Below are 128983 nucleotides of genomic sequence, written 5' to 3' on the forward strand. Positions count from 1 at the left end.
CACTGAATTAGCAGATACTGAGCCGTTGTTCCTGGGGAAACAAAAGATTAGGTTCCTGTGAGCCTCTTGTCCCAGCGTTTTCATCAGCTGGTACATAGTCTTGCTTTATGTGTGTTTCTGTTTAAAGACGCCTTATTTAATGTATATTGTTGATTCATTAATATTGCGCTCTCAGCCAACAGCACTGTAACGATAAGCTTATCTAACACATTTTTCCATAAGGCTCAGCACGGCCTCGTGCTTAGGAACCAGCACTTTCACACTGTGCTTGAAGGCCATTATAAACAGCAGAATCACCAACAAAAGTACAAAGATGCAAAAAACATGGCACTGAACAGAGTGCGGAAAGGACGCTTGTTTACAGTATGAGCTGAAACAGTGCGTCACCTGGTTTGACCTCAGCTGGGAACACGTGTATCCGGCGATTCAGAATTTTCACTGCATGTCCTCAAATGATCAAAAAAGCGCCACTAGTATTGATATCGGGGTTACAAATAAATCTTAGCAAGTAGGCGAATTTGTGATATGTGAACAGTGAGGATCAAATGTAATTAGATTTTTGGGAAAAAGTTAATATGTTTCCATGGCTCAGAAATCAAAATACAAAAGGTGTACAGGGAAAAGCCTCCCTTAAACCCCTGTCCCCCTGCTACTCTCCTCACCGGCAATTAGAGACAGTAGATTTGGGGGGTCCTTGCTGAAATGATTTAGATATTTACTCAGGCAATACAAAAACATTCCGCTTTAGAGACAAGATGACTAGATAGCTAAAATGATGAAGCACTTGTTGAATCTGGAGGGAAAGTTAAGTGTTGGGAAAAGCATCCCAATGTGATCATTCCGTTTCCTCACTTCACCAGGCGTCACTCCAGTTGATGGAGCTCCACAGAGGCCGTACAGCGAGTGCTACCCTGTCCTGCTGGACGGTGTCATGGTTGGCTGGGTGGATAAGGAGCTTGTTCCTGGCATTGCCGATTCTCTCCGACATTATAAGGTGATCTTGAGTCTCTGTGAATTGTTCTGTCCTTCCGTCTTAGGTTTTCAGTCATTTTCTAGTTGTTGAGGTAGCCCCAGGGCATTCTCGAGTGTCAGGGGGTCTGGAGGTCAGAAGCTAATTACAAAAGTGCCCATACATTCCCTCTGGTGGCAGCGTCTTGCCTTGTACTGACCTCATCAGTTAGGGTCAGTGACAGGTATTTGCTCCATGCGTCATGTGGGATCTTAGTTCCCCAACCAGGGATCGAACCCGTGCTCCCTGCATTGGGAGCACAGAGTCTTAACCACTGGACCACCAGGGAAGTCCCTTGAAATACATTTTTTAAAAGTCAAGTAGAATGACATTCTTTGAATAAACTAATCTTTAAAATTTCCTCCTAATAAGAGTCTTTGTTGCTTAGATAATGGCCATTAGTTTGGCAGTAGGACGAATTTGTAGTATACGCTCTGTCCTGTTTAGTTGTTTTTGCCCCATGTGCTTTATCATTTGTATGCTTTTTCTAAATGCTGTGTACATCTTAGTTCTGAACGTTTGAGAGCAGTGTACAGATGTGTCCCCTTTTCCATGAAGATTTTTGTGTATATTTTCTAAGAACAAGGATTTTCTCTGCATTAACTACAGTGCACTTACCAAATTAGGGAAGGTCAGGTTGGTGGAATCCACAGCTGATATTCAGATTATTCCATTAGGTCTTGAATAATGTCCCTTATAGCTAGTTTTTTTCTTCCTTGTCTGGGACCAAGTCCAGAATCACGTGTTACATGTAGTTGGCCTGTTTCTTCTCCTTTAATCTGGAACAGTTCCTCAGCCTTTAATGTCTGACTTTTTTTTTTTTTTTGAAGAGTACAGGCCAGTTTTGTAGACACTCTTGTTTTATGTAGCTTTTTTATGATGAGATTCAGGATATCTTTTCAGGAGGCACTTGATGTTGGCTGGTCTTTTGGCTGGTGACATTAACTTTGATCACTTTAAGATTCTCTTTAGATTAAGTCCACTGTACTATTACTAATTTTTTCTGTAATAAGTAATATGTAGAGAGAGATTTGGAAGCTCTGTGAAAGCCCTTTTCCTCATCAAATTTTCACCCACTAGTAGATGAATTCTTTGCAAATTTATTACCATTCCATTGATGATTCTTTGCTGAGTTAGTTATTACTGTAATGGTTGCCAAATGGTTGTTTTCTAATGCCATCATTTGTTCTATGTTTATTAGTTGCTATTATGTAAGGTAGAGTTTTCCTGTTTCCATTTATTTATGTGTTCATTTATTAGCGTGGATTTATAGATGCTTATTTTATTTCATGAGTGTTCTCTTACTATCATTTATTTTGATGCTCAAATTGTGTCAGATTTGGCTAGTGGGAACTACTCTGGACTGGTCCCTGGGTTGTTTTGTAAATATATAGAACAAAATTTATCATTTTAACAGTTTTCAAGTGTACAGTTCAGTGACATTAAGTACATTCGTATTGTTGTGCAACCATCACCATTATCCATCTTCCAAACTTTTTCATCATCCCAAACTGAACCTCTGTACCCATTCAACAGTAACTCCCCATTCCCTCTTTCCCCAGTTTCTAGTAACCACTATTCTACTTTGTTCATGAATTTAACTTTGCTAGGTACCTCGTGTAAGTGGTACATAAGAAACCATACAATATTTGTCCTTTTGTGTCTGGCTTATTTCACTTAGCATGTTTTCAGAGTTCATCTGTTTTGTAACATATGTTGGAATTTCATTCCTTTTTATGGCTGAATAATAGTCCTGTGTGTGTGTGTGTCACACACAGTTCTTTTGGGTGTATACTTAGAAGTGGAATTGCTGAATCATATGGTAATTCTATGTTTAATTTTTTGGCATCCATGGAGGAAAAAATTGTTTTTTCCCTTAGACGTATTAAGTGTATTATATTAATTCATTCCCTAACAATGATCATTCTCTAATAATAATGATGAGTAATGAGCCTTAAATTCCTGGAATAAATCCCACTTGGTCATTATTTTAATACTTAATAAATACTACTACTTCCTTAAAGACTAATATTTTATTTAAGATTTTTTATAGTCAACATTTACAAATTTCTGCTTTATAAAAAGAATTAGAAAGTTTTCCTTAGTTTTCAGTGCTCCGAAACAGTTTGTGCAGCATTGGGTCATCTGGTCTTAGGTCTTCTAGAATTCACCTGTGATATCATCCAGCTCTAGTGCTTTCTTTGGGGATAGCTCCTTGATACCTTTATTTCTAATATAGAAGTTGGTCTTTAATCTTTTCATCTCTGTTGCGGCCTCTTCTGGTAACCTGAATTTTATTCATTTCATCTTGGTTTCAGAGAGATATGCAAAGCGCCCCATGGTTTTAAAATTTTGTTCCAATAGTTTTTTTCCCCCTTTGCCATTTTTTACTCAATATATTCATCCCCTCCTTTTGATTAGATCAAGTAGTGGGTACTGTTAATTTAAGAACTGAGAATTTTTTGATTTATTAATTTGAACGTTTTTCTGTGCTCTGCCTCATTAATTTCAGATTTTACTTTCAGTTTGATTTCTTGTACTTTGTTTTGTTGTTTTAGCTTTTGAGCTAAGAATTAATTCATTTATTTTCATTCTTTCATTTTATTGATAATTTAACTGTGAATCGCCGTAAGTTCTGCTCTACTGGTTTTGTTATTTTTTCACATTTCTGTAATTTTAGTTCGTATATCTCCTTTCACCCAGGAGTTCATAGAAGGTTTCTTTGCTTGTTTTTTGTTTTTTAATTCCCATGTGGAAGGGCCTTTTCACTGAATACATTCTAAAATAACACCAGTAATCTGTATATTATTTATTTTTTTATTGTTTTAGTATTTATTTATTTGGCTGTGCCGGGTCTTAGTCGAGGCACACGGGATCTTCGTTGCGGCATGCGGGATCTTTTAGTTGAGGCATGTGACCTTTTAGTTGCGGCATGTGACCTCTTACTTGTGGCATGTGGGATCTAGTTCCCTGACCAGGGATCGAACCTGGGCCCTCTGCAGTGGGAGCGCAGAGTCTTAGCCACTGGACCACCAGGGAAGTCCCCAGTAATCCATGGTTTAGACATCAGAGGATAGAATTTCATTTAGTATGTCTACACACACATTCTTGGTTTACCTTTTCCCCAGTCTCAGTTGTACGCAGTTTGCCTGATGCTGGGACTGAGCCCCCAAGAAAGTAGGGCTTTTGCCAACTCTGGATATGGGGCAAATGGCCGTCTGTGTGGGGTTGAGACTGGCAGGGCACTAGGTTTGTTACCTGCAAAACTGATTTAATTCTAAAGATGTTGCTTTTCATATTTGATCTGCTTCTCCACTATACCCACCTCCTGGGTGGCAGGGGAGATAGATGTAAAATACTTCATTTATTCTTTTTTTTTTAAATTTTTATTTATTTATTTATTTTTGGCTGTGTTGGGTCTTCGTTTCTGTGCGAGGGCTTTCTCTAGTTGCGGCAAGCGGGGGCCACTCTTCATCGCGGTGCGCGGGCCTCTCACTGTCGCGGCCTCTCTTGTTGCGGAGCACAGGCTCCAGATGCGCAGGCTCAGTAGTTGTGGCTCACGGGCTTAGTTGCTCCGCGGCATGTGGGATCTTCCCAGACCAGGGCTCGAACCCGTGTCCCCTGCATTGGCAGGCAGATTCTGAACCACTGCGCCACCAGGGAAGCCCACTTCATTCATTCTTAATTGAACTCTTTTTTTTTTATAATTGAAAACAGGTTTTGAGAGAAAAAAGAATTCCTCCCTGGATGGAGGTGGTCCTGATCCCAATGACAGGAAAACCAAGTCTGTACCCAGGATTGTACCTTTTCACCACTCCTTGTAGACTGGTGCGGCCTGTGCAGAACTTGGAATTGGGCAAAGAAGAACTAATTGGAACTATGGAGCAGGTACATAGACTATGTGTGATTGTATAGTATGCAACTTTCAGAGACTTAGTAACTATTTCTTTTTTAAAAGTGTTACTGTTATAATTACAGTCGGGGCATTTGAAAGAAAGTCAAAGCTTATTTTCTGCCTCTTCTGTGACCAGCATGAAGCAGTTTTCATGCTCATCAAACTTGAGAGAGGGTTGGCAGTCGCATTACTTGCCTTTCCCATCCCGCTCAACACGTTCCTTGGCAGCCAGCTCTGCCTCGGGTGGTGAGACTGAAACGTTCCGTTAGAATCACTCTCAATCTTTGCCTACATTTCTGCAGTTGCAAAACTCTGGGCTTTGTGCTACTTTAAAAAAAATTTTCCTCCTTCCTATATCCCTTCACAATTGGACCAGGGTAGATTTAGAATGAAGTGTGTAAGGCGTGTGGTATTTCTAACTGTGGATCCCTTCAGTGTTCATGATGCTGGGTGGGAAGTTTTTCTTTCAAGCCTGTGAGAACTAAACTCTGAGAGAGAGAGCTAATACGTGTCAGCAGTCACAGTTATTTTGTGCCTTGAACTTCCTCGTCCTTCCTCTTTTCCAGATCTTCATGAACGTTGCTGTCTTTGAGGATGAGGTTTTGGCTGGAGTTACCACCCACCAGGAGCTCTTCCCTCACAGCCTGCTGAGTGTGATCGCCAGCTTCATCCCTTTCTCTGATCACAACCAGAGTCCGAGAAACATGTACCAGTGCCAGATGGGTAAGGTGGAGGGGAAGGTGGTGGTAGTCACAGAAGAAAAGGGGTTGTATTTTTTTTTTAAATTTATTTATTTAATTTATTTTTTATTTTTGGCTGCATTGGGTCTTCGTTGCTGCGTGTGGGCTTCCTCTAGTTGCGGCGAGCAGGGGCTACTCTTCGTTGCAATGCGCAGGCTTCTCATTGTGGTGGCTTCTCTTGTTGCGGAGCATGGGCTCTAGGCGCTCGGGCTTCAGTAGTTGTGGCACGTGGGCTCAGTAGTTGTGGCTCACGGGCTCCAGAGCGCAGCCTCAGTAGTTGTGGTGCACGGGCTTAGTTGCTCCACGGCATGTGGGATCTTCCCGGACCAGGGCTTAAACCCATGTCCCCTGCATTGGGAGGCGGATTCTTAACTACCATGCCACCAGGGAAGTCCCTTAAATCTGTTTTAAAAAATTAAATCTGTATGGTTTTCTACCATTATTTCTAAAAATATTGCTTCTGCCTCATTCGCTCATCTCCTGAGACTTCAGTTATGCATCATATATGTTATGCCTTTTAGTATTGTCCCATAAGCCACTGGTTTTTTGTTCTCTTTTTTCAATCTTTTTTTCTTCTTCAGATTGGATCATTTTTATTGATCTGTCATGTTCACTGTCATCTAGTGCATTTTTATTTCAGAAACTTAATTTTTTAGCTTAGAGCTTCCATTTGTTTCATTTTTATAGTTTCTGTTTTATCTGAGAGTCTTATCTACATTCATCGTGAACATATTTTCCATTACATGAGCATAGTTATAACAGGTATTTTTAAATCATTGTCTGCCAGTTCGAACATTTGGGTCATCTCAGGATCAGTCTCCATTGATTGCATTTTTCTTGAGTCTTGGGCATGTTTTCCTGTTTCTTTGTATGTCTAATAATATTGGATTGGATTGTGGACGGAAAATATGTTGTAAAGACTAGATTCTATTCTGTTCCTCGGAAGAGGGCTGGTTTTTAGATTACTGGCAGCTAGCTGAGCAGCTGTTGAAGTGCACGCTTTAGCCTTAGGGAGGCTGCTCATGTCTGTCCCACCACACATAGTGCTGGACGGAGTCCACCAAAGATTTGGACTCAGTTTATATGCAGAATGTAAGGCTCTCCCTTTATGGTTCTCTCCTTTCCGAAATTTCCCCCCTTACATTTCCAATTGCTGTCATGCTCTGAACTCTGTTCCTTGATTCTTCAAGCCAATAAGACTGTGGGTTTCTGAGCTTTAGCCACTACACTGACTGAGCCATCAGGCAAAAAATTAAAAACAAGAAATAAGACATTAATAACTGAAAAAACTGGAAATTCACTCTGAAGTTCCTTTTGTCCAAATGTTAATCCCTCTCTAATTTCTATTTTTTATTACATTTCAGTGCTTTCAGGTAGTGTGTATATGTATGTAGTTGATTTTCTTTTCTGGATTTTATACTTACATGTTGGGGGTGATATTGTAGGAGTAGCTCTCTATACTGGAAACCGGAAGTCTCCCTTTTTTAAAAAAATTCCCCTGTGTATATATTATTTTAGTTTTTAAAATCATTTTGTTTTGAATTGATTCTCTGTACTGTAAGGTAATAGTACAAAGAAGCATCTTACCTGCCCCCTGTACCTACCTCACTATGCACAATTTACAAATACCAACATCTTACTGTGTCTGTGTGTAAGAAAGTAATCTAATTAGATAATAGTTTCTGTCACTCCATCTCTCCCCCCAGTAGTAGTAATATCCTGTAGTTTGTATATATCCTTTACATCCCCTTTTTATGCTTTTATTATATTACATGTGCGTCCATAAACTAGGTCTAGAATTGTTTGGGCTGTGTGGCAAATGTACATGAATGCATCATATTAAATGTCATTCTGTACTTTTTCTCATTCAGCATTGTTTTCATGGGTCACGTTGATACGCATTTGTCTACTTCATTTTCACCCCAATTATTAGTCTGTAGTAAACATAACCAGCATGATTATTTATTCATTCCCCTATGATGAATATTTAGTTTCCAATTTTATATGTCACCTTTATAATCAAGGAGGAAAAACCAAAATGCTAATTTTTTTCCCTTTGTAGGTAAGCAGACTATGGGCTTTCCACTCCTCACTTTTCAAGCCCGGTCAGATAATAAACTGTATCGTCTTCAGACTCCACAAAGCCCTTTAGTGAGACCATACATGTATGATTATTATGACATGGATAACTATCCAATTGGGACAAATGCCATTGTTGCTGTTATTTCTTACACTGGCTATGATATGGAAGATGCCATGGTAAGTTTTACCAAGAGATGTAGTTCCATCCTTTTTCGTTTTTAACTTTTTTGTTTACCATCAGATCACTGAAGGAGTATTTCTTGTGTGCCCAAGTGCCTGGTATTTGGTGCGTGACTATTCTGTTAAATAGTTAATTCCTGGTCTAAGTTAAAAGTGACAAGCCTTGAGGGGTATCACTAAATATTCATATGCATATAGCCTGCCTATTTGAGTGCATAGTATAAGTAGATGTCAAATGAATGTAAAGTAGTCTTGGAAATATCTACCTTTATATGTGTCTGGATTTTAATAGTTAGCATAGGTGATTTAGGAAATGTGGATAGTTTTAAAATAGAATGCCTAAACCAGTTGTAATTCTAACCGGCTTTATTTTGAAAACTCTCATTTGGTCTCAGTCTCTTAATGATTGACTTCACAGATTGTGAATAAGGCCTCTTGGGAACGAGGCTTTGCCCATGGAAGTGTCTACAAGTCCGAGTGTATAGATCTGTCTGAAAAAATCAAACAAGGAGATGATAGTCTGGTGTTTGGAGTCAAACCTGGTGACCCACGGATTCTGCAGAAGTTGGATGATGACGGATTGCCATTTATTGGAGCACAGCTGCAGTATGGAGATCCATATTACAGCTACCTGAACCTCAACACCGGGGAAAGCTTTGTGATGTACTATAAGTAAGTTCGCATAACCAGTGCTATTTGTTAAAGGCTGTTTCTCAGTGAGATTGCTGGAGGTCAATGAAAGTTATTTTTCAACAGGAGAACTTTTGGAGAAAATATAAGTGGTAGCTTAGTTATTAACTGAATGGACCTTTCTTAAATGAGACAAAGTTCTGTGGTCTGTTGTACTACCTTTGTTTTTCTACTTTTCTTGTCAGTCTACTATAATTGATCAGTTATTTGTGATTTATTTTTTTTATTTTTTTTTATTTTTTTAAAATTAATTAATTAATTAATTAATGACTGTGTTGGGTCTTCGTTTCTGTGCGAGGGCTTTCTCTAGTTGTGGCAAGTGGGGACTATTCTTCATCGCGGTGCGCGGGCCTCTCACCATCGCGGCCTCTCTTGTTGCGGAGCACAGGCTCCAGACGCGCAGGCTCAGTAGTTGTGGCTCACGGGCCCAGTTGCTCCGTGGCATGTGGGATCTTCCCAGACCAGGGCTCAAACCCGTGTCCCCTGCATTGGCAGGCAGATTCTCAACCACTGCGCCACCAGGGAAGCCCCTGTGATTTATTTTAAAACTATATTATTCAAACTTGAGCATCTCTCTCGGACATGTTGTTAGTAGCGTTTCCTAGCTAAAATGTTGAGTTCATTATACCTCTTACTAAAAATAAAAATTTTAAGCTTATTTTACAACTGTAAAATTGGTTTCAGTAGTAGGTCTTCAGCTGCCTTTCTTGCTAGTATTCTTTCAGATGAACACACTTCTATAGTGAACATAATCAGTAGCCCTATTCATAAATACTTTTAGGGATACCAGCTCTATTTGTATTTGGAGAATAGAGGTGAGAATAAGTTTTGCAAATATCCTTTATGAAGCACTAAATATATCAGTAAAACTTAGTATCTCTATACATTTTGACATTTTGTCTGGTTTATTTTTTCCTAGGAGTAAAGAAAATTGTATTGTGGATAACATCAAAGTGTGCAGTAATGACACTGGAAATGGCAAATTCAAGTGCGTTTGCATCACGATGAGAGTCCCTCGGAACCCAACTATCGGGGATAAATTTGCCAGTCGTCATGGACAGAAGGGCATCTTGAGCAGACTGTGGCCAGTTGAGGACATGCCATTCACTGAGAGCGGGATGGTTCCAGACATTCTGTTCAATCCTCATGGTTTTCCATCCCGCATGACCATCGGTATGTTGATTGAGAGTATGGCAGGGAAGTCTGCAGCTTTACATGGTCTCTGCCATGATGCTACGCCCTTCATCTTCTCAGAGGAGAACTCGGCCCTGGAATACTTTGGTGAGATGTTGAAGGCTGCTGGCTACAACTACTATGGCACTGAGAGGTTGTACAGTGGCATCAGTGGGCTAGAGCTGGATGCAGACATCTTCATAGGTGTGGTTTATTACCAACGCTTACGCCACATGGTCTCAGACAAATTCCAAGTTAGGACAACAGGAGCCAGAGACAAAGTCACTAACCAGCCTATCGGGGGAAGAAACGTCCAGGGTGGAATCCGTTTTGGGGAGATGGAGCGGGACGCTCTTTTAGCTCATGGTACGTCTTTTCTCCTTCACGACCGGCTCTTCAACTGCTCGGATCGGTCGGTAGCCCACGTGTGTGTGAAGTGTGGTAGTTTGCTCTCCCCGCTGTTGGAGAAGCCACCCCCATCGTGGTCCGCCATGCGCAACAGGAAGTACAACTGTACTCTGTGTAATCGCAGTGACACCATCGACACTGTTTCTGTGCCTTACGTCTTTCGGTATTTTGTAGCTGAACTGGCAGCTATGAACATCAAAGTGAAACTGGATATCGTTTAACTTGACGCTGGCCTTTTGGGTCAAGACTGCTATCAGATTAAAACAAAATGTAACTTTAGTTCACTGAAGCTGTTAATAGTTACTCTGGAGTTTTTCAAGGTTAAGAGTTCTCAACCAAGACCTGGCAACTAAGAATGCAGGGTTTCTGAGTTGCTCTGGTATAATAACTACTGAAGATGATTTTCAGTATATTTGTTGTTCTTTAAAAATGATACACTGATAAATAGGATATTCAGGGAAAAGTCTTTCCACCCCCAGGTTCTTCATATCCTGCTTTCAGCAGGCAGTGACTGTCAAACATTTATTCGTCCATGTAGAGCAGAGCAGTCCAATATAAATAAACAATGTAAGCCATACATATGTAATTTTGTATTTTCTTAAAGTAAAAACAGAGGTAGAAAATTTTTTAACAGCTTTTTTGAAGTGTAATGGTTATACCAAAAAATGCACATATTTAATGTATATAATTTGGTGGGTTTGAACATATGCATACACTTGTGAATGATCACCACAATCATGGTAATAAATGTCACCTCCAAAAGTTTCCTTGTGCTCCTTTGGGTTGTTGTTTCTGTTTTGTTTCTTGGTGTTCTTATGGTAAGAACACTGAACTTGGTATCTACCCTGTGGACTATGGATAGAACACAGATGAATATATCGCCCCATAAAAGCAGCTGTTCAAAAGACTGCTATGTGTCTCTAGAAACTGGGTCTTGGTATAACAAAAAATAATGTATTATTTTTTATTGAAGGAAAGAGCGATAAAACTGAGTGGTATGTGCAACATGTCTATGAGTGAATGGCTGCTAAAACACATAGAAAAATACAACTCAAGACTGAATTCTATATGTGACTAGAACAAAAATGTATCTACAAAGAGCTATACTCAACACGGAATGATATGAAGTATATCTATGAATGGACAGTTTGTATAAAACAAAATTATCTACTCAAAGGAAATACCTGAACATAAGAATGAATGGTATTTTTTAGAATAAACTATTGTAGAATGGGGAAAACTATACACGCAATTATATGCTGTGTAGTGTATCTCTATGAATGGAATGTCGGCAGAACAATAATATATTAACATAAGACATTTCCATATACATAATTGAATTATACTTTTATATCTCCCTGAATGAAGAGTTTATGAATCTAAATGAATGTAACTACTGAAAGGAAGGATTTATACACAAAAGAGAATGATGCAAAATATATCTATACATGGAATGTTTTGGTAGAAAACAGAAACCAAAGAAGGTGTCTACAGAAAGAAAACACCTATATACAATGCATACTGTGAATCCCTGGAATAAAATGTGGTTAGAATGGAAAGGAATATATCTATCTACTCAAAGAAAAGTGGTGTACACAACACTGAATGATAGGTTACTTATCTCTGAGTTGAATGTTGGTATAACAACAACGAGTATCTAATGAGAATGAGTGAAGTGTTTTTATCTATAAATGAAGTGTTTGTGAACACAAATGATGTATCTGGAGTATGAGAATATAAGCAATTGTACCTATTAAAAGGAAGGATTTAGAAGGATTTAGAAATGAGCCTGAAAGGTTTTCCCCTGTGAATGGATTGCTGGCAGAACAAATGGGTGTCTGCTGAAACAAACTGCCATATGCAGCACTGAATGATGATTTGTATCTCTGGAGTGTTGGTGAACCCAAATGAATGTATTTACTCAGGTAAGAATGGTATATACAAGATCTGTGTGTGTGTGTGAAATTCATATGTGTAAATATATATAGGTATATAATCTCAATAAATGAAGAATAGGAGAACAAGCAAAAAATCTACTTAAAGGAAAAATATACTCAAAAGATTGAATTAATGTTATGCAACTCTATGAAAAGCTTAGAAAAATATCTTCAGTGGGAAGATAGAGCTAAACGTAAAACTGAATAAGTTACTTATAACCATGAATGAAGTGTTGCATAATTAAAGAATTTATTATGAGTACCTTAAATGAAAGAAGTAAATACACAATTGAATGACAGATTTTGGTTCCTGGCAGTACCCATCCCTGGGTCCTGCTAGAAGTCAGACCTCCAGGCCCAGCCCACTTGGAGACAAAGACAAATCTATGGGGTAGATTCACAGCACTCAATCCCTCTGGCAGTCAAGATATGAGCTTTCTTTTATCTACGTTCCTAATAAGCCACTTGTGACTCCTTCCCATCTGTCTTGTGGTAAAAGAGGCCACATCACGGGATTGCAGTGATGTGTCTACTAGCCGAGGAGGGCCAAGGACTGCCGGCAACCACCAGAAGCTGGAAACAGGCCTGGAACAGATTCTCCCAGTCTCCCGAAGGAATCAACCTGCCAGCACCTTGATTCTGGACTTCTGGCCTGAACTGTGAGAGAACACATTTCTGCCTACCTAGTTTGTGGTAGACTGTTCAACAACCTCAGGAAACTTACCCAGCCGAAACTCAGTGCCTGGTGGAGCACACCGTTGAATAGCATGGGCTCTAAATGTGAAATTTAGGTACCTCCATTGGGATCAGTGAGCGGGAGGTGAAGGGGCCCAGACTGGCTGTCAGAGAACTAAACAACCTAATTAACCCTTCCCATGCTTCCTTTTTCCTTCCCACGAGGTGCCAAGTTCTGTTTGAAACATCGAATGCACTTTAAAGGCAAAGCAGAGGGAATTCCCTGGCGGTCCATGGTTAGGACTCTGCACTTTCACCGGCAAGGGCCCAGGTTCAATCCCTGGTTAGGGAACTAAGATTTTGCAAGCCTTGCAGCACGGCCAAAAAAAAAAAAAAAAGGGCAATGTCCTGCATCTGTGACCGGTTTCTGTGCGCCTCCTTTGGCCTCACAGCTCTGGAAGAACTGGAGAAAGGAGTTGGGCGCTGGGACCCATTCATCAGCTGCAGCTTGTGAAACTGCACCTCTTCTAAGCCTTGCACCCCATGAACCTGCAGCAGGTAAGGAAGGCTCGGGCAGTGCTGAGGAGGGGGCCAGGCCCACAGGAGCCTCAGCAGCTCCCAGCCCAGTGCATGAGGAAAGGAGTTGCCCTGGGTGGGTGGCCAAGGTCTTGTCTAAGACTGGTCCCCAGGAGGGAGCTGCTCCCCTGCTCCCAGGGGGCAGAAGAGTCCGAATCCAGCCTCACGAGGGCACCGCGTCCTCCTTTCACCTGCAGCGTGCCTGCCATCGCTCAGGAAGGCTGTTCCTGTAGCTTCTCTAGGACACAGCCACAGCTTCCACCTCTTTCCCAAATCCTCCCCTGCCCAGCACCTTAATACAGGCCTGAGAGCACGGCAGGAACCTGCAGGTATACCCTCCTCCAGGCCTCCCTGCCCTGCTTAGACCGGCAAACGGCTGGAATCCAGAAGCTGGAGTCGAGGATGGAATTTTTTTTTTTGTCTGGGTCGGCTCTTCGTTGTGGCACGCGGGATCTTTCTGTTGCGGCGCTCGGGCTTCTCTCTAGTTGTGGCGTGCGGGTTTTTCTCTCTCTTGTGGTGGCACACGGGCTCCAGGGTGCATAGGCTCTATAGTTTGCAGCACGCGGGCTCTAGTTGACATGTGTGGGCTCAGTAGTTGCGGTGCGCAGGCTTAGTCGCCCCGCAGCATGTGGGATCTTAGTTCCCTGACCAGGAATCGAACCCACGTCCCCTGCATTGGAAGGTGGATTCTTTACAAATGGACCACCAGGGAAGTCCCCACTGAGGATGGAATTTATCACAGTTCCGATTTTTAAACTAAAGGGCCTATGATGGAGAAAAGGGGGCAAGAGACCCCCTCAGAGTATGTGGTTTCCTCTAACAATTTCCTGTGCCACTATTTCCACAGGACGGGAGGCCCTGAATGCCTACGTCACTGAGAAAAGGTGGAAGGTGGCTGGCAGGGCGTACCCGCTCACCGCTGTCCTCACACCGGGAGACTTTGCATGTGTTGGGCTCCTCAGGATTTGCCTCCCCTCCAACATGCCCTACAACCTCAGATCAGGAGTGGGGAGCTTCCAGAAAAGATAGAAGGAAGCCCAAGAGTTGAGGGTGGTGGGTGAAGCCACCCGAGAGGAGAGGAGCCCATGGGACCAAGAGACCCTCTCCTGGTCTACAGAGCCTTCTCGTAACACCCCGTCAGGAAACCACCTGTACACCACGCACCATCACAGGCTGCCTCGCAGCCCCTTCAAGGGATCGAGGGTCAGCACTCACTTTGCTGCCAGGTCGGAGACCATCTGGTCAAAGTCATGTCTGTGCTGCCTTCCGTGACGGCCCTCAGTCTGGCCAGGGATCGAAGCCCTGAACTGAAACTCTCTCCGGGTCAGTCTACAAGTGCATCCTCCCATCCACCACCCTGCACCCACCCCATCACACAACCCTGCCCCTCACCAACTCTGACACGCCCTCCCTGGAGGGCTCTATGCTCGGTGAAATAAGCTAGACGCAGGAAGACAAACACTGCATGATCTACTTGATATGTGGAATCTAAACAAGTCAAACTTCCCTGGTGGCGCAGTGGTTAGGAATCCGCCTGCTAATGCAGGGGACGTGGGTTCAAGCCCTGGTCCTGGAGGATCCCACATGCCGCGGAGCAACTAAGCCTGTGCGCCACAACTGCTGAAGCCCGTGTGCCCAGAGCCTGTGCTCCGCAACAAGAGAGGCCACTGCAGTGAGAGGCCCGCGCACTGCAATGAAGAGTGGCCCTGACTCGCTGCAACTAAAGAAAGCTGGCGCGCAGCAACGAAGACCCAACGCAGCCAAAAATCAATGAATAAATAAATTAATAAAAACAAACTCTGGAGCTAAAACATAATTTAAATAAATAAATAAAATTTAAAAGTCAAACTCATAGGAGAAGAGTAGCCAGGCCCAGGGAGTGGGGGAAATGGGGAGATGTTGGTCAAAGGGCACAAACTCAGTTACAGGATGAGTAAGTCCTAGAGACCTAATGTACAGCATGGTGACCACAGTTAGCAATAATGTATGATGTACTTGAAATCTGCTAAGAGAGTGGATCTCAAATGTTCTCATCACACACACACAATGGTAACTATGTGAGGTTGATAGGGATAGAGAAGGATAATTAAATGGTTAGTTCAGAAATCCCACTAGGGGATTAAAGATAGAAAGGAAATTTTAAGAGAGTCTAGGGGACTCTTGTAAGCTAATGACACTCAAGAAAAGGATCCAGGAATCTAGCAACAATCTACTCTACCTTGAAGGAACACCAGGCACATTCAAGTGCCAGGCACACTCAAGCCACAAATCCTGATAGTTAAAACACAAGACAATAGGGAACTCCCTGGCGGTCCAGTGGTTAGGGCTCTGCACTTTCACTGCTGAGGGCCCGGGTTCAATGCCTGGTCGGGGAGCTAAGATCCCACAAGCCATGTGGCGTGGCCAAAAAGACAACAAAAAAACCACAAGACTATAGATATGGGGTCTATGTCTTGTTACATGAAGTCGGGGAGTTAATGGTCCTCGAAAAGTATCATTTCTGCATGTAGCCAAGACAGGACTTTGTGTAGGTGAAAGGGTGAAGAAACTAGGTGAAAGGGGACATTATACCAAAACCTGAGATGAATTACCATATTTTAGTATATGTCACCACCCTAATATACATAGGATTTAAATAGCACCATGATGGTCTCAGACCATATAGGGTTAAAGGAGGAACTAATGATGTAAGCCTTGATGTCTACCCAAGAATGAGGAAAAAGGTGGTCTTCTCCCCTCCCCACTTTTTCTTTGATTATAAAAATGTAGCCCTCTTTGCTCTTGGGGCTGCGCTCCCTTACCTGCCCGCTTGTCTCTCTCACAACTGTCCTATGCTAATAAACTCACTCTTTGAATGCCACTTTACCTCACGCTGAATTCTTTCTGCATCAAAACAAAAGAACCTGAGCTTCAGTAAGTCCTGACACCAGGTGAGCAGTTTCAATGAAAAGACAGTGGGCTCGAGTCCCCTCCTAAGTAAGGGGTCATGGGTTCAAGTCCCAATCTGAGTTCTGGCTGGGTTCAAGTTCCATCCGAGAATGAGTGCGGTTTCAAGGTGATGGATACGTTAACCAGCTTAACTGTGGTAATCATTTCACAATCTATACGTATATCGAAACATCACATTGCACACCGTACAAATATAATTTTCATTTGTCACACATACCTCATTAAAGCTGGGGGGAGAGGGGAACAAAAAAACAAAACCCTGATATGCCCTGACCCCTTCCCTCTTTCCCTGGCCAGTCCCCTTCCAGACAACCTGCTCCCCTATCCCGTTTCTTTCACCACACCCTTCTCCCTTCTTGCTGAAATGTGCAAATCTCACATAAAATCAAACAGCTGATTCTTCGTCTCCCTCTCAATCTCCCCCAATTCTCAGTGCTATTCTCAGCTAAGCGTCAGGAAGAAAGCAATTATTAACCCTGCTCAGAGGGGCTTGCATTTTTGAATAGGTACTTTTTAACCTAAATGAATCTTTTTTAAAAATAAATTTATTTATTTATTTATTTTTGGCTGCGTTGGGTCCTCGTTGCTGCGCGTGGGTTTTCTCTAATTGCAGTGAGTGGGGGCTACTCTTCGTTGCGGTGGCTTCTCTTGTTGTGGAGCACGGGCTCTAGGCGCGCGGGCTTCAGTAGTTGCATCACACGGGCTCAGTAGTTGTGGTGCACCAGCTTAGCTGCTCCGCGGCATGTTGGATCTTCCCGGACCAGGGCTCGAACCCGTGTCCCCTGCATTGGCAGGCGGATTCCTAACCACTGCGCCACCAGGGAAGCCCAACCTAAATGAATCTTTAATTCAAGGGGGAGTTGTGTTTTTGTATATCTGTTTTTGAGTGTTTCTGCTTCTAGGATACTCCTCGAGGGCAGCAATACTAGGACCTCCATTCTAGATGAACTGGCCTAAAGGAGGGGCTTCCTTTCTGCCTCTCTGGCTTCTCACTGAAACCTCAAACACTATTAGGGGTAGACTTACCTTGGGAAGCTCACTAAAAACAGAATCCAGGGCCCCACTCACCATCTCACTCAGTGTATAAGCCAGAGTCCTTATAATTGCCTGTAAGGCCTCACCCATCCAGCCTCCTGCTGCTGCCCTATCTCCCTCATCATTCGCCACATGGCTCCCTCTACTCCAGCTAAACTGGCCTGTCCTCGTGTTCCTTGAATGTATCCTGCATGTTCCCACCTCAGGTAAGGGCCTTTGCATTGGCTGTTCTCTCTGCCTGGGACACTTGTCCCTGCGGCTCCCTCTCTCACCCTCTTAGGCCTTTGCTCAACGGTACCCTCTCAGGGAGGTCTTCTAAAGTTCTGCACCCAATTCCAAAGGGTGGAGTGTTCACCACCACCAAGCAATTCTCCAGATACCAGCTGGGTGTCCTATAATTCAACGGAATTCTGATCCTATTGTTACCAAGCTCGGTTCATTTTCCCAACACGCAGCAAGCCAAGCACTGAGATGCCGAGGTTTGCAGCAAAGAGTTTACTCACGAGGCAGCCAAGCAAGGAGACGGCAGAACGAGTCTCAGATCTGCCTCTCCAAAGGGATATTTATGGGATAAAGAAGCAGGATGGGACTTCCCTGGTGGCGCAGTGGTTAAGAATCCACCTGCCAATGCAGGGGACACGGGTTCAATCCCTGGTCCGGGAAGATCCCACATGCCGCAGAGCAACTAAGCCCATGTGCCACAACTACTGAACTTGTGCTCTAGAGCCTGCAAGCCACAACTACTGAGCCCATGTGCTGCAACTACTGAGGCCCGTGCGCCTAGAGCCCGTGCTCTGCAACGAGAAGCCACCACAATGAGAAGCCCGCGCACTGCAACGAGTAGCCCCCGCTCGCTACAACTAGAGAAAGCCCGTGTGCAGCAACAAAGACCCAACGTAGCCAAAAATAAATAAAATAAAATAAATAAATTTTAAAAAAAAAAGGGGGTTTCCCTCATGGTGCAGTGGTTGAGAATCCGCCTGCTAATACAGGGGACATGGGTTCGAGCCCTGGTCTGGGAAGATCCCACATGCCACAGAGCAACTAAGCCCGTGTGCCACAACTACTGAGCCTGCGCTCTAGAACCCGCGAGCCACAACTACTGAGCCCACGTGCCTAGAGCCCATGCTCCAGAACAAGAGAAGCCACTACAATGAGAAGCCTGCACACCGCAACAAAGAGTAGCCCCTGCTCGCCGCAACTAGAGAAAGCCCACACGCAGCAACAAAGACCCAACACAGCCAAAAATAACTAACTAAATTAATTAATTAAAAAAAAAGAAAAGAAGCAGGGTGGCCTTAGTTAGGCATGGGGAAGGGGTGGCTGCAGGTAGGGAAAAGTGAGGTGTTCTGCTCAGGCATACCTGAATTACATGCTTCTTCATGAGATGCATGTTCAAAAGTTAGTTCAGATCATTAGCATGATCTGAGGGTGGAGTTTCCAGTGCTCTGACATCAAAAAGTCATTCATCCGACACTTGTGCAGGCCCAGTTCTAGGGTCAGTGGTCTCAACCAGTCTTAATGAAATTGAGCGGAGCCCTGCAAGGCCGTCCCAGTGGCAGGCCCCTCCATGTTCCCCCACCTCCGTCTTAGTTTCTCAAGTTTCAGAAAAGAGACTCAAGCAATTAATCATTTAAGAAAGGGCAAAAGCAGGGGAACTCCCTGGCAGTCCAGTGGTTGGGACTCGTGCCATGGCCTGGGTTTGATCCCTGGTCAGGGAACTAAGATCCCACAAGCCGCATAGCGCAGCAAACAAACAAACAAACAAAGGGGCAAAAGCAGGAACTAAAAGTTCCATCAGAAGGAAGTCACACACCCTGCAGCCCTCAACCCAAATTTTGAATATAAAAACTTTCTCCCCCAAACCATGGGGGAGTTTGGGGTTTTTGAGCACAAGGCATCGTTCTCCTTGCTTGGCCCTGCGATAAACCTTTCTTTGCTCCAAACTTCGTTGTTTCAGTTCATTTAGCCTCACTGTGTGTTGGGCACGCAAACTTTTTAAAATTTATTTTATTTATTTTTGGCTATGTTGGGTCTCTTGCTGCACGCAGGCTTTCTCTAGTTGTGGTGAGCGGGGGCTACTCTTTGTTGCGGTGTGCGGGCTTCTCATTGCGGTGGCTTCTCTTGTTGAGGAGCACGGGCTCTAGGCACAGGGGCTTCAGTAGTTGTGGCGCACGGGCTTCAGCAGGTGTGGCTCGCGGGCTCCAGCAGTTGTGGCTCGTGGGCTCTAGAGTGCAGGCTCAGTAGTTGTGGCACACGGGCTTAGTTGCTCTGCAGCATGTGGGATCTTCCCGAACAAGGGCTCAAACCTGTGTCCCCTGCATTGGCAGGCAGATTCTTAACCACTGCGCCACCAGGGAAGCCCCACGCAAACTTTTTTAACAAGCTGTTCCCTTACCTGCTGTTCTGTAAGACAAGCTCAAGAATTTCTGTTAGTCACCAGTTTCTGTTAACCCATTGGGGCAGAGTTTCCCTATCTACTGAGAGATAGCATCAGATTCCACAGCTTAAGGGCTCAGTCCTACAAGACTGCCTTCCCTTGCCCCCCGTACGCACACACACTTCAGAGGGCAATCCTGAGTCCAGGTCGTCACCTGTGCTTCTGACCAACTGGCTACAGATTGGAGGTTTCAACAGTCCCCTCCTTTTGATCAATTAAGTTACTAGAGTGGCTCGCAGAACTCAGAAAAAAAACATTTTACTTGCTATATGACCAAGGATATAACTGAGGATGTAACTCAGAACAGCCAGATGGAAGAGGTGCATAGGGCAAGGTATGGGGAAAGGGCTTGAATGAAGCTTCCAAGTTCTGCAACAGGCCACTCTCCCGCAGCTGCACATGTTCATCAACCTGGAAGTTCTCCAAACCCCTTCCTTTTGGGTTTTTATGGAGGCTTCATTACACAGGCATGAGTAATTAAATCACTGGCCATATATAATTGATTAAACCTCTGGCCCCTTCCCTCTCCCCAGAAGTCAGGAGGATGAGACTGAAAGCTCCAACCATCTAATCACAGGGTTGTTTCTCCTAGCAACCAGCCCCCATCCTTAGGTGTGGCCCCAAAGTCACCTCATTAACATAACAAAAGACACCTTTGTTGCTCTCATTTCGTAGGAAATTCCAAGGATTTCAGGCACTCTGTGCTGAACAGTGGATGAAGACCAAATATATGTTTATTATAATCATATCATCACACCTTCCCTGGACATTCTACCGAGAAAGTTGTCACCCTCTCAACACTTCCCATTCCCTTCCCAGTTTGATCATCCTCTTTAGCATTCATCACTCATTTCGTATATGCTTTTCTTTTTATTTTTTTAATTTTTTTTTATAACTTTGGCAGCAGTGTGGTGGATTGAGTTATGCAGAGAGTGAGAGAGAGACAAGTTAATCAGTTATTTTGATTTCAAACTGAGAAATGATGTTTTTTTTTTAAATTTTATTTATTTATTTATGGCTGTGTTGGGTCTTCGTTTCTGTGCGAGGGCTTTCTCTAGTTGTGGCAAGCGGGGGCCACTCTTCATCGCGGTGCGCGGGCCTCTCACTATCGCGGCCTCTCTTGTTGCGGAGCACAGGCTCCAGACGCGCAGGCTCAGTAATTGTGGCTCACGGGCCCAGTTGCTCCGCGGCATGTGGGATCTTCCCAGACCAGGGCTCGAACTCGTGTCCCCTGCATTGGCAGGCAGACTCTCAACCACTGCGCCACCAGGGAAGCCCAGTATATGCTTTTCCTATTTACTGTGATGACTGTTTCTCCCACTAGAATGTTAAGATCCACTCTGGTACTGTTGAAATAAAACTTTACAGGCTCAAGATAGAGCCAATGGAGCCCTGGGTGCCAGGCCTGCAAACCGAAACTTAGGTAACTTTCATATCCCTGTAATGCTCCACTTGACCAGAAGCACAGTATGTCCAGTTAGCCAATCCCCAAATGCCAAGCCAACTCTGGGCTTATTTCCTTCTTCCTTCTCACCTCAAATAAGGTTGAATATGTGGCCCGAGCCTATCAGATATTTTCTGTTTCTCTCTTCCTTGTTCTTTATTTTTCATCCTATAAAAGCCTCCTGCCTTCCACCCCATTTTGTGGTTCTCTGCAGACTGTCTGCTTCACGAAGTGTTAAAATTTGTATCACCTGAATTGTCTTCTTTAACTTTTTATCAGTATAAATTTTTGTCTGTTTTATTCACTGCTGTCTCCCCAGCTGGTAGAACAGTTCCTGGCACATATATGGCACTTAATAAGTATCATATTAGTGTGCGAAATAAAATTCATATTTATGACAAGAAAAAAAAATTTTTTTTTTGGCTGTGTTGGGTCTTTGCTGCTGTGCACGGGCTTTCTCTAGTTGCGGTGAGTGGGGGCTGCTCTTCATTGTGGTGTGCGGGCTTCTCATTGCGCTGGCTTCTCGTCACAGAGCACAGGCTCTAGGCATGCGGGCTTCAGTAGCTGCAGCACGTGGGCTCAGTAGTTGTGGCATGCGGGCCCTAGAGCATGCGGACTTCAGTAGTTGTGGCCTGTGGGCTCAGTAGTTGTGGCTCATGGGCTTAGTTGCTCCGCGACATGTGGGATCTTCCTGGACCAGGGATAGAACCCGGGTCCCCTGCATTGCCAGGCGGATTCGATTCTAACCACTGCGCCACCAGGGAAGCCCAAGAAAAATGTGAACATAAAAATTCTTCTCTGCCCTTTGGTCTCCCCTCTCCCCACCGCACTGTGCATTGTGTATCTGCATTATGCATTGACCAAACCTCCCCACTCAGCAGAAATACCTACTCAACCATAAACAGCAACATTCTCCTAGCATAAATAGACAACTCCTTAAAAAATTACGTTCCTTCTTGATCTTATAAAGGGTCACATGACCCACTGTGATGGTGCTCAAATCTGGAATTATGTAAACTGTCAATAATACATCATTTAATGTACAGCCCTCCGTCTCAAAAAACTTATGTAAACTGTGTCTTGACTTCTAAAGGGTGGAACAGTTCTCAGAACTTTCTGAGATGCTCCTCCCAGGTTATTATCCTCAAATTTGGCTCGAATAAAATTTTCCAGGGACTTCCCTGGTGGCACAGTGGTTAAGACTCCGCGCTCCCAATGCAGGGGGCCCGGGTTTGATACCTGGTCAAGGAACTAGATCCCTCCTGCATGCCGCAACTCAGAGTTCACATGCCACAACTAAGGAGCCCGCCTGCTGCAACGAAGACCTGGCACAACCTAAATAAATAAATAAATATTTTTTAAGAATAAAATAAAAATTTCCAATTCTCTCTTAGATCAACTGATCAGTTTTTTGTCAACAGTGAATAACTGGATCTCATGTTACTGTCAACAAAAAATTAATCAGTGGTCAATCTAAGACATGGAAAATTTTACTCAAGCCAACCTGAGGCTCATAACCCAGGAGACAGTCTTTCAGGAAGTTCTGAGGACTGTTCTGCTTGTTAGAGGTCAAGGCACAGTTATATAAGTTTTTGAGACAAAGGCTTATACATCAAAGTAACATATTGACAGTTTACACAGTCCAACAAGGAGAGTAGTGGGTCATCGTGATTGCTTACAGGATTGAGAAACGAATGTTATCTCCTAGGAGTTACTTTACTGGTGCCAGGAGGAAATCGCTTTTTTAAAATCTTTGTCAAGTAGGCATTTCTGTGTCTTCTTAGGGGATCTAGTTGATGTATAATGCAGATGCCCAATGCACAATAAAAGGGAGGGGGTAGTGGCTCAAATGGGCAGAGAGAGAATTTTGTTTTCCTTTTTTTATTTTGAGAATTTTATGTTTAAATATTTTCTTGTCCTGCCTTAAAAACAATTTTATTTCATCATTATCCTCATGCAATCCTATGAGCACGCTGTTTCATTCATTCCACTACTACTCTGCCAGGCCCCATGCTGTGGGGTAGCCAGCAGTGACCATGATACAGATACACAGCCCCTTCTCTCATGGGCTTCACAGGGCTTTGAAGTAGGCAGAAAATAAGCCAACGCATATATACAGTAATAATTGTAACAAGTAATAAACAGAACCAAAATTAAAAGAGTCGGGAGGTCAGAAGGGGGCGCACTCACACCCTAACACATAACTGAACCCAACAGGAAGAGGCTCTTCTTCCCTAGCAAGAACTCAGCCGACGAGACTGTCAGGACTTCGCCAATAAAAAGCCGCTGAAGTTCAAACTCCCAATCCCTCCAATGGACTCTTTGTTTACTACAGTCCTCCCAATTTCCTTTTCCCCTCTTTAAAAGAGCTCTCCTCTCCTTGCTATGCTGGGACCTGCACCTGGCTTGCTATGGTTGCAGACCTGTTAACTGTATTTCTTTACTGATCTCGAATAAACCCACTTTTGCTGGAGAGATAACTGGCAGCCTATTTGTTTTAGGTCAACATAACAAACTCTGATAAGGCTAGAAAGAAAATACAAAGTGCTCCATACCAGGTGCTTTGCATATGTCATCTCAGTTTCTACTCACAAGGAAATCCTGAAACATCTGTTACAAGGAAACTGAAACACAGAGAGAAGTACTCTGTCCGAGCTCTCAGGTTCAAACCCAGATCTGCTTCACTCCAAACCCTAGGGTCACTTGGGTCTCCCTTACCTTTGATTCCTAGGGAGGAAGTTAGTTACACTCTTGAGCCACAGGCCAAAAGGCAACTAGAAGTTTGGAGGCATGAGTGTCAGACGTTTGAAACCCTTCCCTGGAGGAAGCATATTACCTGGATTTTGGGATAAGACTCAGGGGGAGGGCATAGGACAGGTTAAGATTTCACTCTCCCAGGAAGGGAAAACCTGAGAATTTAGTCTACATTTGAAGCCAAAGAGAAGAGATGCTGACGCTGTTCCCTTCCTCTCTTCCAGGCTCCATGCTAAAACGCTCACATACACTATGTCTTATGTGAAGAATTTCACTGCTATCATCCCCATTTTACAGACGAGCACACTTGCAACCAAGCAGGACCCTTTGGGGCCCTCCCAGAACACACCTCCTCCCCATGTCCTCTGCCTACCTTCTGTCTGTAGAAAAACTTTAGCCTCCTGGGCCTTCCCCGAGTTCCAAAGAGTAAATTTAATCAGAGAAGTGAGAAAATGCAGAAAGGAAAACACTCAAACAAGACAAAATAATAATAGTTTAGCCATTAAACAAAGTCAAGGCCCTTTAGCTCCTCCTCAGGGGCTACAGATAATATTCTGAGCCGTGTACTTTGAGCTGTTTTGCACATACTGAGACCCTCACCAGATGGAGGCACGTAGACCCCAGATGGGTTGGAACCAGAAAGTTGACGATGCTGACTCCCACCAGCCAATGAGAAGAATGTCTGGAGCTGATCACACACCCCACAACCCCGCTCCCTCACCCTGTCTTTAAAAGCCTTTCCCTGGGAACTCCCTGGTGGTCCAGTTGTTAGGACTTGGTGCTTTCACTGCCCTGGGCCCGGGTTCAATCCCTGGTCAGGGAACTAAGATCCCTCAAGCTGTGTGTCGTGGCCAAAACAAATAAATAAAAAAATAAAAGAATGACATAGCCGTTGCAGGTATGACAAAAACTGGCTAGAACGGATCAGGCCCAAGATGGAGGAAGATTCAACTTCCAGGAGACCTTGAACCTCATTATACACTAGCATATGCAAACAACACGCCCACAGGTGCCAGGACACTTCTGAGGCTGACCACAGGAGGCCAAAAAGTGGGCAGGGACCCAATTCCTGGAAATCCCCGCCCCTTCCCCTAAGCAGTTAGAATGCTCCTCCCACTTGCCTAAGAAATTACCCAGCCGATAAAAACTAACCACCCTAACCACTCCATATTTCCGGGCCACTCTCCCCTTTTGAGATGGATTGCATTCTGCTTACGGAGTTTATCTCTCTAAATAAATCCACTTCTTTCCTATCACTTTGTGTCTCACTGAATTCTTTCGGCAACCAGACAGAAAAAACCTGAGCTTCCTTAAGTCCTGAGACCAGGTGTGCGATCTCCATTAAAAGACAGTGGGTTCGAGTCCCAGCCCATGGGGTCCAGTCCCATCTGAGCTGTGCTGTTTCAGTTCGGTAACATACATGAGACTCCAATCAACTGTCACTTACTCACAAATGGCTCTTGTTCCTCTAAGCCACTATGCTTAACTACATTTTATGTTCATTTTGGCTCACCCTGGGTCTGGAAAAACCTCTGCACACAAGACAGCAGGACTGACGCTCAGTTCTCTGACCAAGGGATACTCACACGGAGCCTCATACCTGAAGACAGCCGAGGAGGCGGAAACGCTGTCATATGATGAAGAATTACAGAGAACTAACTTCCCCAAGGTGGCAGGGAGCCAAGACTAAAACTCACGTCCACCATGGCTTCATAATTTATGCCAAGGGGTAGGGGACACGGTCTGGGTGACCCAGGCTGAGTAGACGAGAGGTCCAGTCCTCCTTCTCCTGCTCCCGGGGTGACCCGCTTCCCGCCCGCTCCGCCTCGCGTACAACCAGCGTCCCCAGGGGCTAGTGAGCGCATGCGCAGAGCAGAACGTGCAGAGGGGCATCAGGTGTCAGGTTCCGTGTCCGGGCGCCCAGCAGCCCGCAGCCACAGCGCCCAACCAAGCCGCGAACGGCAGCATGTCGAGGGGTCGCAGCAGCGGCGGCCGCTGGCCACCAGCTCCAGTAAGGTGGCTAAAGGCGCGTGCGGCTGCGGCCAAGTACAGGAGAGGCGCACACCAGCGCCGGACTCCCCTTAAAGCGGAGGTACCGCGATTCTTCCCAGTACTTCCGGTGAATTCCCGGGCCGCCAGGGCCAGCCGGAAATGGAAGGGGACAAAGTACCGAGCCGGCTGGGGCCGGAAAGTGGCTACGCAAGGCGCCACCATTAGCGGTCGGGGCCGGAAGGAGAAGTAGGGCGCCGCCATGACGGGTTGGGCCTAAAGGGAACGGGGCTGCCTGTCAGCTCTGCGACCGGGAAAATCCGAGGCAAGGAGGGCTGGGCTGGGCGCCGCCATGACAACCTGATACCGGAAAAGGCGGGGCTATCCTCCCTCATTGATCCTCCTCCGGCATCGGCCTCAAGATGTGAGTAGCGGGAGCCCCTACTCTGTACCTGCCCCCGTATTCTTTCTCTTCCCCAGTGATCTGGACTTAGGCCAGGACTCCGGGAAGAAGGATTGGCCTCTCTGTTCCCTGGAGATCCGAGCCTTAGGATTCAGCGCTGTCCTTCACGAGCCCCAGTTCTCCGCGTGTTCAGGCCCCGCCCTCTGAGCGTTTAGGCTCCGCCCCTCTTTCGGATGATAAGGAAGGACTTTCAGGTCCAGGCTCTCAACTCCCGAAGACTTGCCCCCCAAAACCCCGGGTCTCGTCCCTGACCCTGCAACCCTACGACTCCAGACTTCTGCCAGGACCTCTAGGACTCCTAGAGCCGTCCTTTTAGAGCTCCAGGTTCCTCCCCCTGGATCATCTGACTTTACCTTTTGAAACTTCCGGGTCTGTCGAGTATCTCAGACCTCACCTATAGGGCCCACAGACTTGTTCTTAGACACCACTGATCTCACGCTGGAGTTCCAGACCTTGTTCCCAAGAACTTGAAGAGCTTATCTGTAGGACCCTCCAGATTTACCCCAGAGCCCCAGCCTCACCCAGGGCTTCCAGATCATGCCCCTAGGACCCTGAGACCCACCCCAGGACCCCCAAACCTGCCCCAGGGCCTCAAGTCTCACTTTCAGTACCCCTGTCTTAAGGTCTCATCTCTAAGACCCTCTGGTCAAGAGACCCTTCCCCAGGACCGAAGACCTCACCCCTTGGACCTCTAACCCTCACTTTTAGTTCCTTCGAACTCATTTAGGGCTCCCAGGTTCTCTCGGAAAACTCTAGGTGTTACTTCTAAGGCCCTAAGCCTTCTCTGCATGATTCCCAAGCCTAAACTGGCGGATGCCTAGACTCCCAGACCCTTCTTCCAGGACCTCCACAGCCTGCCTTGGAATAATCAGACCTTTTATGCAGGACCTCCACTATCTCCCCAGAAGCTTCCAGCCTGCTCCACAACCCCCAAGGTTCATGCCTTACCTCTCTACCTCCCTGGCCTTATCCCAGGACCCTTCAGACTCTGAGATTTGCCCAAGACCCCATAGATATACTGTATATCTGTTTAGGTACTGTATACATTAAAAGTATATATACTGTATACTCACTCTGGGGTGAGTCTACACCCCAGACTCGGATCAGAACTCCCTTTCTTGCCTGCTGCCTGGAATTATCCTCAGACTGTCACGTCCCACAGGCAGGCAGCCCTGGAGATCACTGCTCGCTACTGTGGCCGGGAGCTGGAGCAGTACGGCCAGTGTGTGGCAGCCAAGCCTGAGTCATGGCAACGAGACTGTCACCACCTTAAGATGAGCATTGCACAGTGCACGTCGGCCCAGTGAGTGTGGGCAAGTACGGGGCAGGTTGCGGGGGTGGGGGGGGAGGTGGGCAGTGGGGTGGAAGTCTCCCTGGGCCTGAAATGCCCTGCCCCTGCAGCCCAGTCATCCGGCAGATCCGCCAGGCCTGTGCGGAGCCTTTTGAGGCCTTTGAGGAATGTCTTAGACAGAACGAGGCAGCCGTGGGCAACTGCGCAGAACATGTGCGCCGCTTCCTGCAGTGTGCTGAGCAGGTGCAGCCGACACACACACCCTCTACCGCAGAGGTAAGACAGCGGCTCCGCATCTCATCCCACCCCTGCATCTTTCTAGCTGCTCAGAGTAAAGACCTTGGGGTCAGCCTCAGCCCCACGCAGACCTTTACCGTGGATCCCGCTTCCAGAACATCAGAACGTGTTCCCCTCTTACCCATCCCATAGTCCCTGCTTTAGTCCCGCCATCTCCTCCACCCCTCCACAGCCGAGATACCTGCCCCAGCCTTCTCCCTGGTCTCCCTGAATCCCCTCTTACCTTGCCTCCGTGCGGTGGCCAGAGAGAACATTTAGGAACTGAAAACTAGTCACATTACACCTTCGCTTAAAGCTCTTCAGTGACTTCTCATCCACACTGAGAACAAAATCCCAGGTTCCTGCTGGTTCTCTGTGTTCTTCCCCAGGCTGACCTGATCCACCTCCTCCCTTACCCACTCTCCCTTTCTCTTCCTCACTGCCTCTCAGCTGTATGGGCAATGGGGGTAAGGATGGGGCAAAAAAGTCTTAACTGTTTTTAATGTATACAGTACCTAAACAGATATACAGTATATCTATGGTATTAAAATGTCATGGATGGGTGCAATTTTTAAAAAATGTCTAAAAAGACTCCTTGTGGGGGCAAAAGGTTGAGAAACGCTGGTTTAGATGTTTACTGTCTCCCCCACTGGCCTGCAAGCTCCAAAGGCAAAAGACACATCTTTCACCAGCTCCCTCTCAAGCCCCTCTCATTTGCCCCTCTCTCGGTTCCTGGGGCCCCATCTTCTCTATTCGCACCCAGAAGAGAAGCCTTCTCTTGGACCTCCATGCTGTCTGTCTTGGACCTCCATGCTCTCTGTCTTACCTCAGTCAGTCCATTCTCCGTGAAGGTCCCAGAGTGATCCCAAAGGAACTCTGACTGCACACTGCTTCATGGCTCGCGTTGACCAGGCCAAGTCTACACTCCAGCACAGCCTCTCGGGCCCTGCAGGATACGGCCTTTGGCCCTACCTCTACCCGACATCCACCTCAAGCTCTGTGTTTCGTGCCCCAGTGAACATGCAATTACTCGAATGCCGGTCTCTCCTGCTGCCAGGCTTTTATCTCACTGTTTCCCTCTGCCGGGACTGCCCTTCCTATTCCATCTGGCTAATTCTTATTCCAGCTTCGATGTCACCTCCCTCAGAAAATCCCGTCATGGCCCATCTCCATCCTCCCAAGATGCCTGTGCTCCCTCCACTATGGCTTATATTTTACTGCTTTGTAACTGCTTCCCTCCCATCGCCTGTTTCAGAGGCGTTCTTGGCTGAAGACTGGGGGAATGCCCTTCTACCAGGCCCTGTAGACATTGGGTTGTTTTTTTTTTTTTTAATAAGGCACAGATAAATGAAAGGTTCAGGTTCCAAGAGCAGACACCAGTGAGATGGACTTTCAGAAAATATTCAGTAATGATTGCATACCATTCACACTAGTTTATTAATTCTGTTTTGGTGATACTTCTTGCAAGTTTTTTGAGCATCTGAACAAAGACCCCACCTTCCTATCTTAGGGCCAGTTGCTCCCTCCCTCCTGGAATGAGCAACCAAGGCTCTCCCTGGTCTTCCTGGGGTCACCCCTGTCCTGCCCCCCGCTACTCTCTGTCTCCCCGCTGGTAGCCAAAGGAGCTTTTAAAAAGGGAAATTGGGTCACATCTGTCCCCTTCAAAGCCTGTGATTTTTCCAGTGCGCTCGGAGTCATTAAGCCCACACCCGGCTCCTCCTCACTGTGCGCTCCTTCCCGGTGACGGCATCCCAGCTGCAGCTTTCCCTCTGACTAGGGGCAGTGAGATTCAGGCCTCCTCTCTTCTCTAGTCTCCACGATAGCAAGCACACAGGCTCATCTCATAAAACATGGTATAAAGACGTCTCACGTTGACGCAGCTGACAGCGTGAAGTGCTGCTTGTACCTCCCTCTCCGCACACCTCTGCTCTGTACCCTGATGTAGTTTTCTTCATAGGATTCACCCGCTGACACATTTTTGTTCACTGGTTGTCTGTCCCTCCCTAGAGTCAGAGATGTGTGTCTGCTGCATCCACTGCCAGGAAATTCTAAGAATTTTTCACATGATCTGAATTTTTAAATTGTCATCAATTTGTTCTTAATATCCTCGTATTATCTTAAGGTCTGTCAAACCTGTAACAAAGGCCCCTTTTTCATTTCTCTCTTTTTTTCTTTTGGCTGAGCCATGTGGCTCGTGGGATCTTAGTTCCCACCTGGGCCCTCGGCAGTGAGCGTGTGGAGTCCTAACCACTGGACCGCCAGGGAATTCCCCCCTTTTTCATTTCTTTTTTTAATTTATCTTATTTATTTATTTATTTTTGGCTGCGTTGGCTCTTTTTTTTTGCTGCGCCCGGGCTTTCTCTAGTTGTGGCAAGCGGGGGCTACTCTTCCTTGTGGTGGGCGGGCTTCTCATTGCGGTGGCTTCTCTTGTTGCGGAGCGCAGGCTCTAGGCATGTGAGCTTCAGTAGTTGTGCCACACAGGCTCAGTAGTTGTGGCACACGGGCTTAGTTGCTCCGCGGCATGTGGGATCTTCCCGGACCAGGGCTCGAACCCGTGTGCCCTGCATTAGCAGGCGGATTCTTAACCACTGTGCCACCAGGGAAGCCCCCCTTTTTCATTTCTGACATGGGTTATTTGTGTCTTCTTCCTTTTTTTCTTGGTGAGTCTTGACAGGAGTTTATCAATATAATTAATCTTTTCACAGAATCTGCTTTTGGCTTTGTTGGTGCTCTTTATTTCTTATATTTGTTTTTAATTTTTCTTGTGTGTGCCAGGCACACAAGAGGTGCTAGTAGATGTCGATGTGGCTTTTTTCTGCAGGCACAGCCACTTCCTGCCTCCTGAGGACCCTTCAGACCGTAGGAGAACTGGACATGAGTGACTGCACTTGATGCCTCCACCCCTGAAGAATGGCCAGGTGGCGTCCTGAGGGCTGTGGACATGGGCCTGGCTTCCCTGGACATCAAGACTCACAATAAATAAAGACTATACCAGGCTTTGGTTCCTGCCTTCAGCACCTGCGGGGCCCTAGCTTCACCAGTGTGCCAAGGAGGGGCCTGGGGCATGGGGCAAGCTGCTCTGTCTGTTCACCAGGGTTAAGGTGACCCCTCTTCCCCCCTCAGCTCTGCCAACATCAATTTCCTGTCTCCTGCCGCACGGATACGGAGAAGGGCTCCTTCTCACTTTAACTCTAGCATTTACAAGTCTTCATTGAGTGTTTCCTGGAGGCTTAGGGGGCAATAAATAACACACCTCCTTCCCTCTTGAGTTCAGAACCAGTTGAGCAATAGACATGGGCATGAGGCAATGCAGGTGAAAACACTGGCTTTTGTATTGAAAAGAGCTGCATCGACGGATGTGGCTTAGAGTTTGCTGCACTGGACTTCTCTTCTCTCTTGGTTTGCATCCTTCCAGAGTCCAACCCGGAGAATTTGAGTACAGGTAGTATCTGGGGGCATGATTCCAGGAACACTCGTAGGGAAGTGGAGAGGTGTGACAGAGAGGAAGGCAGCCAGTAAAAGGTGCATTACCAAGCCGGTCACTGCTGTGGGCAACTGAGGCTCAGTCCCACCTGGGACTTCTGGGAGACGGCACAGAACATACCTCAGTTCTCCCATCCCAGGGGCAAGGAAGTTGGGGTGTATGTACACCAACTCCCCATCTGACATTGAGGGATGTTTTCATGGGCATTGACTGCCCTATGCGTGGTCGAGTGCCCTCCTGCCACCAAGAGAGGGCCCTGAGCAGAGAGCAGTGGGAAGTCAAGTGAGCAGCCTTCAGCACACAGGAGAGGGTGCTGAGTGGATCGGGTAGGTACCAGCAGTGGCTGCTGCAGCTTCTTAATGTTTCTCTGCAGGATTACAGGCTCCGTGGGCATAGCTGGTTGATCTGTCTTCCTGCAGGGGCAGGTCCTAAAGGGCAGAGGGTAGACAGGCAAGTATGCCGAGAGAGATAGCCCAGAGCCTGCACCCAGCTTCACCATTCAGATAAGTTGCCCTGCCCTGGAGCGTAATCCAGACTTACAGAAACTGGAAGTGACTGGTCAGCGCCGACCGGACTGGCCATTTGAAATCTAAGGCTTGTGCTCTGGCTTGGAAAAATGAGCTGGGAGTCTCTCCTGGGGATTTGACACCTAAGACAAAGGAAGTCGTTGGTTGGCTTAGCAGCCAGGGCGGGGGTCCTGTGCAGTCAGGGTTGCAGGGGCCCTTGGATGCCATGTGGCCCAAACAAGAAAACCCAGGTTGTGGAGAGAGGATTGTCATCAGTTCCTGTGGTCCCTGGAAGGGCTGCTTGGGTCCTGGTGGCTTTCTGTTCCCAGCTCCAGTTTCCTTGGGCTGTGGATTGAGCCCTCAGACTTCTGTGTATGTTTTCAGCCAACCTGTCTTCACTTGAGTAAGCTAGGGTGGGGTTCTCTCCATGTGACTGAAAGAAGTGATAAGAGCAGACAAAATGGAGGTGGAGACTACGTTTTAGACCGTCTCTAACAGGCCTGTCTTCCACTAGGCTAGACCAGCTTCCTTATATGGTGGGTCTCAGGGGTCCACGAGAGCAAAAATGGAAACAACGTCACCGCATTTACCACATTCTACTAGTTGAAGTAAGTCATGAGGCCAACCCAGATTAAAGGCCCTGGAGACTCTGCCTCTTTTTTGGCGGGGAAGGGACTCCACCTCTTGATGGCGTTTGCCTGCAAAGAATTTTTGCCCATATTTACCCATAAAAACTTCATAGTTTCTATTCTTGTGTCTGTTTGGGTAAAAATGTATTTTTCTAAGAATTTTTCACATGATCTGAATTTTTAAATTGTCATCAATTTGTTCTTAATATCCTCATATTATCTTAAGGTCTGTCAAACCTGTAACAGAGGCCCCTTTTTCATTTCTCTCTTTCTTTTGGCTGAGCCATGTGGCTTGTGGGATCTTAGTTCCCACCCGGCCCCTCGGCAGTGAGCGTGTGGAGTCCTAACCACTGGACCGCCAGGGAATTGCCCCCTTTTTCATTTCTGACATTGGTTATTTGTGTCTTCTTCCTTTTTTTCTTGATGAGTCTTGACAGGAGTTTATCAATATTATTCATCTTTTCACAGAATCTGCTTTTGGCTTTGTTGGTGCTCTCTATTTCCTATATTTGTTTTTAATTTAAATCTCTTCTTTATTATTACCTTCTTTTCTTGGATTTAATTTTCTGTTTTCTACCTTTTTGAATGTTTAGCTCACTGACTTTCAGCCTTTTCCCTTTTCTAATATATGCACTTTTTCCCCAAAGCATGGCTGTTTTGCTTTTTTCATTGATCTCAGATTATTTAGACGTTTAAAACTGTATTTTAAAATTTCTAAACATATGGGGATTTTTCTAGTTATCTTGCCTAATTGCAATTGGGTTGAGAACATATTTTATATGATTTCATTCTTCTGAAATCTGTTGAGACTTTCTGGCTTGGCATATGGTCAGTTTTTGTTAATGTGCCATATGTGCTTGAATCCTTGGCTCATGATGCATTATCTTAGCTTGGATTCCCCCAGAAACAGACTTTGAGACAAGGGTTTGGGAGATGATCCCAGAAAGCACTGGTAGAGCTGTGGGAAGTGAGGCAGGGAAGGGAAGGCAGCACATCAGAGGTGCATTTGCAAACAAGGTATCACTGTGGGAAACAGCTTCATTCTCTGGGCAACTCTGGGAAGCAGTGGAAATAGGCTTCCCACTCTCGTGGTGAGGGCATTTGTACACCCTTCATTTGGTTGAGGGCTACTTAAGGGGATGGTTTTTTTTTGTTTTTTGTGGGGTCTTTTGTTTTTTTTAGTTTGGCCTGTGGGAGTTTGGTTCCCTGACCAGGGATCGAACCCGTGCCCCCTGCAGTGGAAGCGCAGTGTTAACCGCTGGACCGCCAGGGGAGTCCCAAGGGGATGGATTTTTAATTCCCTGCCACTTCCCACTTGCCACACACCAGGCAGAGTGGGCTCTGGTGGACAGGAAGCTCTCCAGCAAAGATCAGCTGCCTTGCCTGCTTCACCCACTGGGTTCACTTCTGTGGCCGCCGCCTGTGGCCACAGCTGCCATTGCTGCCCTCTGTCACGGCTGCCTCAGCAGCAGCCAGCGTCATCCTGACCACCTCTGCTGCCTGTTGCTACTGATGCCATCACCACCTCCCACCGTAGCCACCATTGGTGGAGGTATTGAAATAACAAGAATGCCTTCAAAATGCTTGACTCCGTTCGCAAAGAATGGCTACATTCAACCCAGGAGGCCGATGAGAAGTGGTGGGCATGAAGGCGGGGGAAGCATTGGGAAGAGTGTGGGGAGGGACAGACAGCAGTGTTGGGGGGACGTGTGTGGGTGCTGAAGGGGTTGAGTGAGCTGATAACGTCAGGATTCTGAGGAGGCAGAATTCCAGTCAAGGCTTCGGAGCCGCAAAGTTCGGCTCTGGCGGTAAAGTGGCTTGGGCGGCTCCTTGGCGGGTGGTAGCGGTGGCCTAGCGGTTCCTCCTGGCCCTGTGAATGTCGGGGCCAGGCCCGGGGAGGATGGCGCCCTAGAGCCCAGCCTCGCTGGGGTAGGGGCGGGAGGGGACGGGGTGGGGACCGGCCATGTCGGAGGTGACCCGAAGTCTGCTGCAGCGCTGGGGTGCCAGCTTTAGGAGAGGCTCCAACTTCGACTCTTGGGGCCAGCTGGTGGAGGCGATAGAGGAGTATCAGATATTAGCAAGACACCTACAAAAAGAGGCCCAAGCTCAGCACAGTAATTCTGAATTCACCGAAGAACAAAAGAGAACCATGGGCAAAATGGCAACATGTTTGGAATTACGAAGTGCAGCTTTACAATCCACACGGTCCCAAGAAGAATTTAAACTGGAGGGTCTGAGGAAGCTAGAACCAATCCTAAAGAATATTCTTACATATAATAAAGAATTCCCATTTGATGTTCAGCCTGTCCCCTTAAGAAGAATTTTAGCACCTGGTGAAGAAGAGAATTTGGAATTTGAAGAAGATGAAGAAGAGGGTGGTGCTAGAGCACGGTCTCCTGATGCCTTTCCTGCTAGAGTTCCCCATACTTTATTACCAAGGTTGCCATCAGAACAAGGAGTGACGTTACTCACTATCAGAATTGAGAAAATTGGCCTGAAAGATGCTGGGCAATGCATTGATCCCTATATCACAGTTAGTGTAAAAGATCTGAATGGCATAGATGTAACTCCTGTGCAAGATACTCTGGTGGCTTCAAGAGAAGAAGATATGTATGTTCATTTTAATGTGGACATGGAGCTCCAGAAGCATGTTGAAAAATTAACCAAAGGTGCAGCTATTTTCTTTGAATTCAAACACTACAAGCCTAAAAAAAGGTTTACCAAGCACCAAGTGTTTTGCTTTCATGGAGATGGATGAAATTAAACCTGGGCCAATTGTAATAGAACTATACAAGAAACCCACTGACTTTAAAAGAAAGAAATTGCAATTGCTGACCAAGAAACCACTTTATCTTCATCTGCATCAAACTTTGCACAAGGAATGATCGTGACATGAATACCCTGGAACTTCTGTGAATCTTACCACTCAGTAGAAACCATCCTAGCTCTGTGTAGCCTATTCACCTTTCAACAGGCAGGAAGCAAGCCGTACCCAGGCCAGCAGGCCAGAGTGAGTCCATTACAAAGCTGTAGCACAGAATTCAAAGTCCAGCACGTCACTGATGTAAAAGACTCCTTTGGATACAGGCTTATTGTAGATCTTGAAACGTTTTCACTTTTCTATTAATTGTGCAATGAATAGCCTCTTTTCTAATTTGCCACTACCCCTGCCCTGCTTCCTGGAACGACACTGTTGTGGGTGGAATGTGCTCACCTTCACACTTAATACAGCAATAAGAGTGTGCTAGAGTTTGCACACCTGTCCACTTCTGCTCCAACATGCTCTTCAGTTTTTCGAGTTAATGTCAGACTTTGGGTTGATGTGGGTAGGATAGTATGAAACTGCCTCTGAGAGGAATTGGACCAGTTATGCTGCCCAAGGTCAGTCTGGAAATTTATAGGCTGCTCCTTGGAGACGGCCTTGATTCACCCTGATCTCATGGTTCTCCTGCTTAGAAATAGTGTGCCTTGGCCAAATCAGTATCCCATATGGGCGTGTTCGCAGGTTGTAGCTGTGATTTTTCCAGATGACCAGATTGTTTTTCTGAAAGTGAGCATATTTTTAGTCATGTTGATTAGCTTCTTTCTACATCACATCGTACATCACTCTTTCTGATAGTGATTCTGGGGTTAATGATGGAACCATCTCAGAATAATTACGAATTCTTGGTGGGTTTATAATGTCTTCTAAATCATGTAATCTAAAAATAATTTGAGTCAGATGCTAACAAGATACCACAGGGATAACTGCTGTTTTTCTGACAACTGATTGTGAAACCTTAAAACCCGCCTACCTCTTCTTATAGTGGTGAGTATGCAAATCTGGAGATATTCTATTTTTTTTTTATATAGGTAGATAGGATTGCCATTTATTTCCTATGTAGATATACTGCCATTAATCCATATGGAGATATGCAGGTCATTAGCTTTTTAAAATTTGACTATTTACATTCTTTTGACTTAATAATGGGGCATAAATAAAACTTTCATAGTACACACGAGGTGGATATTTGATACACAGAACATTAAGATTTGGGGTGGGCATTCTGTGGGTTAGATGTGGGGCCCACATATTTAATATTCACTATTTTAAATGACCAATGCTAGCATGAGGGGAACGCAGTGCCAGTACTTGGCCTATTTTTAAACTAGTGTAATAAGCCTAGTCATCCAGTTCAGTATGTTTGCTTTTTAAAGTAAGTAACCACAGTCAAGTTCTAGCCCTTGCACCTCAAGAGACCTAGTCTCCACTTTCAGTTGTCTGTTAGGTCAGTTCTGTTTACTATGATGGATGTTAAAAAACTATATGAGCCTGAAGAATTCTCAACCAAATTTAGTCTTGCCTCTCTCTTGATTAGTTTAATTCCAAAATGATTCCATCCACAGTAGCTTGAGGGGATGAAGAATTTGCCTCAATAAATTATTTTGTTGTTCACTCAACTCTTAGACTGTGAGTTGCCAGCCCACCTGCTGACCCCCGGACTGTAAGCTCCTCAGGGGGTAAGAACCACATGTTCGCCATGTCACGTACATTTTCTGAGGTGCTTGGCAGCGCTCTGTACCTTGTGGAGTACTCGGTACCTTCTGTTTGATGTTGCTGACAAGACCTAAAACTAATCCCTTAAAAAACCTACCATTAAAATGTAGCAAAACTGGAAGAAAAAAAAAAAAAAAAGCCAGTCAAAGGTGTGTGGAGGTGAGGAGGGGGGTATGTGAAGAAGAAAGCAGAGTCTTCGAGGGTCATCATTTTCACCTTTGATGGTTGAACTGAGGATTTTGTGCTTGTCACTGAACATACTGACTTGGATGATAAAGATAATCACTATATTAATGGTAATAAATATTTCAGTCAGCACTTACCTTCAAAGGGTAAGCAGCTCATTTATACCATCAGAAACTTTCAGGCAGAATGTGTGCAAATAGAAGTCGGATCTCTAAAGAAATTAATAATCATGAAAGAAAGTAAGCTAGCTTTTACCATAAAGTGTGCTGCTTTTCAAAAGTCCTGCTGCCACACCCTAGACCAATTAAATCAGAATTTTCTGGGGTAAGACCCAGACATGGGTATTTTTTTTAAAATACCGATTTTAGGGGGCTTCCCTGGTGGCGCAGTGGTTGAGAATCTGCCTGCTAATACAGGGGACACGGGTTCGAGCCCTGGTCTGGGAAGATCCCACATGCCGCGGAGCAACTAGGCCCGTGAGCCACAACTACTGAGCCTGCGCGTCTGGAGCCTGTGCTCCGCAACAAGAGAGGCCACGATAGTGAGAGGCCCGCGCACCGCGATGAAGAGTGGCCCCTGCTTGCCGCAACTAGAGAAAGCCCTCGCACAGAAACGAAGACCCAACACAGCCAAAAATAAATAAATAAATAAATAAATAAATAAACATAAAATACCGATTTTTAATTTTATTTCAATATGCAACCAAGAACCACTGCCCTGGTGGAATTCCTCATTTTTGGTTGACTGCGTTTTGTAATATTAACTTGTTTGGAAATAAAGTTCTGAAAGTTGTTGACCCTATTTCTGAAGCCCCTGATGATCTAGAATTTACAGAGTCTGGGAGCCTATGAGTGTCACAGTAGTATTTCTTTCTAACCCAATGAATATTTACCAGTGAGGTGGTGACATATGAAACAAGGTCAGATCTAAGTAATTTACATCCTTTCCTCCTTCTCTGATGGGCCAGAAATTATGGGATGCAAGGTGTGTCAGTTCAACTGGACAGAAGGAAAGGGTGTCACTCTAAAAAGTATTAAGCAGCAAAAATGTCAAGGACATGGACAAGTTTGTGCAATAAGGGGACCTGCCCTCCTGAGTCTTCCAAGGCCAGAGGCCTGGACACTGCCGCTGGGACTGTGCTGGCTGTGGAGCATGTCCAAAGTCAAATCTCTTACTTCCCAGGAGAAGACATTGAAGATAACACGGTGACCTCGATGCAGCAGTGTGAGGTGCTGGCGAGAAAAAGGGGGGAAGTGCAGATCGGAAAAATGGAGAAAGAGAACAACTCCAAAGATTCTGTACCCAGCAAAGCGTGAGCCCCAGGGAACCAAGTCCAGGGAAGTATATTTACATATGTTCTTAAGACATGTAAAGGTAAGACTTTAAAAAAGAAGATGGCAAATAAAATAGTACTAATTTAAATGGATATAACCTATACAGAATAAAAATGACAATGACATGTTTCTTCCTGTCTGATGATACAGTAAAATAGTTTTGCTTTTTCTGTTTGCTTTTCCAGTAATAATTCTCTAAACTACCTGCAGTCTTTAGGATGTCTTATTTTCTTTCATTTTGTGGTAAAACTGAGAATCCTAATGATTCCGTGTTCAATGCTTTTGTTGAGAGAATGTTTAGCTTGATGTCATCACATTGGCCTGACACCAGGAATCAGTGTGATGTGTGCCTTCTGAGAGTAGAACTTCAAGGCAAAGTGAATTTTACGTAATAGAGTAAAAGTGATAAAGTAAAACAAAACAAACAAACAAAAAACAAACAAAAAAATCCTCATTTAATTCTTCTTTACATTTCGAGAAAAGGAAAAGTGACCAAAATGCACATTATGAAAGCCTCAATATCACAGGTAAGTAAATCACATCTCTTTTTAGCAAAATGTGTCCAGGACACTTAGCAAGTAAGATCTTTTCGTTTTCTTTGGTAAGGAGGTTATACACTGAACGGGATTTGCCAAAATTTACATTTGCGCTCTCTGCTGAATATGCAGATAAATAAGCAAAGTCTAGTTTGTATTTGTATAAGAGATCAGCAATTTTTTGTTTTATGTTTTCTGCAACTTCAAGGCAACCTTCATAGAAATTAAGAAATGATTTGAAACTCCAGTTTTCATAAAAAAAGTACCTAAGAGCTAAGGGAAACATTTGTTCTGGCTGCCACGCCTCAGTTGAGTCACTGTAGAACGTATGATCATTGGTGAGATCCGATGGAGTCAGTTTTGCACTCTAAGGGGCCAACACATCTGTTATGCTCTAGAGTTTACCCTTTTGTTGGCCCACAAGACATTTTAGTTGCGATATCTGAATGAGGAAATGTAATTCTACTCAGTTTCATAGAGCAGTCAAAGGAACAATATGCTAATCGTACATGTTAGTGTCAATTCAATGGCTGCTGTTTTCAGCTGAGCTTTGGTGTCTTTTGGGGAGACAAACAAGCAAACAAACACACTGGCTTTTTTTTTTTAATATATATAAATTTATTTTATTATTTATTTATTTATTTATGGCTGCGTTGGGTCTTTGTTACTGTGCGTGGGCTTTCTCTAGTTGCGGTGAGCGGGGGCTACTCTTCCTTGTGGTGCGCGGGCTTCTCGTTGCAGTGGTTTCACTTGTTGCAGAGCACGGGCTCTAGGCACACGGGCTTCAGTAGTTGTGGCAGGCGGGCTCACTAGTTGTGGCTCGCGGGCTCTAGAGCGCAGGCTCAGTAGTTGTGGCGCACTGGTTTAGTTGCTCCGCCGCATGTGGGATCTTCCCGGACCAGGGCTCGAACCTGTGTCCCCTGCATTGGCAGGCGGATTCTTAAACACTGCGCCGCCAGGGAAGTCCCAACACACTGGCTTTTGATAGATTTAGAAGTACTTGCCTGTCTCATCCTGAACTTGTGAGATTCAATCTCCACATGTGCTTTCATATACTCTTTTCCAGCATGTGCAATCCCCAATTTTTTTCTGCATAGTATGCAGTATGATATATTTTGGTTACTTACGTTCCTAATCCAGTTATATATTTCCTTCCATTTGTCATAAAATAATATAAACATTTAGTCTGTGTCTTATGTGTTATTTGGGTCATGCTGGCATTGGTACTATAATTATTCTCATTTTCATTATCTGAACTCCTAGAAAACAAAGTCACGATATTCACAATGTTAAATATTAAACTATCACTGTCCCAGTCCAAAGTACAACAGTTAATCCACAGAGACAGAGTATTAACATACAACTACAATGTACTTGTTACACATTTAAGTTGCATCATTCAGAGTGATGCAGCGATGGAGGATTCAATACTCTGAGTCAAATTATAAACTGGGAGGAAAACAACAACAGCAATGGCAGGGACTTCCCTGGTGGTCCAGTGGTTAAGTCTCCGTGCTTCCTCTGCAGGGGGCCCGGGTTCGATCCCTGGTCAGGGAACTGTGATTCCGCAAGCCATGCTGTGCGGCCAAAAAAAAAAAAGGCAGGTGGTCAACTTCGGAAATTTAATCTCCACTCAGACTTCTCTGCTAAACTCCAGACTTGCATATCAATTGCCTACCCAACGTTTCTTTTTTTTTTTTTAATTACTACACTTACTTTATTTTACTTAGTTATTTATTTTTTGGCTGCAGTGGGTCTTCTTTGTTGCCCCCGGCTTTCTCTAGTTGTGGTGAGCAGGGGCTACTCTTCATTGAGGTTCTGAGGCTTCTCATTGTGGTGGCTTCTCTTGTTGCGGAGCACGGGCTCTAGGTGCGTGGGCTTGTAGCACACGGGCTTCAGTAGTTGTGGCACATGGGCTTCAGTAGTTGTGGCACACGGGCTCAGTAGTTGTGGCTCGTGGGCTCTAGAGCGCAGGCTTAGTAGTTGTGGCACATGGGTTTAGTTGCTCCGTGGCACGTGGCATCTTCCCAGACCAGGGCTCGAACCCATGTCCCCTGCATCGGCAGGCGGATTCTTAACCCCTGCGCCACCAGGGAAGTCCCAACATTTCTATTTTGAGGTCTTGAAACATCTCAGTATTACCGTGTTCAGAGGTGAGCTTCTGATTCTCCTCCTAAAACTGTTCCACCCCTGCCTTCCCTAACTCAGGCAGATCCCTTCTGCCCGCTGCTCAGGCCAAAGACCTTGGGAGCCTCCTTAATCCCGCTTTTCTTTCACACCCAATATCCAGTGCATTTGGAAATCCCATTGGCTCCTTCTTCAAAATATATCCACAATCCCTCTACCTCTCAGTACCTCCTGTTACCAAATCCAGCAGGAACCACCATCCCTCACACCTGCATTTCTGCACAGCCTCGTCCCTGCTCTCCAAGCTTCTCCTTCCTCCCACCCTGAGTGTGTTCTCAATACAAAAGCTAGAGGGATCCTTTTAAATATGTAAGTCAGAATATCTGTCACTTCTCCATCTGAAACTGTGCAAAGGTATATCATCTCAGAGCAAAAGCCAAAGTCCGTAGGGTAGCCTGTGACGCCCTGCGCCCTTTGGGCACCCTCCTCCTCATTCCCTCTGACCTCATTTCCTTCCAAGTTCCCAGCCACGTGGTCTCATTCCTGCTCTTCGAACACTCCAGGAGTGGCCCTGTCTCAGGGCCTTTGCTTAATTCTGCTGGGAACCTTCTTCTCCCAGAGAAACATGTGACTGTCACCTCTAAGTCTTTTCTCAAATGTCACCTTCCTGCCACCCTACTTAGCACAGATACCTACCTCTTACCCTGCGCTTTGGATAACCTGCTCTTTTCCTTTTATCACCTCTTCGCCTACCTTATTTATTAGTATTATTGCTTACGGTCTGTCTCTCCCACTCAAATAGGCAGGAATCTTTGTCTCATCTGTTCATTGGTATATCCAAAGCCTTGAGGATAGTATCTGATAGGTGCTCAATAAATATTTTATTATTTTATTTTTGGCCATGCTGCGTGGCCTGCGGGATCCTAATTCCCCCACCAGGGATTGAACCAGTGCCCCCTGCAGTGGAAGCTCAGAGCCTTAACCACTGGACCAGCAGGATCTCCCTCAATATATATTTTAGAATGAACGAAGGAGGTGATCACCATGCTCTCTTCAGGTCACAGCCTGGGAAGTGTGGCTGGAGCTGTCGTGGTGAGGTCCGGGGCCCCGGAGTGGTGGTGAAATGGTGGGCTGAGGCCTCAGGGCCCAGGGGTTCACCGTTGCGCTCCCTCACCTCTGCCCTAAGTGGCTCTAGCCTGTTTATCAAGGTTGCATCATCGTCTGGGGAAGAAGTTTCACTGGAAATGCAAGTATCATCTTATTTTGAAAGACAGCCAGATCCCTCCAAGTTGCTCAGATCTGTAGGCAGGCTGTGCTAAATCAGGTGGTAGGGAATGCCCTCTGAGAAGATGACATTTGAGCAAAGACTTGCTACCAGGTCCAGGGCATGGGATTGAATCTCAGTGCAGAGAGAGGGGAGGGGGCAGCAATGAGATATGGTAAAAATTTGTTTCTCTGCTCAACCTAGTAATGCTCTAGGGCTCAGAGACCTCCACTTGACCTTCTGCACACGTCAAGCAGATGAAGGAAGAGAGAGAGCTCGAGGATCATGGAGAGGCTTTTTAGGGGCCAATTCTGGAAGTGCTGGTGTACATCACTACTGCCACCAACCAGAACTCGGCCCCACCTCACGGCAAGGGATGCTGAGAGATGTAGCCTACTTGTGTGCTCCGGAGGCAAAGCAAGTAAGCTCTCAGCACTGTCTTTGCCACATAGGTACCCTGCATAATTCGGGGGCAATACTCAGGGCTGTAGAATAAGTAGAGTACCAGGCACACACTGGTGTGGATGGGAGAGGTGTGTGGCCTGGAACAGCCTTTCTGGAAGGCAATGTGGAGGAATCTTGTTCCCTTTGTAGGAATTTATGCTACAGAATCATGAGTGTACAGATGTAAGTGTACAAGAACGCATCCAGCAATGCAGTTCACAGTAATAAAAATTGGAAACATTGGACAAAAAAATGGGTTGCAGGTCATTTAAAAACAAAGATAGGGATTTCGTCGGCAGTCCAGTGGTTAAGACTCTGCACTTCCATTGCAGGGGGCACGGGTTCGATCCCTGGTTGGGGAACTCACATCCCACATGCCACGTGGCATGGCCAAAAACAAATAAACAAAGACAGATCTTCTTATATGGTCATCTGAACTGATGTCCAATAAAATGCAAATTGTACTGTAATTATAGTGTGATCTCAGGAAGAATATTTATACATTAATTTTTAAAATACATAGTATTTGCACATGGTACAAAAATTCGAAAGGTAGAAAAGGCTATCCACTGAAAAATCTCCCTGTCACCCCTGCTCCGGGTCATCAAGTTCATCTCCTTACAGGCAACCTATGCTACCAGTTTCTTGTATATCTTTCTAGGAGCATCTTATGTATACACCAGCAAAGGCATACATATGTGGGCACATTCCCACACACATGTATGTGTATCTTGATCCTCCTTTTTAATGCAAATGCTAACTTACTATACATATTTTTTTTCAAAACAATTTTTTACTGAAGTATAGACTTACAATGTTGTATTAGTTTCAGGTGTACAGCAAAGTGATTCAGTTATATAAGAGTATTTCAGATTCTTTTCCATTTCATGTACTACAAGATACTGAATATAGTTCCCAGTGCCACACAGTAGGTCCTTGTTGTTTATCCATTTTATACATAGTAGTGTGTGTATGTTAATCCCAAACTCTTAGTTTATCCCTCCTCCCAACTTTCCCTTTGGTAACCATAAATTGGTCTTCTATGTCTGTGAGTCTATTTCTGTTTTGTAAATAAGTTCATTTGTATCATTTTTTTTTAGATTCCACATATAAGTGATATGTGATATTTCTCTTTCTCTGTCTGACTTACTTCACTTAGTATGATCATCTCTAGGTCTTTTTTCACCTAAAAATTTAACTTCTTGATCATTCCATTATGAGTACCTAAATAATTTTCTCGTTCTTTTTATGGCTACATAATATTTCCTTTTATGGATATAAAGAATGAGTTATACTTAAAATTAAGTGTTCTCAGCCCATATATACATAGAACTATATGCAAAATATCCTCAAACTCTTCACAGCTCTTGCTAAGGCCGCAGTGACCTCCACATGCAGTGAGCACTTTTCAGTCCTCCTCTTGGCTGCTCTTGATGGGTTGCCTTCTGACAAAGACTCTGCTTGATCAAACTTGAGTCAGTTTCCCCCAGGCCCTCTTTTTGATTAGGTCTCAACCTTGGCTGCCATCCTCCGTCTGGCCTGCACAACCCAGTCTCAGCAAAGAATTCTGCTAAGTTGGTTTAGGAAGAATTCCCTCATCTTTGACATCTGATCAAGTTCCTCATGCCCCACCTTTGACGTCTAAGTCCTTCACCTGCCTGAGCAAGAATTCTGTTAGGTCAGTTTCGCAAGAATTCCTTGAAGTCTCCTCTTAGTCAGTTTCCATCCACTGAGCCCTTCATGCTGCCCTTGGCTCTAAATCCCCCTTGTCCTTGTTGTATTCAGTGTTGAGTCAGATCTCTCTGCCCTACTGCAGTACTCCTATTGCAATAGTCCTGAGGAAAGCCTTTTTTTTTTTACCATTTTAACAAGAGTCAGTATTAAGCTTTAACCTTGCTCTTTTAACCATTCCCTGAAACTCCTCTTCCCTTGTCTTTCTGTACACACTTTTCAGGCCTCCTCCTGCCTCTCTGGCCATCCCCCCACCCACTCCCACCCCTGGCGGTATTCTTCAAGGCTTGAACCAGGCCTCTTCTATTCTCTACTCTCTGCAGTGATATAATTTCTTATAGAGAATTGCAAACAATTCATTGGGTCACAGATGGTTTTCTTCAGCCCAGGCCTCTGCCACAGGCTTCCCCCCGACTACATGGATTTTTCTCTGATTTTCCAAGGGAACACTCACCATCCAGAACTAAAGGCATCATCTTCCCAAGCTTGTCTGTCATTTCCTTTGGCCCCCTCGCTCCTTCTCACGGCCATGTCATTGCACCTAGGCCTGGAGGGCTCTTGCTCGCCACGGCCAGTGTGCTTAGTTAATTCCTTCTCATCATTCAGACCTGAGCTCAGCCCAGAGTCCCTTAGAGAGTCTGCTCTGTCCCTGCCCTCCTCAGAGGCCAGATTCCACTTCTGTATGTTTTCACAGCAGTGCCATAAGCATCTCACTTGTGGCCCCACTTGAAAGAGGGAACCTCAGGCCGATCCACATGGAGAGACAGTCTGCAGAATGAGTGTCTTGGACTCTTGAAAAACATCAGTGTCGGGCTTCCCTGGTGGCGCAGTGGTTGAGAATCCGCCTGCCAATGCAGGGGACACGGGTTCGAGACCTGGCCTGGGAAGATCCCACATGCCGCGGAGCAACTAAGCCCGTGCGCCACAACTACTGAGCCTGCGCGTCTGGAGCCTATGCTCCGCAACGGGAGAGGCCGCCGCGACAGTGAGAGGCCCGCGCACTGCGATGAAGAGTGGCCCCCGCTTGCTGCAACTAGAGAAAGCCCTCGCACAGAAACGAAGACCCAACACAGCCAAAAATAAATTAATTAATTAATTAAAAAAAAAAAAATCAGTGTCATGAAAGACAGAAAAAGTCCAGGGACTGGTGCTAGAGAGACATTACTTGGGCCATCCATCTCTAAGCCATTATTGGGATAATTGGGGATATTTGAATATGTACTGCATATTAGACAATAAATGTTAAGTGCCTTGGGTTTGATAATGGTATTGAGTTAATATATGAGAATTATAGGGAATTCCCTGGCAGTCCAGTGGTTAGGACTCTGAGCTCTCACTGCCTTGGGCCCGGGTTTGATCCCTGGTTGGGGAACTAGGATCCCACAAGCCGTGTGGTGTGGCCAAAAAAAAAAAAGTTGCTTAATATATGAGAATTATATAATATATAAGAATTCTTTAGGAGATACACGTTAAAGTGTCTAGGCGTGAAGTCTCATAATAAATGAAACTTATTCTCAAACAGTTCAGAAAAGAAATGTGAGTGTATATATGTATATACATATAACTATAGGTATTACATATACATCTATACCTATCATTCACATATGTATATTTATACATATGTACACATATATACATACTATATATAAACATATATCTATATCTATCTATCTAGAGAGAACAAATGTGTCAAAAGGTTAATAATTGATACATCAAGGTAAGGGATATACTGTATTATTTTTGCAACATTTTGTAGGTTTGAAGTTTTCCAAAATAAAAAATTGGAGGAAAATCAGTGAACATGTAAAGTATAAAAAGCTTTAGGGAAGAACTTCTTGATAACAGTCATTCAGGCCATGTTGTCATCCTTTTGTTTTCATCTACAGTCCAAAAAGATTGACTTTTCTGGGCTCCCCTGGTGACGCAGTGGTTAAGAATCCGCCTGCTATTGCAGGGGACACAGGTTCGATCCCTGGTCCAGGAAGATCCCACATGCCGCGGAGCAACTAAGCCCATGCGCCACAACTACTGAGCCTGCACTCTAGAGCCCACGAGCCACAACTACTGAAGCCCGTGTGCCTAGAGCCCGTGCTCTGCAACAACAGAAGCCACCGCAATGAGAAGCCCACGCACGGCAATGAAGAGTAGCCCTCTTTGCTCACTGCAACTAGAGAAATCCTGTGTGCAGCAACAAAGACCTAACGCGGCCAAAAATAAATAAATTTTAAAAAAAAGATTGACTTTTCTAAAAAAAAAAATCTGAGACACAACTTAATGATTTAAAGTACAATCCAGTTGATAACACCTTAACTTAAACAGCTCAAGATCATAGAGATATAGTTTATTCTTTCTAGTTCTGAAGTTGGACACAGACTGTGCATGGGTTTATTCTATTATATTTTAAATAACAAATAAAGCAGGCCATGCATAGAATAGTGATGACAGTATTATGGAAAAAAAGATTTTGCTTGGTCCAAGTCTGAGCTCTTGAGGTACAAAAAGCAGAAAGGAGGAATAAATAAAATTAAAATCTGATGTTAATGAAACAGGAAATAAAAAAGCAAAAAAAAAAAAAAAGGCTTAAAAGGATGAATTCCAAGTTGCTTCTTCAGGAGCCTGACTAAGGAAAAAGAAAGTAAAAAGTTAAAAGAGATGAATTAAAAATTAGAAAGGGGGGCTTCCCTGGTGGCGCAGTGGTTGAGAGTCTGCCTGCCAATGCAGGGGACACGGGTTTGAGCCCTGGTCTGGGAAGATCCCACATGCCGCGGAGCAACTAGGCCCATGAGCCACAATTACTGAGCCTGCGCGTCTGGAGCCTGTGCTCCGCGACAAGAGAGGCCGCGATGATGAGAGGCCCGTGCACCGCGATGAAGAGTGGTCCCCACTTGCCGCAATTGGAGAAAGCCCTCGCGCAGAAATGAAGACCCAGCACAGCCATAAATAAATAAATAAATAAACCCAGAAAGTTAAAAAAAAAAAAAATTAGAAAGGAAATGTAACCAGAAATTGTCTGGAAACTACTGTGTGCCACTCTATTACAAAAATTTCCTGGGCTTCCCTGGTTGCACAGTGGTTAAGAATCCGCCTGCCAATGCAGGGGACATGGGTTCGAGCCCTGGTTGGGGAACTAAGATCCTGCATACCAAAAAGTAAAACAAAACAAAACAAACACCCATATACCCTTTACTCAGATTTACTTATTGCTAACATTTTGCCTCATTTGCTTTATTGCTTGTTTTCTCTCTCTCTCTCTCTCTCTGTATGTTCTTAACTTTTTTTTTCCCTGAACAATTTGAGAAGAAGTTGCAAACATCATGGCCTTTAACTCCTGGTGTAATACAAAGCGCACTGGTGAGGGAGCTTCTGGTAGCAATGAGAAATTCAGTGGTGGGGTCCTCCATAGGCTGGGGTGATGGTAAGGCATGGTACCACTGAACTGGACTGTCTTGTGTTACTGGGAATAACAGGATTCTGAAAAAGCAGAGGCAGGTGGGGTTACTTAACTGTCAGAAATGTGGACATAATTACTGGAATGGGCAGCAAGCTTGAGGTAGCAACCAGGGATCTTGATACACAGAGATCTGTGGCAATGACTAATGATCCATAGTGTCTTAGGGAAAGAGATATGACGGCATCTGAATAGAGTATTGTTTGGTTGTATAACCAGAAAACATGGAGAGCTGGGGAGCTAAAGCCTGATGGCCTTCACTACAGTGGAAAATCACAAGTTCTCACCCAGTTTCTAGATCTGAGTCAGTTCTCAGACTGACAGATGGGCAGTCCAGTTCCCTGTGGGGAAGGACTTGGAAAGGCCACTGCAAATATGCACAATATTCCTCTAGTTCCTCCTTAAAGGGACTCATGGCCATTTTCTAGAGAAACTGTCCACTACGGAAAAGGGAATTCCTAGATTTCTCGAGGGCTGTGAAATACTGGGTTCTGAGGTGACACCAATACCAGGGGATCTGAAATGCCATTGTGGTTCTCCTGGCTGGAATGAGGCTGAGAGATGAAAGGTAATAAATGAAATCCTGACTCATGTTTGTCTTACTGTGGGTCTAGTGGGCCCACAGATCCATCCTGCTGTTACATCTCCTAACTGTAATGGATTAACAGCTAGCAGAACTCACATATTGGTTCCCTCACCAATTATGTTAGGGAAAGCCTAGGGTGTAGTGACAAGACAGTACATAAAGAATAATATCCTATCAGGGGTAGAATTGCAGAGATTAGCACCTATATCAGACTAAAAGATGCAGGACTCCCTATCATATACCTATTTGGTTCTCATGAATATAAAAAAACAGATAGATTATGGGGGATGGCTGTGGATTTCCATCCACTTAACCAAGTGACAGTCCCAATTGTAGTTGCTGAGCTGGATCTTTTCTTTCTTTCTTTATTTATTTGGCTGTGCTGGGTCTTAGTTGCGGCATGCGGGGTCTTTAGTTGTGTCATGTGAACTCTTAGTTGCAGCATGTGGGATCTAGTTCCCTGACTAGGGATCGAACCCAGGCCCCCTGCACTGGGAGCATGGAGTCTTAGCCACTGGACCACCAGGGAAGTCCCACTGAGCTGGATCTTTACCTGAACAGATCAGTACAGATTTTGGCACTTGGTATGAAGCTATTGATCTGGTAAATGCATTCTTTTCAATCTCCATCATTAAAAAGGCTCAAAGGCATTTTGTTTATATGTGGGAAGGCCAGCAGAATACATTGACTGTCTTGCCCCAGTGCTATATTAACTCTCCTGCTTTCTGTTACAATATTATCCACAGAGACCTTGATCATCTTGATATTCTACAGAACATGATACTAACTGAACTTTGTTGAACAAAATATGGTAAGTATTCTGGATGCCCAGATGCCAACTAGTGGGAAAAAAGACTCCCTCAGAATTCAAAGCCTTTGCCACATTGGTGAAATCTTTAGAGGTCCACTGGTTTGGGACAAGATGCTGCACCTTATGCACCCCCTATCACTATGAAAGGGACAAATAGTATAAAAAAGAAAAATAGTATTTTTTGGAGCTCTTTGGATTTGAGGCATCATACATCACGTTGGAAATACAGCACTGATTCATTTATTTCCTAGTTCAAATAATGTCCAGAGCAAGAGGAGATTTGCAGTAGATCCAGAATATAGGGCAAATTGCCTGCTCCTTGGCCACTGCAACTTAGCAGGACCTGTGGTGCCCAGGTATCCTTGATAGGTAAAGATGCCATGCGGAGTCTCAGAAAGGTCCAGTAGGAGGTCTACAGCACAGACCTCTAGGGATCTGGAACGAGGTTCTACCTTCTGTAACAAAGAACTATTTGCCATTCATTTGAGAAGCAGCTCCTGTAATGCCACTGAGCCCTAAAAGGGACTTTGAAATTGATCATGGGGCATCCGATGACTTTGCAACTGGAGCTGCCTTTCAAGTTGCAGCAACAGTTCATCATATAAGGGAAATGAACAGGTCCAGAGAACACAAGTAAGTTAAATGGATAAATGGTCCAGATCCCTATGTCATCCACCTCTGTTGCACTGACACCATTCTCTCAGCTCATGCATATAACCTCAGGGTATCTGTATGATCCACTGACAAAAGAAAATCTTGGGCTTTCTTAGTGTGAGCTGAAATGGACAGCTACCACATTACAGCTCTACTCAAGGTGGCCTTAAAAATAGCAATGAGGGGCTTCCCTCGTGGCGCAGAGAATCTGCCTGCTGATGCAGGGGACATGGGTTCGAGCCCTGATCTGGGAGGATCCCACATGCTGAGAAGCAACTAGGCCCATGAGCCACAATTACTGAGCCTGCGCGTCTGGAGCCTGTGTTCTGCAACAGGAGAGGCCGCGATAATGAGAGGCCCGCGCATCGTGATGAAGAGTGGTCCCCACTTGCCGCAACGAGAGAAAGCCCTCGCACAGAAACGAAGACCCAACACAGCCATAAATAAATAAATAAATAAATAAATAAATAAATAAACCCAAAGTTTAAAAAAAAAAGACAACTTCCATCTCGCTTACACCTTTGAACTTTAAAAAAAAAAAAATAGCAATGAGGAGAAATCTTCCCAGCAATCAGAGATGTGAGTAGTGTATATTGACTGAAAAACAACAAAAACCAAAACATACAACCAGAAATTATGTTTTATTCGGGGGCCATACTGAGGACTATAACACAGGAGACAGCCTCTCAGATAGCTCTGAGCAACTGTTCCAATGAGGTAAGAGAGGAGCCAGGATATTTAGGAGTTTTTGTTGGAGAAAAAAAAAAAGAAAACCAAACCCATGTAGTTGAACATCAAAAAATTACTGCTAAAGATCAGCAGTGATGCAATAGACAGAAACAGAGTCCAAACTGCCGCATCATAGTGTGTCCTCACATCACTGAAAAAAATCTCGCAAAGGAAAAGAAAATACTACAAATGGGGATGCACATTTCATGCACTGTGGTGTCAAAGGAAAAGCATATTTCCTGTCCAAAACCTAGAATAAATTTGAGCTATTTATAGTATATGCTGCACTCCAGAGTATTTTAATCAAAAAAAAAAAAAAAAAAAAAAAAAAAAAAATTACTGCTAATCACAAAAAAACAGACAACTTAATGAATTTAGTGCTTTTCTATGTATGGGAAGATGCAAGAGTCTGCATCATTGAAATCATTCATTTGATATGCATCTTAACTATCTAAAGCCAGTGTCTATTTTTCTCCATCCTGAAGAATCCCCCTCAGGGAGCACCGTGCAGAGGGTGATGGCCTGATGGCAGGCAACGTTCTTAGTTTACTGGAATGGCAGGAAACAAGTTTTGTCCACATATACTTTGTATTTCAAGAGAAGAGGTCTGAAGTAGGTATGTGTATGGACTCCTGAGCTGTGATGAGTAGTTTGTCTAGTAGGTCAGGGACCTAGAAGGAGTAAGATGGGGAGATTAGAGACAAAGGGGTCTGAGGAGGAGGATGAACCTGTGTGCATGAGCACAAGATGTGTGTATCTTTGTGTTTCAAGTCAGGGCCCACCAAAAGCATCCACATCAGAAGATGCACTCAGCAGCCGTGTGGGCAGGATGACATATCTGGTGGATATCAGCTAGGCTCTGTCTCTTATAACTCCATTGCTTGTGTGATTCACGGCATGGGCTCCATCTGTCCAAGGCTGATCTAACTTAACATTTACCATGTCACCAACTGTGCCACGTGGTACCATCCCTTGGAGGAAAACAGCCAGCCTCTTGGTGGCAAATTGATTACATCTGATCTCTTCTATTCTGGAGGGGACAGTGATTCATTCTTACTGAAGTTTAAGCCTAACTCCACACGTGGTTGTAATTCACTGCCTGAAGTGTCTCTGCCAGCACCACTGTGAAGGCTCACTGAATGCCTGATTTTCCTTGAGTTTGAATGACACATAACCATGGGTACCTAATAACGGAACCCACTAGTTCTACCATATACCAGACCATCCAAAAGTAGTCAGCCAGGTAAATGTTTGGAATGCCCCATTGAAACCTCAGCCCTGGCACCATCTTGGGAACAACATTCAGGGATAGGACATTCTTCTTCCTCCGGGGATGCAGTCTATGCATTGTACCAATAACCAGAATATACAGGTTCTGGAATCAAGGGGTAGAATGAAGAGTGCCTTTTCTCACATTGACTCACAATGAGTAGGTTGCCAACTTGCAACTTGAGGCTCTACTGGATCCAAGGGCCTGGTTCATGGAAAATGAATGCTTGTTCCAGCGGATGAAGTAAGGTTTCAGCTTCTTTGGATTTCTTTTGTCCTTTTTGCAACTTCTTAAGTAGGATACTTACATGGATCTTGAATCTTCAGCCTTTATTTCTCTCTAACACGAGCATTTAAGGCTATAAATATCTAAAGTGTGTTTGTGATATGGTAGTATATTGTCATTATTTTTCATTTCTGCATACTAAGTGATTTCCACAAGAGGTTCTTCTTTAACACATCAGTTATTTAGAAGTTATTTCATGAGTTTCCAAATATGGTATTTTTCTAATTTTCTTTTGGTTAATTCTTTTCTTTTCTCTCCTTTCTTAAGAAAGAAGTCCACTTTCTTTAATGTGGTACAGAAAGTATGTGTAGAACCAAAAATAAACATTATCACATTTGTTTACAACACAATCTAGTTTTTCATATTAACTTTACTATTCAAACAACAGAAAGTAGGTGGTAATTTAGGGATTGGGAAAGAGATAAAACCAAAAAGACTTTTCTAGCATGTTTATTCTACACTGTGTATAGCTGTGCTCACAAAGACAGCTTCTCCTTTTTTTTTTAAATTTATTTTATTTTTTTTATTGGAGTATAGTTGATTTACAATGTTGTGTTAGTTTCTGCTGTACAGCAAAGTGAATCAGTTATACATATACATATATCTACTCTTCTTTAGATTCTTTTCCCATATAGGTTATTACAGAGTATTGAGAAGAGTTCCCTAAGGAGCCCACCTGCCACAACTAAGACCCAGTGCAAACAAACAAACAAACAAATAAATAAATAAATATATAAGTTCCCTGTGCTATACAATACGTCCTTATTAGTTATCTTTTTTTGTTTTGGCTGCTTTGGGTCTTCGTTGTGGTGTGTAGGCTTCTCATTGTGGTGGCTTGTCTTGTTGCAGAGCACGGGCTCTAGGTGCGTGGGTTTCAGTAGTTGTGGCGCACGGGCTCAGTAGTTGTGGCGCACGGGCTTAGTTGCTCCGCGGCATGTGGGATCTTCCCGGACCAGGGATCAAACCCGTGTCCCCTGCGTTGGCAGGTGGATTCTTAACCACTGCGCCACCAGGGAAACCCAGTTATCTATTTTATATATAATAATGTGTATATATCAATCTCAATCTCCCAGTTTATCCCTCCCCACCAAGACGGCTTCTCTTACTTCTCTGCTGTGCAGGAATTCAGTTGTGTATAAAATTGAACCTGCTCAAAAGCTGGGGGAGGCTAGATATGATGGGTCCATATCTGGGTGTATTGTCATACAGGTCAAACAGTGGTGCAGCTACCAGCTCGTAATTTTTAAGGACTGCAAACAAGGCTTTCTCTTGAAGTTGAACCAAAATCAACTTCTTATGTTCCTTAGGTTTTGTAATATGTGCAGGAATCTATGGACACTGAGGAGGCTCAGAATTTGGTCTCCACCAGTTACTAGTGCGGTCATCAATGTCCCCGTCTTGCAGGACTCCATCTTGACGACCCAATAGCTCTGTCATTAAGCATTTTTGTCCGTCGACTTCATCTTCTCCTGGGTTAAGCTACCACCAGGTAATCTGAAGAAATTCTAGCTGTAGCAGCAACATGGGGTAGCCGGTGCTCAGGGACAGTCAAAACCCCTTCTACAGTCCTCCTCTTGCCAATTTTATCAAGTTCCTCCCTCATGCGCTGAAATCTGGCTGCAACAGAGCTGTACTTCTTTTTTTTTATTATTATTATTTTATTTTATAAGTAATATCTGGCCGTTTATTAACCAATGGAGTATATTGCACAACAAACTACCTCACATTTTTCAGGAAGCAAAACCACTACATTTGGAAACTAAAGACGTCACCCACTGAATTTGAACACAATTAAAATGTGCTTGAAATATTTCTTTGGGGGAGGGGACACAACATTTCCAGTCAATTAAGAGAAGCATTGTAGAGTCCAAGTCTTTTATTTTCTTTACACCCATCATGCCATGAATTCATAGGGAATGGGCTCCAACAGTTCAGACTCATTTTCATTGGTTCTCACGAAGTGTGCTTCTCTGGGCGGAGCAGGCTGGCGCTTCAGGTGAACCCAAGTACCCTTCTCTTTGGCTTCCTTCTTTTTTCTGATCATTTTCCTTCACACATTTCAGGAAGCAATCTCGGCTCTTAGAGTGCTTAATATGTTTGCTAGGCACATTACTTCTCTTGGCAAGAATCTTGCCCTTGTTCGTGTACAACGATGCCAACAGCAGGCTGGGTAATGCTGTAGACTCTTCCAGTTTTGCCATGGTAACACTTGTGGGATATTCCTTTTTAAACAGTGCCCAGTCCCTTGATGTCGACATCACCTTTCTTTTTTTTTTTTAATTTATTTTATTTAATTATTTTTGGCTGCATTGCGTCTTCGTTGCTGCACAGGGGCTTTCTCTAGTTGCGGTGAGCGGGGGCTACTCTTCGTTGTGCTGCATGGGCTTCTCATTGTGGTGGCTTGTCTTGTCGTGGAGCATGGGCTCTAGGCACGCAGGCTTCAGTAGCTGCAGCACTTGGGCTCAGTAGTTGTGGCTCGCAGGCTCTACAGCACAGGCTCAGTAGTTGTGGCGCACGGGCTTAGTTGCTCCGCGGCATGTGGGATCCTCCCGGACCAGGGCTCGAACCCGTGTCCCCTGCATTGGCAGGCGGATTCTTAACCACTGCACCACCAGGGAAGTCCCGACATCACCTTTCTTGTAGATTTGCATGTATGTGGCCAAAGGAACAACTAACTCCATGTTTTCTAAAAGGCCTAGAGAACATGTAGCGGGTGCTCCTCCTCTTTCCCTTTGTGTTGGTCATTTTGGCGAATTACTGGACGATGGTGGCTCCGACCAAAAGGCCTGAGCTGTCCTTCTCATAAAGGGGCTCTTTTGTACCAAAATGTAATTGGTGAGAGGGTACAGGTTGATGGTGTGCTCTAGGGTGAGGGGCTTGGTCTGCTGGAGGTACTTGTTGCTGACCTGGTTGAACCCCCCCTTCCCCCCCCCCCCCACACCGGGGCCAGCGGGTCTGCGAGTGATTTGTGGCACCACAGATATGCTGGCGAGCTCGGACACTGGAGGCAAGGGGAAAGGGAGAGGCTGGGAGATGTTCCCTGTGCCAGCAGAGGTTATCTGCATTCCACTGAACAGCCGCTGCCCTTCACTAACAGGAGAGCGCAAGAGCTGGTTAATACTTTTTAATTTAACTGAATCAGAGAGTGAATCAGTCTTTTGAGATCTGATGAAAATAACCTTGTGGGATCTTTTTTCATAAAAGTTCCCTATGAGATTCACTGTTGTTCTATTTCTGCCCAAAAGTTAAGCTTCTTGGTTGCAGAGTTTAGTCAATAGAGTAACGTCTTGATCTGAATATTGCAGAAAGTAATGTGTAAAATACCCCACGGAGGGAATTCCCTGGAAGTCCAATGGTTAGGACTCCCGCTTTCACTGCCCAGGGCACGGGTTCAATCCCTGGTTGGGGAACTAAGATCTCACAAGCCACGCAGGGCAGCCAAATTATAAAAAAAAAAAAAAAAAAAAAAAAAAAATCCATGGAGAGTAGCATTGTGAATTTCTCTTTGTAGTTCTGTCCATTTTCATTTATATACAGTATTTTGACTATTTAGTTAGGTTCACACAAGTTTGTATTTGTTTTATGTTCCTGGCGTAATAAACCTTTTATCATAATGGAGTAATCCTCTTTATCTCTAGTAATGCTTTTTGCATTAAATTCTATTTTGCCTGATAATAACATGGCTACATCTGCTTTCTTTCTCTTAGTTTGTCTAAATACAAGTATATCCTTTTGCATTCCTCTACTTTAGATCTTTCTGAAAATTAAACCTTTAGATATTTCTTGTCAGCAATATAACGCTGCATTTTCTATAATCCATTCTGACAATCTGTTTTTTGTTTGTTTGTTTGTTTTTTGGCCGAGTGGCTTGTGGGATCTTAGTTGCCTGACCAGGGATCGAACCCGGTCCCTGCAGTGACAGCACCGAGTCCTAACCACTGGACCGCCAGGGAGTTCCCTCTTTGTCCTTTTTAAATTAGTATTTTTAGTTATTTGTATTTTATATACTCTTTTACAATTTATATGGTAATCAGCGCTTTCTTTGGATTATTTTTTCCATCTTATTTTGGGCTTTATATTGCTTTCTTTTCTATTTTTATTCCTCTCTGGCTTCTTTGGGATCAATTAAATATTTTTTCTAATTACTTTCTTAATTTTTACAAGTATGGGACATATTTTTAGCTTAATAATTTTTACCCTGATATTTTGACATTCATATTTAACTTAGTAAAATCTAAAATGAATAGCTTTACGGTCCTTCAAACCACACCAGGATATTTGAATATATGAACCTCACTTCCTCTCCCTCTTACATGTTCATCTTGCTGTTTTAAGCCCAGTGGACAGTATTATTGTTTTACACTGTCAGTGTTCTTCATTCTTTCCTGCATCTCCGATCTTTTTTCTGGATTGCTTTCCTTCTGTCCAAAGTACATTCTTTAGAATTTCCTGAAGTTCTGTTGGGGGCACACCCTCTGCAGTCCTTCCTCGGTGTCCTTGGGGGACTGGTTCTAGGAGCCCCTGGGGATGCTCAAGTCCCTTATATAAAATGGTGTAGTACAGTGAATACAGTCGACTCCCGTATGGGCAGACTTAACTGTCGATTGAAGTACTTGTGCACAAATGACGGAGAAAGAGAATACACGGTAAGGGGAGACCTCAGGTTGTTAAATAACCAGAGACTTTCCTGCTTATTATAACTCGTGACCCGACTGCCTGAAAGATTACTCACGCCTGAAAATGAGCAAGAAGCAGTCTCCAGGAAGGTTAAAATATTCTTTAGAGGAAATTGGGCAGCTCTGAAGCATCTGCCTGTGTCTGCTGGACTCACAGTAATGCCTCAGGGCAGGTTCAGTGTGGGAGGCACAAGCTGAGCCTCAGAGGCTGAGGGTCAAGGAAGCCTGGAATGCTGGCGGTGGTGGGAGGGGGGCTTAAGGGCCAACAGGTGGGGAGACGGGAAAAGGCTGGAGGTCCCAGCTTAATTTTAGGCTGCAAGGAACAGGTTTCCTGTTTAGAAAGGCTGGGGAGGAAGTTTTACATTATAAATGCAAATATCTACAGGATGTGATCAGGCCCCAGGGCAGGAGAGAAAGCTGGGTCTTGGGAGATAGACTGAAAGGCCTGCAGAATTAACCCCTTTCATTGTTGTCACGGTCTCTTGCCCAGTCCGTCCTGAGGGAGGATAAGGGGTACCAGAAGTGAACACAAATCCCCAGAGTTTGCGTTCCAAAAGGGTTGCATGTGAATGCAGTTCCTTGTAAACACTTTTGGTTGTTCTACCCCTCCTTGTGACACTGCATGATAGTTTTTTTTAACCTAACCCTGATGTGCTCTCAGGGACCCTAATTCCACCCCAAGCCCTCTTTGACCAGAACCAGAAGGTGGGAGATTTATGCCTTGGGGCAAGACTACTGATGGCTCTGATAAGGATGCAAATAGAGCAATTTGCCAGGTCACTGACCCATACCTCATACCTGATATGCTGTTCATCTGCCTAAGGAAGACACCTGGGTACCTCTTCGTGCGAGGCAGCTGTAAACACTGGGGCTGTTCTTTGGCTGCCTTTGCGATTGTCCACCGTCTTCTGCTAGGATACATCTGGTTTGTGCTTGAAGTGGATGTGATTAAAGAGGGGTCTGAGAGGCACCTCCACCTCTGCATTCCTTCATCTTTATGGGTGGCACAACTCCCCTCCCCCCTCAGGATGTGGGATTATTTGTGACTTATGATTTTGGTCAGGGGAAGCAGGTTCAGAGGTTTCCACTTGACCTTGCCCACTGCCATAGCTCTTCCCCACAGGCTAAGGACCATGTAGGGGTTCTTCCAACTGTCAAGCATGTCCATTGCAATTCTGTATTTGTGGATTGGGGAAATGACCATCAGGTGGATCCATGGACATGGTAGACTCACTAAGGAGGCCTGGTCCAGGAGTCCATTATTACCTGGCCCCTGTAATGATGACGTTTCAAGCCTCGGGATTTTTTTTTTTTTTTTGGCTGCAACTCGAGGCTTGTGGGATCTTAGTTCCCCAACCAGGGATTGAACCTGGGCCCATGGCAGTGAAAGCGCCAAGTCCTAATGATTGGACCGCCAGGGAACTCCTAAACCTCGGGATTTCTTTCTTTCTTTCTTTTATAGTTTAGTGTTTTATTTTGAAATTTTTTTAAGTACAAAAAAAACCAGAATAAGGCAATGAATACCTATATGTTTCATCTAGATTCAATAATTGTTAACATTTTACGCATATAATTTCTCTCTCTCCATAAATATGCACATATTAATGTAATCATGACTTTTTCAGAACCATTTGAGAGTGAGTTGATGATATCATGAATCATCACTCCTGAATACTTCAGTATATGTATAGTAAGAACAAAGACATTCTCCTAGATAACCACAATACAATCGTAAAATCCCAAACCTCAGGATTTCAGTGTTAACTCAGATCCTGTATCCAACGGTCCTTGAAATATCTGGTTATGCCCCTATCCTCAGTTTCTAGTGACTTAAGCACATGACCCCCAGGTCCCTTTGGAGAAGGACCAGGGGATCATTACTAGATGTATTTGCCATGATACTGTAGGATCCTTCCATAAGCAGTCCAGCCTCCCTTTCAATCAAAGGTCTGAAAACTGGGCAGGAGATCACATTTTCTTATTGGGATGGCTGCTTTGAGCCTTTATCATCTACCCTGATTCCCTTTAGTTGTGTAAAGTAGGCTCTATCCTGCCCCGTGGGAATACTATGCTCTATTACCATCTCTGCAATTCTCTCTGGGAAGAGACTCCTCTGGCTGTCATGTATTATGTCTGTTCTTGTCATGTGTTTCAGTCATCTCACCACCTTGCTTGGGGCAGTGGAGTGTTGTCACCTGGCCTCTATTTCAGGATTCCATCACCCCCACTAGCAGAGAAGAGCAGTTCCGTCTGTAACAGCATCTCCCACTACCAGCCCCCGCCTAGAGAAGGCAGCCACTTCTGAGCTACTCCCCGATGCTGGTGGCCCTTCTCACTAGCGCATCCTTTTCGCTTGGGTAAATAGGATGTTCTCCAGGTCCTCCTGTGGGTTTTCTGTCCTCAGTAGTATATCTACTCCAGCATGCCCACTTCTCTGAGCCTTTGAGCCCTTCACCTGTTATTTGCCATGGTGGTTCTGGCAGTTCTATTTCACTTACTGGGAGCCATGGCTTTTCTAAGCTTCCATGAACCAATGAAATAGAGTATCAGCACCGTCTCCAGCTCCTTGCTAGGGTGGTAAGTTCTGTACCATATGGCAGTGCTCCCAAATCAATGAGCTCTTCTTTATCCAGCTTTATGTTTTGTCACACCTGATGCAGTACAAGACGAATCCAGTCCCGTGTCTGCTCCTGCTGGACACTTTGGCCATGACCTGCAGTTCCTTTGGTGGACAATTCCTTCCCCCCCTCTGCAGGCCCAGTATTTTCTTGTCAAGTGGCAAGCCGTCCCTAAGCAGCTGTGAAGTATCAGGCCTGGCTGAAAGAACAAGCCACTAATAAGGACCTACTGTATAGCACAGGGAAGTCTACTCAAGACTCTGTAATAACCTATACGGGAAAAGAATCTAAAAAAGGGGGGATATATGCATATGCATAACTGATTCACTTTGCTGTGCAGCAGAAACTAACACAACATTGTAAATGTTAGCCATAAGGTGTATCTGGGATCCCACTTGACCCTCTGTGAGATGGCCTCTGGCCAATAAGAATTTAAAAAAAGAAAGAACGAGCCCATTTTCAGATTAGGCAGTTTATGACTCACACAGAGAGTGAAAGTGAAAAGTCAGAGGTGCCAGATCCTTGTGGTCCTTGTGCAGGGTGACACCAAGACAAAAGGGGTCCAGCGTGGTACCATGGATGATGTCTGGTGCCCAGGCTGTGACGCAGCTAAACAGCTTAGAGCTGGCAGCCGTGCTCTAAGCAGGAGGAGGGGTGGCAGGCAGAATTCCAAGGGGGCCCCCAAGAGTCCACCCCCTGCTGTACATGCCTTCCCTGTGTAACTCCCTCCCCTTGAGTGTGGGTGCCCTCTCTCCTGGCAGAAGTGCTGTGGGCGGAGTAGGCAATCCCACACCCATAGGATGTCTGTGTTGACTTACCTTTATTCCCCACCACCGCTGGCCTGTGACACTGACCAGACAGGTAAGGTAAATGCAGATGCTGTAGAAATCACTAGCCCTGCATCTTTCAAATCTTTATGGAACTAATTTCTGCAATGTCCTCCGGGGCACAGAATTGTTCTTAGGTTATTATCTTGGCTGTAGGAGGCCCTTTCCAGGACTCCAACTGGCCATTCCTGCCATAATAGACATTATTCCTCTGGTAAGGGAAGCAAGACTGGCAAAATAGCCACAAGGTGTGTCTGGGATCCCACTTGACCTTCTGTGAGATGGACTCTGGCCAAGACTTATCTTCCTCCTGACCTGCCTAATCCTCTCTGTCCAAAGAATCCTAGTACTCCAGGGATTAGGCTCAGATAAGCACCATTATCTACAAATGTGGCTTTCAGTAAAATGAGCACAGACTGAGATTAAAGAATCCAATTCCAGATCCTCTCACTTGCTAGGTGTATACCAGGCAAGATCCTTAAGCTTCCTGAGCCTGTTTGCTCATCTGTAAATTAAAGCCAAAAATATTCTTCTGATAGTTTCTTGTTTGTGCTGCTGTGATAAAATTACCTACCAAGTGCTTTCCACACTGCCTAGAATACAGCCTAACGACCATCAATACCATTCGATTCTTCTTCTGGAAAGTGTAAAGAGGAATAGAAATGTATATTACATTTATTTGTATTTTAACAACCCATATTGTCAGTTTTTAATTATTCCTCATTTATTTCCAACTTCTGTTGTTTTTTAATAACATAGAATTTAGGGATAGGAATTTAGGATTAGGTCACCCATCACGTTGAAGGAATATTCTTACATGACAGATTGGATAGATTAAGTCCTCGAGAATCACATGAATTGATCCTTATTTTCAAATAATTGAGCTATAAGATTTATCTTTTACTTCTATGTTTATGATTCAAAACTTGTATAGATTATACTCCATTTAAAGTAGATTTATCTTTTACTTGTTAATATATAATCTCTATCCCTAGCCTAGGATTTAATTTGGAAAAGATTTTTTAAAAAATGCAGAACTCTAGAAAATGTGTGCTTATGACCATAGCTGTTAGGAATGTGAATTGGTAAAGCATTTCTGTAGAGCAGATGTTATGGCTATTTAAAACAGATTTCAGAGGGAATTCCCTGGTGGTCCAGTGGTTAGGACTCCGAGCTCTCACTGCTGAGGACCTGGGTTCAGTCCCTGGTCGGGTAACTAAGATCCCACAAGCCGTGTGATGTGGCCAAAAAACAAAACAAAACAACAACAACAAAAACCCCACAGATTTCGGGACTGCAACTTTAGAGTATATGATCCAGTGGGACTGGGGGAGGGGGCTGAAGAATCTGCATTTCTGACAAGTTCCCAGATGATGCTGGTCCTGAAGCTGCTGGACCATAGACCACACTTTGAGAACTACTGATGTAGAGAATTCTGGTAACATTTACTTAAAGCCAGAAAAATATTCATAAACTGTGACCCAGGATAAATGAAGATGAGCAGCCCCCAGCCTGCTTTGGAGGCTCTCCAGCTGACCCCCCAGGACCTGCTACAGCCCCACCTGGTCATGCAAGGCACACCCCCCAGCACCGAGGAGTGTGGCGAAGCCATGACCCCCCCAGGGCAGCCCCAGGTTCTCAGGGTGTGGCCGGGGCAGCAGAGGGGAAGGGCAGTCAGGACCACATCCCAGCTCTCTGACCCTGCTTACGTTTTTTCTATTGCACTTATCAACATATAACATATCATAGATTTGATGGGTTTATCGCATTTGTTGCCTGATCCCCTCACCTCTCATCAGAATGCAAGTTCCCTAGAGCAAGAATTTTGGTATATTTTGGCCAACAACAGTGTTTGGATCATAGCAGGTACTCAGTAAATATTGACTGACTATACCCATATGTCTGTATGTTCATAGTACTATTTCTATAAGGATGCACAAGAAAGTGGCAGCAGGCTTTCTGTGGGCAAGGGACATGGGGAAAGGAGTGGCAGTGAGCACCTCTTTCTACTGACTCTGTTCAGTCCTTTGAATTTTTCCTACCAATTGTTAAAAACAAGACGACATGCCCAAGATGGAGCTGCTCATGCTAAACCCCACGTCACCAAACTGAAACTTATTTATACTTTTGGCTCTCCCTGAAATGGAATCTTAGCCCAGCCAATCAGGAATTGCCTGACCAGCACTAGGGAGGTCAGCTGCCTAGTAGACCTCTGCCGACCCCTAAAGGGAAGTAACCTTGCAATAACCAATCTGCTTTTTTGCCCGATATAACTTCTTGTTCCTGCTCCTTTGTGCCTATACACGTTTTTCATTTTGTACAGCTACTTGGGGCTCTTTTCTATCTGCCAGATTGGGTGCTGCCTGATTTGAATCGATTTTTGCTCAAATAAATTCTTAAAAATTGTAATATGCCTCAGTTTATTTTTTAACACCACATATGTCACCTAGCTTAAAAAAAAGTTAGATCCCTATTATTGATTAGGAAGAACAAGTTGTAAGAGAAATAGGCATAATAGGAAAAAACGTAAGGAGCACACTCACACACACACTCACACACACACACACACACTTAAGTATGGTTTGGTTAGTTAACACCTGAGACAGGCTTGAAGAAAAGTTCAGTGTTCACTGATCATACTCTTCAGTGGCCTGGACCTGAGGCCCTACCCCAGGCCCTCTCCCAGGCTCACTCCAGGGGGTCCCACAGGTCCTTTCCAGCCCTTTCTCCAGGCCCACGTTATTTGCAAGTGTCAAGTAACAACAGTTAATAATTAATGAGGGAAAGAGAACCCGGCCTGGGGTTGCTTCAGGGAAAAAGAGAAAATCTCTAAGTCTAAGGAACTATAGGCCAGATGAGAATCCCGGTGTCCAAAAGGGACACAGAAGGAAACATTTAAAGAGAGAGAGAAAGGGGAGAAGCTGTGAACGAGATCTGACGTGATTTGTAAGCATCTCCGCTGGGAACCGGGAGCTGGGTTGAGGGGTTAGAAGAGAGAAGCCTCCAGGATCCTGAAGGAAGAAGGCCAGGTTGGATCTCCAGTAGAAGCAGTTGGAACTGGGAGAGTCAGGGAGAAGGACCTACTAGAGCCAAAAAGAGGGACAATAAACTGGAACTGTTCTCCCGAACAAAGCCAGGAGCGGTTTCTACCTTGGGTAACGGCTGAGCTAGTTATTTATTCCGTTAATATTTATTGGGCACATCATTGGGTCAGACCCTAGTTCAGAAAAATCATTCTCATTAAATGCAGAAGACTTAAGAGACCTGAGACTGTCTTACTGGAGACTTTGTAGGAGGCACTGATACTTTCCCCAGCCTTCCTGGCAAGGTGGCAGAAAAGCGGAAGACCTTTCCCACCTCCCAGAGGCGGGGACTCCAGGAGAGGGGCGCCTCCTTCCCTTGGGAAGCAGCTTCTGTGCTTGCCCAGCAGAGGGCAGCCGGAGCCTGGGCACCAGGATCCCAGCCACCTGCTCAGGAAACCGGACAGATTGGGTACCTATCCCTCACTGCCCACTGCAGTTTGGGCGTGATGCCCACTTGCTGGCGGCGGTGGCAGCCCTAGAGAAACAGGATGCACCAGGAGGCTGTAAAAAAATGCTGTTTTGAATTCTCCCTAAGCTGTGTCGCTTCTGCCTGGCGTATGCTCAGCCCTGGCGCCCTGCCACGCTCGCCCTCTCTAGCATGCTGGGGCGAAGGATCATTTCCTTCTCACCCCAGGGCAGCCTGCTTGCCCCGTTTCTACTCACTATTCAAAAATCTGTCTTTTCCAGGGCATAGAATCCTAGAGCCCCAGAGCTGGAAAAAAAAAACCTCGGGGGGCTGCTTGTCCAGGAGTTGCCATTTCAAATAACTTCAGAGGCAGGCGGTGAGCCTCGATTTGTGATGCCGATTTAGGGCGAGAGACGGTGGGGAATTACAGTGGCGATGGTGAACCGGAAGCCCAGCCTTGTGCAAAAGCACCTCCGTTCACTTGTTTTTCTAATTGGGAAAAAATAAAACATGGCCCTGGGCTGAGTTGGGGTCCTGACTGCCAGGTCTGCCCCTTCATCTTACAGTGAGAAACTAAGGGGCGCAAAGGGCGGGGGGAACTACTTGCCCAGGAGAGGGCCCGACTCCCTTTCTCACCCGAATCCCGTCTCTTTCGTGTTGTTTGTCCCTTGGAGGCACAGGGTCAATATCAAGCTCCAGTAGTTGGGGAGGACTTGGGCTTCCAGCTTGCGCTGCCCCGCGGCTGCTGATTAGTCTTGGATTGCTTCATTTCCTTCCTTGGCCACCGATCCCCTGTTTGGAGCAAGCAGCCTCGCCGGGAATACAGGGCACTCCTTTTCCTCGCGGTGAGTCACAGCCTCGGAGCTGACTTGCAGACAGCCTGACTCCGAGTGAGGATCCTCTCCTCCTACTGCTTTTTCCAATGAAAACCTCCAGCTGTGGCGTTCGCTTCCTCTGGCCATCTCCCCCTGGCTGTGCACTTTTATTTACTCCGGTTTTACTCCTTGACATGAGGTCCTACGGTTTTCTAAAAATCCAATCTTATATTTTTTTATTCAGGCAACCTGGCATTGCTGCCCTCTCAGGAGAATCGGCAGGCCACGGTGGGCTCGGTGGGGATGCTTCATTAGGGCACAAAACTTTCGCTTCAGCCTCCGAGTAGCAGGAACTCCCAAGTAGCAGGAATGGGGCTGTGGCCCCATTATCAGTTGTAGAGATACCTTTGGGAGCTGGGGCAAGGATTTACGCCAGCTCATTCTCACCATGACTAATCCCTTGAGGATTAGCACCAACTGACCCCATTGTCATGGAGCTCCTGCTTGCAACATCTCCCAAACTGAAGTGCAAAGATGACTAGGGTCCTGAGAATCTGGTCTCAAAAGAACATGGTCTTAAGAATATCATTTGAGTGGAGGAAATAACCTTCACTCAAATAACTTTCAATAACCTATTTATTCAAAGAAAAAGAACCAGAAAAAGGAACAAACAAACAAAAAAACCCTAATGAGATTAGTTACCTGCACGGCATAGTGGGAACAGGATTGAAAGAATAAAGGAAATGAGGGGAATGACACTTCTCTGAAATAGCTTTTTGTTCTGACTTGCCTTTGGAACCACTGTAACATTTCAAATTTCAAAAATAAATAAAAATATAATAAAACTCCTAAAGATGGGGAAAACCCTAAAATTAGATATAGAAATAAGCAAATAAAAAAGAATGTCCTTTGACTTCTGTCTTACCAATTTATAGTAAATAATAGATCCCTGTGCTATGTGTTAAACATTTTCCTATAGTTTCATTTAACTTCTGCAACATCTCTAAATTGTAGGTACTATTACTATCCTAGTTTTACAAGAGAGGAAGTTATAGCCCAGCGGCATTAAGGAAGCTCCCAAGGTCCCAGAGACTTGAACTCATATTTGTATCATATTTGCATTAGATCAGTCCTGAGATCCTATTATGTACTCAGCTCCGTGCCAGGCACAGAAGTATGAGTTAGTGTCTCTGGGTTCCAGGAATCTACAGTATCAGTGATAAACACTTAACACGATGAGGCTATAAAAATAGGGAAATGAATGAGTCCCTTATTCATAACAATTTAAAAGGATAAAGATTTTAGGAATTCTAAGTCCTCCTTGTGGGTTGGCTTCCTGGAGGAGATGAGATTTGAACCACATCTTGTAGGTAGGATTCAGGTAGGTGTAGTACATGGGCAAAGGAATTCCAGGCACCAGAACATACTGGTGGCAGAGGTGTAGAGAGGGGCTTGGTGTGTGGAGAGCCAAGGAGACGAGCCTTTGCAGAAGAATGGACAACACAGAAGGACACATTATAACTCTCCTGGGTACATCTTAAAAAGAGTTCAGGGACTTCCCTGGCCATCCAGTGGTTAAGACTCCGTGCTTCCACTTCAGGGGGCGTGGGTTCAATGCCTGGTCAGGGAACTAAGACCCCGCATGCCAAGTGGTGCAGCCAAAAAATAAATAAATAAATAAATAAAAGAGTTCAAAGTCAAGGTGAATATCATGGAAAGAAAGCAGATTCCCAGCCTCTAAAAGTTAGCCCTCTGCATTGTTAATCAACTAGACTCCAAGGAAAAAAAAAAAAGTTAGCCCTTTGGATAGCTGCATATCGATATTTGCCTAGTTGCTTTCCAATTACTGGGCTCAGAGAGATTACTAGGAAAAGGCAGACACTATATTCTGGATCTACAGACAAAAACTGTTTTTGCATAAAGGGGAAATAAAATCTTAGCTCTGTTGGTTGCTTTTGCTTTTCTCTTCCATTTCTACTTTTACAAGCAGAAAGAGAGGTCACTCCCTGTTTGCTGAGCTGAAAATCAGACCGTCAGCCCTGCTGTTGTCTTTCTCAGCCAGCTTGCAGGCAGCCCTCGAGGGGTGTAAGGAGAGGTATCAGGGGAAGGCACTGGTGCTCAGCAGGGATAATGAGAGGAAAGCAGGCTGGTAATGAGCCTGGTGGGCAGACACCAACACTGGGTCTAGCTGGACAGCAAGGCAGAAACGTTAAGAAAAGCAAAATATGGATATTCCTATCAGACTTATGAACAGTTCACTGTATTTCTAAGTTTGCATCAGGACCAATGTTCAAACCTGAAGAATCCTTGAACCAGGGACAAACGCAACATCTGGTTCTCAAGCTGCTGCCTGCCCTCCCCCAACCCCGCCCCGGCCCCTGCCCCATGTCATCCCCTTTTTGAAACAATAGGAATAATCCCACATCTCCCCCAGGGGAACATCCTCAGCTGGCCGCTTCTGATCTTTCCACTCCTGCCTGGCACCATTGCCCCTGCGTCCTTCCCCAGCACCTGCTGAGAAGCCCCTGGCCCCGGGGTGGCCACACCAACCCCTGCAGCTCTGTATTCACACCCTAACGCCCAGTTGGGAGCACTGGGACCCTGGGCAAGGCGGTGGCTCGCCAGGCGCTGGGCACACCCCTCTGTCAGTGTGGTTTTTCACATCCTGTCCTAGTGGTGTGTTTGTCTTTTCACCCCCGGATCCAGAGTTTAAGTGCAGGAACCAAGTCTTGCTTTTTTCTCTACCCTAGAACAAGATACAGTTTTTGAGAGTATTTGTTTAATAGCTGATGGATGTTTTCCCTTAAAGCAATGTTTCTTAAAACCACAACCTCAGTAAGAAATATTTTTTACATTATGATCCAATTTACACACTCATCCACACATGTATATAACTGAAACAAGAGTTTCAAGAAATAATACTTACTATGTTAGATGCGCTCTGTTATTTTCTCCTTTATTTCGTTTTATTCCTAAATGCTTTGTTGGGACTTGGCAGGTGGAAAGCCACTGTCCGAAAGCATGAAAGGAGAAGAGCTTCCCTTCCAGCCAGGATCAGATTAGGATTAAACTGTAAACAAATGAGGGCCTCAGCCAGCTCTGATGTGCAGACAAGGGTCTTGGCCTCATTATGAAGCAGAGGCCCAGGTAGGGTTAGTGGATACATGCTGGACGTCACACTCCGGGCAGTACCTGGGCCTGGGCGTGCCCTTTGCAGCTTTCTCGTTCAGTCTTTTCTATCTTTCCTTCATTCCTTTAACAGGGCCACCTCCACCTCACAAAGACTTCCTCTCACTCGGCTTGGGGCATCACCTATATTTTGTGCATACCTTTGTGATTGGTCTTATCACACTGGCCTGTGATGCAATTCCTCTTCACGCTTCGTGCGGCTGGCCGCTCACCTGGGTGCCTGGAGGGCTCCTGGCCTGGGAAAGCCACCCAACAGGACTGCCTTGTGTGAATGAGGAGAGATGAAGGACTGCTCTCAGGGAGTCCGCGGGTGTCACCTCTTCCTCATGGTTGCTGGGTCGGGAGTGGCCGAAGGCTCCGAGCTGCCGCAGGAACGGCAGGCCAGGGCAGGCTGCTACGAGCAGGGTGGCAGGAGCTGCCCAGGGGCAGTGGCTGGAATTCAACAGTGAATTTCCAAAACTCGGTTATCTCTTCACTTTGTCCAGAAACCTCACAACTGAAGAAATCAAGACGATAAATCTGGGCTTAGGGTGAACTTTGGTGCTGAGGCAGGCTCTGAGGACTGGGGTTCCTGGAGCCCTGATTACAATGGCGGGTGACCACCGACTCAGGGCCTGGCACTGAGAGTCTGAATGTGACCCAGCTCACTTGCTGCTGGTAAAGTCAACCCCGGGGCCTTGGAGCTTCCTCTGCTCTCTTGCTGTGCCTCCCTCTGAGCAGATGATGAGTATAAAATTGTGCCGGAGGGCAGTCAGTGCTGTGTCTCCACCTCCCATGCCAATGTACCAATATTCCGGGTAGCAAGTGTTTTTGGAACGGTCAGGAATGACACAGATCATGAAACATAAATAGTACATACATCACATTATGTCGGAAAATGTAAGTCACGGTTCTGCTGGTCCTGTGCTGGTGGTAACCACACATCTTCCACGCAGAAAGAAACAACAAACACAGAGCTCCGCTCCGCTCCGTAGAGGGTTCGCCACCTCAGGAAGGAACCGGGGTGAGAACATCCCAGAACATTCCAGCTGGCTGCTGCCTGTGTCTGGGCCCCAATCGCTTTGTGTCTTTGCTCTTTCAGATCCCACATGCCGTGGAGCAACTAAGCCCGTGCGCCACAACTACTGAGCCTGCGCTCTAGAGCCCGCAAGCCACAACTACTGAGCCCGCGAGCCACAACTACTGAAGCCCACGTGCCTAGAGCCCGTGCTCTGCACCAAGAGAAGCCACTGCGATGAGAAGCCCGTGCACCACAACGAAGAGCAGCCCCCGCTCGCTGCAACTAGAGGAAGCCCGCGCGCAGCAACGAAGACCCAACACAGCCAAAGATAAATAAGTAAATAAAATTTAAAAAAAAAAAAGAAAAAAAAAAGACAGGTAAAGTGGGAAGGCCTCCAGGGGAGGAGCACAGAGGGGTCTCAGCCCTGTGGTTTCCGGAAGTGACTGACACCTTCTGAGCCCCAGTTTCTTCTCGTCCTTGGAATTAGGATGACCGTACTGCACCCAGGCCTGCTGGGAGGAGGGAAACGAGGGGATATAGGTGGCAGCAGCTGAGGTTTGTGAGAAGTCGGTAACTTTCTCGGGTGACGTTGGAGCCCGTTGCCTTCCGCGTGCGGAAGGAAGGTGGTAGCGAAGAGCCAGACTAGGCCGACTGGATTTTTCCCGTGGTGAATCAGTGGAAAAGAGAGCTGGATGGACAGAGAAGGGCCCCGGCCAGCCAGAACCATCCGGAGTGTGTCCTGGCATTGGTTGTGCAGGGAGCCTTCGTGAAAGTCATGGCCTAACAGATTAGTCTGGGCACCTGTGTAGCTCGGTTGGACGTGGGGTGAGGCTGCGGGCTGGGGAGTAGGGGCGAGTGGCTGCACTGAGGGAGGAGAGAGTGAGGGGAGGGGCAGGTGTGAGAGGGTGGCCACGGGAGGACTCAAAACTGGGCTTCCCTGTGCTCTTTGTCAGCCCCCTCCCCCCTCCCTCCCCCAAGTCTTGCTCTCTGTCTTTGCCTTTCTCCTCCAGGTCCTTCTTTTTTTAACTATTCATTTATTTATTTATTTGGCTGCACCGGGTCTTAGTTGCGGCATGCAGGATCTTTAGTTGCGGCATGTAGGATCTTTAGTTGCGGCATGCGGGATCTAGTTCCCTGACCAGGGATCGAGCCCAGCCCCCTGCATCGCGAGCGCAGAGTCTTAACCACTGGACCATCAGGGAAGTCCTCCTCCTCCTTCTGTCTCCACGCCACCCCTACTCCCCACATCCGCCCTGTGTGTCCTTCTGCCGCCCAGGTCAGTGCGTATGTGAGGCTCAGCCAGTGCTTCAGACAACGCAGCTGCTGCCCAGTGGGTGCTCCCTGGGTGCAGGGGGGTCGGGCTGGCTCTGACTGGGTCATGAGCGGGAGGGGCATGCCACCCTTTCTTTAGTCTGTGAGTGAGAAAAGCTCGTGCTGGTTACACCTCACAGGAAGCTCGAGCCAAAGGGTAGCACCTGACGTCAGGTGCGGCACAGCCGGCTGGGTGAGAAGGGGAGGTGACACCTCTGGGCTGCTGAGGCCGGTGGCTCCTTCCACTCAGGGCCAAGGAAATCAGGTCACCCTGCCCCTCTTCCCTCTGCTAGATGCTGAGGCACCGACTGCTGCCTCTGGGGCATCAAAGACATATTCACGGACTAGCTGGCCAGGGCAAGGTACCTGGGTGAGGGTCTCAAACTGGTGGCCCACAGGGCCATCCCCCCTGCAGATGGCTTCTGTTTGGCCCACACAGGCCCTCTCACTCTATTACACATCTCCCTTGTCCCCTCTCTGCCTCCTGTATTTGCCTTCCTTGTCTCGCCCCTGAGCTTATGAATTTACCAACCCCACCCTAAGAAACACAAAGATGCTCCAGGAGCTTCTGACATGGCTGGGAAAATAAGACAAACATACAGGCCAAGAGGACTGAGCGTGCCAGACCCAGTGTGTGGGACACACATCCTATTTTTGGAGTTTAGACGAGAGATCTCCCACGGACGTCATGATAGAGGAATGTACAGAGGTGAGTTGCACACTGAGCCTCCCCGGAAGAGGAATGTTGGGATGGAGGCTAGGGAGGAATGTTCCAGGAAGGGGAAGGCCAGGAGGGGACCGCCTGGAGAAGTTTCACCTGGCTGGGCTTCATTCCACACGCAGCAGGGGGCACCTCTGAGGTGTTTGCATAAGGGAGCAATGAGGAAGGTACAGAACAATCCAGGGAAGGTAGCAGGGGCGAGGATGGGGGTGGGAGCCGGAAAGAGGTACCAATTTGGGAGGAAGTTTGAAGGACGTAAAGACTGGGCAGTGTGGAAGCTGAAGGATCCAAGGACACTAAGCTTGAAGCTTCAGAGCAGCACAGAGACAAAGCTCTTGAATCATGGAGATGGGGAAGTCGTGAGAAGGCAGCTGCCCGGGGTGGGGCGAGAAGTTGAGAAATTTTGGTTGAAATGTGTTACATTTGATGGATGAAATAGGTAGCAGGCATTTAGAACTGTGGACTCAGAGATGGAGGTGGTGATTTAGGGCGGCAGTGGATTAGAGCAAGAATCCCAAGGGAGATGTGGGGGTGGGGGGGAAAGAGAAGAGAGAGAGAGAGGCATTACGGAAGAAGACGGGCGTGGAATCGGAGAGGGAGAGCACACAGATGTCAGCAGAGAGGACAACCTTAAGAAAGAGGTCCACTGACATCATCAAGTGCAGAGGATTCAGGAAAATCAGAGCAGAGCGAAGGCTGGGGTTTGGAGCCAGGGAGTGGCAGAGGTTTTGGCAGGTGTGGAGAAGACGGCCATGTATTTCAGAGAGAGACAGCCACGGGTGGAGAAGAGGCTCCTCATCTCAAGGAGCGCGTGGTAGATACAAGTGATGTCACCGATACCGACACCGGGTTGTGGTGAAGGAAGGTACAGCATTCATCTGCAGGGCACCAGTACCCGGGTGGCAGGGGGAGCGGGGTGGGGGGTGGGGTGGTGGCGGTGGAGGTCTTAGTTTGGGCAGAAAACTTTAAGATAGTGTCACATTGTGATGTATATCCCTTGAAGACTCTGGGATGTAGGGCTAGGACTGGGATATAGAACCAGGACTCTGTTTTTTCGCTGAACTATTGTCATTACTTTTCTTGTTTAACTGCTTTTCCTTTGTTTCTGCATTCCCTCACTTCCCTGCTGAGTAACTCCTTGTTCCTGCTCTGGAACTCAGGGAAGTTCTAGGCGACTAAAGCCTTTTTCTACAAACAAGAAAGGGGGGACACGGAGGGGCTTTTGTATCTGGGAGGGCCCCGTAGGGTCCTGCTTGGTTTCAGTGACAGTAAGAACAAAAGGAGATTCCTGGAAGTTTGAAGGCAGAAGGAGATAGTGGTGAGAAAAGTAATAAATCTGCTACGGAGAGATGATAAAATGAAGAAAGGGCTCAGACGTGGTGGAGGCGGTGGATGGAGATGCTAAGCTTGGATTTCACAACAGGCTGCACGCCCTCACCCCTCATCTCGGGCCCGCTCCTGGGTCCCCCCACTGTCTGTGCTCCTCACTCTTGGGCTTGGGCAGCAGAGGGAAGTCGGGCGGCTGGCCAGGGGAGGCACTTTTGGGGAAAGGCGAGGGTGTTCTCAGCTCAGCATTGGGGCCCGGAGCACCAGCATCAATTCCTTTTCCCTCTTGCCCTGGATTCCACTCTCCTTTCTCTAGCAGAGGCCCCCATTAGAACTGGTAGCTATTGTCCAGAGGGTTGGAAACGTCCGTGAAGCCCTCTGATTGGCCCCCGTTTTAGGCTCCCCAGGCACAAGCAGACAGACAGGAAGTAGAAGTGGGTAACCACGAGGAAGTGGGGGCGGGGTGAGGCCGGGGTTAATCATCAGAGTTCTTGGCAGCAAGTTCTCAGCCAGCCTTTGCTGAGGTGGTGAGTAACTACAGATTTAAAGTCCTCTCAGTGGCAGAGCGTGTCTCTTCAGGATCTGGTTACCCACGCTGACCCCCTAACGAGCACCAGGCCAACAGGCCCTGTGGATATAGGAACATCAACAAGCAAGGAGGTGACTTCGAGGATGACCTCACTGGAAAAGCAAACATACACCCCCAGGGGGGAAGGAGGTGCATGACCACAGCTGGGCTGGGAAGGCTGCTCTAGAGAGTGCAGGGCAGGAAGGGAAGACGGACGGAGGAAGGAGAGTGGTCTTGGTCTACTCTGCGAGGCACAGTGTGAAGGGGAAGACAGATTTGTGCAGGAATGACAAGTAAAGAGCTGGAAGGAGAAAAAAAAAAAAAAGTCTACTGCTGGGGATGAGGGTCCAAAGGTCTCATTCTCAAAGAAGTTCTGACTGTGGGTAAAATGTTATCAAACAGTACGGCACGCTACAGAGAAACTGTTCTTGAACAGAAGAGTTGATTGACGCGGCCAACTTCATTGTCTTATTTTAAGAAACTGCTGCAGCGACCCCAACCTTCAGTAGCCACCACGCTGATCAGTCAGCAGCCCCCAACATCAAGGCAAGGCCCTCTACCAGCAAAAAGATTATGACTTGCTTAAGGGTCAGATGATGGTTAGAATTTTTTAGCAATAAAGTATTTTTTAAATTAAAGTATGTACATTGTTTTTTAGACACAGTGCTATGGCACACTTAATGGACTACAGTATAGCGTAAATATAACTTCTATGTGCACTGGGAACCGCCCCCCCCAACCCCCCCAAAAAAGGTCTCATTCTGACAGAGAGTTCAGAGATGCTAAAGAGGGAGGTTGATATTGATGAAGGAGACGTAGGTGGGCCATTAGGCCACTGACCACGTGTGACCTGAAGGAGATCTAAAACATCCTGAGCCTTGAAACTGGCATTTTCTCTTATAGGCTTACAGGTGGGCACCTAACTCGTCGTTTGGCAATACCCTATAAATGAGAACATTCACATAGCCTATGATCCAGCTACGCCACTCATGCTAGGACACACACGCACGGACACATACACCTTATGATGGACTATTATGCAGATTTTAAGAGAAAGGAATCAGGGAGCTCTATATGCAAAGGTATCTAAAAATGTTAAGTGAAAACAACCAGTTGTATAACTGCGTGGTAGGATTTCACTTGATTAAAAAAAGAAACATGGTATGTATTTTTTTTTTTTAAATGGGTTTGTTTTTTTTTTAAATTAATTTATTTATTTTATTTATTTTTTATTTTTGGCTGTGTTGGGTCTTCGTTTCTGTGCGAGGGCTTTCTCTAGTTGTGGCGAGCGGGGGCCGCTCTTCATCGCGGTGCGCGGGCCTCTCACTGTCACGGCCTCTGTTGTTGCGGAGCACAGGCTCCAGATGCGCAGGCTCAGTAGTTGTGGCTCACGGGCCTAGTTGCTCCGCGGCACGTGGGATCTTCCCAGACCAGGGCTCGAACCCGTATCCCCTGCATTGGCAGGCAGACTCTCAACCACTGCGCCACCAGGGAAGCCCGGTATGTATTTTGTATTATACAAAAACATAAATACTTTCTATGTGTGTATCACAGGAATTTTTTAAGAAACCACTTTGTTGAGGTATGACTGACATACAAAAATCTGTACATATTTAATTATATTAAATGATGTCATGAGTTCACAAGGAACTGTTAATAGCAGTTATTTTGGGGGTTAGATTAGAAAATTGGGGTTCTAAGTAGGGGCACTTTTAACTTGAAACTCTTCTGTATGGTGTATATTTTTTTAATTTAATTTTTAAAAATTAAAAAAAATTTATTTTATATTGGAATATAGTCTAGTAACAATGTTGTATTGGTACAGCAAAGTGATTCAGTTATACATATACGTGTATCTATTCTTTTTCAAGTTCTTTTCCCATTTAGGTTATTACAGAATATTGAGTAGAGTTCCCTGTGCTATACAGTAGGTCCTTGTTGGTTATCTATTTTAAATATAGCAATGTGTGTATGTCAATCCCAACCTCCCAATCTATCCCTTCGCCCCATCCTTCCCCCTTGGTAACCATAAGTTCATCTCTAAGTCTGTGAGTCTGTTTCTGTTTTGTAAATAAGTTTATTTGTACCACTTTTTCTTTTTTAGATTCCGAATATAAGTGAAATCATATATCTGTCTTTCTCTGTCTGACTTCTCTTAGTATGATAATCTCAGGTATCCATGTTGCTGCAAATGGCATTATTTCATTCTTTTTAGTGGCTGAGTAATATCCTATTGTATACATGTACCACATCTTCTTTATTCATCTGTCATGGACATTTAAGCTGCTTCCATGTCTTGGCTGTTGTACATTGAACATTGGGGTGCATGTATCCTTTCGAACCATGGTTTTCTCTGGATATATGCCTAGGAGTGGGATTGCTGGATCATACGGTAGCTCTATTTTTAGTTTGTTAAGGAACCTCCATACTGTTCTCCATAGTGGCTGCACCAATTTACACTCCCACCATGTATGGTGTAGTTTTTAACATCTGCCCGTATTATTTAGCTTGATCGTTTTTTTAGTGACCACAGTTTGTGAACTAAATAGTCAGAATGCAAATCTGATAAATACGAATATGAATTCTTTTTTTTTAGCTGCGTTGGGTCTCCATTGCTACGTGGGGGCTTTCTCTAGTTGCGGCGAGCTGGGGCTACCCTTCGTTGTGGTGCGCGGGCTTCTCACTGCGGTGGCTTCTCTTGTTGCGGAGCACGGGCTCTAGGCACGCGGGCTTCAGTAGTTGTGGCACACGGGCTTCAGTAGTTGTGGCGTGCAGGCTTCAGTAGTTGTGGTGCACGGGGTTACTTGCTCCGCGGCATGTGGGATCTTCCTGGACCAGGGATAGAACCCGTGTCCCCTGCATTGGCAGGTGGATTCTTAACCACTGCACCACCAGGGAAGTCCAAATATGAATTCTTATGGGGACAATGGAACAGAGTATTTGAAATTGAGGTCTCTCCTTTTGCTCTCTCTCCCTTATCTGGCCTGAAAGCCTCACCCCTGAAAGTCGCTCCTCTGGTTTACATTGGAGGCAACCCTGGGTGGTGGGAAGAACGCTGGGTTTTGAGTCATTCATCCAGGGCCTGCCAGGGCATCCTGTACCAGACAGCATTCCAGGCCCTGCTCCGCCACTTACCGTGTGGCCATGGGCTCTCAGATTCTCATTTCCCTGTACAGCAGGGTAATAATACTTGTTCTGCCTACATCACACAGTTGTGAAGATGAAACAACGCTTTTGAAGGTACCTGGAGGGTAAGAGCCCTACACAAATATTCAAGGTTTTCAGAAATCATCGTCAGAGGCATTATCCAAGGTCACAGTGAACAAGTTCAATTCCCTGCAGATGGCGGGTATGGAATAAATTAAATGGACAGTCCTGAAATGAATCTATTCGGGGGTAACAGTAGGTTGCCCCCAGGAATAAAGTCACTTTTAGAAAAGAAAACTGGGAAGCAGGGACTTTCCTGGTGGTCCAATGGGTAAGACTCCGTGCTCCTGATGCAGGGGTCCCAGGTTCGATCCCTGGTCGGGGAACTAGATTCCACATGCATGCCGCAACTGAGTCCGCAGGCTGCCAACTAAAAGATCCTGCAGGCTGCAATGAAGATCCCACGAGCCGCGACGAAGACCCAGTGCAGCCAAAATAAATAAATAAATAAATAAATAAATAAATTTTTTTTAAAAAAAGAAAACTGGGAAGCATCTGTGCATAGTGGATGAGACCACCAACTCCAGAAGCATTTCATCTTAACAGATGGTAAGTGCAGTATATAGAAAATTGGGGGACACCCAAATCCAATTAGTATCCAAGTGTATTGAGTGCTCGCTAAATGCCAGGTATGAGCCAAGCACTTTACTTATTTAATCCTTATAACAACCCTATTATCTCCACTTTACAAAGGAGGAATGTGAGGCACAGGGAAGTGAGGTAATTTGCCTAAGGTCATAGCAGGGAAATGGTAGAGCAGGATTCTCATCGTAGATAGTCAGCTTAGGTGCTGAACTACCCCTTAGCTAAATGCTTGGAGTGCTTGCTCAGGAAGATCAGATTTAAAACAGAAAATAGTGGTGGCTTTTCAACATCCGACTGAAAAAGAAGGTATTAACATATTGTTTCTAAACTTTCCAGATAACAAGAATCATTATTCTTCTTGTAATTGCTTCTCAAACTGTAACGTGCCTATGAGTCCCATGTGGACCTTGTTAAAAATGCAGATTCGGGCTTCTCTGGTGGCGCAGTAGTTGAGAATCTGCCTGCCAATGCAGGGGACACGGGTTCGAGCCCTGGTCTGGGAAGATCCCACATGCCGCGGAGCAACTAAGCCTGTGCGCCACAACTACTGAGCCTACGCGTCTGGAGCCTGTGCTCCGCAACGAGAGGCCGCGACAGTGAGAGGCCCGTGCACCACGATGAAGAGTGGCCCCCGCTTGCCGCAACTAGAGAAAGCCCTCGCACAGCAATGAAGACCCAACACAGCCAAAAATAAATAAATTAAAAAAAAAAAAAGTGCAGATTCTACATAGAGAACAGACTTGTGGTTGCCAAGCGGGGTGGGAGGAGGATTGGGAGTTTGGGATTAATAGATGCAAACTATTATATAGGATGGATAAACAACAGGGTCCTTCTGTATAGCACAGGGAACTATATTCAATAACTTGTGATAAACCATAATAGAAAAGAATATGAAAAATGTATGTGTATGTATAAATGAATCACTTTGCTGTTCAGCAGAAATCAACACAACGTTGTAAATCAACTATACTTCAATAACACATTTTTTAAAATGCAGATTCTGATTCTGCAGGTCTGGGGTGGGCCTGGGGTTCTGCCAGCTCCCTTGTTGCTGCTCTGCAGACCACACTTGCAGGAGCAAGGCTCTAGGCAGAGGGCAAGAGGGAAATTGGAAATGGATTTCCCCACTGAAAATGAAGAAACTGGGCTCTGTTAGAACCTCAGTCTCCCGTGAGGCAGTTCCCAACAGCTGAAGCCCCTCCGAGCCCCCAGACATCTGAATTTCTGGGCCTACGGGGGCCGGTCGCTCCCCTAACAGACAGCTTTTTCTCCAGTTTTACCCACTGAGCCCTGGCGGGCTCTTCTTGGAGAGCTTTCTCTTGCTGAGGGGATCAGATGAGTGAGGGACCCTGAGCCAGCTGGGGGGACGCCCATGGAGAGCAGGGGGCAGCCTCCTGTGCTCTGGAAATGTTTGCTGAGAGAAGAACGATGAATCAGAGTGACCTGGATGATGAACTGTGTGGGCCGGAACAGGAGTGGCAGGTCTGAGGAGGGTGGAAGGTTGACTTTGCCTTCTTGGCTGTTGTGCTAAGGGCTGGTCCTCGGTGTGAAATTCTGGGTGTAAGGAGTTTGTGTTTTGTGAGGGCGAGGGCTGGTCAATCTTGTTGCTCTGCCAGATCCATACTAGACTTTTTTGTTCAACGAGTGAAAGAATGAAGAGCTGGGAAAGCAATGGAGCGCCTGAGGCCATTACTCTCTACCCAGCCCGTGGGAGGGCCGTGTGGATGACTCACATCCTGCTGCCCACTCACTTTCTCGGCCTAAAGCCAAGTGTCCAGGGGCACGGGGACGGCGAGCTGACCCCTTGTCCCTTCTGCCACAGGAGTGTCATCACACACGGTTCCTGAGTTGCCAGCGAGCTGCCTTTCTTCCGTGCTTCCCTGGTAAGAGCTGAGAAAGTTGGGCCTTGGGGAAAATGGAGTCCTGGTTGAGGTCTCCGGAGAGGACTTTCTGAAGAAGTGCCCAGGAACAATGGGCTTGATCGTTTTTTTAGTGACCACAGTTTGTGAACTAAACAGTCAGAATGCAAATCTGATAAATATGAATTCTTTCTTTTTTTGTTTCGTTTTGGTTTTTTTTTTTTTTTTTGGCTGCGTTGGGTCTTCGGTGCTGCCCCCTCTGTCTGGGTCCTACGCCACATCATGCCCAAGTGTGTGAACTCAAAACCAAAGGGAAGGGGCTTCCCTGGTGGCGCAGTGGTTGAGAATCTGCCTGCCAATGCAGGGGACACGGGTTCGAGCCCTGGTCTGGGAAGATCCCACATGCCGTGGAGCAACTGGGCCCATGAGCCACAACTACTGAGCCTGCGCGTCTGGAGCCTGTGCTTCGCAACAAGAGAGGCCGCGATAGTGAGAGGCCCGCGCACCGCGATGAAGAGTGGCCCCCGCTTGCCACAACTAGAGAAAGCCCTCACACATAAACGAAGACCCAACACAGCCATAGAAAATAAATAAATAAAATAAAATAAAATAATTTTAAAAAAAAAAAAAAAAAAAAAAAAAAAAAAAAAAAAAAAAAAAACCAAAGGGAAGAGACCAGGGATGAGCAGTCGGAAGGAGGCACGTAAAGTCTAGAGTGGGTGGGCTAGTCCCCCACCCCTTGTGTTGGCAGAAGAACAGACTGACCCGTTTGTCTGGCACAAACAAAATCCAGCTCTTTATGGCTGTGGGATGCTGGCCTGAGGCAGCTCTCCACATCAGAGCTTGGCTGTGTGGGTGCTTGAAAGCGTCCCTCCCCTACATTCCCTCTCTCTCCGCAACTGTCCCTGGACCTTGTGGGGGCAGAGCCACGGATACTGGGTGGCCAGTCCTGTTTGATGGGGAGTGAGGAAATATTTGACGATGGAAGCCAGCCACATCCAGAGCAGGTGGGAGTGTGGTGGTGGGATGGTGATGTGTGGTCCTTACTTGAATCGTTATTTTGAACCTATTTCTGTAGGCATTGACTACAGCTGGGTACAAGACAGGTTCCCTTTCTTTCTTTTCTCTCCTTTTTTTTTTTTGGCTGCGCCACGCAGCTTGCATGAGATCTCAGTTACCCGATCAGGGATTGCACCCAGGCCACAGCAGTGAAAGCCCAGAATCCGAACAACTAGGCCACCAGGGAACTCCCCCACGTTTCCTTTCTTGAGAAGTCTGAAGAGAACAGAGTTTTCAGCAACTCTAAGACATGGTCAGGCCATTGCATCAACTTTCTTTTTGGGAAGAACATGTGCTCTGACTTCCTGCCTCTTCTTACTCTGGAGAAAGGGAGGGCAATCTTGAAGTCAGGTCTCCTAGAAATGCCCTTTTCTATTCTGACAGGGTTGGAAGAGGCTTAAAATACAGGCTGTAAAAGCAACAGAGTTAACAAAAATAAAGAGGAAAGAAGGGGGAAGTAAACGGGTTAAGTGCAAAGAAGAGTTACCACCTAAGGGCATCCTATTTGCCTCTGCACTTACTGACAGCCAGGGAAAAAGCACTTACAGACTCGAAGTTTGTGGGGTTCTTCACTGGTTTAACTGTTGCTTCATTCTCTGTGCCTCAGTTTCTTCGTCTGTAAAATAAGGTAAAAGTACGTCAAGAGAGGTTTATTAGAGCATCACATGAGCTAATGCATGTAGAGCATCTGAAACAGTGTCTGGCGCAGAGTAGACATGGTAGATATTACCACTACTTCATTCATTTGTGACTGCAGTCAAGCGGAGGGGAGTGGTGGGTAGAGAAGAGGTGGTTTTCCTTTACTCAAAGGCTCCCACCTTCTTCTCCCTGAATGTGCCTCTCCCATCTCCCATCCAAGTCTGAATGGATGGCCTCTGAAACTGCCTTGGATCCTGGTCTGGCTCCACAATGTTTCCGTTCCCCCCTGCAGTGCCCCCTCCTCCAAGCAGACCCTTTCCAGGATGCTTCCTTCCTGCTCAGTGAATGGTGACCTCAGATGCATTTCTCTGACTGCAAGCGTCTCCGAGCTCAGAAAGTGCAGAAGTGGTACTGCCTCTTCCTTTTGTCCATGCTTCTGCAGGTCTGGAGGGGCTGGTGGGTCAGCTTTCCCAGCTCTCTACAATTTAACTCCACCCATGGAGTCACTGAGAGATGGAAGCATCTCCAAGAAAACTCCAAACCCATAGTGCCCAGGTTGGTGTTCAGCGGCACACGGCAGGCTGTCTTGTTCAATTCTTTTTTAATTTTTTGGCTGCACTGCCTGGCTTGTGGGATCTTAGCTCCCCGACCAGGGATCGAACCTGGGTCCTCGGCAGTGAGAGCACAGAATCCTAACTACTGGACTGCCAGGGAATTCCCTGTTCAATTCTCTTTGAGGTGAGGGTGGGTAAGGGACCCTTAAGCTCCCGGGCTCTGTGGCAGGGACTCACCAAAGATCCTGGGGGCAGTCAGGATCTGAGCCAGGCCAGGCCTCTCACTCCTAGGCCAGCAAGCCCACTCATGTGCCCTGAGGCACACACTATACCCCATCCCACCCCGCCAGGGCCCCGGCAGTGGGCCCCAGTTTCTCGTGGCCCCCCATTCTTTATCAGCAATGGGAGAAGTCTGAAAGAGCTTGGCCTGGATGGCAACTCTGACATGTGACACACAGTTCCTTTTAAACATGAGCTCTGCACAGTAGGCCTTCAGCTAGATACTGAATTCAGTAAGAGCGCCGAGATCACACCAGCCGTGGAGTAGACATCCTTTCAAAGGACTTTACGTACACTGATTGAGTCCTCACAACAGCCCTAGGAAGTAGCAACTCTTAATCTCTCCCCTTTACAGATGAGGAAACTGAGGCATAGAAGGTACTTGCCCATGGTTATGTGACTAGTGAGTAGCAGAGCAGGTAGTTCAGCTTTATTGTCCATACGTTTAACCACCAGACCAACTGGCTTCGCTAGGGTCCAAGAGAGTGTGTCCAACGCCTTGATTCTAACAGAAAAACATCATCCTTGGGATCTCTGCCCTCTTTCCTGTGTTCAGCCGTAAGGTCAGAACCAGCGCCATTTGTGTGTGAATTGGTGGTCCTCATTTTTTCCATCTTTTTCCATTTCCAAGGCACTGTAACTTCTCTCCATAGGCAGAGCCCTAGCTCTCCTCCCCAATGGGAGGATGAGGCGTCCCAACCATGGTAAGTCCAGGTCTCTAAGGGCTGTACCCCACTGATCCTCTCTCCCCAGGTGAGGTGGCCAGGACCCAACGCAACCCCCCACGTCCCTTTACAGCCCAGTTCACTCTGAGTGTCGTCCTAAGGAGAAAGGGTAGAACCCTTCTAGAGCCTGAAGATGTTCACAGCATTCATGTGTGTCGCAAGGGGAATTTCCTGAATCTCTGCCCCAGCACTCTCCTCAAACCCACCCCAGGAGGCCTGGACTGTGCCCTTGCCTTGACAGATATGCACCATGGCTGCCCCACGGCCTTCAACAGACACTGTCCAGCAAGTGTTTGCCAACTTAAAGAGCTAGTACCACAGACCAGCAAAAGTAGACAGAACAGACAGAATGAAAAAAAACACATACTGGGAAAAGTTCCAGGCAATTGCCTTAATAACTGCTTTGAAAATTATTGTTTTCAATGGCAGAACACTAAGGACCTTTAACAGACCAGTCCTTTATTTTTTTTTCATAACCTGGAAATGAAGTAAAGGTGGAGGGAGGAGTACAATTTAAGATGTCAGAATTACATCAGATTTGCACCCCAGGGTCAGTGCTCCCGGACATGCATTTTCTTTTTTTGGACATGACCTTGGGACTTAGAGCTTTGTAAGTTACTCATATAACTCCACCAGATTTTCTAGGCAGGTCAGAGGATACTCCGGTGGAGTTTAACCCTCTATAGATGACCCGGACATAGCAATGATTTACAACGTCTTCGTTCCTGCTATTCAGTGCCCAGCTGCTAGAGATGGCAAACGGCGGGGAGGGCTCCAGAACATTCTAAGCCTGGTAAATATTTCTGTTGGGAATTCTTTAATCTCACTACAACCCTGACAAGAGACGATGACCTTAATCTCCCTTGGCATGATTGGTTCGTCTTGAACTTAAGCCAAAGAGTGAAATGCCCCTAAATGTGCAGAGCAAATCTTACTAATGTCAAAACTACATTATATACCATGTAGGGGGGCCAGAAATCAATCTATCTCAAAATAGGAAAGCTTCCGGGATGCAAAGAGAACACCCTTACAACCTTTTCTACATTCTAAAACAGGAATATTCACGGAAAGAGCAAGATGGAAATTAGCATTCACTGAACTCCTACTGAGTTCTAGTCACATTCACACACGTTAACTCACTTAATCCCCGCTACCAGGTAGGTAGGGATTGTTAACAATTTACATTCCTGAGAACGCCGTCAGAGAGATCTGGAAGTCGCTCAAGGTGACACACTGCAGCAAGCAGGAGTCAGGATCTGAATCCGGAGCAGCGTCCTTCCCCACGCGCCACAGCTGCGGCGCAGAAAACGCAGGTCTGCCGCGGGGAAACTGATGACTCGCAGCCGTCCTGGGGCTCTGCGCCATAACTGGGAGACAACCTGGTTCTCGTGACTGCTCAGTCTGTTTTCACCCAAGTGCATGACTGCGGGAGTAAAGCGACCACGTGAGCCCTTTCCCTCCCCCGGCGAGGGACAGTGCCTGTCTGGCCAAGGGCAAGTCACAGGTGCGACAACGTGCCGGGACTGGATTCGGAGCCCCAGGGCGCGAGCTCTCCTGCAGCGTCACCGGGAGGACGGGAGGGAGGGAACTCGGCCAGGTGTGGCCTCCGGATGCGGCAGGTCACAAGTGCGCTGAAAGTGCGGCTTGAGGCGCGGCCAGCTCCTTAAAACTGGGCTCGCGCGGGAGGAACTATGACCTTGGTCGCGGCCTCTACAATCCCCGCTTGACGAACTCCAGCGGCAGGGTGAGGGCGCCCCGCGGCCTCCGCCGCTAACCAGCAGGCGCGGCCAGAAGGTGCCAGGACGCCAGGGCAAGGCCGCAGGGAGGGGGCTGGCCCTCCCCACGTGGACAGGCTCCCAGCTGGGGGCGTGGCCGCCGGCGCTGGGCGGGCCAATGATCGCCGCGGTCGGGCTCATCCGGCCGGCCCTCCGGGTTCGCTGGGGCTGCGTCAGCCCGGGGGCGGGGCTCCTGGGCGGCGCGAGGCGCGGCCGGTCACGCGGTGCGCGGCGCCGGCTATAAGTAGAGGCCGGTGGGGTGCGCTGCTGGAGTGATGGCTGCCGGTGCGCGCTGAGTGCTTTTCCTTCTCGGCTGCTGAGGCGTCCGCGGCTGCTTCCTGGGTGGGTCGCCAGCCCCGCCGAGCCATCCCTAGAGCCTCCGCCCCAGGCCGTGTGCTCGCCGACAGCAGGTGCGTGCGTCCGTGGCCCTAGCCCGCCGCCGCAGCCTGGACCTCGTCTCCCGCTCGGCCCCTCGTTTTCTTTGGTGAGTGGCGGCGCCACCTTGGAAAGGCTCTTTCTTCTCCCCGGGGCCCGGCGCGGACGCGGCGGCGCGGGGGCTGGCCGGCTGGGCCGGGGCCGGCGGCGCGGTGGGGTTCTGCTTTCGGCTCTACCCGCCTCCCTCCCCCACCCCGCCCCATGCCACCCCTCCCGCCCGCCCGCGGGCCTTTTTGGCGGTCCCCGGGAGGCGCGCGCGGGAACGGCCCTTTTCCGGTTTTCGCGGGGAGGGCGCGCGCGGGCCGGCGGCGCGGGGGCCGGGCTGGGCGCGCGCGGGCCGAGGTGGTCCCCGGCGCCACGTGCCCGCCGCCCGGCGCGTCCTGCTTGGGGCGCGGGACAGCGGATCGCGGGAGGCGGGCAAGGCCGGGGGCCCCCAGTCCCGGTGGGCCGTCGCGGGGTGGCGGGACCGCAAGAGCGCGCTGCTATTGTTATCCACCCCCCCCCTTCCAGGATGAACTTGCGTCCTTTCTCTTCTCCGCCATGGAATTCTGCTCCGTGCTTCTAGCCCTCCAGAGCCAAAGAAACCCCAGACAACAGATGCCCATACGCAGCGTATAGCAGTAACTCCCCAGCTCGGTTTCTGTGCCGTAGTTTACAGTATTTAATTTTATATAATATATATTATTTATTATAGCATTTTTGATACCTCATATTCTGTTTACACATCTCGAAAACCGCTCAGTAATTCTCTGATTAATTAAAGAACCACTACTCTAGAGAATGGCATCTACCATGGCAACGCTGATTGCCACTACTATTGCTGCTACTGCCGCTTCTGGTCCGTTGGTGGACTACCTATGGATGCTCATCCTGGGCTTCATTATTGCATTTGTCCTGGCGTTCTCCGTGGGAGCCAATGATGTAGCAAATTCATTTGGTACAGCCGTGGGATCAGGTGTAGTGACCCTGAAGCAAGCCTGCATCCTAGCTAGTATCTTTGAGACAGTGGGCTCCGTCCTGCTGGGGGCCAAAGTGAGCGAAACCATCAGGAAGGGCTTGATTGACGTGGAGATGTACAACTCGACCCAAGAGCTGCTGATGGCCGGCTCTGTCAGTGCGATGTTTGGTAAGTTTTTTATTCGTATCGTCCTAATAGTGGTGGGCGAGGAAATTCTTATCATGGGTAGTTCCATTCTTGTGCTCTGCCTTGATTCAGATTCGGTAATATGCACTTCGTACATAATGGAATTTTGTCACGTACTTAATAAAACTTGATGTCTTTCAGGTTCTGCTGTGTGGCAACTAGTGGCTTCGTTTTTGAAGCTTCCCATTTCTGGAACCCATTGTATCGTTGGTGCAACCATTGGTTTCTCCCTGGTGGCGAAGGGGCAGGAGGGGGTCAAGTGGTCAGAACTGATAAAAATTGGTATGTTTAATTCTAAATGGCTTTTTATTCTTTTCTTCTTGTCGTGTTACCATGGCGTTGTGTATGGGAGAATATGGTGTAAAATTGGAGGGACGGACTAAAGTTTTGAGAAGAGAGGACTAAAATTTAAAGTGTGTTTTGGTTCCTGATTTCCATTAGTTGACATTTTTTTCTTAATGTGTTCTATTCCAGTGATGTCTTGGTTCGTCTCACCGCTGCTTTCTGGTATTATGTCTGGAATTTTATTCTTCCTTGTTCGTGCATTCATTCTCCGTAAGGTAATCTTTCTCTCCCCCCATGACCTGTAATAAGTCACACTCAATGGTATTCAAACCGATAGCATTTTTGCAAATGTGATCGGTGTGTAGGAGTGTGGCCTTGGAAAGTTAGAAAAATTCTTTGTTTTGTATACCTCTTCTCGTATGTTGAATTTTCTGAAAGAAGCAAGTTTTCAATACCCAAGAAGGCATTTGGGAAGGAAAAATTGAACACTATAGTATGCCAAGAAATTGGAGAGACTGAAAGAAAAAATTAAGGAAATGTATTTGGAGTGGCTTTGTTTAGCTGCATGCGGATTACTACTTTAAATCACCATCATATGCAGGCCAGTCTGAGTTGTAAGCTTAGGGTTCAACAAATCACAATGTCCTGGGTGACTTTTTCGTAGCTGCCAGTTAAAGTGGAATAGTTTGGGTCCCTACATAGTTATTTCTAGAGTGTTGATTATTGAAACCAGCTTGTAAGCTTCATGGTGGACACCCTACCTCTCACAGTGACCTGACTCTAATAGCTCAGAATAGGTAAAAAGGAACCAGTAAAGGTAATTTTGTTTTGTTTTTCTTGGCAAAAAAAAAAAAAAAAAAAAAATTCCAGACAGCCATTTAATTTCCTGTCCATTTGAAAATCCCTTTTGAGGGACCTGATAGCATTTTTTTTTTTATCAAGAAGTCTGATGCTGGCTCCAAAATAAATGTAGACAACAAGGGATGTTGTCGTTGGACTGAGTTACAGTAAGAATAAATGCATTTTTCTCAGGAAACAAAGTTGTCCTTTTCCTGAGGTGAATGGCTCTTAACGGTCCATTGTAAGTTCTTAAAAATTCTTCTAAACTGAAGAAATCTGAGTGAAGGGAGATAGGTAGCTTAATCCCAAGGGGTAAGAATGTATTCAGAGCCATTTGTTTGGTCTAGTTCTAAGCTTCTCTAGGGAAGGATATGTACTTTTCTATAGAAATTCAATAACTGGTAAAGTGACTCACTAACCACTATTTACCATGGCCTGAGTCTGGCAAAAGATAGCAGTGTAATACTTTGAAAACTTGAAACCTCTATAGCTTGGTATAATTTGAGAGTAAACAGTTCGTTGATATTAACGGACTCAAAGTTTGGCATTGTCTTATTTAGCAAGCAGGTAATGAATAGCACCTACCCTCCTACTCCCCACAGCTGTAGAATATGATAATGTGATGCTTCCATTTGAAGCTTAGTAGTAGTCAGGGATCAGAGCTCTTCGTATTTTTAGAGCCGTATAGCTTGCTCCTTACCAGAGAAGCAGGAGAATTGCTAGGATCCCCTGTTATGGATTTGTGCTCATAAGGGTTTACACTGGGTCTTTGTGGATTATTGAGAGACAGATTGTTCGGATTCTGGAGAGGCTTTGTGTGTCTCAAGCCAAAATAAACTTCTTTTCTGGAGGAGGAATGGTCATGCTCTCAGGTGCAAAGTGGGATTTTCAGGTGCCCAGACCTCTCATTTGGGGAATGCATGCCAGGCATTTTTATCCTCAGTTAGAGACCTTAAGTTAGATATATTAACTTCTTAATTATATATTCTTCATGGGGTATGAGGATGGACATGATCAAGAATGATTGGAATAGGTCTTCCCTGGTGGTCCAGTGGGTAAGACTCTCTGCTCCCAATGCAGGGGGCCCGGGTTCAATCCCTGGTCAGGGAACTAGATCACGCATGCATGCTGCAACTAAAGAGTTCGCATGTCGCAACTAAGAAGTCCGCATGCCACAACTAAAAGATCCTGTGTGCTGCAACTAAGATCCGGCCCAGCCAAAATAAATAAATAAATATTAAAAAAAAATGATTGGAATGATTGGAATAGTGTTTAAAACTATTCAATATGGACTTTGAGAATCTATCCGCACACTCACACAGGCAGGCACATACTCTTGTGTTGAATCTACCAATAACAGATGAATTTTTAGGTGATGAGGCTGAATATTTCTGGTTACTGTTAGATTTTATTTTATTTAAAAAAAATTTTTTTAAATTTATTTTTTTAAAAAAATTTATTTTGTTATTTTATTTTATTTTGGCTGTGTTGGGTCCTCCCTGTTGCGCGCGGGCTCTTCTCCGGCTGCGGTGAGCAGGGGCCACACCTCACTGCCCTGTGCGGGCCTCTCACCGCGGGGACCCCTCCCGCCGCGGAGCACGGGCTCCAGGCACGCCGGCCTCAGCAGTTGTGGCACACAGGCTCAGTAGTTGTGTTTAGTTGCTCCGCGGCATGTGGGATCCCCCCGGACCAGGGCCCGAACCCGTGCTCCCCGCACCAGCAGGCGGACTCCCAACCACTGCGCCACCAGGGAAGCTCTACTGTTACATTTTAAATCTCAAAAAAACATTTTTACACTAGTAACCTTTGGTGGTCTTGGCTGTTAAAATCTAAATATTTGACCATTAAGATACTTTCCAACTAAAGATTCTGTTTTGGAAATTAACATTAAAAGTGCTTTTAAAAATTTTCAACTTTCTGAATGTTCCAAGGGTGTTGGGTAGTCTAGTAGGAAAAAGCAGAGTGGAGGTTAAGGATTGGGAACAGTAAACAAGGAATAGGGGAAAGGGAGCTTTCCTGTTCAGTGTTTAAATTCTAGTCAAAGAAAGTGGGCCTTTCAGCATTCTCCCTTCTGTCAGGAATCTCATTAAATATATCTAGGGCATCTTTTCAAACTCAGGAACTTTTTTCTTTAGTTTACTGGAACGTCCGATATATAAAAAATGAACTATTATGGTTGAAAATGGGTTATGAAGACCCCCTTTCCCATCCCATATAACTGGATGATGAGATATTTACTTCTAAGTTTTAAGTGTTAGGTGAGTCATATGGCGGTAAACACTCAATAAAATGTTAGCCCTGGTTACCTCCTGGGGGAGTGGCTAAGAGGAGTTCGGAGGTAGCAAAAGGGAGAAAGAGAAGCCCCTGCAAATGTCTAGAACCCTTATGGATTTTGATTTCGGGGGGTGGTCTTAGGTTCCTTGGAGAATTTCTTAAAAGCACAGATAGTTCTTAGAAGAAAAATGTATATACACCTCAGGTTCATAACCTTACCGACTACCCTTGGGGTGGGACCTACATGGTTGAGTTACTCAGAGATGATGAGGTTTTTTTTTTTTTTTTAAATTAATTAATTAATTAATTTTTGGCTGCGTTGGGTCTTCGTTGCTGCACGTGGGCTTTCTCTACTTGTGGTGAGCGGGGGCTACTCTTCGTTGCAGTGTGCGGGCTTCTCATTGCAGTGGCTTCTCTTGTTGCGGAGCACAGGCCCTAGGCGTGCAGGCTTCAGTAGTTATGGCATGCGGGCTCAGTAGTTGTGGCTCGTGAGCTCTAGAGCGCAGGCTCAGTAGTTGTGGCTCACGGGCTTAGTTGCTCTGTGGCATGTGGGATCTTCCCGGACCAGGGCTTGAACCCGTGTCCCCTGCATTGGCAGGTGGATTCTTAACCACTGCGCCACCAGGGAAGCCCTGATGCTTAGGTTTTATTGGCTATTTTTGTTTTGACCAATTCCCTACCTGTAGCATTCTTTTAAACTACGGATAGGGAAGGTAATATTCAGAGTGGTTTTCGTTGAGGGCCCATCTCTGCTGATTTGGAGTGGCACCTCTACTTTCCGTTTCCTTGATCTTAAGCCATTACCTCACTCTTCTGATGTATTTATGATTCTTCTCCTTGTCTCTTCCTCCCCAAGATTTTCCATTGGATTGTGATTCAAGATAGCATTAAACCTTTGGCCTCACAATATCTTTAAAGTTTAGTCTTCCCATGTATTCAGATCTGTGCTCTTGTTTTTAACTCTTGTTTCCAATCACACTGGCCTCCTTGCTGTTCCTCAGACAATTCAAGTGTTTGCCTCAGGGTCTTTGTACTTGCTGATGTCTCTGGGATATTCTGCCCTCCAGATAGCCTGCTCTCTGGCTGCTCTTTTTCTACCCCTGCGTGTGTACCTGGCTTATGGCTTGTTGACCTAACACATTTGTGTCTTTGCTCCACAAAGATAGTCTTTGGACTATCTCCCGCCCCACCCCCCAAGAATTAAAGTGTGCACCTCCTTCCATCCCTGCCTCCTTCCCCTTCTTTTTTCTTCATAGCGTGATTCTGTACTAGAATGTAAATGTCAGTTCTGTGAGAGCAGGAACTTTGTCTCATTCATTCCCATATTTTAGTGCTTGGCACAGTCTGTTAAATGAGGAGGTGACCTAGTGTACGATTGATTTTTATCTTAGCACTTTGGTAAATCATTAGTTGTGGCATATTTATCAAATGTCTAGATAAGATGGTTGTTGCTGGTATATTCTACTACGTGTTTTGTTTTTAAGAAGTCATTGCAGGTATAAAGTCAGGTAAGAAATTAATATCTCATAGTCTGTTTCTTGATCTCTCCTATATAGTACATTTTCAGGTGTGTGCTCAGATTTATATCTGGACATGAGGTACCTTAGAGCACTGGGGGTTGAAACTGATTATTCAGGGCATCACCAGTCACTAGTAATAGGTAGCCTTGTTAAGAATAACAGCAACAGGGACTTCCCTGGTGGCGCAGTGGTTAAGAATCCACCTGCCAATGCAGGGGACACGGGTTTGAGCCCTGATCTGGGAAGATCCCACATGCCACGGAGCAGCTAAGCCCGTGTGCCACAACTACTGAGCCTGTGCTCTAGAGCCCGTGAGCCACAACTACTGAGCCTGCATGCCACAACTCCTGAAACCCTCATGTCTAGAGCCCATGCTCTGCAACAAGAGAAGCCACCGCAATGAGAAGCCCGCACACGGCAACAAAGAGTAGCCCCCGCTCGACACAACTGGAGAAAACCCAAGCGAAGCAACAAAGATGCAACGAAGCCAAAAAAAAAAAGAATAACGGCAACAAAAACCTAACCAACCCCCAAACATTAAACCAAACACATACTTAAATTCAGATAGATGTAGAAAATGAGATCAGCCTTGGTAGGGGAACTTCCAGGAGCAAATGTAGGAGAAGACCATTTGGCCTTGGAAACTACTCTGGAGAGATAGTTATTGGAACTAATTCCTGAAGCTGCCCTTTGGTAAGGTTCTATGGAAATGGGTTAAGTTTTTACAGCTTTTAAGATCTTGATCTTAGTGCTAATGATATTTTACAGGCAGATCCAGTTCCTAATGGGTTACGAGCTTTGCCAGTGTTCTATGCCTGCACAATTGGAATCAACCTCTTTTCCATCATGTACACTGGAGCACCTTGTAAGTACATATCAGAATATTTAAATGTGAATTTAAAGTTGTTTCTAAAACTTGCATTAAATGCCCAATTTACCCCTTTTTGTTTACAGGGCTGAAATCTCCTAGAAGGTGGCTGGCCTGCGCCCATTTCAGAAGGCTGCAGGCTAGTGTATGCTGAGTTAACCTAGATAGTTTTGCAACCAAAGAGACCTGCTCAGATTCTAAATCACTACAGACCTTTACTCTTTAGTCTTCACAGGATCCACCGATAATTTGATCTTCTCCCTCCCTCTTTCCTATCTATGCTAAAAATACCGGAATTGATGTTACCTCGACTACTGAAGAGTCATTAGTTACATTTGGTCTTCGATGATCAGTCATTTAGGACTGGTTTGCTGGATAGTCTCATTTTTCTCTCCCAAGTGGAGCTCCTTTTTGTTTCTAAATTTACTCCCCTGAATCTGCTTGAATGAGAAGATTTGGGATGTTTAACACCTGCCCTAAGTGCACTTGGAAGAAGAATTCATGCAGCTAAGAGGAAAAATATTTGTGAGAATATAAAGATTGAAATGTTGATTACTTTTATGTTGGAACGAAGGCAAAACGTGGATTAAATTGTGATACGTGTTTCATTTAGCACTTGAAAAAGATTGATAACCTGTAACTTGTTAGACAGGACGGTACATGTCTTGATCAGTCAGTTTTCCTGTCTAGGTTCATTTGGCTTGATGGCCTTTGACCCGTCAGTTCAGTGGCTTTCAATCTTTTGACTGTTGTGACACACTGGAAGAAAGACATTGTACATTGCTGCCCGGCACACACATACTTAGAGAGGGAGGGGGAGAGAGGGAAGGATAACTGGAATAGTATCTTGAAGCTACTTAACCTTGCTATGTGCTATGCACTCATATTTGCAAGTATTCTTTTTAGCTTTTTAAAATGCTCATTGTGGCCCACCAAACTGATTTCATTTCTGACTAATGGATTGTAACTTGCTTTGTAAACCTCACTGAAGTAATAAGTCACTGACAAAAAACGGAGTTAGCTAAGTATTTTTAACCATGTCTTTATTAGAATAATCAGGAAAGAAATTGGACAACTTTATGAGGATATTGATCTTATTTAGGGGATACCAGACTCCTTACCAAATGCTACAGGCAAAGGAAAGCTTGCCTGCTGCCTTTCCATTCTGTTTTAAATTGGCTTCTTCATGTTAAACTAAAAAAGTCTCTATGAGGCTCTAAGCACTGATGTTTTATGTGGTAGCAGCAAAGCTCATAGTTCAGTGAAATTGAAATTAGAAACTTGCATTTTCAGTCGTCTTTGAAAAGGGAATGTGGATATTTTTGTCCTGTCCTTTGGTCGATCATTTACAAGAAAAACCAGTCTCATTTCCCTTTTTTGACTTGGAACGTAGGCAAATTTAAATTGTGATACAGAGATTGATTAAATTTCATGTATATTTTAGTTTGTGTGACTAACTCCATGATTAGAATTGATAGCAGGAATTAAAATGGAAAGATTTAGTCATTACAGAACTTTAGTTTTGAAGGGGCCTCAATTTATATCTGATTTTTATATACTAATCATTTTGAAGAACAATAGAATTTCCATTTTATAAGTAATTCCTAATAAGCAAAACAACCACAAGTAACTAAGCTGTTCTTGGATAAACCACAGATCATTATAACATCTTTTAGTCTTAAATAGTGTTGTCTAGTGCTTTGCTTCTGTCATTAAATATAGACTGAGTGGCTTGGAGGCTGTTGGCGTTTAAGTGATAACCAGATAACTAGTTAATGATCCCTGAGCCATGTGAGAAGTAGGCATGTCTCTGTTTAAGATGTGGCTTGTTAGTATGATTACCACTCTATTTTCTTTTTGTGAAAGACAGCCCTTTGAACTATTCTTATCCCTTGATAGATAAGTGTATCTTAGTTTGATAATGCGTCCTAAGAGATAATCTTGCTCTAAAGGATTTTGCTAGTACAATGGAAGTGATAACTTCCACAGAGAACTAATTATATCAGTATGAGAAATGTGAAGACTGGGGCACTTTCCTTTTTTAACGTTAAAATCTTATGTGCAAATGTAACGTGTGGCCGCTCCCATCTGGAGGCTGGGCAGTGGAATGTTTCCATTTTTTTTCATAGCTAGTTGCAGATCCTCAGTGTAGTAATCTGTCTTCTAAAGCAAAGAAAGGAAAAAGCCTAATGTGAAGGAGCTTGGGAGATGTCAGTCTAGCAGGTGTTTAAAGTGGGCCAGACTGGTGTGGATTTCAGATGCTATGGGATTTTTCTCCCAAATTTGTATAGCCACTAACACAGTAAATCCTGTGGACCTAAGGCTGGCAACAGCTGTAAAGGGTGATGGGCTGGCTTGGGGAACCCCAGAGTCCCCAGAGGAGGGTTTACACGTTATTACAGGGGGGCAGTTGCCCTGGGGTTTTCAAGATGCACCATTTTATCTCCTAGTGCTGGGCTTTGACAAACTTCCTCTGTGGGGTACCATCCTCATCTCGGTGGGATGTGCAGTTTTCTGTGCCCTTATCGTCTGGTTCTTTGTATGTCCCAGGATGAAGAGAAAAATTGAACGTAAGTAACAAATTGTAGCAGAAAATTTTAACTAGTAATGTTGTGCTTGCTGCTTTTTGTTTAGCCATCTGTAAAAATCCGCTACTTGGATAGATTGGTAAAGCCAGAAAATTTACATGGAAATTTGCGGATATAGGTTTATTGTCCAAACTATGTTCTTATTAACTTAAAATGACCTGAGACCTAGTCATAAGGCATATTTGACCTTATTTGGGCCGCCAGACAAGCTAGGCACGTAATCTATTTTTTCTTTTTTTACTGTACCTTGATCACTTGCCAGTGACATGCTAGATAAATACAGAGAAGTTGTAGTCTACATTAATTGAGAGGGATGAGGATACCTTAATGAAAAATAAAAGGTAGGTATGAAATATTTTCACAGGAAACATTTACCAAAACGAATGCCTTCAGATTCAGATATTCAGAGCTATGCTAATATATTATCTGACTTTAGATTTGGTTAATTCTCAGAATTGGAGCACAGATTCCAGAGGTAGACATTTTCAAGTGTCATGAAGGGATCATTTAGACCATTACTGTATGGAGTATTTCAGTATAATCAAATATGGCATACCGTTTTGGTTAGTATAGGTCTTAATTAAATCTTGTATTCCTTTCCTTACTACTTGAACTCTCTTGAAATGATCTTTTTCTGCCCTTTTCATCTGCAACTGCTCGGGTAGCGATTTAAGTTTGTTCTTTGAAGAAGCGGAGGGCTGCACAGACAGCAGTGGCACCAGAAGAGCGCTGCGTCATGCATCTGCGCTCCGGAGCCTCAGAGAGGCCCTGCGCTAGTCTGCCGGCCTTCGGGCCTTCGTGACCTTGATTCTCCCTCAGTCTGGGAGAAGATGAGACGGGTCTCGCTAATGTTCTATATCCTGGTTTGTAGCTTGACTGGGATGCCTGAATGAACACGGAAACAGACTGGGCATTGGTACAGAGGCAGAAAGCGTTCCTACCTGGCCATGGGACCTAGAACCATAAGGCACATGTCTTTGTTTTCTAGAGGTGGACATTCAAGTCACCTTTAGTTGCCTGCGTTGAGCCGTGTCATTTTGCTTGAACTCACAGACTGAAATTTGGGGCCAGTTTTTAAAAAGAACGTGCACTAGATGAAGTCAGAATTTTCAGTTTTCTCTCAGCCCCATGCTTGAGCTGCTTTCCCCTCAGAAGGGGTCAGCAGGAGGCTCAGAATGGTTTCCACATTTGTGAAGGGTTCTATAAAGAACAAGAATTTATAGCAGAGTCCACAGAGCCTAAAAGATTTTTACCGTCTGGCCCTTCACTGAAAAGCTTTGCAACCCCTAGTAATAGGGTGTTCTGCATTTGTATTGCTGGTTTCTTCCCAAGTGAGAGATTAAGCGATACGGCAGATAAAGCAGACAGGAAAATTATCCTGAATTTTCACTGAAGTTTACATGTGGTCTTATTTCGAGAAGGATTTTTTTTTTTTTTTTTGAGGTGAGGGAAAGGGGAAGTGTAGAGCAAGTTAGTTTGGTCAAAACCAAACAAAAACATCCTTCTTTTCTAGGAGAAATCAAGTGTAGTCCTTCTGAAAGCCCCTTAATGGAAAAAAAGAATAGCTTGAAAGAAGACCACGAAGAAACAAAGTTGTCGCTCAGTGATACTGAACCCAGGAATCCCGTTTCGGAGGTAGGGTCGGCAGCCACTGGGCCCCTCCGGGCTGCAGTGGAGGAGAGAACGGTCTCGTTCAAACTTGGAGACTTGGAGGAAGCTCCCGAGCGAGAGAGGCTTCCCAGCGTGGACCTGAAAGAGGAAACCAGCATAGACGGCACCGTGAACGGTGAGTGGACTCTCCCTCGGGCGGGGCAAAGCGAGTTTCCCGTTGTTAGCAGTACTGCTGCGGGGCTCTGCGTTCGGACTTCACGCTCCTGGCATTGAGTGTCACCTTTTGGTCTTGGCCAGGTGCAGTGCAGTTACCGAACGGGAACCTAGTTCAGTTCAGTCAAGCTGTCAGTAACCAGATAAACTCCAGCGGCCACTATCAGTATCACACCGTGCATAAAGATTCCGGCTTGTACAAAGAGCTGCTCCATAAGTTACATCTTGCCAAGGTGGGCGACTGCATGGGAGACTCCGGCGACAAACCCTTGAGGCGCAATAATAGCTACACGTCCTATACCATGGCGATCTGTGGCATGCCCCTGGATTCATTCCGTGCCAGAGAAGGTGAACAGAAGGGTGAAGAGATGGAGAAGCTGACGTGGCCTAACGGAGACGGCAAGAAGCGAATTCGCATGGACAGTTACACCAGTTACTGCAACGCCGTGTCTGATATTCACTCAGCGTCCGAGATCGACATGAGTGTCAAGGCCGAGATGGGTCTGGGCGACAGAAAAGGAAGCACCAGCTCTCTAGAAGAATGGTGTGACCAGGACAAACCAGAAGTGTCTCTCCTCTTCCAGTTCCTGCAGATCCTCACGGCCTGCTTTGGGTCATTCGCCCATGGTGGCAATGACGTCAGGTCAGTCGATTATGATTCTTGGCACTGCTCGTGCTATTTTTACACCGCCTAATCCTTTTATAAGGCTCTGCTTGTGGCCTTGGTACTTATACCACCCGTGGGACACTGAATAATGTAGAAAGGGTGAGGTAATAGCAGTTAATTGACTTAAAAAAACAGGAAGAAAAATTTTTTCTTCAGAGAGATTACAAAGAATATGTTTGTCTCTGTAGGTGATAAACACATACATCTTTCACAGAGAAGCCTTTTATCGAGATGGGAGCCAGTTCTTTGATAGAATCACTGCCCCCTAGAATGAATTTGTAGGTGGTTAATCCTAGTTGTGTGGTTTGTCAGCTGTTCGTTGGAACCCAAAATTTGCTTTAGGTGGGCCTGTAGGAAGACAGGCCACCAGATGCGTGGCGTTTCCCCTCTGAGAAGAGCTCTCATTTTCTTCTGTTGTGTATGTTGGGGTTCCATTTATTTCCTTTGAAAGACCAGTTTCTAATGAAAGCTTTGCTTTAGAAAACTTAGTAAGTCAGTTAACAAATAGATTCTTGCCAAGTTTTAGTTTTGCCTGAAAAATCATCCCTGCCCTCTTTTTTTCTTTCAGCAATGCCATCGGTCCTCTGGTTGCTTTGTATCTGGTTTATGACACGGGAGATGTTTCCTCGAAAGTAGCAACACCAATATGGCTTCTGCTCTATGGTGGTGTTGGTATCTGTATTGGTCTATGGGTTTGGGGAAGGAGAGTTATCCAGACCATGGGGAAAGATCTGACACCAATCACACCCTCTAGGTAAGTTGGTAAAGCAGGTCTTATTAGGTTAATGCTCATTTTCTTAAGATACGTGATACTGTACAGTGCTACTACATAAAGTAACCAAGTTTGTCTAAGTTCCCGATGTTACTCTCTTTGGTGTGAACTTTTTAAGATTTTCCTTATCGTCTGGCCCTTAAACATAATTTATCTGTTCAACTCCAGTGGACTCTTTTTAACAAAATAACTTCTGAGAAAGGTGTGTGTGCTAAGACTTACTAGCTATGTGCACTTGGCTTTTATCTCTCTCTTTATGGAGCCAACACTGATGCTTACTGAATTCAAAGTGAAAGTGCAAGCTTTAAAAGAATGGGCTTCCAGAAAACCTTAAAACCTCAAACGCTGGAAAAGAGAAGAGGAATCTCACGGCCTGATTTCAAGCAGATTTCAGGAGTTAGAGCAAACTAAAGATGTTGGTGGCGTTTTTGTCACCGGGTAGAGCACAGCAAGATTGCGTGCACTTTGGGATAGTGCTAACTTACCAAAATTTAAGTTCCATTCTTGACAGGTGATCTATTTGTGTCCACAGCGGCTTCAGTATTGAACTGGCATCTGCCCTCACTGTAGTAATTGCATCGAATATTGGCCTTCCCATCAGTACAACACATTGTAAAGTAAGTGTAATGTAGAGGTACTGTGTCTTTTGAGTAGATATGTTGAGAGGTATTTTTTTGTTCTTTTTGTTTTTTGTAGATATGTTGTTCTTTTTGTTTTTTGTTTTTTTTCCTTTGGTAATTTGGTGTTATACCGTGGGAGTCTCGAAGAGTTCACAAGTTTAGGACAAGTTGACTATAAGAATGTAAATACACATTGTGCAATTTCTTGTGTCTATTACTTTTATTTAAGCAGATAGTATATTTTCTCCCGAAACGAGGCAAAAGCCCCTTTTTATAGAGGTAGCAAGTCTGTGAGGCTTGTTGGACTGTTGAAGGGCAGTTTATTTGAAGCAAGCATATATTCAGAGCATCTCAGGATTGAAGTCCTGAGAAACTTATTGAATCCTAAGGTTGCTTGATGACCATCTAATAACCATAGGATAACTATAGGGAAAGGAAGAAACTGGCTTCCTTAAGGGAATTTAAGTTGGTTCATCATGGAGCCTTTGAGTCATTCTTTTTCTTCCAGAGAGATCTGTGGGTGATTGGCTATTAGGTCTAATAGCAGCCTCCTTCTAGAATCTTTGGGAAACCTAAAACTTAAAGGAATCTATTATTAAAGCAGTCTTTGTTATTATTAATGTAGTTCATTAAATTCCAGCAGCTCAGAAGGGAAAAGGGAGTTTTCTTTCCCTCTTTTACCCCAATTAGCACAGATTCCGTGATTGCATTTTATATTGCCTTCATCTTGTTACAAACCAGCTTTCATGGATCGGTCCAGCGGTCTGGGGCTCCTTACCTACATAAAGTCACGGGTCTATTTAACAAAATGCCATTGGCACTTCAGTAACCAGTTTCCTCGATTGTTTTCTCCCGTAGGTGGGCTCTGTCGTGTCCGTTGGCTGGCTCCGATCCAAAAAGGCTGTTGATTGGCGGCTCTTCCGCAACATTTTTATGGCCTGGTTTGTCACAGTCCCCATTTCTGGCGTTATCAGTGCTGCCATCATGGCAGTCTTCAAATACGTCATCCTCAGAGTGTGAAGCTGTTTGAGATGAAAATTCGGGTCAGTGTTTGGGACCACCTTACACATTCCTGTTCCTTTGAAGAATGATTACAGTGTTATAGAAGACTGACAGGAGTCTCTTTTAAAGTTTGGGAGCTGTGGGAGGGAAGCGTTACTTGTGCTATAATTGCTCTTGTGCTAAATATGACTTGTCTCAAAATTAGCTATGTAAAGTAGCCAGGTTTCCACTGGTTCCTGTTGAGGTCCCTTTTCCTTCTGGGCTGTGAATTCCTGTATATATTTCTCTACTTTTTGTATCAGGCTTCAATTCCATTATGTTTTAATGTTGTCTCTGAAGATAACTTGTGATTTTTTTTTGGTTTGTTTTGTTTCGTTTTAAAACAACCATTCAGAGCCATTTGACAGAGTGTGCTCTGCTTTGTTGGTTTCACCAGCTTCTGCCCTAACACGCACAGGGACTTAACAGCAAACGCCGTAACCGAAGCTTCCCTTGTAGTCTCTTAGAAAAATAGTCATTTGTACCCTGCCCTCCTGTCGGTAGTGGCAGGTTCTATCGGCATACGTGAACTTCTTATAAGGACAAGGTTCTTTGGACACGGTGAAAATTTAAGTTAGTAGTAACTTCTTTGCAAGCAGTTCACTGACTATTATTGCTAAGAAGAAGTAGGAAGAAAAACCCTTCTGGCAGTCTTGGTTATTTCTCTTTAAGATTTCTGGCCGTGTGGGATGGATGAATGCAGTGGAATATGAACTTTGGGTGAGTTAAATGGGCCAGCCTTCCATGTTCATCTGTCTACCTCTTAACTGAATAAAAAAGCCTACCGTTTTTAGAAAACATGTCTCATTGGTTTTGTTCATATATTTGAAGCATCTGAGCTCCCGATCAGTCAGCCTTATGCAATTCTTAGGAGAATGTGGTATCTTAACAAGTGAGAACTGCCCTCTAGCTTAAAGTTCCCCACTCCTCCCTGGTACGTTTCTTGTGATCCCAGAATATACGTGACATTCCTCCATGGGGCATTTCTAACCGTTTGGCATTTTTTACCAGCACATCCTAGACATTTCCGTGTTAGCACGTATCTACTCATTGTCTTTAACAGCCACAAAGTTTTTCTGTTTGAATGGATTATTTTGTTTTACTAGACCCTTGTTTAGATTATTTGTAGCTTTGCTATTACAGCGAATGCTAAAATGAGTGTTCGTGTTTCATGAGTGTAGCTCAGCTTCATTTAAAAATTCTCAGTGTTGGATTCTTCAGTCTTGACCCATTATCTCTTTTACGCTTGATCAGGACGGCACTTTTGGTGCATGGCTTTGCGAACTAGATTGATGGGTCCTGTCCTTAGACTTATAGCAAGATGCTTTTTAGAAGCCAGACTGCAACAAGGATAAGGTTATGCTTGCCTGACCTGTGCCTGAGAAATTGGACCCCTGGTTGTGTACCTGCCATGGATTCACTTAGTAAAATGTTCACCATTTCATGTCAGGCACTGCACTAAGCTTTTTATGTACGTTGAATTCTCAAGACCTTTTGCAGTAGTTCTTAGCATTATTTTGTAGATGATGAAAGATACTGAACTGTATCTTTCCTGATCTTAAGAGAATGGACAGGGACTTCCCTGGTGGTGCAGTGGGTTAAGACACCGTGCTCCCAGTGCAGGGGGCCCGGGTTCGATCCCTGGTTGGGGAACTAGATCCCACATGCCACAGCTAAAGATCCCGTGTGCTGTGCAACTGAGACCCGGAGCAGCCAAAATAAAGAGAATGGACAGCCCCAGGCTAGCTGAAGGTAGCCATGTGACTATTTGAGGAAGAAGAAGGGGGCCTGGGGTAAAGAGGAACCTAACAGTAGGCCCAGAACTGAGGGTTCTGCAGGAGACCCTCTGAGTTTTTGTGCTGGCTTCCTTTCCTGGTGCTATATGACCTCACACAAACCCATATCCTGTCTTTGCCCGGTGATTAAATGGAGAGTAGTAACTCTCCCCAAGATTTTCCCCTTGGCCCAGGAGAGGACAGCTGAGGAAGCACTTGAACCAAGGATGTGTTTCTCTAGGAAGAGCAGCTAGATCTGGGGAAGAGGAACCCCACGAGCTAGTAAGAGGCCAGAGGGGATCTGTAGCTGCTGTGGGCCAGGGACACAGGCTGGTGAGAACTGTGGCCTGTTTCTCTTGGGCATTAGATGTTGCCTCCTTTTTTTTTACTCTTCCCCCATCCAAGCTATTTTCATCAAGGTTGCATGTATGCCTAATAAAGTAGTCAAGTGATTCAGCAAGGCTTCTATGGAAAAGGGATATCCCACCACCATTTCCCTCTTTCCTGAGGCAACCACTTTCTTTTCTTTTGGTATTTGTATTACTATTTGGCCCTTTCAGTTTTTAGCTCTTGATGCCCCATAGTGAAAAATGATGTTTAGTTCTAGTCTTCCACTGTTATCATACACAGACCCTAACCTCCCACCTTTGCTGTATAATTGGGTCTTAATTTTGGTAAGATCAAAATTGAGAGTATTTTAAAAATATCACTGAGCTGCTGAGTCTTATAATGCGTATACTGTGATCATTTTGTTTTCCCTGGAATAAGCTCTACTGCCCCGCCCCACCCCTTTTTTTTTTATTAAGTGCTTGTCACCCTTTTAAGACTATCAGAAGCAACAGGAAAGTTCCCGATATTTTAGGGAAGCTTCACTCACAGCTTCTGATCTGTTCCAATCTAGACAAGTTTCACATCTGCATCCTAAAATTTCCCTCTGCCATTCTGGGAATTTCTTTTACCTCCTTTGTTGGATTTCCTATTTCCTGTAGCCCATGTTTTTGTTTTTTCTTGGTTTATTCCCCTGTTTTGGGGGAGAACACCCTGTAGCAGCTTCCTGAGAAAGAATCTCGGGTGGTAAAGGCCTAATTGTTCGGAGTTCTGGGGCTCACTGGGGCAAAGGTCACTGTGTATTTTAGTCTCCCTGTTTTCAGTACCTTGTGTTTTTGCGTGGTTCTGAATGCACGCGCTCATTACCACAGTTTTTAGGTAAGTAACACCAGTCCCCCAATAACACGGTTCAGATTTCAGTTGCCATGGTATATTTTAACTGAGGACTCGCGTACAGTACAAACTTTAATGCTAGCTCTTTGGTCCACGAATCCCATTTCCAAAGGAACAGATGCACATAGGCCCAACGAATGACCTCTCAGGTCGCTTCTTTCAAAGTCTTCTTGGTGTCTGGTTGCTGTGCAGCTATTATTCAGTTCACTCACTGACAACAGAGCTTTTTAGTAGTGATCCCAGCGGTAGAGAGATGCTGTAGGCTTTTAGCGCTGCTGTTGGATTATGTTCCAGGTTCTCTTGGGGGCTTGAATGAAAGTGTGAAAACTTGCCTTTTACCATCAAATGCAGCTTTCATTGATCCGGCCAACAAAGAGTTTATTTCCAATTTTAACAGATTTGGAGAGGCTATTGATGCTATAACTGGAGATTGTATGATTGCTTCAGCTGAGGCTTGGAAGAAATTGAAAGCATCATGGCAAAAAGCAGCAGTAATTTGCAGTGTGGCAGAAACTGACTACACTGCAAATAACTGCAGGATTCAAAGCGGACGTGAATTGAGTTGTATTGGAACACGGGAGGGTTGACGCTGCTGCTGTTGGAGAGATTCTAGGTAGGCAGCCAGAGGCACTTCAGTGAAGGTGAGCGTGTCAGCATAAATGAGGAAGGTGATTGTGATGAAAAGGATGCAGATGTCCCAGAGGAAGTGATGCTGGCCTGGCCCGAAGTTCACATGAAGGGACTTCCCAGAGCTATTTCTCAACAGTGAAGAAAAGGTAAAATGTTGGAAGCCGAGCCTCAAACACTTTAATTAATTAATTAGTTTTCTGCCGATGAAATTTAGATATTTTTTAATTGAAATATATTGTGCACATAATTGTATAACTTGCTGACTTTTTGCACACTGGACTGATCCCTGAAACCAGCAACCAGAACAGGAAAGGAACAGTATCATTCACAGGATTAAAAAGGGTCAATGTCGAGTCACCTGGTTAAACTACAATATAGTAACTGAGAACTAGATAAATGTTACACAATCATATTTACTTGCAAGCTGCCATCACTTCAGCAAGCTGGGCTAAGCTCTAGGCTACTGATGCTTTCAACAGTTCATTTCCTGACTGGCAGGATATAAAAGGATTTGTTCTCACCCTACCTCACCCTTTCACCTTTAGGCAACAAAAAGTTGCCTAGAGACCAAAGGTGACAAAATTAAAACACTTGGCTCATAAAAAGCTGGGTTGCGGTGTTCCCTCTACAACATAGTGGTATAGGGATGTCTGGTCTATTAAACACGTCCTCCACTGTGTTTGTGCAGTGTGTACGATTTGCAAATATTTTAATTGCCATGGTTTTCTCTTGCTTCACAGGAAAATCTTGTTTAGTGCTCCAAAATTTCAGTAAGGTTACAGAACTCATACCCCATGGTGTGAAAGTCCTTTCTCTTTAACTCCGTTCTCTGCCTTTGTCTTTTGCCTCTACTTGAGAGATTTAAATTCTTTAACCATCCCATTGTTTACACCCAAGACACAGTGATATCTTTGAAGTCTGAGAAAGATCAGCTAACCGGAGATTGCTGGGGTGCTTCTACCAAACTGTTACTTTTGTGAAAGATGGAGACTTTCGAGACTTTATTAATAGTTTTTTTTAATACTAAAATATTAGAGCTGCTCATTGGCAGTAATGCTTGCCTTTCTAATGATTGGGCTCTTGTGGAAACCCCTTTTGTTATATTCAGAGATGAAGCAGGGTTTCATCTCAGCTGAACACACTGTGACGCAGTGCAGATTGCTACTTATGAAAAGGAGCAAGATGTTTATTTTTCTGGGGACTGCTGACATTAGTGCAAGGTCTCCCCTCCCAGAGGATTATTGCTGAAGACCTAGATAGCAGGTTTCTACTTCCCATTCATTCTATTTCTAGAAGCAAGCAAATGTTCTCTAATTGCAGGCTTGGGCTGAATGCCTCCGTAGTGTTTCCCACTGTGCTAATTGGAAAAATATAATTTTCAACTAACTGTGACCTGCTTTGCAAAATAATCGTTGACAGCTGAGTTGCCAGTTTGGTTTCTAAAGTGAAATAGTACTTTTTAGTTTAGCACTAAGGATAATGGAGCTTTGGAAGTCCCAGGGCAAGCCTATGCTGTGTACAAGGACCATTAGAGATCAAATTTCAGCCTGTAAGAACCAAGAGCCTATTGATTTGATGTCTTTTTCTAGGAGCTCTTATTAAGTTGAATTTCAATTAAAAATTTTGAGGGGGCCACATTCTGGGAATGTTAGTCAATGTTGCCCATTAGTTGAATAGTCATACAATGGGCCTTGTGTGTACCTTATTGATTTGGAAGGGAGGTAATCTTTTAGCTAAGGTCTTGGCTTCTGGCAAGCTCTCCTTCAGTCTAAATGTGGTTGGCCTTGCCAGCTTTTTGGAATTACTGTCGGCTTGTGAGTATAGAGTTGTTGTGACTCTTCTGTTTAGGATCTTTGGTTTTTCTTAGAGTGGTTCTGTCGTCACTGTCTACCACAGAAAAGGGCTTTAAATTCAAAGTTGCCATTGGAATCGGAGATCTTTTTTTTTTTTTTTTCATTTTTAAAAATTTATTTATTTGGTTGCACTGGGTCTTAGTTGCGTCAGGCGGGCTCCTTAGTTGCGGCTATGTGAACTCTTAGTTGCAGCATGCATGTGGGATCTAGTTCCCTGACCAGGGATGGAACCCAGGTCCCCTGCTTTGGGAGCGTGGAGTCTTATCCGCTGCGCCACCAGGGAAGTGCCAGAATCAGAGATCTTAAAGACAGTGATTACTTCCTGTGTGTGGTGGAGTGTAGTGGTTACAAACATAAGCTTTGGAGCTAGACCTATCTAGGTTCAAATTCCAGCTCTACCACTTGTGTATCCTTGAGGTCATTTAATCTTTCTAAGCCTCAGGTCCCTGTCTGAATATTGGTGATAATAATGGTACTTATATCACAGGATTTTCATGAGGATTAATTAAAATAATGCATGTAAAGTGTGCCGTGCCTGACACTTCTTACGCACTTCTTAAATAGTGTTTATTAACTGCTCTCATCCTCCACATAAACATATGTAACTTTTCTTGACACGGTAATGTTTAACTTGACATTGATCCCCTAGATACCCTTCCTTGACTATGGAGTGACTTTAAAGTAATTTTCCTTAACTGTACCTTTATGTATTTCTTGAATCTGAAATGAAGGATTTAATTTTGGTGGCTTGCCTTTGAAGAAAAGTGTATTCAGACCCTGTATAAATTAGGATTCGGTTAAACTGTGAGTGATGGAAAATCCCGAGAACACAGAAGAAAGTTTATTCCTTCCCCCAGTTACTGATGGGCTGGTACTGGTGTCTCAGTTTGGAAGGAGTCCCATGGGCCTGGGACCCAAACCCCTGAGGAGGGCACGCCGGCAGCTAGTGACTTTAACAAGAGGTGTGTGAAGAGGCTGATTCTGTGAGGGCTGAAAAACTACCAACAGGATTCAACTGGTTGGGGTGGGGGAACTGCTGCTGTGGGAATGAAGAAATGTGAAGAAATGGAAGGAACAGGAAGCTAACCAGTAGTTTCTCTTCCTGGCCGTCTCCTCACAGCTCCCCCTACTGAATACACGTGAACAAGTGGAACGAGACTCCACGCTCCCAATGCAGGGGACCCGGGTTCCATCCCTGGTCAGGGAACTAAGGTCCCACATGCATGCTGTGAACAAAGCCGGTGAACACACATGTGGTTGAGAGAGTTCCAGCCCCAGCGGCACCGCAAAGTAGGGAGGGCTGGGTTTGCAGCTGAGATGTGGTATAGCTTAGCAACCAACACAGGGGCGTCTGCCGGATTTCTTCATCTTCAGAGCATGTTTGGAATTCATACCTTATCTGTGGGGTGAAATTTTGAGATTGTGTGACTGTCCTGTGCCTCACAGCCGTCTTGCACTCAGTGGCCTCAGTATCCATTGATGAATCTTGCCTGAATCCATTATTGCCAAACTGGTTGTAAAATGGGTGATTTTCTATTCTTCTTACACCTTGAACATTTATTAGTTGGCATTCTTCGTTTGGTAAAGGAAAGCTCTCTTATCTCCCTCGTACTTTGCTCTGGGAAATGGCGGTTTTCAGTTGGGTGACCACATCTTGGCTAAAAGTTGGAGTTGTATTATTAAGAACTGGGTAGAACAGACACGGTGTAGGCAGCTGTCACTTTGACACAGTCCAAAGCCTAAGCAGTCTTATTTCTGTCATTGGATCCATAATTGTCTTGAATTATAAAAGCTTTAGAAGGAATAAGAATTAATGATTAATTAATACTCATTAATTACTCATAATGATCAATTAATACTCTAATTGCTCATAAATACTCATTAATTAATTAACGAGTATTTTACATATGAAAGGATGAGGGAAAACAACCTGAATTCACAGGTGGTGTCTCATGTGTCAGGGTGTTATTCTCTTGAGAGGACCAAATAGGCCAGTGATTCTCAACTGTGCCTGCCCCATTGGACTCATCTGGAGACCTGAGGCCTGAGTTCTTTCCAGGGGCATTGGGATTTGATTGGTATAGGTGGGATCTGGGCACAGGATTTTTAAAAGCTCTCTTGGGGATTCCAGTATGCTTCCACGGTTCAGAACTTGGAAACAGGCAGCCGACAGTGGTCCCGTGGGGTAAATGAGTGCTGTCTTAAATTCTGTTGAATGGGAATGAAGGAACTGAACTAGGTATACTGGCATGCCTTGTTTTCCAGTCAGCACTTTTAAAAATCTTCCCACTGTTAGTGTTTGACCACATGTCATATTTGTAAATTTATTGGTTTGTTAACTTTATATTGGAGTATACTTGATGAACAATGTTGTGATAGTTTCAGGTGTACAGCAAAGTGATTCAGTTATACATATACATGTATCTAGTCTTTTTCAAATTCTTTTCCCAGTTAGGTTGCTACATAATATTGAGCAGAGTTCCCTGTGCTATACAGTAGGTTCTTGTTGGTTATCCATTTTAAATATAGCCGTGTGTACATGTCAATCCCAAACTCCCTAGCTATCCCTTCCCCCCACCTGTCCACCCTGCTAACCGTAAGTTTGTTCTCTAAGTCTGTGAGTCTGTTTTGTAAGTAAGTTCATTTGTATCATTTCTTTTTAGATTCCGCTTATAAGGGATATCATATGATATGTCTTTTTCTCTGTCTGACTTCACTCAGTATGACAATCTCTAGGTCCATCCATGTTGCTGCAAATGGCATTATTTTGTTCGTTTTTATGGCTGAGGAATATTCCATTGTATATATGTGCAACTGTAAATTTGATTTCTTTCCCTTGGGGAAAAAAAAAGTTACTGTTCTCAAATCCAGTCTGACTCAGTTGGTCCAGAACCAGGCAACCTGATAAATGTGGCTTCTCATGACCTTAGTCACACACTCATTTGAACTCCTGTAAAAATGGAAACACCTTTTTCTAGCTTAAGGGTAGAGTGAAGGAGAGGGTCCCAAGGGTGAGTAAATAACAAGGGGTGGAATGTTGGAGTGAAAATGAAGGCAGTTTCTACTGGACATTGAGCCTTTGTCTCATCCCCAGCGTTGTACACATACTCACTATAAATAGGTCTTTATTCATTTGTTTATTTTGGCCACGCCACGGGCATGGGGGATCTTATTTCCACAACCAGGGAATGAACCCGTGGAAGCGTGGAGTCTTATCCACTGGACCGCCAGGAAAGTCCCTATAAATAGGTCTTTAAAACTTTCAAAGTTTGATGTGAAATATTTCAGACATAGAGAAGGTTATAAAAAGAATAAAACAATGAACACTCTTGTACCCACCGTGTAGTTTAAGATTCCAGGGCCTGGACTGTTTTACTCTTGTTCCATTCAGGACTACTGACAACTGACCGAATTTAGTGTTTACTGTTTCTTTTTACTTTCACTACCCATGCTTGTTTCCCTAAATGAGACATAACATTGTTTTGCATGTTTCAAGCTATATGTAAATGATTTCACACCATATGCATTTTCATTCTAATTACTTTTTATGCATTGTAGTAGTGAGATTCCTCCGTGTTAGTATGCGTAGCTCTGGCCCATACATGACCACATCACAGTTTATTACCTCTTTTCCTGGTCAACATTTAGGTGGTTTCCAATTTTTGGCAATTAAAAACAGTGCTACCCTTAGTATTCTTGCATTTTTTTTTTTTTTTTTTTTTTGGCCCTGCTGCCAGGTATGCAGGATCTTCCCTGACCAGGGATCGAACACGTGGAAGTGGAAGTGGAGTCTTAACCACTGGACCACCAGGGAAGTCCATCCATTAGTATTCTTATATGGATTTCCTTGGGCATCTGTGCAGGAGTTTCTCAGGGTCTAAATCTAGGCATAGAATCACTGCATTGTAGTATATGTTCATCTTTATTCTTATCATATATTGCCAAGTTGGTCTCCAAAACTTGAAGCAGTATATGCTCTCACGAGCAGTGTATAAAGTTCCAGTTCTATGCCTTTGTCAACACTTGGCATTGTCGGACGTTACAATTTTTGCCAAATACGTTATTTATTAATCCTCCCAGCAATCTTATGAGTAGGCTTCTTATTTCAGGTGAGGAAATTTGAGTGTCAGATATTAAGTAATTTGTTCAGGGTCACAGCAAGTCATTGATAGAGTTGATTCTAACCCAGGTCTACCAGATGCCAAAGCTCTTGATTAACAGAACGTCATTGCAATGAAGTGTAGCTTCTGAATCTGTAACTAGAGATGAGCGTCAGCAGGTGTGAGAGATGACAGATGGGCAAAGGACCAGGATTTAGGAAGGAATAAGAGAGGCTGAGGTGAGAGAGGAAGTGTATGAGGTATGAAACAGTAGTGCCTTGTCTGTCGCTTCGGCATGCAAGCTGGCATAAGAAAAGGGTAACTGTGGCAGTGTAAGAATGGCCACAAATTCTTCGACCCTCTCCCCATAGAGGTGGAGTCTATGCCCCCTCTCCTTAAATCTCAGGGTGGGCTGTCTCTGCTTTGAGTCATAGACTTTGGCAGAAGTGACTGCCAATTTCCAGACCTGGCCCCTTAGAGGCTGGCAGCTTCCACCTCCTGTCTCTTAGAACACTAGGTCTGGGGAAGAGACTTGGCTGCAGTGTTATGATGTAGCCCAGGCAGATTCATGGAGAGGAACCAAGGTTCCCGGTCGACAGCCAGTCCCAGCTTGCCAGCCGTGTGAGTGAGCCATGTTGGAAGTTGATTCTCCAGCCTCACCTGCTGCCGTGTGGAGCAGAGAAGAGCTCCGTTTGGAGCCCTCCCCAAATTCCTGATCCTCCAAATCATGAGCAAAATAAAATGCTTCTTTGGAGCCGCTAAGTTTTGGGATAGTTTGTTATGTGACAGTAGGTAACCAGAGCTATAGTGAAGGCGGAAACTGAAGGGAAGATATATATATGTATATATATGGCTGTCACAAAATATATGTATTACATGCATTTCAAAATTTTAAATCCACGCAATACGACTATTTTGGGTTGACTTTTCCCATGTTATACAAACAGTACATTATAAAATCACCTACCTGGGGCTTCCCTGGTGGCGCAGTGGTTAAGAATCCGCCTGCCAGTGCAGGGGACACGGGTTTGAGCCCTGGTCCGGGAAGATCCCACATGCCACAGAGCAACTAAGCCCGTGCACCACAACTACTGAGCCTGCGCTCTAGAGCCCGCGAGCCACAACTGCTGAGCCTGCGTGCCACAACTACTGAAGCCCGTGTGCCTAGAGCCTGTGCTCTGCAACAAGAGAAGCCACCGCAGTGAGAAGCCTGCGCACCGCAACGAAGAGTAGCCCCCGCTTGTGGCAACTAGAGAAAGCCCGCACGCAGAAACGAAGACCCAACGCAGCCAAAAATAAATAAATAAAATAATTAAAAAATAATAATAATAAATAAAATCACCTACCTGGACCTAGAGAGTGTCATACAGAGTGAAGTAAGTCAGAAAGAGAAAAGCAAATATAATGACGCATATATGTGGAATCTAGAAAAATGGTATAGATGATCTTATCTGCAAAGCAGAAATAGAGACACAGACGTAGGGAACAAATGTATGGATACCAAGGGGGAAAGTGGTGGGGTGGGAGGAATTGGGAGACTGGGATTGACACATATACATTATTGATACTATGTATAAAATAGACAACTGATGGGAACATACTGTGTAGCCCAGGGAACTCTACCTAATGCACTGTGGTAACCTAAATGGGAGGGACATCCAAAGGGGAGGGGATATCTGTATGTGTATGGCCGATTCATTTTGTTGTGCAGTGGAGGCTAACACAACATCGTAAAGCAACCATCCTACAATAAAAATTAATAAAAAAATAAAATAAAATCACCTACCATGACTCCCAATCTACTATTTTATTTGTCCATGTTCTGTTATAGTCTTTGCTTTAACTGCATATTTAATTTCTAGTTAAATATGTAATTATGAAATAGGTACAGTTTAGGTCTTCTGTGTCATAATTTTTAGATGGATTTGGTCAAAGGGAAATCAACAATTAGGTTGGTGCAAAATTAGTCATAGTTCACGTTAATTTAGCACTGACTTTGCTTTAATTCATTTAATATTCATAATAATTCAATCAGGAAGTTAATGTCTTACAGATGAGAAGACTAAGGGATTCTTGAGGTTAGGGAATAATCCAAGGTCACACAGCCAGCACCCTAGGGAATGTGTCGTTACTGCAATGGAGAAGGTGAAAAGCAACGGAGGACAGTTTATCTGGTGCCCATACAGAGAGAAAACATTCAACAGGTAAGGCAGGAGCATTTCCAAATCTGAGATAAATGAGATTGCTGGATGCCAATTGGACTGCTCCTCTTAAAGTGAGTGCTGGGAAAATTATTTAAGGAGCATTGAAACAACATTTGCTGTGTGCTTTGGCAATAGCTCCTTCAGAAAAATCTGCAGCCAGCAGAAGATCTGGATACCACAGAGACAACACCATTGACACTTCCTCATGTGCTTGGAGAAAAAGAGTCCTTACCATCAAATCTGTGACCTGTGCTTTTGGGGTCTTCAAAGCCAATAAAGATAACTGGCAATTGAAGGAGAAGGAAAATAAAGAACAGGGAGGTTATGGTTGGCTTTGTACATAGTAGAGATGCCTCTGTTACCCATTTCTGGGGTTTTATTGCTGGGGTCTTGTACTCTTGGGAAGAGCGCCTCTACCAATGAACAAAGGAGCAGTGTTGGACTAAACATAGTCTGATTTGCAGGCATAACTATAAGGATATTGACAACGCTGCCATTTTCTGAAAGCCTGGCATGCACCTCTGGCATTCCCAGTGCAACCCCATGGTCTGTGGCAGCTTGGTTGAGCCTGACCGCAGGAGGAACCTTGAGGCATCATGTTGCCAGAACAGGCTAAGCTTTGATTTGCCCCCCACCTCCCCACCCACTGCCATCTTGCAGAAGTTTCTGTTAAACAGAGCAGAGTTTGTGGGTAGGAGCAACGGATCTACTTGATGACGCAAAACTGCTGGAACCAGCAGATGAGAAACATGTTTCGAGAAGATAGAGGGACTGTTTTGGGCACTGCTTTCCCAAAGCTGCTGGGCTAACAGCAGGCTGGGGCTTGTTGCTTTCTTGCTTCCTCCTGAGTAGCCCTCCTGGCATCAAGGAACAGCTGAGCAACTCAGGAAGGACAGTGGCTATGACAGACCAGCCTGCATCACCAGGGCACTTATTTTTCTTTTTTGGCTGCACTGCCGGGCATGTGGAACTTCCCGACCAGGGAGCGAACCTGCGCCCCCTGCGGTGGAAGCACAGAATCTTGACCACTGGACCGCCAGGGAAGCCCACCAGGGCGCTTTTTGCTATGATAGTTGCAAATTGTTCTCCAGACAAAACACTGTGATGTGGCCCCTGTCACTTAGAGCTTGTGTGTGCCCTTTATGGAGGGGCTGGACAGATCAGGCAGCGAGAATCTGGCTTTGTCTGGTATTGGAGGTCTCGTTCCTGATTTAGGTCACATGCATTTTCAGGGTCTTCATTTCTGCATTTCTGGCTGACAGGGTTTTTGAATCCTGAGCTCGGGAAGAAATGATAAAGATGTTATAAACAAAAATGATGTTATGAATCTATCTAAGATGTAAGGGGCAAAGTTTCTCCAGTGATACAAGTATTTCTTTTCAGATTTCAGGCTCCAGGCTGCTTCCCTCCCGGCTTCTTCAGGAAGCCTGGTGCAGTGGACACGTCGGGGTATCTCAGCAACCATCCTGTTTTCCCTCTTCCCTTTCCCCCGCAGGCCCAGATTTCTGGTGGGGATTTAAGTGGTCCCAGCTCTAAGCTGATCAAGACAAGCCAATTCTACCCTTCTCCCAGATGGACATGTGAACAAGTACGGTCCAATCAAAGTGAACCTCAGGACTTTTGCTGGGAATTCTGGGGCAAAGAGTTTTCTGCTGCGTGATTATCAGCACAACGCCAAGGGAACCGGGCAGCGTCCATCTGGGAATCCCAGGCCTTTCCCAAGGACGCTGCTAACGATGAGGAAGACAGTGCAGAGCCCAGGAAAGAAGCAAGTCCTTGTAATGTCACTGAGCTACTGGAGGAAGGCTCTCTGTGGACTTTCTGTCACCTGGGCCTAGAAACTTCTTTTATGGCTTAAGCCAGTTTGAGTCAGGTTTCCTGTTTCTTGCAACTGAAGCCATCCTAACTGGTACCCTTGGGATGCCTGTCACTAGAGTCTTTGAGCTGTTGTCTCTGATGCAGAGGGGGACAGAATTCTAGAATCCCTGGGTTGTGGGCTCCATGGAGGAGGCAGTGCTGCCCTATTTATCCCAATAGTTGTCCTGGCAGAGGTGGGCCCTCCTTCCCAGAGGGGAGGGGGAGCTAAGGTCCTGGTCCTGAGGGAATTTACCAGCGTCCACGTGACTGTGATCCATTTACTGGGCTTAAAGGACTAATTCCTTTTTTAAAAAAAATAAATTTATTTATTTATTTTTGGCTGCATTGGGTCTTCGTTTCTGCACGTGGGCTTTCTCTAGTTGCGGCGAGCGGGGCTACACTTCGTTGCGATGCACGGGCTTCTCATTGCAGTGGCTTCTCTTGTTGTGGAGCACGGGCTCTAGGCGCGCAGGCTTAGTTGCTCTGCAGCATGTGGGATCTTCCCGGACCAGGGTTCGAACCCATGTCCGGGCGGATTCTTCACCACTGCGCCACCAGCGAAGCCCAGACTAATTCCTTATAGGGCTATATTCAGCTCCTCTGGAACAACAGAAGTCTATAGATACCGTGTAAATAAACATCCTGTTCCCCAGCTTCCTTCCCCCAGACCCACTTAGTAATACCAGCAGTTCAAAGCACTGCTTCCTCTTCCTGTTTTTATTTTCTGTAGCTCCTTCCCTTGGGGTCGCACCAGATGATCCTGGGGATGCGGCTTCCAGATCCTATGAGGCGCCTTTTTCTCTTATCAGCCTCAGGCAGCCTTGTGCCTGTTCCACCCAGTGTGGGCCTCCTTGACATGAAGGTGGGGCCTCCCATGCCCCAGATTCCGTTTGGGTCTCTTTTGTTCCCCGCCCCCCCCCCCCCCCCCCCCCGGCAACTGATCAATAAGATTAAGTATCCTCCGTGAAGGATTAAAAGAGACTGGGAAAGCAAGAGTGTAAACTGGTTAAAGGTTAATACAAAACTACAATAAGGAAAATAGTTTGGTACTATTTTCTATATAGTCCAAGAATAGACATCAAATAATTGGAACTGAATAGAAAGTCCTGAAATGGACCCGGGTGTATATGATATATTAGAATATACTTCGTTGTCGAGATGGTATTTCAAATCATTTCCAGGGAAGGATAAATCAGTGGTTCTCAATTGGGGATGATTTGTTTCCCAGGGGACACCGGGCAATGTCTAAAGGCATTTTTGGTTGTCACAACTGGGGTAATGCTACTAGCATTTGATAGATGTCAGGAATGCTGCTAAACATCCTACAATTTGCAGGACAACCCCAAAACAAAGAATTACCTGGCCCCAAATACCAATAGTGCCACTGGTGAGAAACCCTGGGATAAATGAGATATTTGGAAGAACCATTCAGGGGGAAAAGAAAAATGAAATTAGATTCTGAAATTAGATTTTGAGTCATACCACAACAAAAATTATTTTATTTTATTTTATTTATTTTTGGCTGTGTTGGGTGTTCATCGCGGTGTGCGGGCTTCTCATTGCGGTGGCTTCTCTTGTTGCAGAGCACAGGCTCTAGGCACGCGGGCTCAGTAGTTGTGGTGCGCAGGCTTAGTTGCTCCATGGCATGTGGGATCTTCCCGGGCCAGGGCTCGAACCCGTGTCCCCTGCATTGGCAAGCAGATTCTTAACCACTGCGCCACCAGGGAAGTCCCAGAAAACACCATTTCTTAAGTTTCTGTTTCTCTAAGTTCAACTTTGAAAAATTCTACATATAACTGATATCATGCAATATTTGTCTTTCTGTGTCTGGTTTATTTCACTTTGCATATTATCCTCCCAGTTCATCCATGTGATTGCAAATGACAGGACTTTCCTCTTTTTTTAAAAAAAATTAATTCTTATTGGAGTATACTTGATTTACAATGTTGTGTTAGTTTCAGGTGTACAACAAAATTAATCAGTTATACACATACATATATCCACTCTTTTTTAGATTTCCTTCCCATTTAGGTCACCACACAGCACTGAGTAGAGTTCCCTGTGCTATACAGTAGGTTCTTATTAGTTATCTATTTTATACATAGTAGTGTGTATATGTCAATACCAGTCTCCCAATTTATCCCTCCCCAACCCCCTGCCCTGCTTTCCCCCTCGGTAACCATAAGTTTGTTTTCTATATTTGTGACTCTATTTCTGTGTTGTAAATAAGTTCATTTTTACCATTTTTTTAGATTCCACATATAAGCAATATCATATGATATTTATCTTTCTTTGCCTGACTTACTTCACTCAGTAGAACAAGGATTTCCTCTTTTTTAAGGCTGAAAATATTCCATCATATATATATATATATATATATATATATATATATTTCCCCATTTTATTAGCATTGATAAAATATCTCACAATTTCTTTATCTATTCATCCATCAACAGATACTTTGGTTGTTTCCATATCTTGGCTATTTTGAATAATATTGCAATGAACATGGGAGTGCAGATATTGCTTTAAGATCCTGATTTCAGGGACTCCCCTGGTGGCGCAGTGATTAAGAATCCACCAGCCAATGCAGGGGACACGGGTTCGAGCCCTGGTCCGGGAGGATCCCACATGCTACGGAGCAACTAAGCCCGTGTGCCGCAACTACTGAACCTGTGCTCTAGAGCCTGCGAGCCACAACTACTGAGCCCATGTGCTGCAACTACTGAGGCCCACACGCCTAGAGCCTGGGCTCCGCAACGAGAGAAGCCACTGCCATGAGAAGCCCGCACGCCGCAGCGAAGAGTAGCCCCGCTCGCTGCAACTAGAGAAAGCCTGTGTGCAGCAACAAAGACCCAAAGCAGCCAAAAAAACAAACAAAACAAAAAAGAGATTCTGATTTCATTTCCTCTGGATATATATATACTAAGAAGTGAGATTACTGGATTATATGGTAGTTCTATTTTTAAGTTTTTGAGGAACTTCCATACTGTTTTCCATAGTGGCTTTACCAATTTACATTCCCACCAACAGTGTAGAAATGTTCTCTTTTCTTCAAAACCTCATCAACACTTGTTATCTCTTGTCTTTTTGATAATAGCCATTCTAACAGATATGAGATGGTATCTCACTGTGGTTTTGATTTGCACTTCCCTGATGATTAGGGATATTGAACACCTTTTCATATACATGTTGCCCATTTGTATATCTTCTTTAGAGAAACATCTATTCAGTTCCTTTGCCCATTTTTAAATTGGACTACTGTTGTTTGCAATTGAGTTGTATAATTTCCTTATACATTTTGGATATTAACCCCTTATCTGATATATGTTTTGCAAAGATTTTCTCCCATTCTGGAGGTTGACTTTTCATTTTGTTAATTTTTTCCTTGCTGTGCAGAAGCTTTTTGTCTGACATAATCTCTCGTTTATTTTTGCTTTTATTGCCTGTGCTTTTGATGTCATCAAAAAAATCATTGCCAAGACCCATGTCAGGGAGCTCATTCCATATATTTTCTATTAGAATGCTCATCGTAGCATTGTTATAATTGGGAAAAACTGGAGAAAACCTCAATGCCCAATAATCAGGAATCGGTTAAACATTCATCCAATGGAATATCATGTCATCATTAATGATAATGTAATAATAGTGTGAAAGGATATTTCACTTGGAAAAATGTTTACTATTTATTCAGAGGGAAAAAAATACAAACTGTTGTAGTAGTATCACATTTTTGTAAAAGACAAAGTACATATATGTTCACACAAGTAGAAAAAACACTATTTATTTTAAAAAGATACTAAACAGTTGATGGGATTATCTCTGGTTGGTGGGGCAGGGGGTGGGTGGGAATTGGGTGATGGGATTTTTTTCTGTGTATTTTCAAAAAATTCTAAAAGAATCTGCTTTGTGGTAAGAAAAGAATGTTATTTCAAAACTTCCAAGCAAAGTGGTTGTAGAACACTAATCAGGGACGGCGTGGGTGCTCTCCCAGCTGTCTGCAAACTTGGCCTCTGGTCTTTGGGCAGCCCCTTCCCCTCCTTCTCTGTGACCTCTGTCTTCTCAACTCCTGAATGTGGGTTGGAAGAGCTTAGACTCTCAGATGCCTATAGTTTGCAGCTGCTGCTGTCTGCTGACAAGCCCTGTGAGGATTTGTGCCAAAACATTCCCTCATTCTTCTTATCCATTAATAGCATGCGGGACTCACAAGTTTCTGACAGATAATTTACTTACAAAAGACTTTGCATGTGTGTCTCATCCCTCACTGGGCCTTTGCTCCAAGGTAAACACAAGGTAAAGCGGGATCAAGGGTCCATTTTAGAGCCCAGCAAGCTGAAGTCCAGGGAGAAGGACATCACATGGGTTTGGTGTTTTCCTGTCCAGGGCCATTTGAACTGGACTCTGTTAACCCCAGGGCTTTTGTATGTACAGGGAACCCAGAGCTAATTAATTAACTAATTATTTTTTCAATGAAGTTAACAGTTTTTTTTCTTTTTTTTTTATTGAACCATAGTTGATTTACAATGTTGTGTTAATTTCTGCTGTACAGCAAAGTGATTCAGTTATACATACATTCTTTTTCATTACGGTTTATCATAGGATATTGAATATAATTCCCTGTGCTCTACAGTAGGACCTTGTTGTGTATCCATTCTCTACATACTAGTTTGCATCTGTTAACCCCAAGCTCCCACTCCGTCCCTCCGCCACCTCCTCTCCCCCTTGGCAACCACAAGTCTGTTCCCAGAGCTCCTTTATTATTAGGTTGCTGAGGAACACCGGGCAGAGACTGACAGGGAGAAAGAATCTATGAGTGACACAAATGAAAGCCTTTTTATTAAAGTAAAAGCTAATTTTAAAAAGATATTTGAAAGTGGCTTCTGGGACAGAAAAGTCCCCAAACTCCTGGGGAAAAGGTTATCTTCCTGATTGATCATCAGGGGATATCTAATAATTTGCTCCAAGTCTCAATTTCTTTATCTACATTGGGTGGGGTGGGGAGGTTTGGATTCTCTGATCTTTTCAGTTGAAAAATTCCAAGATTTTTATGTTTGATGGGGATTTTTCAAACCCACATTCTGCGAGGTGCAGGGAGAAGAGGGCAACATAGGAAAGAGAGTTGTAATGACTCTGTCCATCCAAATAGCTGTCTACTGTGTCTTCTTGGATTTCTCAACTAGCGCTGTCCAATAGAAGCATAACGCGAGCCTGTATGTAATTGTAATTTTTCTAGTAGCCACATTTTGAAAAGTAAAAAGAAACAGGTCAAATTAATTTTAATAATATATTAAATTTAACCCAATACATCGAAAATATTGTGTAATGACTATAAAAATTATTGAGAGATTTTATATTTATTTTTTGGTACTAAGTCTTTGCTATCTGGTGTATATTTTACACTTAGAGCACATCTCCATTCAGACTAGCCACACGTGGCTAGTGGCTACCATAGTGGACAGTGCAGCTTTAAGCCCTACGAGGTAGGTAGGGGTTATTTCTCCCCTTATACAGATGGGAAAAGAGAGGCTTAGAGGGTCTACAGTGCACCTGGCAGAGCGGAGACAGGGCCCCAAGCCTTCCCTCTCCCCCTCAGCCGATCCTCCCATTACACCCCACCCTTCTCCACAGCCCAAGGTACAGTCTGGCCTCCTTGGAACTCAAAGGCAGGTGGGGAGACAGAACCAATTCAGTTCTAGTGCAGTGACACACCAGATAGTGCAATGAGGTTCACAGGAGGGAGGGGGCTGTGAGGCCTGGAGGAGGAGACAGGTCAGGTTATCTCTCAGCAGCAGGACGGCCTGGGCTGTGGCTCTTGGCCGGGTAGGTGTCCCTGATAAGCTGCCCAGACAACAGATTCCTGGACACCATCTCGAGGACCCATGGACCCGTCTTCCATGACCTGTGGTTTCATCTGTGCACAGTATTTCGGTGAGGCTTGGCCCTTCCAGAGAAGCTTAACATGCCCAGGAGAAAGAGGAGACGCCATCCATGGGACTTCCCTGGTGGTGCAGTGGTTAAGAATCCACCTGCCAATACAGGGCACACGGGTTTGAGCCCTGGTCTGGGAAGATCCCACGTGCCATGGAGCAACTAAGCCCGTGTGCCACAACTACTGAGCCTGCACTCTAGAGCCCGTGAGCCACAACTACTGAGCCCACGTGCCACAACTACTGAAGCCCACGTGCCTAGAGCCCATGCTCTGCAACAAGAGAAGCCACCGCAATGAGAAGCCTGCTCACTGCAAGGAAGAGTAGCCCCCACTCGCCGCAACTAGAGAAAGCCCGCACGCAGCAACAAAGACCCAACGCAGCCATAAATAAATAAATAAATAAATAAATAAATTAATTAATTAATTAATTAAAAAAAAAAAGAAGAGACGCCATCCATAAAAATAGCAATGGTAATATGAATACTAATAGTGATAGCGGTGTGCGTCCACCCAGGGTAAAGTGGTTTTGTCCCTGGTAGTGCGGTATTTGCCCAGCAACCCTGGGAGGCAGGTTGGATACACATTGTTCCCCATCCTGGAGGCCTTTCCCCACGGTTCCCAGGCCCAGTGCTGACCTTCAGGGGGACCACCCCCATGCCAGGGTCCTGCTGTCCTGCTGGGGTCTCAGGCTGTCTTTCCCTGAGTGTAGCCAACCAAGAGACTACTCCATGTGATCCATGAATTTAGGTGATTTTTCTACTGAAGACTTAATTATAATAAAAGCAACTACCCATCAAACACGAACTCCTGGGTTTACAGACAAAAATGTAAAGGGACAGAGTAGGGCGTGCGTTACACAGGAAGGGACTGTACATACAGCCGAGCCCAGGAGGGGCAGGATTGAGAACAGATCACGTCTCAGCCTGGCCCTGCTACTCATCATATGGCCCTTCAAAGGTGTCTCCAAGGAGATTGCAGAGATCCAAATATGCTTTAGGTGATTTTAATAACATAGTTCTACCTAACCATGTCAAACAGTATTTGTCAATGAATTAAATCTTCAAAGGGCTTTTCTGAATTGATATGAAATTTTACAGCATGAACTTGAGCCTGGATAATAATGCATTTCCTGTCTTTAAAACTGCTGTGAAGGGTAGTCCAGTGGTTAAGACTCTGCGCTTCCAATGCAGGGTGCACGGGTTCCATCCCTGGTGGGAGATCCTGCATGCTGCGCTGTGTGGCCAAAAAAAAAAAAAAAAAAAAGACCAAATATAATAGTTTAAACGAAAGCACTCTGTAAGCCAGGCAGCTACAAATACATGTAGCGTGTTTTTGTGATTAATTATCACTATTAATTTTCTTTTAACCTAACTGCAGCTGATATTAATCTTTGGAGCCTCTGAGAATCTTCTCATCAAAAAGCCCTTTCAGCCTTAAATTCCCTGGATAAATATATGAATTGGTCCTCAGCCCAGAGCCCACCTTCTCATTATTTTTTTCACCAATTTCTTTTTACTTTATTTTTATTGGAACAATTTTTCCAGTTGTATTGAGGTATTATTGATATATAACATTGTATTAATAGTATATAACATAATGATTTGATACATATATGTATTGAGAAATGATCACCACAATAAGTCTAGTTAATATCCATCACCTCACATAGTTACATCTTTTTCCACTTGTGATGAGAATTTTTTTTCTTCCAGTTTCATTGAGATATAACTGACATACAGCACTGTATAAGTTTAAGGTGTACAACATAATGATGTGACTTATATACATCATGAAATGATTATCACAGTAAGTTTAGTGACCATCCATCATCTCATATAGATACAAAATTAAAGAAATAGAAAACAATTGTTTTTCTCTCTTAAAACTTTCATATATAAAATCAGCAGTGTTAGTTCTATTTATCCTGTGGTACATTACATCCCTAGTACTTATTTATCTTGGAAGTTTGTACCTTTTGACTACCTTCATCCCCTCCCCCTCCCACCCCCAACCTCTGATAACAACAAATCTGATCTCTTTTTCTGTGAGTTTGTTTTTGAAGTATAATTGACCTGTAACACTATGTTAGTTCCTGTTACACAACATAGTGATTTGATTTTTCTATACATATCAGAATGATCACCATGATAATTCTAGTCATGTCACCATACAAAGATATTACACAGCTATTGACTGTACATAGCAATCTATATGTATATGTGTGATTATTTTAAGTTGCTGATCACTTAAGTTCAAATGCATTTTAACAACCCTGTATTTTTACTCCTATCCACTACACTTACTGTTTTTGACATCATAATTTATATCTTTTTGTTTTGTGTATCCCTTAACCACTAATTGTGGATATAGATGATTTTACTACTTTTGTCTTTTAACTTTCCTACTAGCTTTATACATGGCTGATTACTACCTTTACTGTATATTTGCCTTTACCAATGAAATTTTTCCTTTTGTAATCTTCATGTTTCTAGTTGTGGTCTTTTCTTTTTAGCTTAGAGAAGTCCCTTTAACATTTCTTATAAAGCTGGTTCGGTGGTGCTGAACTCTTTTAGCTTTTGCTTGTCTGTAAAACTTTTGATCTCTCCATCAAATCTGACTGAGAGCCTTGCTTGGTAGAGTATTCCTGATTGTAGGTTTTCCCCTTTCATCACATTAAATATATCATGCCACTCCCTTCTGGCCTGCAGAGTTTCTGCTCAAAAGTCAGCTGACAGTCTTATGGGAGTTCCCTTATATGTAACTAGATGCTTTTCCCTTGTTGCTTTTAATATTTTCTCTTTAGCTTTAATTTTTGTCATTTTAATTACAGTGTGTCTTGGCATGTTCCTCTTTGGGCTCATCCTGTATGGGACTCTCTGAGCCTCCTGGACTTGGGTGACATTCAGTCTATTCAGGTTAGGGAAATTTTCAGTTATTATGTCTTCAAATATGTTCTCAGCCCCTTTGTCTCTCTCTTCTCCTTCTGGGACCCCTATAACGTGAATATTAGCACTTTGGATATTGTCCCAGAAGTCTCCTAAATTGTCCTCAGTTCTTTTCATTCTTTTTTCTTTTTTTCTGTTCAGTGTCAGTGATTTTCACTACTTTGCTTTCCAGTTCCTTGATCTGTTCCTCTGTATCATTTAAGCTATTGTTGATTCCTTCTAGAGTATTTTTCATTTCAGTTATTGTATTCTTCATCTCTGTTTGGTTCTTCTTTGTATTTTCTAACTCTGTTAAAAACTCCTAACTTCTCATTTTGGTCATCCAATCTTCTGTGTTCTTGAACATCTTTATGATCATTACCTTGAACCTTCTATAGGGTAGATTGTCAATCTCCACTTCACTTAGTTCTTCTTCTGGGGTTTAGCTTATTCCTTTGTTTGGAGGATATTCCTCTGTTGCCTTACTTTGCCTAATTTGCTGTTTTTATTTGTATGTATCTGGTAGGTTGGTTACATTTCCTGATCTTGGAGAAGTGGTCTTTTGTATGAGACATCCTATGTGTCCCAGCAGCACACTCCCCTCTGGTCACCAGAGGTGTGTGCTCTAGGGATGCCCCCTATTTGGGCTGTGTTGGTCCTTCTGTTGTGGCAGGCTGACTATGTGGGGGGAGGGGGTCTGGTAGGTGTGGCAGGCCCCCAGTCTCTGCCTTGTGCAGAGGCTGCCTGTCACTGGTTGGTGGGACCTGGTCATGAGACTGCTGGCTGCAGGGCCCTGGGAGGGGGGACTGGGGCTAGTGCTGGGCCACTCGCGGGCAGAGCTGTGTTCTGGAGTGGGTGGGTGTGGTGCTGGCGGTCCCAGATCTAGTGTTGACCTGCTGGTGGGATGTGAAGTGACTGTGGCCGTCATGGTCATTACCTTCTTGAGTCTGCTTTTCCCATGAGGTTGCTCATCTATTTTCCCATAGGGATAAATGCCAATTCTTTTTTTTAAAAAATTAATTAATTAATTAATTTGGCTGTGCTGGGTCTTCGTTTCTGCGCGAGGGCTTTCTCTAGTTGTGGCAAGCAGGGGCCACTCTTCATCGCGGTGCACGGGCCTCTCAGTGTCGCGGCCTCTCTTGTTGCGGAGCACAGGCTCCAGACGCGCAGGCTCAGTAGTTGTGGCTCATGGGCCTAGTTGCTCCGTGGCATGTGGGATCTTCCCAGACCAGGGCTCGAACCCGTGTCCCCTGCATCGGCAGGCAGATTCTCAACCACTGCGCCACCAGGGAAGCCCCCTAAATGCCAATTCTTGAAAAAAAATGGAGGCTGCAGCCAACTCACACACATGGTGCTTTCCTGATGAAGATGTCCCGAGCTCGGGGTTGGCCAAAGGCAGTTGGCCCTGCTCAGAGCGATGATCCAGGGAATGTCTCACCCTCCTTTCCTGCAGGGGGGGCAGGGAGAGGAGAGTTACTCCAACTGCTCACCTTTGCCTGGTATCCCTTGGTGCCTGGGCCAAGGATGGGGAGGGATGGCTAGAGGCCCGGTGACTCTTCTCTGACTCTTGAAAACTTGGCCTCCATCTAGTCATGGCCTGCAACAGCAGGCTCACACTCTTCCATCATTCATTCATAAATACCATCAAGCACACACACCAGAGTAAATGTAACCCAGCATATCAAGTTCTCACTCAAAACCCCCTCCTCTATTTTTAAAAAATCAACTTTATCGAACCCTAACCCAAACTCTAACCCTAACTTTGCATACAATAAAATGCACCCATTTTAAGTATACAGTAGGATGAGTTTTGACAAATGTATACACCTACTCCTGTTTTCTGTCACTGTAGTTTTGCCTTTTTTAGAATTTCAGATAAATTTCATCAAGCAGTGTATATTCTTTTGTGCCTGACTTTTGCACTAAAATAATGTCTGTGAGATTCTTGTACATTGCTGTGGGTATCAGTAGTATTTTCATTTTTGTTGCTGAGAAATATTTCATTGTATGGGTATACCACAATTTTTAATCTCCCTCTTATTTTTGACTTTGCAACAGATGGTCTATTCAGTGCCCCCTCCTAATGGGGGTGAACTTCTGGGCCACTTCTACATATGTACTGAATTTTTTTTAAGTGTATTTTTAAAAAAATTTTATTTATTTATTTATTTTGGCTGTGCCGGGTCTTAGTTGCGGCATGCGGGATCTTTAGTTGCGGTGTGTGGACTCTTAGTTGCAGCATGCATACGGGATCTAGTTCCCCTACCAGGGATCGAACCTGGGCCCCCTGCATTGGGAGCGTGGAGTCTTACCCACTGGACCACTAGGGAAGTCCCTATACTGGATTTTTTGTTGTTGTTGTTGTTCTAGGATCCAGTCCAGGTTGCCACTTTGCATTGAGTTGTTGTGTCTCTTAGTCAAATTGGGTCTGTGACAATTTCTTGTTTCCTTGTTTTTGTTTTTTTAAAAACTTTGGGTTTATTTATTTATTTATTTATTTTATTTATGGCTGTGTTGGGTCTTCGTTTCTGTGCGAGGGCTTTCTCTAGTTGCGGCAAGTGGGGGCCACTCTTCATCGCGGTGAGCGGGCCTCTCACTATCGCGGCCTCTCCTGTTGCGGAGCACAAGCTCCAGACGCGCAGGCTCAGTAGTTGTGGCTCACGGGCCTAGTTGCTCCGCGGCATGTGGGATCTTCCCAGACCAGGGCTCGAACCCGTGTCCCCTGCATTGGCAGGCAGATTCTCAACCACTGCGCCACCAGGGAAGCCCCCTATACTGGATTTTTATCTCCTACTCCTTTCTGCTAATCTGAGCCCTTTCTTCCCATCCCTGCCCCCTCCTTTGCCTTAGGTCTGCTGCAGAGCGGAGCAACTATTCTGATGCTTAAGATTGTGTAAAAAATAACCATTTCTTGCACAAGTAACATAAAGTAACATCAAGAGATGCCAAATTAAAAAACTAAAAAAAATGTGTGCGGTTTTGACAGCCCACCAAATAAGATTCTCAACGCCTTTAGCAGACTACCAAGCCCTCACCACCTGCTTCTTTAAAAGGCTATGCTTTTTGCCAGAATGCATATTTTAATTTAGCATTTCTCTTATGTAGACACTCTGATATATCTGTAGATGTATCACATTTCTTTCTTAAGTAATTATTTTAAACGTTAAAAACATTTAAAAATAATATATGAATATGGTTAAAAAAAGATTCAAACAGTATAGAAGAATGTAAAAGGAGAAGAAAAAGTCTTCCTCCCCACATCATTTTCATTTCTCAGGGCAGCCACTGGGAGCAGGTTGGGGAGAATCTCTGCTAACATTTACAATGTCCGATACACATGCTGTATGTAATCCAAACAAAACCAGGCCTCCATGTTCTTGCCTTAGCACAGTGATACGTACACAAGAAACGCAAATCTGGCTTCACTTTTGAAAACAGTCTAGGTCTTTGCTAGGTCTTTACTGAAGCTCTCTTGAGAGCACTATGGAAAGTCGTTCACAGCACACACACATGTGCCTCAGTCAGGAGTCTTTATTTAATTTAATTTAATTAATTTTTTTATACAGCAGGTTCTTATTAGTCATCTATTTTATACACATCAGTGTATACATGTCAATCCCAATCCCAATTCATCACACCACCCCCCCACCTGCCACTGCTTTCCCCCCTTGGTGTCCATACGTTTGTTCTCTACATGTGTCTCAATTTCTGCCCTGCAAACTGGTTCATCTGTCCCATTTTTCTAGGTTCCACATATATGCGTTAATATGTGATATTTGTTTTTCCCTTTCTGACTTACTTCACTCTGTATGACAGTCTCTAGATTCATCCACGTCTCTACAAATGACCCAATTTTGTTCCTTTTTATGGCTGAGTAATACTCCATTGTATATATGTACCACATGTTCTTTATCCATTCGTCTGTCAATGGGCATTTAGGTTGCTTCCATGACCTGGCTATTGTAAATAGTGCTGCAATGAACATTGGGGTGCATGCCTCCTTTTGAATTATGGTTTTCTCTGGGTATATGCCCAGTAGTGGGATTGCTGGGTCATATGGTAATTCTATTTTTAGTTTTTTAAGGAACCTCCATACTGTTCTCCATAGTGGCTGTATCAGTTTACATTCCCACCGACAGTGCAAGAGGGTTCCCTTTTCTCCACACCCTCTCCAGCATTTGTTGTTTGTAGATTTTCTGATGATGCCCATTCTAACTGGTGTGAGGTGATATCTCACTGTAGTTTTGATTTGCATTTCTCTAATAATTAGTGATGTTGAGCAGCTTTTCATGTGCTTCTTGGCCATTTGTATGTCCTCTTTGGAGAAATGTCTATTTAGGTCTTCTGCCCATTTTTGGATTGGGTTGTTTGTTTTTTTGATATTGAGCTGCATGAGCTGTTCATTTATTTTGGAGATTAATCCTTTGTCTGTTGATTCATTTGCAAATATTTTTTCCCATTCTGAGGGTTGTCTTTTCATCTTGTTTGTAGTTTCCTTTGCTTTGCAAAAGTTTTTAAGTTTCATTAGGTCCCATTTGTTTTTTTTTGTTTTTATTTCCATTACTCTAGGAGGTGGATCAAAAAAGATCTTGCTGTGACTTATGTCAAAGAGTGCTCTGCGTATGTTTTCCTCTAAGAGTTTTATGGTGTCTGGTCTTACATTTAGGCCTCTAATCCATTTTGAGTTTATTTTTGTGTATGGTGTTAGGGAGTGTTCTAATTTCATTCTTTTACATGCAGCTGTCCAGTTTTCCCAGCACCACTTCTTGAAGAGACTGTCTTTTCTCCATTTAATATCCTTGCCTCATTTGTCATAGATTAGTTGACCATAGGTGCGTGGGTTTATCTCTGGGCTTTCTATCCTGTTCCACGATCTATATTTCTGTTTTTGTGCCAGTACCATATTGTCTTGATTACTGTAGCTTTGCAGTATAGTCTGAAGTCAGGGAGTCTGATTCCTCCAGCTCCATTTTTTTCCCTCTAGACTGCTTTGGCTATTCGGGGTCTTTTGTGTCTCCATACAAATTTTAAGATTTTTTGTTCTAGTTCTGTAAAAAAATGCCATTGGTAATTTGATAGGGATTGCATTGAATCTGTAGATTGCTTTGGGTAGTATAGTCATTTTCACAATATTGATTCTTCCAATCCAAGAACATGGTATATCTCTCCATCTGTTTGTATCATCTTTAATTTCTTTCATCAGTATCTTATAGTTTTCTGCACACAGGTCTTTTGTCTTCCTATGTAGGTTTATTCCTAGGTATTTTATTCTTTTTGTTGCAATGGTAAATAGGAGTGTTTCCTTAATTTCTCTTTCAGATTTTTCATCATTAGTGTATAGGAATGCAAGAGATTTCTGTGCATTAATTTTGTATCCTGCAACTTTACCAAATTCATTGATTAGCTCTAGTAGTTTTCTGGTGGCATCACTAGGATTTTCTATATATAGTATCATGTCATCTGCAAACAGTGATAGTTTTACTTCTTCTTTTCCAATTTGTATTCCTTTTACTTCTTTTTCTTCTCTGATTGCCGTGGCTAGGACTTCCAAAACTATGTTGAATAATAGTGGCAAGAGTGGACATCCTTGTCTTGTTCCTGATCTTAGAGTAAATGCTTTCAGTTTTTCACCATTGAGAATGATGTTAGCTGTGGGTTTGTCGTATATGGCCTTTATTATGTTGAGGTAGGTTCCCTCTATGCCCACTTTCTGGAGAGTTTTTATCATAAATGGGTGTTGAATTTTGTCAAAAGCTTTTTCTGCATCTATTGAGATGATCATATGGTTTTTCTTCCTCAATTTGTTAATATGGTGTATCACATTGATTGATTTGCATATATTGAAGAATCCTTGCATTCCTGGGATAAATCCCACTTGATCATGATGTATGATCCTTTTAATGTGTGTTGGATTCTGTTTGCTAGGATTTTGTTGAGGACTTTTGCATCTATATTCATCAATGATATTGGTCTGTAATTTTCTTTTTTTGTAGTATCTTTGTCTGGTTTTGGTATCAGGCTGATGGTGGCCTCATAGAATGAGTTTGGGAGTGTTCCTTCCTCCACAATTCTTTGGAAGAGTTTGAGAAGGATGGGTGTTAGCTCTTCTCTAAATGTTTGATAGAATTCACCTGTGAAGCCGTCTGGTCCTGGACTTTTGTTTGTTGGAAGATTTTTAATCACAGTTTCAATTTCATTACTTGTGATTGGTCTGTTCATTTGTTCTATTTCTTCCTGGTTCAGTCTTGGAAGGTTATACCTTTCTAAGAATTTGTCCATTTCTTCCGGGTTGTCCATTTTATTGGCATAGAGTTGCTTGTAGTAGTCTCTTAGGATGCTTTGTATTTCTGCAGTGTCTGTTGTAACTTCTCTTTTTTCATTTCTAATTTTATTGATTTGAGTCCTCTCCCTCTTTTTCTTGATGAGTCTGGCTAAAGTTTTATCAATTTTGTTTATCTTCTGAAAGAACCAGCTTTTAGTTTTATTGATCTCTGCTATTGTTTTCTTTGTTTCTATTTCATTTATTTCTCCTCTGATCTTTATGATTTCTTTCTTTCTGCTAACTTTAGGTTTTGTTTCTTCTTCTTTCTCTAGTTCCTTTAGGTGTAAGGTTAGATTGTTTATTTGAGATTTTTCTTGTTTCTTGAGGTAGGCTTGTATTGCTATAAACCTCCCTCTTAGCACTGCTTTTGCTGCATCCCATAGGTTTTGGATCGCTGTGTTTTCATTGTCATTTGTCTCTAGGTATTTTTTGATTTCCTCTTTGATTTCTTCAGTGATCTCTTGGTTATTTAGTAACGTATTGTTTAGCCTCCATGTGTTTGTGTTTTTTACGTTTTTTTCCCTGTAATTGATTTCTAATATCATAGCTTTGTGGTCAGAAAAGATGCTTGATATGATTTCAATTTTCTTAAATTTACTGAGGCTTGATTTGTGACCCAAGATGTGATCTATCCTGGAGAATGGTCCGTGTGAACTTGAGAAGAAAGTGTAATCTGCTGTTTTTGGATGGAATATCCTATGAATATCAGTTAAATCTCTCTGGTCTATTGTGTCATTTAAAGCTTGTGTTTCCTTATTAATTTTCAGTTTGAATGATCTGTCCATTGGTGTAAGTGAGGTGTTAAAGTCCCCCACTATTATTGTGTTACTGTCGATTCTTCTTTTATAGCTGTTAGCAGTTGCCTTATGTATTGAGGTGCTCCTATGTTGGGTGCATATATATTTATAATTGTTATATCTTCTTCTTGGATTGATCCCTTGATCATTATGTAGTGTCCTTCCTTGTGTCTTGTAACATTCTTTATTTTCAAGTCTATTTTATCTGATATGAGTATTGCTATTCCAGCTTTCTTTTGATTTCCATTTGCATGGAATATCTTTTTCCATCCCCTCACTTTCAGTCTGAATGTGTCCCTAGGTCTGAAGTGGGTCTCTTGTAGACAACATATAGATGGGTCTTGTTTTTCTATCCATTCAACAAGCCTGTGTCTTTTGGTTGGAGCATTTAATCCATTCACGTTTAAGGTAATTATCGATATGTCTGTTCCTATTACCATTTTCTTAATTGTTTTGGGTTTGTTTTTGTAAGTCCTTTTCTTCTCTTGTGTTTCCCACTTAGCGAAGTTCCTTTAGCATTTGTTGTAGAGCTGGTTTGGTGGTGCTGCATTCTCTTAGCTTTTGCTTGTCTGTAAAGCTTTTGATTTCTCCATCGAATCTGAATGAGATCCTTGCCGGGTAGAGTAATCTTGGTTGTAGGTTCTTCCCTTTCATCACTTTCAGTATATCATGCCACTCCCTTCTGGCTTGTAGAGTTTCTGCTG

The 128983-nt window shown here is 44.7% G+C and overlaps 4 protein-coding genes, 1 long non-coding RNA gene and 2 pseudogenes across 6 annotated transcripts in view; 4 read left to right on the plus strand and 3 right to left on the minus strand.

Annotated features, from left to right (window-relative positions):
* POLR1B (RNA polymerase I subunit B) overlaps positions 1 to 10942 on the plus strand; it is a 24368-nt gene extending 13426 nt beyond the window's left edge. The window contains exons 10-15 of the mRNA XM_059943433.1: positions 861 to 994; positions 4727 to 4897; positions 5471 to 5627; positions 7707 to 7903; positions 8325 to 8578; positions 9516 to 10942. Of these exons, the coding sequence (XP_059799416.1) occupies positions 861 to 994; positions 4727 to 4897; positions 5471 to 5627; positions 7707 to 7903; positions 8325 to 8578; positions 9516 to 10398 (1796 nt within the window). The 3' untranslated portion in view covers positions 10399 to 10942. The remainder of the gene's footprint in view (positions 1 to 860; positions 995 to 4726; positions 4898 to 5470; positions 5628 to 7706; positions 7904 to 8324; positions 8579 to 9515) is intronic.
* A 14976-nt stretch (positions 10943 to 25918) lies between these two features.
* Positions 25919 to 31002, plus strand: CHCHD5 (coiled-coil-helix-coiled-coil-helix domain containing 5). The gene is made up of 4 exons (XM_059943434.1): positions 25919 to 26400; positions 27602 to 27742; positions 27841 to 28006; positions 30828 to 31002. Coding segments are annotated over exons 1-4 (333 nt in total). The 5' UTR covers positions 25919 to 26398; the 3' UTR covers positions 30852 to 31002.
* A 3586-nt stretch (positions 31003 to 34588) lies between these two features.
* On the plus strand, positions 34589 to 36051 carry LOC132376819 (axin interactor, dorsalization-associated protein-like). The gene is given in 2 exon segments (XM_059942678.1): positions 34589 to 35347; positions 35349 to 36051. Coding segments are annotated over 2 exon segments (921 nt in total). The 3' UTR covers positions 35511 to 36051.
* A 15406-nt stretch (positions 36052 to 51457) lies between these two features.
* On the minus strand, positions 51458 to 83869 carry LOC132376838 (uncharacterized). Of its 2 annotated transcripts, none has more exons than XR_009506443.1 (3): positions 83155 to 83869; positions 80364 to 80433; positions 51458 to 51683 (listed from the first exon to the last, which is right to left on the minus strand). It is a non-coding gene; the product is annotated as an uncharacterized LOC132376838 (long non-coding RNA). The 2 variants fall into 2 exon arrangements; XR_009506442.1 differs by lacking the exon at positions 51458 to 51683 and adding an exon at positions 67940 to 69167.
* LOC132377264 (cleavage and polyadenylation specificity factor subunit 5-like) lies at positions 53693 to 58057 on the minus strand (annotated as a pseudogene).
* LOC132376786 (large ribosomal subunit protein eL21-like) lies at positions 54439 to 55319 on the minus strand (annotated as a pseudogene).
* A 182-nt stretch (positions 83870 to 84051) lies between the features above and the next one.
* On the plus strand, positions 84052 to 99465 carry SLC20A1 (solute carrier family 20 member 1). The gene is made up of 11 exons (XM_059942573.1): positions 84052 to 84273; positions 84735 to 85350; positions 85510 to 85650; positions 85843 to 85928; positions 91056 to 91152; positions 93606 to 93725; positions 95257 to 95529; positions 95652 to 96210; positions 96803 to 96988; positions 97539 to 97623; positions 98485 to 99465. The coding sequence occupies exons 2-11, from the start codon at positions 85005 to 85007 to the stop codon at positions 98644 to 98646; spliced, it is 2055 nt and encodes a 684-aa protein (XP_059798556.1). The 5' UTR covers positions 84052 to 84273; positions 84735 to 85004; the 3' UTR covers positions 98647 to 99465.
* The last annotated feature ends 29518 nt before the right edge of the window (positions 99466 to 128983 follow it).

Source organism: Balaenoptera ricei, chromosome 13 (assembly GCF_028023285.1).
Source record: "Balaenoptera ricei isolate mBalRic1 chromosome 13, mBalRic1.hap2, whole genome shotgun sequence".
Classification (NCBI taxonomy): Eukaryota; Metazoa; Chordata; class Mammalia; order Artiodactyla; family Balaenopteridae; genus Balaenoptera; species Balaenoptera ricei.

What these genes read in the sequence shown, in the direction of transcription:
- CHCHD5 (XM_059943434.1), top strand. An exon ending in GCACAGTGCACGTCGGCCCA is followed by an intron (nt 27,743 to 27,840) that starts GTGAGTGTGGGC and finishes CTGCCCCTGCAG; the next exon opens with CCCAGTCATCCGGCAGATCC. An exon ending in ACACACCCTCTACCGCAGAG is followed by an intron (nt 28,007 to 30,827) that starts GTAAGACAGCGG and finishes TTTTTTCTGCAG; the next exon opens with GCACAGCCACTTCCTGCCTC.
- SLC20A1 (XM_059942573.1), top strand. Translation starts at nt 85,005, where the DNA reads ATGGCATCTACCATGGCAACGCTGATTGCCACTACTATTGCTGCTACT. An exon ending in GTCAGAACTGATAAAAATTG is followed by an intron (nt 85,651 to 85,842) that starts GTATGTTTAATT and finishes GTTCTATTCCAG; the next exon opens with TGATGTCTTGGTTCGTCTCA. An exon ending in TCAGTACAACACATTGTAAA is followed by an intron (nt 97,624 to 98,484) that starts GTAAGTGTAATG and finishes TTTCTCCCGTAG; the next exon opens with GTGGGCTCTGTCGTGTCCGT.